Source organism: Mustela erminea, chromosome 5 (assembly GCF_009829155.1).
Source record: "Mustela erminea isolate mMusErm1 chromosome 5, mMusErm1.Pri, whole genome shotgun sequence".
NCBI lineage: Eukaryota > Metazoa > Chordata > Mammalia > Carnivora > Mustelidae > Mustela > Mustela erminea.
In genome coordinates, this window is record NC_045618.1 from 133,723,243 (window position 1) to 133,867,421 (window position 144,179).

General features: G+C 39.8%; 2 protein-coding genes and 1 long non-coding RNA gene across 9 annotated transcripts; 1 reads left to right on the top strand and 2 right to left on the bottom strand.

Annotated features, from left to right (window-relative positions):
* Positions 1-1,020: 1,020 nt before the first annotated feature.
* On the bottom strand, positions 1,021-71,226 carry PSEN1 (presenilin 1). 6 transcript variants are annotated; one of them, XM_032345029.1, is made up of 13 exons: positions 71,083-71,226; positions 64,769-65,082; positions 60,697-60,775; positions 60,465-60,604; positions 35,895-36,148; positions 33,665-33,806; positions 26,731-26,798; positions 25,708-25,928; positions 21,184-21,282; positions 13,831-13,917; positions 10,752-10,925; positions 3,878-3,996; positions 1,021-2,274 (listed from the first exon to the last, which is right to left on the bottom strand). In XM_032345029.1, exons 4-13 carry the CDS (start codon positions 60,549-60,551, stop codon positions 2,119-2,121), a joined length of 1,407 nt encoding a protein of 468 aa, XP_032200920.1. In that variant the 5' UTR covers positions 60,552-60,604; positions 60,697-60,775; positions 64,769-65,082; positions 71,083-71,226; the 3' UTR covers positions 1,021-2,118. The 6 variants fall into 6 exon arrangements, with proteins under 6 accessions (XP_032200920.1, XP_032200924.1, XP_032200918.1 ...); XM_032345033.1 differs by lacking the exon at positions 64,769-65,082 and having other exon boundaries at positions 60,477-60,604; XM_032345027.1 differs by lacking the exon at positions 64,769-65,082.
* On the top strand, positions 23,141-24,713 carry LOC116591791. The gene is made up of 2 exons (XR_004286164.1): positions 23,141-23,208; positions 24,475-24,713. It is a non-coding gene; the product is annotated as an uncharacterized LOC116591791 (long non-coding RNA).
* Positions 71,227-79,104: 7,878 nt separating the features above from the next.
* On the bottom strand, positions 79,105-134,870 carry RBM25 (RNA binding motif protein 25). 2 transcript variants are annotated; one of them, XM_032345035.1, is made up of 19 exons: positions 134,678-134,870; positions 126,624-126,744; positions 122,711-122,760; positions 119,754-119,921; positions 113,087-113,144; positions 108,266-108,426; positions 102,177-102,362; positions 100,147-100,200; positions 99,840-99,923; positions 96,056-96,342; positions 94,568-94,790; positions 93,945-94,034; positions 91,308-91,381; positions 89,672-89,822; positions 87,161-87,485; positions 86,511-86,785; positions 86,081-86,179; positions 84,972-85,019; positions 79,105-80,787 (listed from the first exon to the last, which is right to left on the bottom strand). In XM_032345035.1, the coding sequence occupies exons 2-19, from the start codon at positions 126,727-126,729 to the stop codon at positions 80,695-80,697; spliced, it is 2,532 nt and encodes an 843-aa protein (XP_032200926.1). In that variant the 5' UTR covers positions 126,730-126,744; positions 134,678-134,870; the 3' UTR covers positions 79,105-80,694. The 2 variants fall into 2 exon arrangements, with proteins under 2 accessions (XP_032200926.1, XP_032200925.1); XM_032345034.1 differs by lacking the exon at positions 134,678-134,870 and adding an exon at positions 126,857-126,951.
* Positions 134,871-144,179: the final 9,309 nt, after the last annotated feature.

Here is a 144,179-nt window from a genome sequence, read left to right on the forward strand (position 1 = left end):
TGATAGCAAGGATGGACTGAGTCACTCTCACAGCACATACCCTCTTCCAGGAGGAACCTTTCATGAAAGATACGGTATTTCTGGGACCTTTGCACAAATCAACCACTCCAGATGAGGGGTCCCTCAGGAATCCCACAAATCACAAACACATTCAGGTGTCCTTCCAGAAGAGAAAACCCACACTGCTTCGTATCTGAGGAAAAAGACTCCTGGAAAGGAGGGGCTAAGCAAAGAGACGAGAGAACCTACACCTTTACGCCCCGCCCTTCCCGTGCACTTGTTTTCTGTTTGCCTGCAGTTCTCAACTGCCTACCGTGAGCCAGTTTTACCTACCCGGCTGTGATCGGCACACTACTGCTCAAGTTAGTTTGTGATATTCCGGGACAGAAAACAGATATTCTAAACCGCAAGGAGAACCACCCACCAGATCACGTGGCAGGCTGGAGAGAAAGCAGGAACAGGAAGAAAAGCTGGTCTTTCAGTTCCGCCACAAGGACACACTAAGCTTCTCACAAATGCTTCCGGTCTGAGGCCACGGCTACGGGCTGTCGGTGGCAGAACGGTTGTGCCCGCAGAGCTTCACTTAGAGGAGCCGTGTGCCCGCAGGCCGGTGCTCTGCTTCTGTCCCCAGCTGCGCCGCCCCGGGCCTCTGCCCGACAGCCCCGATCAAAGGTTTACTGAAAGGAAACGTAAGGCAGAAGGGAAAGCGCCGGACACCCACTGTGAGGTTCTCGAGGAAGAACTTGGTTCTCCTTAACATCTGCCCACGGGCCGTTAGCTCACTTTGTCCCACCGGCTGTGAGAGGCCCCTTGTTTCTCTTCGCGGCAGCTGGTTCTCCTCCTGACCCTACGTCCTCCCACGCGCGGCTCACCGAGTAAAACCACGGCCTTCTCCAAACTCTTACTCTGTACTCATACGACTGACTTTCTAGACCGCCAGCTTTTGGCTGTTGGTCCAAATTCCAACGCACGGTCAGAGACAATGGATTGTAGTTAAAAAAGAAAAACCAGGACAGAAAGTGCTTCACCAGCCATTTTACTCTTCTTTAATTTCACTGTCTTTGGGCACACATTGTATTTGCTACTGAAGAAATTATGGCCGCGAGGCTGACAGCACTGATTCGTAACACATTCTTTGCATCACACAGAGTAAAATCCTAGAGTACCAGAGCTGTCTCATTTGCTGTGTGTCTAAGACAATGCTTATGGGGGAGTCAGGGAGAGACAGGAAGAATGGAAGCATCCAGGGGCACGAGAACCGGTTAAGTATGTCTAAAAACAAAGAATTTGGTGGAAAAATCCAGAACACAAATAAGGCTGATAGGTAACCGTTTGGATATAATTCCATTCTTTCCAGAAATGACTGAATTTGGAACCTGAGGTTAAGACTTTTAGGAAAAAGCAACCTCGTATTAGTTCAGACTGTCCATGTGAAGAAATGGTAACCGTTGATGGTACTGAGTTTCAGGGCTTGCAAATGAGACTTTTCAAAATCAACCTACACACCTGACTTGACTCAAGGTGAAAAAAAAAAGTCTTATTTAAAAATGGTAAGTCTGCAGCAAAAAGGTCTGAAAGTGAAAGTTGGAGTTCCGTTTCAAAAACCTTTTCGTTTTGCTGCTGGTGCCCGCTCTCCTTACAGGACCTCCCGCAAAGGTTCAGAATTCAAGACAGGTTCGTTAGGTTGATCTTCAACATGTAGTTTAAGATGAAGAGTACTGTTTGGTTTACACCATGCCGTTTGATTTCTTGGTAATGGTAGTCCTGAGAGTCTGCAGTGTTGGTAAAATCCACCTGTGACCAAGGGTTACCCTGCTGGGGGGAGCACAGCAACTTCGTGGTCCGTCCCTTTTCCTCAGCCTCGTCCCTCAAACCTGGTAGTTTCTGCACCGAGGGACTCAGTCCATCACAATGATGTATGTTCGAACTGTTTTCTGGAGACACCTCCTTCCAGCGCCCAATGGTACAGGTGGTTAGGAAGACTTGGAAGGAAGCTGCAAAGAGTCCAGCTGGGAATCTTGCCTTTGTTAGATGTGGACACAGGAAAATCATCTTTTCCTCCCCAGATTTTATTATAGTCAAAGGAGAAAAATCCATGGGATTCTAACTGCAAATATGCTAAATATAAAATTGATGGAATGCTAATTGGTCCATAAAGGGCTGTACCAGATAATCTGTGGCGAAGTAGAAAACAAGCCCGAAAGTGATAGAGATCGGAAGAGCTGGCAACGCTTTCTTGAAAATGGCGAGGAGTAATAATGTAAGGCACAAACCCTGTGGAGAGGAGGGGAAAAGACACCAACTCAGACAAAATTTGTAAGTGTATCATGCAAGAACAACCGAATCGCAAGTCCTAGTCTTAATTCAGTTCACTGAATACTATCCTTTGAGGTTAAATTTTATGACAATTTTTTAATCTAAATTTTGAAACATTTGTTTTCCTTTGCAGCACAGAGTTCACGAGGCACACACTGTTAAATTTTATCCCTTAATCCTAGGTAAGAAATAGAATCCAAAAATAAGTAAAACTATTTTAAATTAAATAATACTGAAATTTCTATCTAAAATATTGAGTCAGCTACTGCGAGTTCAGTGTGGCTGGCTAAAATCCCAGAGGTGAAAAGCATCCTCTGTGTTGTACGGGGGCCAAGAGGTGCTCATGGAACAAACCAGTCAAGGTTTATGAAGCATACACAGGCTTCTCTCGCTATCTGAAAGTAGCGCTTTCCTATGAACTTTTTGTAAGCCAAAATGGCATAAAGTGAAGTGTATCCCCATTTTCTCATAAGCCACTTCACTTTTAGGAAAGACCTTCACTAGTACGGGAACATTTTATTTTTGTATATGCAAAAATCCTCTCCGATTTCTTTTGGTTAGCAAAAATAGCTAAGCGAACTTTCAGAAAGTGGAGGAAGATCCGTAAACACAGAGCAGTCAAGTCATATATACGGTCCATGTTTTTACCCTAGCTATTGAGACAATGTCTGAAAACTGAGCATCATTTCGGCTTTATCCAGAATAAATCACTTCCTTCTTAAAAGATCACACATGCAGAAAACTAACCTCCAAAGAAAAATAAAACACGTAAAAATTTGAATTGGTTTTGTTATCGTGACAAACCACAGATGAAATCATAAATGTGGAAGTCAAGGCTCTCCTCTAACTTCACTCACGTATACCGAAGACATCCCATTAGCAAAAATACCAGTAAGAGACGTCTGATGACTTGATGGTTTTGAAAGCTGCAGGGTTCATGTTGTGACACTCAAAGCAAGACCTACATGGCATCATGCACTGTGTTAGCTCTTCTTGCCTCAAACCTGCTGCCCAAGGAGCACTGTCTGCTGCAGGTTGTAGCACTGAAGGCAAAATCACCACCAGACTCAGGGACTAAATAAGGACCCAAGTACCCCTTTCAGACTGACTAGCACGCCTAACTTCTACACATCTACGCTGCCAGGCTTAAAGTAGCAGTTCCTAACCAGAGGTGCCTATCCGAACTCTCCGGGGCACTTAAAAACAACAACAACGACACACAATTATAACTTTAAATATCTTAGGGCAGGGGTCCTCTTGATCTAAGGGTTGGGAGTTCAAACCCCACGCTGGGTGGAGAGATTACTTAAATAAATAAAACTTAAAAAAAAAACCTCTCAGGGGAGGGATGAAGCATTCTAAAAGCACACACGTGATTTTAATGGATGGCCAGGTGGCAACACATTCAAATAAGTTTCTTTTCTTTTTCTTTTTTTTTTAAAAGCTCTCCAGGTGACTGGCACACTCAGCCCAGCCGGGGTGAAAATGAACCACCTTAAAGGGACAACATAAGCAGAGTTTTGAGATGAGTTGGGACAGGTTTTTATTAATGTGTACTTACAATTAATATGGCTACAAAACAGGCTATGGTTGTGTTCCAGTCTCCACTGGCTGTTGCAGAAGCTTTACCAACCAGAACACTGTAGAAAATGAAATCTCCTAATCCAAGTTTTACTCCCCCTAAAAAAGAAGAATTACGAAGTTTGTTACTCTTTGCTATCAATTCAAAAATGTAGGGGCCCCTGGGTGGCTCAGGGTTAAGTGTCTGCCTTTGGCTCAGGTCATGATCTCAGGGTCCTGGGATCCAGCCTTGTGTTGGGCTCTCTGCTCAGCAGGGAGCCTGCTTTTCCCCCCTCTCTCTGCTTGCCTCTTTGCTTACTTGTGACCTGTCAAATAAATAAAATCTTAAAAAAAAAAAAAATCTAACTGTTCCCCCCTCTCCCCAAAGTCACTGCTGCATTCCATCCTGTACTGAATGAGAAAGCAGTAGATGATATATAAAATTCGGCTTTAGCTAGCTTTTCTTTTTTGGCCCCTCCATTATGAGTTTCAGATTCTAGATAACTAACTCTGGGGTGTTCAACAGTAGATGCTGTTGTTATATATAAAAAGAACAATAACTGTCCTCTACAGAATGGTTCGTTTACACACAGCATTTGCTCTCATAAATCCTCACGAGAACCCCTATGAGATAGGTATAATGTATTTCATAAAATAAACCCACTGTAACTGTACAGTTCAATTATTATAAAAAATTTACAGAGCTGTCCAACCATCACCACAACCCACATTTCCATCACCCCAAGCCTTACACAACCCCTGATCTGTTCTCGCTATATGACTCTTCTAGACGTCTCATAGAAATCGACTCATAACAGCATGTCGTCTTTGTAACTCACTTCTTGCAATGAACATATTTTTGAGGTTTATCCATGATATTACATGTGTCTGTACTGTTTCTTTTTACTGACGAATAGTTTTCCATTGTATGGAAATACTGTATTTTGCCAGTTGACAGACATCTGGCTTGTCTGCAGTTTGGGGTTATTACGAATAATGGTGCTATGAACATTATGCTGTGACCAAGGGTACACATCTCCATGTGGACAGTTTTCACTTCCATTGGGTAGATTCCTACAAGTGGAATTGCTAGGTTATACGGTAAGCTTACCTTGAGTTTTATAAAAACCTGCCAAATTGTTTTCCATACTGGCTCTACCAGTCTACACGGCCAGCAGCAATTCGAGAGCATTCTGGTTCCTTCACATTCCTCACCAGCGCTTGGTTCTGCTAGTCTGTTTGATTATAGGTTTTGTTTTTTTTTTTAAAGATTTTAGTTATTTATTTGAGAGAGAGGGGGGCGGAGAGCGCGCACGCAGGGGAAGAGGCAGAAGCAGGCTCCCCGCTGGGAAGCCTGACGTGGGGTACCCCAGGATCATGACTTCAGCTAAAGGCAGACACTTAACCAACTTGAGCCACCCGAGGGTCCCATGATTATAGGCATTCTGATTAATGATGTTGAGTAACTTCTCATTGGCTTATTAGCTCTTATATTTCTCCGCTGGTGAAATATTTAGCCAAACCATTTCCCTATTTTTTATTAGGGTTATCTTTTTTAAAAATTTTATTTAAATGTGAACCAGAAATGTTTATTGCAGAAATTTAATCAAAGTTCTCATCTCGTGGCCCCTGTTAAGGTTGGACTGGGCTCCTCTGTCCAGGGCTAGGCATATCTGAACTTTTTTTTTTTTTTTGAAGATTTTATTTATTTGAGAGTGAGAGAGAGAGAGAGAAAGCATGAGTGGGGATTGAGGGACAGGAAAGGAAGAGGGAGAAGCAGACTCGCTGCTGAGCAGGGAGCCCAACAAGGGGACAATCCCAAGACCTGGGGATCATGACCTGAGCTGAAGCCAGACGCTTAACCAATGGAGCCACCCAGGTGCCCCCAAGCATTTTTTGTAGATCCTCAACACAAGTTCTTCAACAGGACTTGAAATATGACTTGTAAATATTTTCTTAGTTTGTGTCTTCTCTTTCCTAATAGTATCTTTTCTAAAACAAGTTTTTTAATTGTGGTAAAATATACAATTCGACGGCATTAAATAAACTCACACTAGTGTGCTACCATCCTTATCCTCCATTCACAGAACTCCCTGTATCTTGCAAAACGAATGCTCTACACCCATTAAACACAAACGCCTCCTTCTCTCCCTCCAGCCTCTGGCAACCATCATTCTGTTTTCTGTTTCTGAGTTTGGCTACTCTTAGTACCTCATGGAATCATACAATATTTGTTTTTGTGACTGGCTTATTTCACTTAGCATAATGTCAAGTTGTTATAGCATCTGTAGAATTTCCTTCCTTGGGGCACCTGGGTGGCTCAGTCAGGTCAGTGTCTGCCTTAGGCTCAGGTCATGATCATCGGGGTTCTGGGACTGAGCCCCACGGTAGACTCCCTGCTCTGTAGGCAGTCTGCGTCTCCCTCCGCTGCCTGCCACTGCTCTCTCTCTCAAAAACAAAAAAAAGAATGTCCTTCCTTGTCAAGGCTGAACAACATTCCATGTATGTACACACATTTTATTTATACATTCATCCATCAGCGGACACTTGGGCTGCTTCTACCTCATTGCCACTGTGGATAATGTGAAGAAGTTGGGTGTACAAACATCTCTTCTTCCTATTTATTTAAAATTTTTTTTTAAAGATTTTATTTATTTATTTGACAGAGATCACAAGTAGGCAGAGAGGCAGGCAGAGGAGAGGGGAAGCAGACTCCTCGCTGAGCAGAGAGCCCGATGTAGGGCTCGATCCCAGGACGCTGGGATCATGACCTGAGTTGAAGGCAGAGGCTTTAACCCACTGAGCCACCTAGGCGCCCCCCCCCCCCACTTTTTAAACAACTCTTCTCTTAATAGCATCTTTTGAAGTGCAAAAGTTTTTAATTTTGGTGAAGTCCAGTCTATCAATTTTTTCTTCCATGTACTAGTGTTGTATTGAAGAACACTGCCCAGCCCAAAGTCATAATGTTTTTCTTCTGTTTTCCTCTAGAAGTTTTAGTTTTACCACTTACATTTCAGTTTATGATCCATTTTGAGTTCATTTTCGATTGTGTGCCTGATGGATGGAGAAGGTGAGGCAGGGGTTTCCATTCATTCTTTTGCATGAGGACAGCTAATTGTCCCCGCACAATTTGTGGAAAAGATTATATTCTTTTCCTGTTGAATTATTTCAGCACCTTTGTAAAAGCTACTGACCATAAATGTAAGGGTTTTGTAATTCTGTTCCACTGATTCATATGCCTGCCCTTGTGCCTGAATTGATTACTATCCCCTTAGAGTAAGTTTTGATGTCAAATAGTGTTAAGTCCACCAATTTTTCTTCTTTTTTAAGATTTTATTTATTTGAGAGAGCTAAGAAAGAGAGCACAACTAGGCAGAGCAGTAGGCAGAGGAAGTGGGAGAAGCTCTCTGCTGAGCGGGGAGCCCGGTGTAGGGCTCGATCCCCTGGGATCATGACCTGAGTCAAAGGCAGCCGCTTAACAGACTGGGCCACCCAGGCGTCCCTTCTCTTTCAAAATGGTCTTGGATCTTCAAAATTCCTTATATTTCCATCAACTTACAGACACTGACAAGCTGATCCTAAAACTTGCAAGAAATGCAAAGGCCTTAGGTATTCTGTTATCAAACATTTTTTCCCTTCAAATTCTTTTCAAAGTAATAAGGAAAGGCTAAACAATGGATTCAAAAGATATGTTTCGGGACGCCTGGGTGGCTCAGTTGGTTAAGCAGCTGCCTTCGGCTCAGGTCATGATCCCAGCGTCCTGGGATCGAGTCCCACATCGGGCTCCTTGCTCGGCAGGGAGTCTGCTTCTCCCTCTGCCTCTGCCTGCCATTCTGTCTGCCTGTGTTCACGCTCTCTCTCTCTCTGACAAATAAATAAAAAAAAAAAAAAAAAAAAAAAAAAAGATATGTTTCAACTTTGGGGCCCACTACTAATCCATAAAGCTTTACAACTGCCTTTTACCTTTCCGTTAAGTAACTATTCCCAACTGAAGTTTGAGCCTGGCCTTAGAAGGTTAGAGAAGCACTCCCAGGAGACAGGTGGAGGGCCCTGAGAGGTATGGTCCATTCCACATGTTGGGGAGAAAGAAGCAGAGTGCTGGTTAATAAGATATTACTGAGAAATCAGTGTTCTTCTTGAGTTGTGGGAGCCAGGGTGAGCTCCTCCTTAGTGGAAAAGATAAACATGTGACCCATGAAATCCGAAGCTGTGAACCACCCTTTAACTTGCTAACATTCCCAGACTGATGAATACACTCTCCAGTTTCATGTGTACAGAACAGGCCAGCTCTACTACTGAAGTACTTGAATGATCCGGAGCAAGTTGATTCAATTTCTCTAATCCTCAAATCCCTCAGCCCTAAGATGGGGATTACAAACAGGCCATTTCATAGAGTTGTTATCAAGAGTTAAAAAATAATACAGAAGGGGCGCCTGGGTGGCTCAGTGGGTTAAAGCCTCTGCCTTCTGCTTGGGTGATGAACCCAGGGTCCTGGGGTCGAGCCCCACATCAGGCCCTCTGCTCAGCAGGGAGCCTGCTTCCCTTCCTTTCTCTCTGCCTGCCTCTCTGTCTACTTGTGATCTCTGTCTGTCAAATAAATAAATAAAATCTTAAAAAAAAAAAAAGTTGTTTAAAAAAGACAGATAAGTGTTGGTGAGGATGTGGAAAAATTGGAGCATTCACACACTGCTGGTGGGAATGTAAAGCAGGATGGCTGCTTCGGAAAACAGTCTGGCAGTTCCTCAAAAGGTTAAACAGAATTACCATATGACCTAGCAATTCCACTCCTGGGTATACACCCAAGAGAAATAAAAACAGGTCCACACAAAAACCTGTACATGAATATGGACAGCAACATTAGGCATAACAGCCCAAAATGAAAACAGCCTCGATGTCTGTTAATTGATGAATGGGTAATAAATGTGAGATATACGTGAAATGTAATATTACTTGGCTATAAAAAGAAATGGAAGTACTGACACATACTACAACAGAGATGAACTTTGAAAACATTACCCTAAGGGAAAGAGACCAGTACAAAGGACCATATATTATAGGATTCTATCTATATGAAATGTCCAGGATAGGCAACTCTATTAAGAGAGTACATTTGTAGGGGCGCCTGGGTGGCTCAGTCGTTAAGCCTCTGCCTTCAGCTCAAGTCATGATCCCAGAGTCCTGGGACTGAGCCCCGCATCTGCGTTCCCTGATCGGCGGGAAGCCTGGTTCCTTTCCTCCTCTCCCCCTCCTCCTGCTTGGGTTCCTTCTCTGTCAAATAAATAAATAAATGTTTAAAAAAAAAAAGTATATTTGTTGGTGTTGGTGGGACATGGGGGCTAAGGAGTTCAGGGTTTCTTTCTGAGGTGATGAAAATGTTCTAAAATTCACTTGTGGGGCGGCTGCACAACTCTGAATATAATAAAAATCACTGCATTATGTGTTTTAAATGGGGGGGTGGGAGGGACTAGAGAGCTGGACAGCTAAGGAGTGTGGGTTCTTTTTGGGGTAATGAGATAGATCCGGTATTAATTGTGGAGACGGCTGAACAATTCGGTGAATATACTAAAGTTATCAAAAAGTAAACAAAAATGGAGCGCCTGGGTGGCTCAGTCAGTTGAGCCTCTGCCTTCAGCTCAGGTCATGATCTCGGGGTCCTGGGATAGAGCCCCACATGAGGCTCTCTGCACGGCAGGAAGCCTGCTTCTCTCTCTTCGTCTGCTGCTTCCCCTGCTTATGTACTCTCTCTCTCTCTGTCAAATAAATGGGTAAAATCTTAAAAAAAAAAAAAAAAAAAAAAAGGTACCTGAAAATAATGTATTAAATCAAAGCTTTTAAAATCACAGCCTCGGGACGCCTGGGTGGCTCAGTGGGTTAGGCTGCTGCCTTCGGCTCGGGTCAGGATCCCAGGGTCCTGGGATCGAGTCTCGCATCGGGCTCCTTGCTTGGCAAAGGAGACTGCTTCTCTCTCCGCCTCTGCCTGCCTCTCTGCCTGCTTGTGTGTTCTCTCTCTCTTTCTGACAAATAAATAAATAAATAAATAAAATCTTAAAAAAAAAAGGTAAAAATAAAATCGCAGCCCCACTTTTTCATTCAAAGGCTTATGTTTAGGGGTGCCTCACTGGCTCAGTTGGAAGAGTGCCCAACTCTTGATCTTGGGGTCAAGAGTTCAAGTTCTACACTGGACGTAGAGATTACTTAAGTAAATATTTAAAAATTTAAAAATAGGCTTACGTTTACAGAACATAATGAAAATAAATTAAAAAAAACAGGCTTCCATTTAACAGCAATATTATGGCAAATACTATAGTTATACTTCACAGAATTCATTTTAATGGAGAGAAAGATATACATTATTTATTAGCAAAATTAGAGTAAGGAAACAAGTAACCATCAGTTTTTTTCTTTAGGCATTTACTGAAATGTCAAGTTTTATTCACCTACAAGCCCAAGAAATTGAAGCAGAATAAAAATCTAAGAAATAGCATATTGCTCAGGAATTTTTCTTTAAATAGGTCCTTTTGATTTATTCAATCAAAATGTGCCATAGCCAAATAACTAAAACCACAGCAAAGGAAACTGCTTAAGTTAGTCAAAATGAATGAGCAGTATTCTACCAGCAAGTGTTTACCTTATAAAACAAATGCCTAATGTTCAGGCTATCAACGGCCATTTCCAAAAATCTAAGGAGCAGAATTTGGCCCATTGACAAACTGAACTATGAGAAAAGCAGTAATTATGAGCATGTCGCACTAAAAGCTTCAATCTGTTATTCAGAAGTAGACCATAACACTCTCTATTCATTTTATTTTTGAGGAGTTTGGTAACGTAGCACGTAAAAGAATCCACGACTATTCAACACAGAGAAATGCACGTACTTTCTTCTGGGTCCTCACTGGTGAGGATGTTGCTGGAAAGTTCCTGCACAGCAGCTCGTGTCTCAGTTGTAGAATGATGAGGCCCTAGGCGACTGTCCCTCTGGGCTTCCCACTCCTCACTGAAGCCACCATCGTCGCTCTCTGTCACAGGGTCTTGGGACTCACTTTCAGTGCCTTCAAGAGAAAGTGGAAATTACAGCTAACATTTTAGAAAAATTTCTTAATACCTTTAATAAAACTACATGGGAACAATAACTACCCACCTGTCATGTAACTAGGTTAGTTGGCTCTTAAACCACAAATCATAAGCTGTAAAAGTGCCTGGAAGTTGCTTGACCAATAACCATTTCCCTTGTTTCCTGAGGGCAGAGTCCTGATTGATTTGGGTTTCTGCCTCTCATGCACATGACTCTGGGGGTAAATCATGATGAAGCCAAGCCAAGCCAAGCATGGTAATCTCATTCCTCTTTCCAATAAAATCTCTAAAGGTAGGGGTGGTACTAGCCAATGCGTGGGGAGGCAAAGACTGCTCTGAATTTGGGGGAGATATTTTTCTCACTCTTTGAGAGAATCAAGGAAGAAACAAAACCGCCCCTTTCTAAGCCTGGATGATGTCTCATCTGGATAGGATGTCTGGAACAACAGTTGTCATCTTCTGATCATGAGAAGCAGTGGGCTGAGAACCAAACCTGCATCTAAGAATGGCAGAGCAGGAAGATGGAAGGACCCTGGGCCCTCGATGACATCGTTGGATCATAAAACCGACCAGCCCTACAAAGGCCTACACCTCAGGACTGCTGGTCACACGGGAGAACCTAACTCTTCTTTGTTTAAAGCAAATGACTTGGGTTTTCTGATCTTGGCAGCTGAAAGCCCAACCATGGCTTTAGTGACTAAGAAAAAAGCAGACCATTATGGGGGAGGTGGGGCAGGAGAGGGGGGAGAATTTTTTTATGGACCAGCCATTGTGTCATAATGACTATCAGACTCAAAATTCTAAGCAGAACATCAAAGTCCTGAGAAACACCCATACATCAAAGATAATTAAAATACAGAAGTGAAGTTGATAAACTTTTTTTTCCTCCTTTATTATTATTATTTAATAAAGTAAAACATGTTCAGAGAGGTGGATCTACCATGAAGACTGCAAGCCTCAGGCCTTTCACTTACATGGAATACTTCAGAGAGGCCATAGCAACTCTGTATTCATAACTTGCATTCTTTTTCTTAACCAAGTCCTCACAAATCCTGAATCATCCATGGTTTGGAGTTTACAAAATCATATAAGCATAAGATTTATAAATAAAAACAGCAGTCCCTGCTCTGCCCCATCCCTTCTCACTCCTACCTGCGAACCTTTCAAGCCACCCCTTTTGGAGCCCTGTGTTTTTCTGTTCCAATCTAACTTCTAATTCTCCTAACACAGTCATTTTTAGCCAGTAAGTAGCACCTCCCCTTTCAGGGGGTGTTTGGAAATATCTAGGATGGAGGGCTTTCTGCCTACCGTAATACTGCGAAACCAAAATTAACATTTAGAGTGAGAGGCCAGAAAAGCTAATAACCTGCAAAGAGCGAAGCCCCACACAATGAAGAACTGCCCACCCAAAATACCACAGCACTCCCACTGAGGAACTCTGTAAGTTCACCTAGCTCCTTCTAACTTCAAGGCTCTTCCCCATTGTTTCCTCTTCTGGAAAGTTCTTCTACTTGTCAGTTGGTTGTCACCTATTATCACTTCCTCAGGGAAGCCTTCCTGACTTTCCAGAGTAAATGAAATTCCTCTACCGTAAACTTTCATAGCAACCATACTTCTCCTTTGTAGTGCGTATCACAACTGTATGAATTATTTATAAAATTATTTGTTGAACATTTGTGTCTGTCCAAATAGGTCATGAGCTCCGAAGGGACAGGATATCTTGTTCAGTGCTGCATTCTCAGTGCCTAGTTAAAATACGAGGCACAGAGTCAGGCACCCAATCAATATTTGTCATGGGGCACCTGGGTGGCTCAGATGGTTAAGCATCTGCCTTTGGCTCAGGTCATGATCTCCAGGGTTGAGGGATCGAGCCCCATGTTGGGCTCCCTGCTCAGCGGGGAGTCAGGTTCTCCCTCTCCCTCTCCTCCTGCACATATTCTCTCTCTGTCTCAAATGAATAAATAAAAATCTTTAAAAAAATTTTTGTCTAAAGAATAAAATGTTTTTCACTTACACTCACATATATACTCATAGACAACTCATATTTTAATTGTCTTCCCGCTTAACACAGATCAACACAATAGCCAGACTTGTAGCAATCATTTCCAATATATTTCCTTCTCCATCAGGTCTCCTACTGGTTCTGCTGCAAAATTCCCAGTTGAAAATGTGCTCTTGCTGTTACTCAAATTCTAACTCAGCAGATCTCATGGGTCTTTAAACCTATACTTTCCTTTTCCCATTAAGGCCCTTTTTTCTTCTCTCGCCACTGCTCTGCCTATTTCCCAGCTTGTTTTTCTTATAAAGTTACTTTTCTTCTTGACTATTTTTAGTGTGCCACTATTCCAATTCTTCCTAACAACTCCTAACTTACATCTGCCCGGACATCTCTGTATCCACAGGGGCCTTTCCATCTCCCAGCCTGATCCTCCGGCCTCATCTACCCTCCTCCAGAACGTCATGTCCACCGGGAATATTTTATCTTCTTGGGATAAACATGATCACACCTTAAGTCAAATCATATTAAGTTACCCTGGCCATATCAGGTAAGAGGCTCTCATTTTTACATGTTTGGAGAGCAAGATTACTGTTTCTTTTTTAAATCACAGCCTCAACTTGAACCTTTCCATAATGGTATTAATGGCATTTAATGGCAGAAATTCTTTACCTAGGGTCCCTTGGCTGTATGGTTGGGTTTAGAGCACCTGAACTTCTTAAATATTTATCTGTATTTCCTGGGTATTACCACAGCTTCCAGGAGATTCTCAAGAGTCCATGACCAAAGACAGAGGTTAAAATCATTGCTTCACAGCTGTTTGCCAATATAACAGGACAATGACCCGGAAAAACCAGGCAGGAAATTACCAAATAAAAGACACCTACTTTGTGCATTATAATTGGAGTTTTTGGATACCTTCCTTTGGGCTTCTGGATCTCCCTCTGCCATATTCACCAACCACACCATTGTTGCTGTTGAGAAAGACAAAAGTCCAGTTAAGAACTTGAAACCCAGAAAGTACATGAATAGAGAACAGGCCATTATCTTTCTACAGAAATCACCAGTCTTCTTAATGTTATCTTAAGAATCCTTAACAAGCAGAAGCAAATGCATTATTAAAAACCACACAAGATTTTCCCTGATTTTGGCAGATTAAAAAAAAAAATTCTAAAACTGAGCGTTCACTCTAGCTTTCAAACTACAGTTGCTACTGTAAAAACCATAATTTCATTGTTTCTAGTCCCTGAAAAGTAATCAGAGAAAAACTGTTCAGGCCAGCAAGATCTATTAAAAAACAGCTGGAGGGCCGAACATTCTAAAATAATGTGATGAAAATTACTTATTGGAACTAAATCAGAGAACAAACTGGGACTCACAAAAGCATCACACAGCCATTATGATTCTAAGGATGCCTGACCTCTGGGATTTTCCATAATGCTAAACTGTGATATACAAGGAATAAAAAAAAGTTAAAAGCAGTAAACATAAAGGGGATTGGCTTATTCTATGTCCCTTTCACAAAAATACATACATATCCATATAGATCTAAGTATATACACACACCCCTCTCACATTTTAAAGGACAACATGAAAACATTAAAATAGTACTTCTAATATATTACAAGTGGAATGAAAAATGGAATAGCCCCTATACAGCCCCTATTGAAGGGAATTTGGTAACATCTAACAAAACTACATATGCCATTACTCAGTCGTAAGAATGAAATTGGGGCACCTGGGTGGTTCAGTCGGTTAAGCGTTCAACTCTTGATTTAGGCTCAGGGCCTGATTTTGGGATTGTGGGATCCAGCCCCACAGGGGCTCTGCACTCAGAGTCAGCTTGTCCCTCCCTGCGCCGCTGCCCCCACCCCCCCGCCCCGCTGCTCACTCATTTCTCTAGCTCTAAAATAAATAACATCTTTTAAAAAAACACAATGAAATCTTGCCATTTTTATATTATTATGCTAAAACAAATAAATAAGACAAACAACATAGAAGCAAACTCAGAAATATAGGGAACAAATGTCTGGTGGTTGCCAGAGGGGAGAGGGGAATGGGCAAACTAGGTGAAGGGGATTAAGAGCTACAAACTTCCAGTTTTTTGTTTTGATTTTTAAAAGATTTTATTTATTTATTTGACAGAGAGAGAGAGGGAACAAGCAGGGAGAACAGCAGAGGGAGAGGGAGAAGCAGGCTCCCCACCGAGCAGGCAGCCCAATATGGGGCTCGATCCCAGGACCCTGGCACCATGACCCGAGCCAAAGGCAGATGCTTAATCAACTGAGCCACGCAAGGGCCTCAAACTTCCATTTATAAAATAAATCATGGATATAAAATATAGCAAGGGAATATAGTCAATAATATTATAATAGTTTCGTAAGGTAACAGGTTACCATGGTGCACATTTCATAATGTATATAAATATCGAATCACTATGCTGTACATCTGAAACTACTATAATACTGTATGTCCACTACACTTCAATTAAAAATAAAAAACTACCTGTGCCTTAACTCTTTGACCCAGGAATTCCACTTTTGGGAATTTATCCTGAAAATACTCCAATGATAATATAAAAATACATATAAACATGTACATACAGGGCTGTGGCAGGAACCAAATGCCAGCAAAAACCTGAGTCCAATCTGTTGTCATTGGTACCCCCAAAGGACTGCATTTTTTAAAAAAACAAATAGTCAAGAATATTGATTTAAAACTTTTTAATATTTGTTTATTTCCATGTCAGGAGAAAAGTACTGATTACTAATACTGCTGCTTTAAAAAAATAAATAGGGAGGCCTGGGTGGCTCAGTAAGTTAAGCGCCTGCCTTTGGCTCGGGTCATGATCCTAGGGTCCTGGGATGGAGCCCCACATCTGGCTCTGTGCTCAGCAGGGAGCCTGCTTCTCCCTCTGCCTGCCATTCCCCCTGCTTGTGCAGGGTTTAAAACAGGGTTAATAACATATATGCAAAATTCACTTAAAATTGGGAGCTTAAGAGGCGCCTGGGTGGCTCAGTGGGTTAAAGCCTCTGCCTTCGGCTCTGGTCGTGGTCTCAGGATCCTGGGATCAAGCCCCACATCGGGCTCTTTGCTCAGCAGGGAGCCTGCTTTCCCCTCTCTCTCTACCTGCCTCTCTGCCTACTTGTGATCTCTGTCAGTCAAATGAATAAATGAAATCTTAAAAAATAAATAAAAATAAAATAAAAAATCAAAATCCCTCCATTTTGACACCCACCATTAAGTTTTTAAATAACACAAAGTACAGGGACGCCTGGGTGGCTCAGTCAGTTAAATGTCTGCCTTCTGCTCAGGGCATGATCTCAGGTCCTGGGATCAAGCCCTGCATTGGGCTCCTTTCAGCAGGGAGCCCGCTTCTCCCTCTGCTTCCCCACTTGTGCTCTAATTAAAAAAACTTTAAAAAATAAACATAAATAAATAAAAATTTAAAAAACACACAAAGTACAATTAAAAACTCTACAAGTAGAAAAAGGTATAAAGAAAAATGTAAAAGTTACTTCCATCTCTAAATCCCACTTCCCAGAGGTAAACACTATTAACCTTTTGTCAGTTATTTATTTATTTAAAGATTTTATTTATTTATTTGACAGACAGAGATCACAAGTAGACAGAGAGGCCCAGGTGCCCCTTGTCAGTTTTTTAAATGTATCACTGGGATTGTATATGCACAGACACCAAACATAACTCCCTTCCTCCCATACAATATTGCATTATTGCTTTAAATCTCGCTTTCTTCTTCTTTTTAAAAAGATTTTGTTTATATATTTGAGAGAGTGAGAGCACACACCCAGGGGGTGGGGGGCAGAGCAGGGGCAGAGGGAAAGGGAGAAGCATACTCCCTTCTCAGCGGGGAAACCGATGCAGGGCTTGATCCCAGGACCCTGAGATCACAACCTGAGCCAAAGGCAGATGCTTAACCAACTGAACCACCTAGGCGCCCCTAAATCAGCTGTTTTTAGTATATAATCTTTAACATTAAAAATACAATTGGACAGGGGCACCTGGGTGACTCAGTGGGTTAAAGCCTCTGCCTTCGGCTCAGGTCATGATCCCAGAGTCCTGGGATAGAGCCCCGCATCCGGCTCTCTGCTCAGCAGGGAGCCTGCTTCCCTTCCTCTCTCTCTGCCTGCCTCTCTGCCTACTTAATTATCTCTGTCAAGTAAATAAATAAAAATTAAAAACAAAAAACAAAAAACCCAAGAAACAACTGGACATATACAGGGCTACCTCATTCTTTCTAATGGCTGCACAACTGTCTACTGTATGAATGTACCGTAATTATTTGAAAGTATTCCCATAGATGGATACTTAAGTTACTTCCACTCAGTATTTACTATCAACATTTGGTGGAACATTCTGTATGCACAAATATAAAATATGTAGTCAATTTTAATTTCCAGGAATAACACATAAGAAGCTCACACCCAAATGCTGATTAAGAGGAAAATGTTAATGTTCAAAACTTCACCTTTTTTCTGCCAAAAAACACAGGAAGCACATGATAATAAATTTATATTGGAAAAAGAGCAAAACAAGATCCTTGCATTCCAGACAATGAGTTTTCCAACATTTGACCAGACTTCTCCACAGACAAGCACAGACCTTGCCTCTCCACTTCCCCCAAATGATCTCACACTGAGTCCACAAGAAAACAAGGTCAACTACCTCGTGCTCCGAACTTTCCCTCTCTCTTTCATTAAGTCCCACTCACTACCTTCTGCTGTGGTCTTCCTCTTCCCTCCTTCCAAGTCTTTCCTGTTCTCTTTTAATTCCTCTTCCTGAACTCTCAAGGCAATTTTTTTGGAAAGATTTTTATTTATTGAGCACCTGGGTGGCTTAGTCGTTAAGCGTCTGCCTTTGGCTCAGGTCATGATCCCAGAGGCCTGGGATCGGCCCCTCATCGGGCTCCCAGCTCTGCGGAAAGCCTGCTTCTCCCCCTCCCTCTCCCCCTGCCTGATCTCCCCTCTCGATGTCTCTTTCCCTCTGTCCAATAAATACAGAGAATCTTTTAAAAAAAAGATTTTTATTTATTTGACACAGAGCCCACGCGCGCGAGAGAGTGTGAGCGCACAAGCACAGGGAATGGAAGGCAGATACAGGAACCCCATGTAGGGCTTGATCCCAGGGCCCTGGGATCATGACCTGAGCTGAAAGCAGCCGCTTAACTGACTGAGCCACCCAGGCACCCCAGAGAGCAATGTCTACCTGCTTTGTTGATAACCTTGGTCCATGAACTATTCCTTCTTGCTGGTCTCATCAAAGGCTTTCTCCACTGGCTCCTTCCCCTCAGCCTTAGAGACACAGTTTCATCTTCTGTCTCCTGGAAACACCTTTCCTCAGGCCTGCTCTCCCCTCAGGTCACCACTGCCCTGTGTGTGTGTGACAATCATCTCGGTAGTAGGGGATGTTTACTGAACCTCCCCTCCTTCACCACCCGTTCTCTGGCTATACCATAACTTCCACTGCCAGCAACAGCAAAACACAGACACACTGCCTTCCCTTTGCAGGACTGCTTCTAGCCCTACCACTCTACTGAAATTGTTCTCTTAAATGTCACCGAAGACATCCAAGGCACTAAATTCTCTATGGTTTACTTAGTCCTCATCTTTGGCTTCTTCTAGAGCATTTGATGTTCTTCTTGAAACTCTATTTTTCCAATAACCCAACAGAAGATTAGGCAAAAAAAAAAAAAAAAGCCTACAAAGATACATCAAACTAGTAACAGGGTAACTGCTTGGTAAGGTATTAAGATTAGAGATGACAGTTACAGTGAAATTCAGCTTTCTCTACAATATTTAATTTTCTTCCAGCGTAACAAATTAATGCATTACTTATGCAATCATAAATTTTGAAAATATAAAAAAGATTATACCCAGTAACAAAACAAGAAATATATGTAGCTTTTAAAAAAAAAATGAAAAAAGTCCAAATACCCATTAATAATTATTAGTTAATAAGCCAAAATCAAAATAAAACAAGAGGGGGTTTTTTTGCCTCTTAGTTTCACACACACATAATACTGAAGGTATAAGGAAAGTGGTACCTTACACTATTAAAGGAAAAGCCTTTTTAGGAGGCAATTTGGATCCATCAAAATTTACATACATGCTTTGACTTAGCGATTTCATTTTTAAAAGCGTATCATACCAAAAACTTCACGAAGACGGATGATCTCTGTCACTGTTCGTGACAGAAGAAGACCAACAAGGACACCCTTTTCTGAGTACCTAGAGAATACTGTATAGCCTCTTCCCGTGCTGACATGGAAAACATGTCCTGATACTGTTAAGTGAAAAATCCTAGCTACTCCAATTTTCTTTTCTTCCCTTTACTGCTGTTGTCTGTTCATTTTCTCCCTCTTTAAGCACAGGAGCTGACTAAGTTCTCCCCTTGACATCTTCTCATCCACTTCTGTTGCACCGCTCATCCACTCCCGAAGCTTCAACGGCCTCTGCTACGCTGTCAATTCTGTACCTCTGGTCAACCTTTCCCCAGGCACTAGAACTTCACTTCTAAATGCACGCTGGGCATTTCTACCTGGTTCACACGTCCCACCAACTAAGGAAGATATGGGCCACAGACAAAACGAAACGTTCCTGAACCAAGAACAACACCCCTCTTCATCACTTTTCCTTCAGGCCTGAAACTTCTCTCGTCAGTTGCTAAGAACTACTGATTCTACCTGTACAACCTCTCATCAATCAGTCCTCTTCCAGGATCTGCCATTAACAATACCACAGTTCAGACCCTCATTATTTCCCTCCTAGATTACTACAGTATGTGCTTAGTTATTAGACATTACTTTGGTTCTCACCACCCATAAATCAGTCTGCATAATGCTGCAAGCCTGCGGAGCCACAGCTCTGATCACGTAACTCTTGTGCTCAAGAACCTCTGATTCCCCAGCGATCAGCGAATAGCATACAGATACCTACACCAGCCTCTCAAAGCTATCCCTGATCTTGCCCTAATCTGCCTTTCCAAATCCATCCTCCTAGAACTCTCCCCCATTTTTACTACATGTTCTAGTCAATCTAAACACTTGAAACTTGATAAAGACGCCCTACACTTCTGTCTCAAAGCCATTCTTTGCAACAAGCCCACTTATGGAATCAACTCCTCCATCTGTGTTTGCTGAAATCCCATTTTTTTTTTTTTAAGATTTTATTTATTTGACAGAGAGAGAGATCACAAGTAAGCAGACAGGCAGGCAGAGAGAGAGGGGCAAGCAGGCTCCCTGGTGAGTAGAGAGCCCGATATAGGGCTCGATCCCAGGACCCTGAGACAATGACCTGAGCCAAAGGCAGAGGCTTGAACCCACTGAGCCACTCAGGCGCCCCAAATTCCACCATCCTTAAAAGGTTTAATACAAATGCTATCTCATCCACTAAGCCTTCTTTGTTTCCCCAGCCAGGTTTTCCTTCTTCTCAACTCTCTTTACACTTCAATTGTGCCTCCTCTGAATCTGGAAACAATGCTGGATGTTGCTTATTTATACATTTGTCTTATCTCACCTCTAAACTATAAACAAAGGAGTTCTGGGTAAGGCAGAGCATCTTAAACATCTTTATGTCCCCCACAGTGCTCTGTGGCAGAAGGTCAATGCCCAAATGCATATGTACTGAATGATTAGGAAGAACAGCATCCCAAAATAACCAAAAGAGGCACATTGTGAAGGAACAGTACAATTTTTTTGGTAAGTTAGGGCAAGATTCCTCTGTAGTAAATGGCTCAATAACTCTTGACTAATTAGATTTTATTTTATTTATTCTTTAAGATTTTATTTATTTGTCAAAAAGAGACAGAGAGAGAGAGATGGCATAAGCAGGGGGAGCGGCAGGCAGAGGGAGAAGCAGGCTTCCTGCTGAGCAAGGAGCCTGATGTGGGACTCGATCCCCAGACTCTGGGATCATGACCTGAGCTGAAGGGTGATGCCCAACCGATTTAGCCACCCAGGCACCTAGTAACTAATAAGATTTTAGTTGAGAGAAATGGCTCCCCACTCTCTAAACATTTCTTCTATTTCTACATCTACTGAAAACTCTCTTGAACCAGCGTCAGGTGGAAGACAATAGCTTGCAAGGAAACAGGGATATGTAGACGTTCTTTTAATGTTATGCATTTAAGATGAAAGTATAATAATGACTATAATTACATCTGTTTGAGTTCCTATAAATTATAAGCTGAGTAGTAAGTTAACATCATTCCAAAATACTTACAGGAGTAAATAAGAGCCGGAAAGAGAGTTTCATTCCTCTCCTGAGCTGTTTCAACCAGCATACGAAGTGGGCCTTTTGGACACAAAACAGCCACTAAATCTAGAAAGAGAAAATTAAAAAAAAAAAAAAAAAAGAAGAAGTCTGCAAAAATGCATTGGCCAAGTTTACAAATGGGTGTGTCAGGGAGGAATTAACCAAGGGAAAAGGGTTAATGTCTTCTTTACACAGGAAGATGCTGAACCATGTGAAATAAACAGGAGGTACACTGGTGGGGGAAAAAACAACCTACACAAAACCACACAGAGGATCCGTGTAAATTTTGTTTTGGTTTTTGCCCATTTGGTTAGTTTACAGTGTATCATCACAGAGTTCCAGGAACAAGTCTTCTCTGAGTTTGAAAAAAAAAGGGCAGAGATAATGACAAGACAGAACTACTCTAGAGCAGCTGTCAACTTCCAATAAGCAAAAACAAAGAGAAGCTATTTCTGAACAAATCATATCTATAGGCCACAGATGGAAGCTTTACAACAAGAGGAATTTAATAGAGGGGATGACTGAATTTCTCAAAATATGAAGAGCAGAGTAACAGAGACTCATTCCCTCTCCTTTTTAAAAATAGTGTATGTACTACTTAGGGAAACCTGAATTAAAGGACAGTAAGTTTAAATAAAACAAAATAAATCTTTGCATGAAATCCTTTTAGTATTTCTTTGTACCTCTGTCAAAAGCACTTCACAGTATCAGATCCTAAATGCATGTGGTACTGAAAAGTGGCTTCTTTTACAAACACAGAAACTCAGAATAGGAGCAATCTGCCTAAACTATTCTTGATTCTACCACATTCTCTTTCCATCAACGGTGATTTTTCTTACATTTTCTGTGCCATAAAAATTCACAATAGAGAAGTACAGAAAATCTCAAACATTTAAAAATATTAAAACAGGTGTAGATAAATTTGTGAAGGAAGACTTCACAGCTAACGCTGCCAACCCCATCATTCAGATGCATTTAAGTTAAAAAAAAACCCTCATAACTGCAAGTGGTCACGTCTCCTTGAATATTACATCAACTACCACTAATATAATAAAACACACACACACACACAGAAATCTCTGATCTCACTGCTTCCACTTTGATTTGTTTGGGATGAGAAAGGAGAGATTTGCCATGCTCTGAAATAAGGAGCTTTTCAACCTGTTTGAAGCTGCATGTCCTGTAACTATCTTGGCTTTATGACATGCTGCCCCTAACAGAAGTGCTAAATGATAAACGACCTTATTTTTAGAGCAATTAAAGTGAATTTTGTTTCAAAAATTTTAGAACCTGTGGGACAAATTTAAAAATCTTCAGATGTTGTAAAAAGGGACTTGAGAATCACTCCTCTAAATCATGGACACAAAAGTCTCTTACTTTAAAGGAACTCAAAGGTCTGGAGAAATGATCATTTGTATCACGTATGGAAGAAGAAGTGCTGATGGGAGAAATACTGTAATGCAGTACAAAGAATGCTGGACCTGGGATTCAGATTCTAGATCCAATGCTGGAAGCTTGGGCAAACACCTGCTCTCTCTAAATCTCAAGTCTGTTAGCAGTAACACAGGAAGTACTGCCTTGACAACTTTACAGGATTATATATGTTATTTTTTAAAATAACAGCTAACATTTACTGATACTGTTCTAAGTGTATTATAGGTATTTTTTCGCATTTAATCTTCACTTAAATGTTGATCACTGTGCTAGTCACACAGCCAAAACATGGAAGGAGAGGAGCCTGGGTTGAGCCAGACGTGGCCGCCTCCAGAACAGGCACCGTTTTCGTTTTTGAACATACAAAAATAGAACCAGACTCTTTATGTCTGATGTCTGACTGATGATAGATAGATGTCATGTTTCATTTAATTAAATTTTAACTTGCTTGAGTATGTCACAATGGTGCTCTGTGAGGTCTGTAGCCCAAGGCTGGTGGGAACGGTGAAAGTCCCACCGAAATCTTGGTCAGGAGCCCAGCATTGTATACTTCTACAGGTGAGAAGGGCACTATTAACAATGTCTGGAAGTCCACAATGGAGAAAGTGAGGCTTGTACTGTGGCTTTAATATACACAGAGACATTTGTAACCTTGATATATATTTTGAGCATCTGTGAAGCCAGAGGTTCTCATAGCCATTTTCCTCAAAGAGGAAAACCTTGGGTAAATAATTGCTGTTGCTGTCATTGGTGGAACCAGATGACTAAACCATGGCAATGGCTCCAGAGTCTTTAAAAATGCACAGATGGAGCCAACTGTAGGCTAGGATAAGATGACCCGCTGAAGTTCATCTAATTTTGCTGAGCCCTGGACCCCACTCTCTGATCAAGGATGTCTGGATTAGGCAGTGAAAAGGAGGAGCCCTTCAGGAAGCAAGCTTCATCACATGTAATTCTGATGTTGTGCATGAGGGGTACAAACTCCCACTGCTGTTCACTTGATCCCGAAGGGCTCCCCAAGTAGCCACAGGTCCAAGAAAGGGGTGAGCTCCTCTAGCACTTTGTCAACTAGTAAGGGACTGAGGACAGAAGAGGCCACCTTTCTTTTAGGTGTGATACTCCGGAAGGGCCAGACTTAGCTCTGTCTTGTAGCAGGGAGGCCCTGGTAGCTGGCCTGGGCTTATAGAATGCTGCCTTCATGACCCAAAGAACGACGTGGAACTTCACAGGTTCAGGACCTGTGAGAACCTATTTCCAGGAGAGCTCAGTATGCACTCTGCAACCGCTTCTCTAACGTGTACAGCATGGGACTGAGGAGGGCAGTTTCTCCCACCAGAATCCACGGGCAACTTCTGACCATCACAAGCGGTCTAGGGATTGAAGGTGTGAGAGGAGGCTGCTAGAGCTTCTACAGTGAGTGATTCTCTGGAGGGGACACTGACGGAAGTGACTGTTCGCTTATATCTGGACAGATTCTAGAGCCATTTATTGAAGGGGGCCCCAATTCAAGACGGGCCAATTTGTAACAGTATACATAGGCTTAAGTGAAATTTGTAAATGAGGAATATGCTGCCTCCAGATCCCAAAAAGGCCTAAAAGATACTGGGCTTGTTTTAACATTGTGGGTATAGGGAGGCTCTGTTGCTATTTCCTCACAGCGTCAGAGATACAGAAGCCCTCAGCTTACCAAATAATTCTCAGGAATTCAACTGGGGTGGCAAAGCCTTGAACAATGTACAGGTATATGCCCACCCCCTTTTTTTTGAGCTCCTGTGTGAATATTTGTATGTCTTCAATGAATATGTGAAATGAATCTCTTCAGAGGTAAATATCATCGATGTGATGTTCCATCTGTGCTCCTGGAAAAAGTTGGATGTGGTTAAGATCTAGCCAACAAAAACTATATGCAGTGGTAGGGCTGCGGAAGAATTCCACCAGCAGCCACAGGTAGAGAGACAGCGTGTCCCAGGTAGAGAGACAGCGTGTCCCTCTGAAGGGGAAGGCGAACTGTAGCTGTTGAAAAAGGCACTGAACGGAAGAACCTATTAGTAATATTCTGACTGCAAAGTATTTATCAGTTGCTGGCCGGACGGGGGCCAGAGTTGGCCAAGCAAAGCAGCGCAGTGACAGACGAGGACTCTGTAAACCATCAAGTGCCAATCACCTAAGGTCTCTAGGAAAGACACAGAGTACATGGCTATAATTCTAGGACTGACTGCTCAAATACAAGAACAGAACCAATTTAATTCTATTTCCATGGACTTTTTCTTCATCAAATAAGTGGGCATGGTGAGGATTCTACTCCAGGGCATCTGACATTTTAGTAAGCATTTGAATAGGGATAAAATTGTAATCTGGAGAACACATACTGACCTCTGACCGCGGAAAGTGGATCCCTTTCTGGCTTTCATGCTGGGTGACAGCCACAGAGCTCACACCTATACAGTGGCTTTTGTCCTTCATGTCAAGGATACTCTGGGACTGTTTGGAACCCATGTGACACTGGTTGTTAATGAATTTGAATCTCACACGGCCCAAATAAGTTTTATTTTTCAAAGATAATTCTACCCAAGTTGCCTTATAAAAAGTGGAAGTCCTAATTTTGATTTAAAAACTAACAGCATTTTAAGTGTGTGAAGCACTCTGCTAGTGCTTTTCAACATAGGTTCTAAACTCTTACACCTCTGGGAAGCACTGTGCCCATTTTCTACATGAGGAAACTGAAGCTCAAGGAGTCTGACACTCTTTCTTAGCATCACAAAGACTGCTGGTGGTGGAGACAGGATTTAAACCTCAGTCTTCTAAGAAGTCTGGATCCTTCCACTAATCCCTCACTGGCTTAAAATGTGGGCAGTAAGAAAACATTCTTAAAGAACTCAACTCAAAAAGAAAGGCAATCTTTATAAGAAAAAGATACTCTAGCTAATTAATTATTTTCTGAAAAGCTACGGGATGTTAACTGTTACCACTTTCCTAAGTCAAGATAACTGGAAAAGGAAGGGAAACACACCAGTGAGGTACTTCTGTGATGAACAAAATGTCAGTCTTGAGTTTTACCATATACTGAAATCACAGCCAAGATGAGCCATGCTGTCCATTCTGGAAGGTACTTGATAAATACCAGGGCCATGAGGGCACTGATCATGATAAGATATGCCTGCTGGAGACGCAGAGGCCCTTTCCAGTGAATGGCAATCATTCCCACCACACCAAAATTCCAGATCAGGAGTGCAACAGTAACGTAGTCCATGGCAACATTGTAGGTTTTAAACACTTCCCTGAAAAAAATTAAACAGAAATCTAAAAATATTTATGTACACTAATTTTCATCAAAACATTGTTCAGAATTATGATTCCCTCAGATTAGATATTCATAGCCTATCTTCACATTTTTACCATATCTTTTATCAACCTGTGCTATTTAACAGTTTTCTTTAAATTCACTTTTTCTCTCAAGTTGAGCTTTCTTTAGCAGAAAACTCTGTATCATTCATATAAATAGGAAACCAGTATCACGGTCATAGCTGTAAAAGTAAGTACAAAAACTAAAAAAAAGGCAACATGTCACTTAAAATGCCATAATGAGTGGGGCGCCTGGGTGGCTCAGTTGGTTAAGCCTCTGCCTTAGCCTTGGGTCCTGATTCCAGTCCCAGGATCAAGCCCCATGTCCAGCTCCCTGCTCAGCAGGAAGTCTGCTTCTCCCTCTGTCTCTCCCCACCTGTTGCATTCACACGGTCTCTCTCAGATGAATAAAACCTTTAAAAATAAAATAAAATGCCACAACGGAAAGAAACCCTAGTTTTAAAATACCTGAAATTAGAAAAATTAAACATCCACAATACATTTCATATGGCTAGGACACAGGATGTTATTTTTGTAAAATGAAATTTAGTGCAGCCATGAAAAAAAAAATATATATATTTTATAATACTAACCAGTCTTAAGCATACCAAGTACAAACTATGTATGGAAATGATCATAATTTAAGAGTATTTCATCAACAAAGTCCATGGGTTTAAGTGACAGTTATATAGCTCAGAGTTAATTCCTGAAAACCAGATTAAGTATTTCACCACTTACCCCAAGTAAATGAATGAGAAAAAGAACAGCAACAACAGAGATGAAATAATAAGCCAGGCATGAATGACCTAGAAAAGAAAACATTTCAATATAACTAACAGATCCCATATCCTAAAGGAAGGCAAGTTTCTTACTTCAAAAATAATATATTATTTCTGTGAATGTTACTCTTTTCAAATGGCAGAACTCAAACTGACTTTGGGATCAGCACATACTTATACTGGAACTCTTTGCTACCGAACTACTCAGAATAGAAAATAGAAAATTCAGCAAGACATATACAACACTTGTTCCTTTAGAAACATGTGAAAGTTTTTAAATAATGCATTCTAAAATAAAGTATCAACAGAGCCAATAGTCAACATTTAAAGCTTAAAGCAGCAATATTTTCTTTTTTTTTTTTTAATATTTTATTTACTTATTCGACAGAGAGATCACAAGTAGGCAGAGAGGCAGGCAGAGAGAGAGGAAGAGAAGCAGGCCCCCTGCCGAGCAGAGAGCCCGATGCGGGGCTTGATCCCAGGACCCCGGGATCACGACCCAAGCCAAAGGCAGAGGCCCCAACCCATTGAGCCACCCAGGCGCCCCAAGCAGCAATATTTTCAATGGAAAAATTCTGTTGTACTTTGGAAATAAACAGAAATAAATTGAATAAAATAAAATTCAATGAAACTGAAAATCACAGTCCATTAAATGACTTATATATACATTAACTGTATTTTAAAAAATAGGCCTTTTAGGTTATATAGCCATTTTAATTTTTTTCAAGTTTTTTTTTTTTTTTTTTTTTTTAGATTTTATTTATGTATTCGTCAGAGTGAGAGATGGGAAGTGTACAAGTAGGGGGCGTGACAAGCAGAGGAAGAAGTAAGCTCTCAGCTGAGCAAGGAGCCTGATGTGGGACTCAATCCCAGGGTCCTGAGCCCAAGGTAGATGCTTAACTGACTGAGCCACCCAGGCACCCCCCAAAAATCATCTCTAAACTGGAATATTATTTTCTCTTCATTAAAAAAAAAAAAAAATCGCCCACACCCACCTCCCAGATCCAGTTGTTCCAATAATCAGGCTCTAACCTATCAAAATCTAGTTATGATCAAAATACATGTTAATTTTCTCTTGTGGTTTTCTTCTGGTCACCCAAGGTGATCTGTAATTATTAATTCCTTTAAAAGAAAAGATTTCTTAAAAATTCTTGCTGTCTCTTTTTCTTTAAAACAACTTCAGGGGCACCTGGGTAGCCCAGTCGTTAAGCGTCTGCCTTCAGCTCAGGTCATGATCCCAGGGTCCTGGACTGACTCCTGCATCGGGCTCCCTGCTCCATAGGAAGCCTGCTTCTCCCTCTCCCACTCCCCCTGCTTGTGTTCTCTAGCTGTATCTCTTTCAAAACAAAGCAAAACAAAAACAAAGCAAAAACTTAAGAAAGAAAGAAAGGGAGAGAAAGACAGACAGACAGACAGAAAGACAACTTCTTAAGTGGTACAATTAGGGAAAAAGTTAAAAGAATGCCTTTACATGGAAGTTGGTATTCTTTGGACATATGAATATTCTAAACTGACTATCTGAATAAACAAAGTTAATTTCTGGTGTTCTTTCACAAGAATCTCCCCTAATTTATTATAAAAAATTTCAAGTGGTGCCTCAGTCAGTTAAGTGTCTGCCTTCAGCTTAGGTCATGATCTCAGGGTCCTGGGATCAAGGTCGGCATCTCCTTTTCCCTCTGCCCCTCCTCCCCACTTGTGCACGCATGCGCGCTCTCTATTTCTTTCTCAAATAAATGAAATCTTCAAACAAAAAAATTTTTTGAAAACACACAGCAAAGTTTAAAGAATTTTACAGCCACCATTCACATTTTGATATACTCACTTTGTAGCATTTCTATCCATTTCTCCTTTTTATTTTTAATACATATCAGAGTAAACTGAAGGCACCTGCACATTTCCCTCTCAAAATATTCAACTTTAGCAAAATATTCTATAGGGAGCCCTTACTCTATTTTATCAGCAGAAAACCCAATAAAGCTTAAGCAGAAAGGAATCTCCCTGCATGCTCCCCACCCCACTGTGCTTACAAGACTCAGCTTCAGAGATAATCCAGGTTATAAAACTAAAAAGTAGATGAAATATTACAAAACAGAAAAGCTTTACAAAGTGGAAGATGTACATTGGTACTCCGTATTAAGCTGGACTTAAAGGTCAGAGTAAATACTGAGTATGAGAAATTCTTATTTTTCTTTTTAATTTTTAAATTTTTTTTTAAAAAAAGATTTTATTTATTTATTTGACACACAGAGAGAGAAATTGCAAGTAGGCAGAGAGGCAGGCAGAGAGAGGGGGGAAGCAGGCTCTCCGCTGAGCAGAGAGCCAGATTCGGGACTCGATCCCAGGACCCTGAGATCATGACCTGAGCTGAAGGCAGAGGCTTAACCCACTGAGCCACCCAGGCGCCCTAGAAATTCTCATTTTTCTTGAGAAATGCTTGTTACCTTACTTTTTTCAGCAAGAGAGCATGGGGATTGTGTTTATTTTAAGAAAGCACTTTTCTGAATACAAAAGTAACATACATGTATAACACCGAGAAGCTAAAAAAACACTAAAGGAAGAAAACCATTCCCACTGACCAGTGACAACCAATTAACGTATTTTTTTCAGGCATTCTTTTATTACAGACACATTCTCATGCCACCAAATACTTTTTGAAAATATTGATTTTTATAAAATGAGAGTCCTTAGTCTTTTGTGTGGAGCCTCCCAGCTGTCCAATCCTATTGATGGGTGAAAATATGATTTCTAAATGACTAAATTATAATATTCTACGTATATGGATGAACCCACAATTTTACCTTTTCTTATTCCGTATTTCTTATGGAACTTATGGTTTTCTACTTTATTCTAATTATAATTTATGCTAGGATAAAAATCCTAGCATACAAATATTTTTCTGCATTTCAGATTCTTTCTCTCAGATACATCATGAAAGCAAAATTATGGAATCAAAAAGTGTACATTTTTTCTAATTACTATTGATACATATTGGCTTAGTGACTTCACAAAAAAACCCTATATTAATCTTCACCAAGTCAATAGATGAAATATGTTAATTTATTATTTTAATATCTTTCTGTTTTTGCCACTGAGGAAACATATATACACACATCTATCTCTGTCTCTCTCCTGGCCATCTATATTTCTTCTTTTTTTTTTTTAAAGATTTATTTATTTATTTATTTATTTGACAGGCAGAGATCACAAGTAGGCAGAGAGGCAGGCAGAGAGAGAGAGGAGGAAGCAGGCTCCCCGCATGAGCAGAGAGCCCGACGCGGGGCTCGATCCCAGGACCCTGAGATCATGACCTGAGCTGAAGGCAGAGTCCTTAACCCACTGAGCCACCCAGGTGCCACCTGGCCATCTATATTTCCTTTGTAATTCTTCTGGCTTGGGTTTTAAAAAATTTCTTAGAATGTTCATAATATTTTTTATGATGTTTTAAAGTAATCTCTACACCTAAGGTGGGGCTCAAACTTACAACCCCATGATCAAGAGCTACATGCTCTAATGTCCTATAATGTCTGTGTTCATAATTTTCTGAATGATTTATAAATGCTCTTCATATTACAAAGATATTAAATGCCCTCTGTCTGTAATAATGGCTTTTGGTCACCGATGTTGTGATTTTCTGAATTATTACCTGAATTCAAAGTCTCTTCTGATGATGACTAAATAGCACTTCCCCTTTATCTAGAACATCAGGTGGTAAAACAGGCTTTTCCCTCATCTTGCAAAAATCCCTAGTTCAGCTTTCTTGTGCTAAAAGCTCTGAAAGCAAAGAGCCCTGCTTCAGTACAGAACAGCAAGCATCTCCTCTAAACCCTGAACTGTCCAGGCCAGAAATCGCATGGCTTTAATAAGTTACATAGTTCTGTCTCTAACCGTGATATGTAAATAAGCCTTTTCAGTTCTACCTTTTTCAAGTTTGTTCGGTCTTTCAACTTCTTGTGCTTCTCACAGACATTGCACAACCAACCACTGACAATAAATCCTCCAGGTTTATTTCCAAACAGGTCCTGGCAAGTTTCTGAATTTCTGATTCAAAAGCTCCTTTTATTTTGGAGTAGAAATAAAAGTAAACAACTTGTTCCTATAGAATTGGCTGTGCCTGCTAAGACTTGAACTTAATGTTAACAAAACAATATGAACAAACAAATGTGGAAATGTGGCTGAAAATAAACCCTTTTTAGACGATCTAAAATGAGACGTAACTAAAAGATGCACAAAACTGACCAAAATATATCAAGACAGGTTTGAGGCACCGTGGAGCGAGCACACATCTCCCCTCTCTCTTGCCGAATGCAACCATGAGAGCTGGCCAGAATGCGTGCAGCCGCTAGGTGAGTACTCTGACAAGTGAAGAGTCAGCTGGGCTGGGGAACTGGAAGTGAGTTTAGCACGTTTTCCCTCCAGTTCTAGCCTCCTCCATCAAACTCACTGCAACCCCAAATGGGCATTGGCAAGATGGTGGGAGCTCCAGGAGAAGTCTACTTCTGGATAAGCAACAGGAAAGAGGTCTCCTAACACCAAAAAAGAATGCAAAAACCTCACTTCACCATCTTCTCACATCCAGCCATCAAACAGTCCTGCGGGGGTGGTACTGAGGGTTGCAGGAGCCTAAAATTCTGAGGGAGGGGAAGCTTCCTCTCTAACTGGAGGAACGGTAGTTCCCCCAAAGTGGGGCAGATGGCACTTGCTTTACTTTTCTCTCTGCCCTACCACTTCTTGGCACTGTCGTTGGTAAAATAAAACCAGCTCTCTGGCTGGAGGAACGGAACAGGGACATCCAAAAGAACCAAAAAGTACCAGGGAGATCACAGAAAGGAAGGCTCAAGAAAGCAAACTTATAACTGGTATGAATTTATGGGCTCATCCTTAAGGTGTGCAGGTGTGGGTATGACTCTAAACAGAATACAGACTCCCCATAAAATGCGAAGAACGAAAGTAGCATATAATCCACATAAGAGTCACAAAGTGAAGGGCACCCAGGTGGCTCAGTCGGTTAAGTGTCTGCCTTGAGCTCAGGCCATGATCCCAGGGTCCTGGAATCGAGCCCCACATTGAGCTCCCTCCCCAGTGGGAAGTCTGCTTCTCTAACCCTCTCCCCACTTGTACTCTCTAATAAACAAATAAAATATTAAAAAGAAAAGTCACAAAATGAGTCTAATAAAGCAGAGAAGCAGAACTAGCAGGTAAACACATATATGCAGAAAAAGTAACTGCCATGAGGATATTTCAACAGAGAGAGGTAGGATGCTCTGCAGCAGGGTTTACAGCATCTGCTCTTCGGTTTTCTAAGTATTAATGACTACCTCCCATGATCATAGACACCTTTGTCTTCAATCTTTTCCACTTGCTAATGTCAGACTGCAGATGGTCATCACTTGGGTTAACACTTCCACCCACTCAAACGTTCAACAAGCAGGTTAAATTGTTTGTAATTTTAAAGTTTGTCCACACTGGAACGGTATTTGATCTTACTGGTAATTAACCAAATGCAAATGAAGGCATTTTGTTTAGCTTATAAAAATTAGCACAGAACTTAAAAAATTCAGTGCTGTGAAAGGTTAAGGTAAGACAGTCTCATTCACTACTAATGTTAAGTACAAATTGATACTATCATTTTGAAAAAAGGAATTTTGCACACCATGATAATTAAAAAAAATGTAGATGGGGCACTTGGGTGGCTCAGTCAGTTAAGCATCTTTGGTTTGGGGCTTGATCCCAGGGTCCTGGGATCAAGCCCCATGGCGGGCTCCCTGCTTAGCAGGGAGTCTGCTTTTCCCTCTCCTTCTGCCCCTCCCCACCACGGCTGCTCTCTCTTGTTTTCTTACACTCTCTCTCAAATAAATAAAATAAAAATTAAAAAATGTAGATAATTTGCCCCATAAATTCTGTGTTGAGGATTTTACCCTAAGGAAATAATATGAAAAATTAAAAAGGCTCCCTAAAGGCATTAATTGTTTTTTAGAGTAGTAAAAAAATGGATATGACTTAAACGTCTAACATCAGGGAAAATAGGGTAAGTAAATTAAAATACACTCATTGAGTCAAATGTTACATAGCCTTTAGACACATTTTCTGAGGATTTAAATATGGAAAAATGCTTATGCCAAAGTAAAAGTTAAGAAAGGACACATATTTATTAAACATTTTATTTTAACTATGTTAAACATATACAGACATAAATACTAGAGGGGAAAAGAGTAGACTTCAATATCTGGAAAGTTATCATTTATTTCTTTTATTTGAGAAAGACTTGTAATAATTTGTGATTTCTGAGGCATGCACCTGAAATATGGCAGGTGGCGAAAATTTAAGAGTGAATCCCTTAGTGAGAGGGTGAGCTAAGGGAGCAGAGGCTGGGAGGGTTGGCCCTGTGTCTTTGCTATACAATCTCCCCCGCCCTCATTTCCCAAGGAAAGAGCTAGTGCTACTGAAGGAGAGACAGTGAGGGAATGCATGGCTCCCAGTGTAGAAATGGGAATATAACCAGTCACCAATGAGTTTAACATCAGTGTCTGAAGGAAGCTCTAGTGGTCTGCACTCAGGAAAATCTGAAATTTTTAAGTTATATTACTTTATGGGGTCAATTATATGCTACAGTACTATTTGCGAATGAGGGAATTCACAAAGGTCTTAGGACTTAATCTGGAATGTCCTAAGCGTACTGCAAATCAAAATGTTAAAAACATTTAGAATATGATAAGAAAAAAATTTTTTCCCCATAATGTCTTTTTGTGTTTTTAAATGTTCTACAATAAGGGGGAAAAGCAAAAATCAGTTCTAGAATATGAAGTTCCTTTCTCTACTGGACCAAGTACGGTGACAGGAAAACCCAGTCACAAAAAGAACATGCTGGAAAGCAAAGTTCCATGTCTCATGCTCACCTTATAGCACCTGTATTTATAGAGAACCACCAGGAGAATAGTCATGACAACAATGACGCTGATCATGATAGCAGCATTCAGAATTGAGTGCAGGGCTCTCTGCCCCACGGTTTCTGTATCTTCTGTGAATGGGGTATAGATTCTGTAATAAAATACAAAAGTGCGAAGTAAGTGTTAATGGGTATCTCAAACCACAACCCTCTCCAACACCAGTTTTAGTTCCTTGATTCAACTGATATCTTGTGACTTTTCTCCATCTCAGCAATCTCGCCAAGAATTTCAGCTAAGAAAGGTAGCTATACTCAAGTTCTTATATACAAGTTCTTCAAAACAAAAGGAGAGATCTCAAATGTGGAGAGGTGGACTTTTGTGAGCCAGACACTGGCTCCATCTAGTGGATGCTTTACACTGAAATCATTACTTACCAAATGTTCTCTCTCCACAGCTTATTAGTGATTTGTTTAGAGAACTGGATTCTACCACATGAACTACCTAAGTACTTGTCAAAGGAAGGTGGCTTATATAATAATGGCTTACAATTATTTTTTTCACCCACAGGGTAACTACAATTGGAGTTGTTTTAACATAACGTCACATACCCATCTTCCCCTTGGTTTCTCATTCACATAAACACACTTTTATTTCAGGTTCCAGCGTTCCCAGCTAAGAGACTTTATTTCTGACTCCCTTACAGTTAGGTGTGACCATGACACAAAGTATGGCCTATGAGTTAAAAGCGGATGTGTTGTGTAGAACTTCTAAGAAAGGCATTAATTCTGCTGGGAGATATGTCTTAGGTCCTTTTCTCCCTCACCACTTCCTGCTTCCTGTTGTCTGAATTGAACAGGAAGTTCAGTACCAATAAGGAACTGGGGCTCCAGTACCAATAAGGAACCTTGAATAGCCTAAAGGATAGAAGCCAAAGGAAAAGGAAAGAAGAAGCCCGAGTCCTTGAGGAATGTGAAGACATACTATTAATCTGGACTGACCACCCTGTACCACTCTCTGGGAGAAAGATAAGATACGTATACCATTTAAACCAGTTGTTTTGATTTCCTATAACAGAGTCAGGAAACTTTCTGTTAAGGACTAAAGAGGACATATTTTAAATTTTGTGGTCTATATGGCCTCTGTTGCAACCACTGAACCCTTGCCACTGTAGTATGAAGGCGGCTATAGACAATATATAAATGAACAATATATATGAATGAACATGATTATGTTCCAGTAAAACTTTATTTACAAAAATAGGTGGTGGCAGGCAGATCTGTCCTGTGGGCACTCTGGCTTACTAACCCTGTTCTATAATATACAGCCAAAACTAACTCTAAGCTATACAGACAGTACTTCCCAGTCTCTTTTGACCGTGGTCTCTAATTCCTGCCCTTTACTCCTGTCTTAGCCTTTCTCCCAAAGGGCTAATACCTTGGCTTTTAGAACGCCACACAGTTTGCTAATTCAAATTTCAAAATTCATTTAAATCTTTGTTTGAGCCCTTAGGGGCTCTACAGAGTTCTAGAGACAAAATTAGGTGAATCTGAATCAAAGTATTTTCCTTGAAGGCAAAGGGCTCCTACCAACAGCACGACAGAACCTATACAACAACCCCCCAGGAGTCTAGAGAACTGGAGCATGCACGAACTCTTCATCCTTTCATTCAGCAACTTTGTTGTTGTTGTTGAGCACTTGTTACATAACTAGTTGTAGAAACAATTTGCCCTCACAGGCCTTACCTTACAGAAAGAAACCAGGCTTAAATAATGTAAATAAATATTTGCATATTGTGACAAGTGAAAAAGAACAGGCTGCTATAAGAAAGAGTATCCGAAAGGACCTAATTCTGTTACAAGGATCAGGGAAATCACCTTTGAGGACGTAACACTTAAGCAAAGATGAAAACAATAAGAATTCATCCATCAAATCTAGAAAAGGGAAGAATGTTCTAGCAGAAGAACAATGGGACCACTGGCCCTGAGGTGGAAAAGATTAATATTCAACTCTTTACCTGTTCAATTTCAAATAAATTCAGCATCGCCCAGTGACACCACACATGAAACAGAACTCTGTAGCTCTCATTTTCTCTGCTTAAAGCAACAAATAATAACTCCTGACAGCCAGAGCAGTCAGAGAGGACTTCGTGCTCCCTCAGAGCAGAGCCTCCAAGGTGATGACGCCGCACTAAAAAGGAAAGCCAGACCCGTCTTGGGAATAATTAAACACTCATACATACAGCTGTCCATCCTTCCGGGTATAGAAGCTGACTGATTTGATGGTAGCCACGACCACCACCATACAGAGAGTCACGGGGACAAAAAGCATGATCACATGTTTGGCGCCGTATTTCAACGTCAGCTCTTCATCTTCCTCCTCTTCGTGTTCCACCACCTGCCGTGAGTTACCCTGGGGTCGTCCATTAGATAATGGCCCAGGGTTGCCACGTCTCCGCCTTTCACTGCTGTGCTCGTGCCGTTCTCTGCTGTCATTCTAAAAGCACAAGAGAAACTTTTTTCAAGAAGTCGGACTCTCAGTAGAATCAAGGTATTTTATAAAAACAGAAAACGGAGTAATTAGACCTGAGATTAAGGAGAGGCCCATCATTACTTGAGTTCTAAAAACTCAAAGCAAGAAAGAATCAATTCACAAAAGGCGTGCAATTTAAAAGTCTAGATGAGGCGCCTCTGGGTGGTTCAGTAGGTTAAGCGTCTGCCTTCAGCTCAGGTCATGATCCCAGGATCCTCAGTTGAGTCCCACATGGGGCTCCCTGTTCAGCAGGAAGTCTGCTTCTCCCTCTGCCTGCAGCTCCCCTTCTTGTGCGCTCTCTGACAAATAAATAAATGTTTGTATGTAGGTATGTCTGTCTGTCTAGATGATTTACCGCTCTTTGGTGCAGGAACCCGGTCCTCCCTCTCACCCGGCCCTTTCTGGGTTTTACCTGTTTCTCCTCTTCCATTCTCAACCTAACACAACTACAATCCTCTGAGGTTTGGCTTAAAAACTGATACCTGGGGCGCCTGGGTGGCTCAGTGGGTTAAGCCGCTGCCTTCGGCTCAGGTCATGATCTCAGGGTCCTGGGATCGAGGCCCGCATCGGGCTCTCTGCTCAGCAGGGAGCCTGCTTCCCTCTCTCTCTCTCTGCCTGCCTCTCCATCTACTTGTGATTTCTCTCTGTCAAATAAATAAATAAAATCTTAAAAAAAAAAAAAAAAAAACAAAACCTGATACCTGCACGAAACCTTATTTATTACAGCTGCAAGTGTAGTAATCTCACCTTTTTCAAAATTAAGAACTGCTTTCCACCTGCAGTTTCATACCAGTTATACAAGGAACTACCTCCCTTTCATAATTTTTTTTAACTAGGCTCTACAACCAGCGTGGGGCTTGAACTCATGACCCTGAGATTAAGAGTTGCCTGCTCCACCAAATGAGTCAGCCAGGCGCCCCAACCTTCATTATTATTATTATTATTTTTTAATTTTATTTATTAGACAGAGATCACAAGTAGGCAGAGAGAGAGAGGAGGAAGCAGGCTCCCTGCGGGGCTCGATCCCAGGACCCTGGGATCATGACCTGAGCCGAATGCAGAGGCTTTAACCCACTGAGCCACCCAGGTGCCCCACAACCTTCATTATTAATAACACTTAAAATCCTTACAGTGATATACAAGGGATCTATTATTTCTTACAACTGCATGTAAATCTACAATTATTTCAAAAAATTATTTAAAAGATTTTAAAAAATCTTTACAGAGAGAAATTAGGCCTTAAACAATTCTGATGCTCCTCCAGCCAGAGGCGTCCTCACCTTGCCCTGTATAGAATGAAGGAGCAACAAATATTTGACAAATGACTGAATGAAACTAGAACCTTTCTTAGATTCTACTTTCCTCGGTTTCTTAATCCAAACACCACTTTTATCCTTATGCTGGGTTTACCCTTTCTTATCTTTCAAGTTCAACTTCCTTTTTGGTATCACTGTTCATATCTAAAACTCAACTTTTTGTAAAGGAGAGAGTGAATCTGAAGAGCATTAATAAGAATAATAAAAGTAACAGATAAAAGGAGGAAAAGAACAGCACTCCTCCTAGGTAAGTACAGAATAGGAGAGGAGAGCAGACTGACAGCCATTGTTGCTGGTAAAATGTAATCCGCTTAGTTAAGATAAGAACAGGTTCTCTTATGAAGATCGTGTGAGAACATGCCACTCTTTTACCTCATTTTTGACTACAGAGTGTAACTATTACTGTTAGTCATTAAAAATACATTACACTCTTAATAATAACTTAAAATTATTAGGACATACTGGACTGTGATACGTGCTTTACATTAAATTCTCACAGCCACCCCGTCATCACCACTTTGTAGGTGGGGAAATGGCCACAGCTAGGAAGCATTACAGAGAGAGTTTGAACCCAGGCATGACCGACCAGAAATCAAGCTCTTAACCACCTTTCAATGAGCTGTTCACAAGACAACACAGGAACTCGGCAGACTCAGTGTCTGCACTGAGAACTGGCTGAGTTCTTTTTCACTTTACTTTGAAAATATTCATCCTGTAAGTAATTATTAAAATTCTATATTCCAGGTACTGTGCTATGGCAATACTGAAATTAAAAAGATCCTTCAGATCATAAGTTTGCTTTAATACAGGATAAACAGTGTATCAGAGACATGAATAAAGTGCTGCAGGACTGATAATTCTATGTGGTCCAAAAAGGCAGCATAAAGATATGATCCTTTAAAAAAAAAAAAGATTTTATTTAATTATTTGATACAGAGAGAGAGAGAGAGAGATATATACCAAGAGAGAGAACATAAGCAGGGGGAGTGGGAGAGGGAGAAGTAAGCTTCCCGCTAAGCAGGGAGCCCAATGCAGGGCTCAATCCCAGGACCCTGGGATCATGACCTGAGCCAAAGCCAGACTCTTAATGACTGAGCCGTCCAGGCACCCCAAAGATACGATTCCTGAGAAAAGTGAGTGGAAGGTGAATGGTCTCCAAGCAGAGACGTGACAGAGGTGTAAAGGTGTGAAACTGAAAAATAAAGCCTATACAGAAAACCAGTGTGAGGGGCACCTGGGTGGCTCAGTCATTAAGCGTCTGCCTTTGGCTCAGGTCACGATCCCAGGGTCCTGGGACTGAGTCCCGCATCGGGGTCCCTGCTCAGCAGGAAGCCTGCTTCTCCCTCTCCCACTCCCCCTGCTTGTGTTCCCTCTCTCACTGTCAAATAAATAATAGCTTGGAAAAAACAAAACAAAACAGTGAGGACTCCTAGGCTGGCTGGGGAACACAGTTTGTCAGGACTGGTGGCAGGAAAAGGTTAGGAACAGGTTGTAAAAAATCTCATTTGCCATGCCCAAGGGCTTTAGACTTTGTCCTATAGGCAATAAAAAGTCATAAAAATTAGTAAGGTTGAGGTGGTAACACATTAAATTATGTTTCATTTTAAAGAAACCTGACTGCGTGGCGATGAAAACAGGGAGATGTATGCAAAAGGTATGTCAGAAGCAGAACTGACAGGGCATTGTGGCAAATTACATATGAATGGTCAGGAAGGAGTCAGGGATGATTCTGGAGGTTTCTGGCATAAGGGACAGGAAGGTGATGATGGCATTGATACAGCAGGGGACACAAGAAGATGAGCAGGTAGGAGGAGAGGAGAAGTATTTAATTAGGGAGATAGGTGAATGTGAGGTACCGGCAACAAGGCAGCGAAGTCCAAGGGTACAGTCCGGCATTCATTAGTTTCTACAGTTATGGAAATGGATGAAATCCCAGGGAGTACAGATTGAAAGCGGAACAGTATGGACTTGGTTATTACGTAATCCAATAACTGTGGAAAGAAAAGCAGAGTGGATGGCGACCAAGGAGAGAAGTGGATAACCCCTAAGCTTTAGCAGCAGGTTGTAAGAGAAAAACCAGCCAAAGAGATTAAGAGAAAAATAGGGGAGAGGGAAGAAATCCCAGGAAGAATACATGACAGCAGCCAAAGGAGTACATGTCAGACGTGTCATCAACAGTCAGGCCATAGGAGAGCTGAAAAGCCACTGAATTTAGCAGGGGAAAGTTGGGCCAGTGTTTTTACAAAAGTAAAAGAGTTAAGAGGGTAACAAGATCATAAATCATAGTGAACTGGGGAATGAATGGGAGTTGAAGAGTTAAAGGCAATCATTCTTTGAAGCAAAAAAATACAAGATGTGACAACAGAAGGGATTCACATTTGAAAACATTTCAGGAGTGTTAGACCTGAGCATACTTATCGGGTCAAAGCACAGTTAGGACTAGCAGAAGAGATTAAGGAAACCAGACTGGGAGATGAAAACTCATGGAACAGGGTAGGGGACACGTGGAGGGGAACAGAAGAGAGAAAAGTTGGCTTCACAAAGGAACTGGAGCCCCTCTACCTCAGTCTGGAGGTCAGGAAGTAGCAACTCTCTGACCTCACACAGAAAATATTTATGAAGATTTAAACCCTATGAGGAACGGAAAGGAAACTATTCCAAAGCACAAAAGGCAGACATATATACACCACTCAGTAAGAAAGGTAATTTTTGCTGATCACAAGTCTTTGGATTGACCAAAGTCCAGTAGGAAGGCAATGCAGGCTCTGGAGGCCAGGGACACAGTGTGAGAGACGGCTGAAGAAAGTTGAGGAAATCCATACTTCTTTCTATCTTTTTTGAAGGAGGTAACTAAGTCATATGCTAAGAATGTTTTGTTTGCGACTAATGTTCGGCAATACAATTATGACCAACTGAATGGGCTGATTACTATGCAATATAAACCAAAATGCACATAACAACAGCTCTTTTTATATGGTATTTGATAATTTACAAAGCATGCTCACATTATTTCATTTATTCTTTGTATATATAGAGAGGTTTTGGTAGATTGATGTTAAAATAATTTGTTTAAAATCTCAAGGCCAGAAAACAGTAGACACAGGAATCAAATTCAAGTTTCTTGCTTCAAAATCTTTGTTCTTTCTATGGCACTACAGCTGTCTTATTAGGCTCCATGAACAGCTCAGTTGGGTAAGTCCAGCATGAAAGAAGCAATCATAATATGTTCATTCACAGTACTCAACTGGATATTCTGGTTTCTAATGAACAAGAGCCAAACCCACCCTGCCCCACCCTTGAAGCTGATATGGGATGCAGAGCACTGTTTAATGCACCCTTTCTCTTTATAGTACCTTTGATACTGTTTTTAAAATTGACTATATGTTTCCAAAAAAACCAAAAATAAAATTGTATGTTTCAATTTCTTTAAAATAAAGTTTATTTAAACAGGTAAAATTTTCACACGATTCTAAAGTCAAAGAATGTAACAAGGAATAACATAAAAAATAATCTCCCACATATCTCTCTATTTAATTATATAATGCTCCAGGTTACCACTGTCATTATTCTCTGCAGTTTCTTGATGTATATGCAAATACAAATATATATTCTCATTCCCACTTTTTACACAAATTATTTTAGTAAAATAAATGTACTATCCTGCACTTTGCTTTCTTTGCTTAACTATGTATCTTAGAGATTTTTTACATATCAGTACATAAGTACATCCTTATTCTTTGAAAAACTTTTTATTTTTAAACATCATTTTTTAAAGAAGATCTTATTTATTTATTTGATAGAGCGAGCAGGAGCAGGGGAGCAACAGGCAGAGGGAGAGGGAGAATTAGGCTCCCCGCTGAGCAAGGAGCCCTCAGGGCTCCATCCCGGGACCCTGGGATCATGACCTGAGCCAAAGGCACGTGCTCCACGACTGAGCTACCCAGGCGCCCCCCCCCCCCCAGAAAACCTTTTTAAATCAGCTACATAACCAGTGTCTGAACGTATCATAATGTATTAGGCCAATCTCCTAAAGACAAACATTTATCTTGCTTCCATCTCTTTTTCTTTTTTTAAATTCAATTCAATTTAGTTAACATATACTGCATTATTTTAGTTTCAGGGACAGAATTTAGTGATTTATCAGTTGCATATCACTCCCAGTGCTCTTTACATCAAGTACCCTCCTTAATGCCCATCACCCAATAATCCTATCTCCCTACCCACCTCCCCTCCAGCAAGGATGTTTGCTACCCTGAGTTAAGCATCTCTTATGGTTTGCCTCCCTCTCCATTTTCATCTTATTTTTCCTTCACTTTCCGTATGGTCAACAGGTTTGTCTCTTAAATTCCACGAGTGAAATCATAGGGTATTTGTCTTTCTGTGACTTATTTCATTTAGCCTAATATCCCCTAGTTCCAACCACATGGTTGCAAATGGCAAAATTTCATTCTTTTTGATGGCTGAGTAATAATTCCATTACACACACACACACACACACACACACACACACACACACACACCATCTTCTTTATTCATTCATCTGATCTCTCAATGGACATCTGGGTCTTTCCATATTTTGGCTATTGTGGACACTGCTGCTGTTAACTATGCTTCCAACTTTTTGCCATTTACAAACACTGCTCCAGTGAATGCCCCCTACAAGTTATTTCACATGTGCAAAGCATATCTATAGGGTAAGCTTCCTGAAGTGAAACTACTGGGTCAAAGTACATATGCATTTAAAATTCTGGTATGTATTGCCAAATCACCCTTCCTATGGGTTCTATCAATTTAAAGACCCAAGCAGTACAGAACAGTTCCTATTTCAACAAGCCCTTATTAACAAAGCAAGCTATGAAATGCTTGGATTTTTACCAACCTAATAGGTTAAATATGCGAACATGGTGTAACTTCTTTTATTATTAGAAAAGATGAGCTTTTTTTTCTACGAACTAAATATTCATATCCTTTGCCCCTAGCTCATGGTACTCAGGACCATATTTGGCTTATTGTACTGTTTTAGTTTCTAGGTTTAATCATTACGCTTACTAATTTTTTAAAAAGCGAATGCCAGGGATATAGCAGTCAAAAAGATAGATGAGGTCTCTGCTCTCATGAACTGATTTCAAGCAGGGGATAATAAACAAGATCACAGGAGCTGGACAGTACTGCTAACAGGGTGATGTGATTTTTAAAAAAATGGGGGCTGGGACTACTTTTAGATAACGTGGCCAGAGCATATCTCTTTGAGGAAGTGACTTGTGAGCTAAGACCTAAAGAATGAAAAAATGTGAAAGGCCTGTAGTGTAGTAAGGGATTAACTCAGTAGGTCAGGGGTGCCCAAATCCTGCACAGGACAGAGAAAGATTTGGCCTGGTGTCTGGGAGATAACCTCTAAGCCCTTGGAATATCCCGCCTGTTAAGAGTGTTTTTATTTACATGAGGCTTTGGGCCACACTGCTAACAATGTCATCTATGGTGAAGGTCTTGGGCCACAAATATCTGCTTGACCTTGGGAGGGGCTAGAGAATTATGGTCAGTCATGACCAGCCCCCAGTAAAATTCCTGGACCCAAAGCTCAAGTAAGCTTCCCAGTCAGCATGTTCCTGGGAGAATTAAGCACTCACTGCTCCTATGACTGCCAGGAGGAAAAAACTGGAAGCTCATGCCTGGTATCTCTTGGACTCTGCCCTTCAATGTGTTTATTTGTATTCTTCCGCTGTAATAAGCTATAGCCAGTGAGTGTAACAGCCTTTCTGCGTTCTGTCAGTTCTTCTAGCTATTCACTGAACATAAGCATGATCCTGGGGAGACCCTAGTATACTTATACACTGAAAACTACAAAATATTTCCTAAAAGAAATTAAAGAACAAAAGCAGACATAGACAAATAAGACACTATCAGATTTTAAAACTTCTTTGTTACAGGGTGCCTGGGTGGCTCAGTGGGTTGGGCCTCTGCCTTCAGGTTGGGTCATGATCCCAGGGTCCTGGGATTGAGCCCTGCATCAGGCTCTCTGCTCAGCAGGGAGCCCGCTTCCCCCCTCCCCGCCTGCATGTGATCTCTCTCTCTCTCTGTCAAATAAATTAACAAAATCTTTAAAACACAAAACAACAAAAAAAACTTCTTTATATCAAAGAAACAATCAGGGACGCCTGGGTGGCTCAGTTGGTTGGACGACTGCCTTCAGCTCAGGTCATGATCCCAGAGTCCCGGGATTGAGTCCCACATCAGGCTCCCAGCTCCATGGGGAGTCTGCTTCGCTCTCTGACCTCCTCCTCGCTCATGCTCTCTCTCACTGTCTCTCTCTCAAATAAATAAATAAAATCTTAAAAAAAAAAAAAAAAAGAAACAATCAACAGAATAAAAGGGAAACCCACAGAATGGGAGAAATACCTGCAAATCATGTATCTCTGATAGGTGGTAAATATCCAGAATATATAAAGAACTCCTACAACTCAAAAACAAAAAATAATCTAATTTTATTTTATTTCACTTTTTAATTTTATTTATTTGACATAGAGAACAAGACAGCACAAGCTGGGGGAGCAGCAGAGGGAGAGGGAGAAGCAGGTTTCCTGCTGAGCAGAGAGCCCGATGAAGGGCTCCATCCCAGGACCCTGAGACCACGACTTGGGCCAAAGACAGAGGCCCAACCCACTGAGCCACCCAGGCGCCCCAGGCAAAGATTTCTTAGATGACACACAAAAAAAGAGCCACAGAAGAAAAAACTGATGAAAGAGACTTCCATCAATATCTAAACTAACCCATTTCCCTTCTCAAAAAACAGTTATGAAAATAAAAAGACAAGCCATAGACTAGGAAAACATGTTGCCAAGCATACATATTATAGAGAATTTGTATCCATAATATATAAAGAACTCTCAAAACTCACAAAGAAAGCAAACTACCGAATTTAAAAATTGGGAAAGAGACTGGAACAGACACTTCCCCCAAGATATGAGGATGACCAATAAGCACATGAAAAGATACTTGCCATCATTATTCAGAAAAATATAAATTAAAACCACAATGAGATATTACTACATACCCTCTTGAATGGCTAAAATATTAAAAAGACTGACTGCACCAAGTATACCAAGGGGAAGAACTAGAACTCTTATACAATGCTGTTGTAAAAATCTACAACCAATTTGGAAAACTGGCAGTATCTTAAAAAGTTAAATATATACCTATTACATTGGATCATATTCTACTCTTACTTACTCAAAATAAATGAAAGTGTATGTTCATTCAATTATTTGTACATGAATACCCATAACAACCTTACTGATAACCCCAAACTGGAAACAACACAAATATCCATCAACAAGTATGGATAAAAAACTGTGATCTATCCATATAATGGAATACAACTCAGGAGTAAAAAAGAATAAATAATTGATACATGCCATGCCATAGATGAATTTCAAAATTCTCAAAACTGAATCAAAGAAGCCAGGCAAAAGAGTATATAACACATGAACTCATCTGTGCAAATGTCTAGAAAATGAAAACTAGAGTATAAGGACAAAAACTTGATCGGTAGTTGCCTGGGGATGAGGAGTAAGCTAGGGAGAGCCAAAAGGGACAGACTGCAAAGGAACATGGGGAAAATTTGGGGGGTGATTAAGTTCATTATCTTGACAGTGGTGGTGGTTTCAAGCATACACTTGAATTGAATTTGGTATACAAATACCCAAACTTATCAAATCGTATACTTTATTTATTTTCTATTTTTTTAAGATTTTATTTATTTATTTGACAGAGATCCCAAGTAGGCAGAGAGGCAGGTGGGGTTGGGGGGAAGCAGGCTCCCCATGGAACAGAGAGCCCAATGTGGGGCTCGAACCCAGGACCTTGGGATCATGACCTGAGCCGAAGGCAGAGGCTCTAACCCACTGAGCACCCAAGTGCCCTATTTTTATTTTTTTAAATCAGATTTGAAGATGTTTATTGCATTCCGTTTGGTGAAAAATAAACATAATGTATTTAGCGTAAGAAATCATATACTTTAAATATGGGTACTTTACTGTATGCTAATTACAACAACAACCAAAAAAACCTGAAGTGTCTTTCTCAAAAGGGGTGTGTAGGTGCTTTGAAACTGTTAAAAAAAAGAACGATGACACTAGGCCACCAGGGTGGCTCAGTCGGTTAAACATCTGCCTTTGGCTCAGGTCATGATCCCAGGCTCCTGAAATCAAGTCCCTCATGGGGCTCCGAGCTTAGCGGGAAACCTGCTTCTCCCACTCTCTCTGCAGCTCCCCCCCACCCCCGCTGTGCTCTCTCTCTCTCAAATAAATAAAATGTTAAAAAAAAAAAAGGCTAAATATTAAGATGATAAATTAGCATTATTTTTAAGACTAATTTAAAAAACATTTTTTATTATGGGAAAAGTTCAGACAAATACCGTCAGAAGTGTAAAATGAAGTCCCATGTACAGTTTACTCAGCTTCAATTACTACCAACTCACGGCTAATCTTACTCCATCTATTTTCCCATATACCTTACCCGTCTAGCACTGAGATAAATTCAGACAGATCATTTCCTTTGTAAATATTTTAGCATATACCTCTAAAAGATTAAAAATATAAAGACATTCTGTGTGTGTAGCTTGGTAGGTCATTGCTAAAAAGATAGACTTTACTTTTTATAAGCAGTTTTGGGTTCACAGCAAAACTGAGCAGAAAGTACAGATTCCACATGCCCTTGCCTCCCAGCCTTCACGAACTACCCCCCACCCCCGCCATCAACATCCTATACCAGAGCGGTACATTTCTAATCAATGAATCTATATTAACATGCCATTATCACCCGAAGTCCATAGTTTACATTAAGGTTCATTCTTGATGTTACACATTCCATGAGTTTTAAAAAATGTATAATATGTATCCATCACAGTACCATATACAATAGTTCTACTGTCCTAAAAATCCTCTGTATTCTGCCTATTTATATCTCTCTCCCTCCACTACAACTCTGGGCAACCACTGGTCTTATTATTGCCTCCACAGTTTTGCCTTTAAAAGCTATTTTTAAGGTTTAGAAAAACAAGTGCTGTAGCCATTATAAATGATTTCATTTCAGTGGCAGAAGGAAGGATTACTCACTATATAAATGTTGTAAGCGTCAGGGAGGGTGGAGTCCTAGGGGAAGTGGTAAGTATGTGGGAAGTGAATTCCTATGAAGCCAGATTCTCTGGGACTCCTACACCATTAAGTCAGAGTCTTCGTTTTAATTCTTTCTCCCTTTTTCTTACTTCAAAACGTGATACAACTCTGGCCACCAAAAGCATGCGACCCTCAAGCAAGGGAGAGTATTTCTCAAGCAGCAAAAATTGTGGAGGTATTTTTAATACAGTGTAGTGCCTGTTTTTTTTTTTTTTTTTAAGCCTTGTTTTCTGCCTGCCCCCGCTTTTTTTTTTTTTAAGTTTTATTTTTGTAATTAAAATACTATAAACAGGGGTACCTGGGCGGCTCAGTCGGTTAAGCGTCTGCTTTCAACTCAGGTCACGATCCCACGGTCCTCAGATCAAGCCCCAAGTAGGGATTCCTGCTCAGCGAGTCTGCTTCTCCCTCTGCCTCTGATCCTCCCCCTGCTTATGCTCTCCCTCAAATAAATAAAATCTTGGGGAAAAAAACCAAAAGACTATACATAAACAAAAATGTTGATAAAGAGAAGTTTACAAACATTTTTTACAAGTTTTAAAAAGTGTTACAAACTTTTGTTTCTAACATAGAAAACTGTCCTCCAAGTTTTAAAGTGTTACAAACTTTTGTTTCTAACATAGAAAACTGTCCTCCCTAATCTTTGCCCCACAATATGAACATGGTGAACAATCTTAAGTACCTTTAGATGTTTTAATTTTAATTTTTTTAAGTAAGCCCTACACTCATCATGGGGCTTGAACTCACAATAGGAGGTCAACATGAGTCAGATGCTCTACTGACTGAGCCAGCCAGGCACCCCATACTTCTAGATTTCTCTTTTTAAAGCCATATTCTCTATTTGCTTTTGTCACCTAATAGTGTATCAGATACCTTTCTATGCCAGCAGATTACACCTGTCCTCACAAAAACAGCAGAGTAACGACACTTATGATAATAATTGCTAAGATTTAATGACCACATATGTGTGGGACACTATGCTAAGCACTACAGGTGAGTAATAAACTCTGAGTTTATTAATACTATAAACTTCATTATTTAACAGAAAAAGAAACTGAAGCTTCAAGGCCAGAAAATTTACCAAAAAATCAGTGCTAAGGAGGTCTAGAGCAGGGATTCTAATTCAGACAGTTTAGTCATCCTATTATTAACCATTATTTTATAGTACTGATTGGATAAACCATAAGGAACACAGAATTAAAATTATCTTAAAATTCCCACTGTTACACATAATGTCTCATCAAATATGTTTGTCTACATTTCTTGGCACACTTGTGCTAATATTTTTATAGGATAAATTTCTAGAAGTGGAAATTGTTAAGTCAAAAAGTATGTGCATTTTTAGGGGCACCTGGGTGGCTCAGTTGGTTAAGCGTCTGCCTTTGGTGATCCTAGAGTTCTGGGATCGAAACCTGCATCGGGCTCCGTGCTCAGTGCAGAGCCTGTTTCTCCCTCTTCCTCTACCTGCTGCTCCCCTTGCTTGTGCTTGCTCTCTGTGTGTCAAATAAATAAATATATACATATATGAAAAAAAAAAAGGTGTGTATTTTTAGATTTGTCAAATTATTTCCAAAAGACCTCCACATTTGCAGACTTGACAACTTATCTCCAAATAAACACAAATTAAACTCCCATGAGCAGCACATGGGAATGCCTATTTCCCCATACCTTAAGTAGCATTGGGTGGGTTTTTTTGCATTTTTCTTTTTAATAAATCTTTTTTGGAATGATTTTATTTATTTGACAGAGAGATCACAAGTAGGCAGAGCAGGAGACAGAGTGGGGGGGGGGGCAGACTCCCCCCTGAGTGGAGAGCCCGACGCGGGGCTCGATCCCAGGACCTGAGATCACGACCTGAGCAGAAGGCAGGGGCTTAAGCCACTGAACCACCCAGGTGCCGTGCGTTTTTCTTTTTAAGATTTTATTTAATTGATTTAAGTAATCTCTACATCCAACATGAGGCTTGAACTGAAACCCAGATATCCAGAGGCAAATGATCTACTGACTGAGCCAGCCACAATGGGTTTCAATCCTTGCTCACTGATAAGTTAAAAAAAAGTTTTCATTTCTGTTTCTTATTATTAGGGAGGTTGATCAACTAGCCTTTTCATGTATTTATTGACATTTATATTTCTTCTTCCTCCCTATATACTGCTCATATCCTTTGGCAATGCTCTTACTGAGTTATGTTCCTTTTGACTTCATAGGAATTCCTTATGTGTTAAGATCCACCTGTCATTATCATTACAAGCCTCTGACAATTTATTTTTTTACTTTATTCATGGCAGTTACTGCCACATTTAAGTTTATAATTTTATATTGCTGCATATGAATGTAAATGATTTTATGAGGAAACAACTTATTCTTACTACACTCCAAAATCTGTTTTTCAACATACATACATGTTTACAGTTATAATGAATGTTCATAAATATTGTATCCTGCTTTTTTAATCTAATATTATTTCACATATGCATTTTCATGTAATAACAATCAGCATGTCTAAAAAATTACAATGAATTTCATTATGTTGATGTGCTTACAGTCTGCAGATTATTTACTTAAAGTCAGTATTCATTTATAGCAAAAAGTAACATTCCTGTAAGACTTTATGGAAACTGTCTGGATTTCTAGAGTGAGAAATGTGCAGCTCCTGAGACTGCAATATAGTAAAAACTAGAAGAGTGGCTTAATTGAAGAACAGTCAAGTTATGTGGAACACTTGAAAATATTTATTAATCATAGGCAACATGTTTCCAACAGCACACAGAATTCCATCCAGCATCTGGCCAAGATTCATGATTCCCTGAAGTCTGAGCCTTAACCATTACTCTAACGTGAAGGAAGGCTGTCATTTCCCTGAACAGTTGACGTAACTGGTTAAAGATAACATTTAATATTTATGGGGTTGTTGTGTTAGGCTTGAATCTAGAGGGGTTTTTTTGGTTTTGTTTTGTTTTTAACAAACTCTTAAGATCTGTAGCAAAGATCTCTGACTACTCTCATGCAGAAGGAAGCACGTTCCTCTGGAGGTCATTAAGACTAAGTTTTCTTTCTCCTTACTTCATTTTGACATAACTGGGAAAATTCATTACTATTCATTACTATACACTATAACAACACTGTCAAAGGCTTATTGGGTCCGGTTCAGTTTAAATTTAGATCACTCCTTTCCTTTATTTTCTCAAGGTCCCAAGTACTTAAACACTAAATAGCTTATAGGTCTGTCTGCTGCTTAATTTTATAGAATTTCTCACACTCAAAAAAAAGTGACCCATCATCATTTAGAAAACAAAGTTAGTTCTGCCAGTCTATGATTTCCTAACAACTTAATAAAGTTCTTTCCATTTAATGTTTTGAATTCAAAAAAAGACAATGCAGATAACCTTAATTTGTAAAGACTAAACATGCCTTTTTTACATACTTTTCTTTTTTTTTTTTTTAAAGTGGGCTCCATGCACAAGCATGAAGCCCAGTGCAGGGCTCGAACTCATGACCCTGAGATCAAGACCTGAGCTGGGACCAAGAGTCGGAGGCATATTAGCCCACCGAGCCATCCAGACAACCCAAGACTAAACATACTTTAATGTAAATTTAGCCATTGAAGGTAGCAGACTTGTATAAGTGTTCTTCAGCAACCGCTTTATATAGAGAATCCTTATTGATCTCTCAATGGATTACTACTTCAAGGCTTCTTTTTTAGTAAAAATGACTGATTTTTTTTTCTACTGTAAATCAAAAAGGCTGTTGACAATTTCTTTCTTTAAAGTCTAGAAAATTTGGGTCAGAATAAACTAATATGAATAAAAATACTGAATATACTATTTTTTAATCTAATTATTTTTCTCTGATATCACTCTCCTTTTATTTCTTTTTTTTTTTTTTTAAGATTTTATTTATTTATTTGACAGACAGAGACCACAAGTAGGCAGAGAGGCAGAGAGAGAGGGGGAAGCAGATTCCCTGCTGAGCAGAGAGCCCGACGGGGGTCTCGATCCCAGGACTCTGAGATCATGACCTGAGCGGAAGGCAGAGGTTTAACCCACTGAGCCACCCAGGTGCCCCTCCCTTTATTTCTTCACCTAATAAATTAGTTCCTAAACCGTAAACCAAAAGTACCAACAAGATCTGGGAATGGGTCAGAAATGCGAATTCTGTGGTCTCATCTCAGACTTACAGAATCAGTAACTTTGGGTTTGGGGGGCCAGAGAATTTTTATTAACAGTTCTTCCAGGGGATTCCAATGTACACAAAGGTTTAAAAAAAAATCATTGCTCTAGTACACATTTAAAAAGGGTTAATAAACAATATAAGCAAATCTTAGACTTACTTAATAAAGAAATCCACAGGTTTCTTAGGAAACTAAGGTGTGTGCTAATCCTCATTAAAGATGCAAGTCCACATCAAATCAAAACATGAATTTTTGGGGCGCCTGGGTGGCTCAGTGGGTTAAAGCCTCTGCCTTCGGCTCAGGTCATGATTTCAGGGTCCTGGGATCAAGCCCCGCATCGGGCTCTCTGCTCAGTGGGGAGCCTGCTTCCCCCTCTCTCTCTGCCTGCCTCTCTGCCTACTTGTGATCTCTCTCTCTGTCAAATAAATAAATAAAATGTTTTAAAAAAATAATAAAAAAAAACACATGAATTTTTACTCTTCTGAAGTTTGTATTTTCAATTTCCTCTAGTTTTAGCATATCCCTGTCATGTCAGCTGACATGGAGGCTGACTTCTGGCAAAGAATAGTGACTGGTCAAGGAAAGAGAGCTCTACCAATTAAAATTTTGCACCAAAATCAAAATAAAACCATACAAACTATTTTAATAGGTACAGTGAAAGTAAACCTAAGGATTATGATGGATCACAAACCACAGAAAAAGGCCCAGACAATGTTCTTGTTAGAGCTACTTTAATAACCAACCTACACAATACATTTTAAGCTTTTTTTTTTTTTAAAGATTTTATTTATTTATTTCACAGAGATCACAAGTAGGCAGAAAGGAAGGCAGAGAGAGAGAGGAGGAAGCAGGCTCCCTGCTGAGCAGAGAGCCCGATGTGGGGCTCAATGTTAAAGAATAGTGACTGGTCAAAGATCATGACCTGAGCCGAAGGCAGAGGCTTAACCCACTGAGCCACCCAGATGCCCCCCAACCTACACAATACATTTAGGAAACCAAGAACTTCGACTATTTCACAACTTGTAAGCTTTGTGGCCTTTCAGAAATAGTTGTCATTAGTTTACCTTCTAGACTCCAGTCCCTACAGACATAGCCAACTAACAACAAAACCAAACATGAAGTCCATGCTAGCTTCCAGGTGAGGTGATGAGTAAACTAATGGAAAGAAGTAAAATTTTTGACTGAATGCCATCTCTAAGGAAGCAGAGACAATTTGTTGAGGGAAAAAGAATAGAATGAAGACTCGGCTTAGTTCTTGTGACATACTGAAATACTGTTTGAGCCGTTCTACATAAAACTGGAGCTCTGCCCCACAGGGTGACAGCAGCGCAGACGTAACATGGCATCAACAGCCGAGATGTAAGATGGCTAAGGGAAGTGTGTCCAGAGACCACGAAGCCCAGAGAAGCCTCTCACACAAAAGGTGAGCTAGTAAGATTCACCTCAGATTTTTATTCACAGATACAAAACTTAAAAGTGTTCTTGCTAATGTGAGAAAAACCTGGGAGACTTGTAGGGAACTGGTTTAGAGATACTGGGTGATCAATAAACTCCAAAGGCAGAAACATGAACAAAGTTCTGCTTTTAGGGACTTTACAGACTAGATGGGGTCAATAAGCATCTGTTATCAGTAGCAATTAAGATGTTTTATATGGGTTGGTTTTGCAGATAATCAAAGTTTAAAGGTTAAATCCAAAAACTTTTATTATTGTTGAGGAAAATACTCTAAAATGCATTATAAACATTTCAGTCTTAAGCTGGAGAATGGCTTAGCGGGAAGCCTGCTTCTCCCTCTCCCACTCCCCCTGCTTGTGTTGCCTCTCTCGCTGTGTCTCTCTCTCTTAAATAAATAAAATCTTAAAAGTAAAATAAAATAAAAGTTATCTTTTAAGGGGTGCTTGGATGACATAGTTGGTTATGCATCCGATTCTGGGTTTTAGCTCACTTCATGATCCCAGAATTGTGGGATCAAGGTTCTGTACTCAGCAGGGAGACTGCTTGAGATTCTCACTCTGCCTTTGCCCCCTCCTCCCATCAAGCTGTTCCTCTAATATAAATAAATCTTTAAAAGAAAAAAAAAAATTTCCTCTGCCCTTCCCCCCAGCTTGCTCTCTCTAAAATAAGTAAATTTTTAAAAAATAATAAAAATTTAAAAACACAATGATTTCTTTTAAAATTATGAGATAAATATATTAGAGAACATCCAGAAAAATAAAAGGGAAAAATCACCAACATCACCAATATTCTATTTTTATTTTTCTGATGCAGATGTAAGAAAATGAATGGAACAGCTAAACTAGTTGGAAAACACTGCAGTGTTCTCTATGCTAGTTTAGTTCAGTCTTCCTTTATAAGAGATGGAAAAGCTTTTATCATAATCAGGACTTATAATCTACACTGCAAATTTTTCTCATAAAATTTCTTTTTTTAAAGTTTATTTATTTGAGAGAGAGAGAAAGAACACAAGTTGGGGGAGTGGCAGGCAGTGAAAGAGCCCCTGGCCGGGATCATGACCTAAGCCTAAGGCAGACACTTAACCAACTGAGCCACGAGGTGCCCCTCTTAAACTATTTCTAATTGAAAAAATACAAATAAATTTCACTTTTAAAAGGAAAGACTAATTCACCAACTTAAAACATTTCAACTATGCACCATAAACAAACTGAAGCTGCAAACCTGGAGAAAATATTTCAGAAGTATAAAGCCAACATGAGATTAGCATCCCTCCTCCCCACCAAAACAGATGTTTCCAAAAAATCAGTAAGAAAAAGACAACCAAAAAAGAAAAGAAAAAAAAAAAGGACAAAAGAGAAATGGGCAAAGAACATGAACAGGCAATTCACAGAAAAGGAAATGCAAATGGGCAATAAGCATAAGGAAAAAAGCTCCACCAACCTTATTAGAAATTAGGGAAATACAATTAAAATAACATGGTGGGGCAGGAAGAGGGGGCTCCTGGGTGGCTCAGTCGTTAAGTGTCTGCCTTTGGCTCAGGTCATGATCCCCGGGCCCTGGAATTGAGTCCCGCTCGCAGAAATCCTGCTTCTCCCTCTCCCCCACTCCCCCTGCTTGTATTCCCTCTCTCACTGTGTCTCTATCAAATTAAACAAATAAAATCTTTAAAAGATAATAAAGTAAAATAACATGAGGAATCATTTCAAACCCATCCAACTAATACACACTAAGTCAGACAATACCAAGAACTAGCCAAGATGTAGAGAAATGAAAACTGCTGTATGCTCTTGATATACAACCACTTTGGAAAGCATACTGGCAATCTCTAATGTAGTTTAAGATCTATATACCCAATGGCAGCAATTATCACTGAGAAACTCACACACATGCAGATTTAATAAATTAGAATGTCATTGAAACAACATTGGTTACTGTGAAAAACTGGAAACTACTAAATACCTACAAACAAAAAAATACATTTTTATATATTCACAAAATAAAGAAAAAACAAAAAAACTAAAGCTATATGCATCTATTAATATATCGATTCCAAAGACATTTTTTCTGTAACATGTACCTACACATTTCAAAAATGTGGTAAATTTTCTTTTACAACTTTCACACACAAATACATATATTTTCAAAACATGCAAAGTGATATATTAAATATCATTTATGTTCATAAATATAGTATGGTAAATACTAAATTCAGGATAGTAACTAATGTTCAGGGAAAAGAAGGTGAATGTGGGAGAGGTGCTTCAATTTTATCTGTAGAACTAGACCATCTGTTCAAAATAATTTGCAAAATTTTGTTTTGTTTGGTTTGGATTTTGTTTCTGTAGATCAATATATAACAGAAACAGAAAAAGGTTAGTGAAAATAATCTTTAAAAATAAAACATACACAGCAAAAAAGACAAGATGTTAAAGTTTAATAAAGTTGGGTGGTAGGTACATGGGTGCTTATTATATTATTTGTCATACTTTCTCTATATCCTTAAAATATTTCACAATAAAAAGTTCAAAATTTTTTAAATTTAGACTTTTTTTTTTAAGATTTTATTTATTTACTTGACAGATTTTATTTACTTGACAGAGAGAGATCACAAGAAAGCAGAGAGGCAGGCAGAGAGAGAGAGAGGAGGAAGCAGGCTCTCCACTGAGCAGAGAACCCTATGTGGGGCTCGATCCCAGAACCCTGAAATCACGACCTGAGCTGAAGGCAGAGGCTTAACCCACTGAGCCACCCAGGCGCCCCAAAATTTAGACTTCTAAATTTAAAAAAAAAACACTATTTTTCAGCTCTCTAATCTCATGAAACTTCAACTCCCTTAACTGTGAATAGGATTACCCATAAGAGCTTACAAAAGGAAAACATCTTTTCTGGGCTAAGGCAGCCTATCACATATCTGCTAAGGATAGAAGAATGAAGCCATGGGCAACATTTCACTTCTGGAAAGAGAAAAATGTTTTATCTGTGTGAACACTAACACTATATCACTGCAATAATGCTTGAAGTTATACAACAGAGTCATCTAATTAATTGAGTTAGACTGGATTAATCAGATCCAAAATGATTTCATTATGCTTCTGATAGGGTAATCAACTTGATCCTATTTTCTCAGGACTGTCCCTGTTTTAACATTTTATTTATTTATTTGACAGAGAGAGAGATCACAAGTAGGCAGAGAGGCAGGCAGAGAGAGGGGAAAGCAGGCTCCCCGCTGAGCAGAGAGCCCAATGTGGGGCTCAACCCCAAAACCCTGGACTCGTGACCTGAGCCAAAGGCAGAGGCTTTAACTCACTGAGCCACCCAGGCGCCCAGGACTGTCCCAGTTTTAAGCTGAAAGTCTTGTGTTCCAGGGACCTGTCAGTCTCGGGCATACCAGGACAGTTGGCAACTCTAACTCCTGGTCACAACAAAACTCCTGAAAGAGAATCTATGTAGTAAACTATCTTAATTTTACAGATGGGAAAAATGAAGTACTGAAACTACACACAGCTGTTTCAAAGTACAAGTGGATCAAAGTTAGTTCTTTCCTGTGAGGGATCTATTTGCACATCACTCAGCCATAACGCCTAAATGCCAATTCACTGGTGTTGAACAGTTTTCAGTATCTGGTTATCCTCAGATATCTTTCCCAAACTCAAGGGACTGCCTCATAAAAGGAATTCAAGACTAGGGATGCTCCTGACCTTGGAGGAAGATACTGAGTAGAGGAAAGGAAGAGTAAATCCATTTCTTGACACTGATACTTGAATAAATTCTGAAGGAAAGTTACTTTCTTTTCAGTTTCAGCAATATTTTTAAGTGAATGCTCATTTCTTTTTGTAATATTTAATGTGAAATAGCCTATTTGTATACTCTAGAGGATATATTCATATAGAGATGCACCTTATTAGACCTTAATAGCACTTTAATTCAACAAAGGGGACGACTGAAGGAAAATCTGCTCGCTTATGGTGAATGTCCCCAAAATGTAAGGCCCTAGAACTAAGGTTTGTAACAGTACCTTGCAGAGAGTCCAACATACTGAAGACAATCAAGATGCTAGTTTCCTTTCCTGAGCAGTATGGAAAGATTGCAACTTTCTCTATCTCTCAATTTCCTGGATTCCTCTTAACTAGCCACTGTGCAAATGAAGAAGAAATAAGCCTCATAAGGCTTTTTTATGCCTGCAGAGGCTTGTCTTCATGTGCTTGCCTTTAACAAATCCAGGATCCAAGAGGAGAAATAAAAGAGCTGCTTTCAATTAATCCACAAAAACAGGCATCTACATTCAATTTAAATTTGGACTTGCCCCCAGTTTTTCCTAACACTGAAGCATATATACACAATGGCTTCTTTATAGCCATAAAAGCTAACAATGAGATTCTTTTCCTTTTTCTCTGGGTTTCTTTCTTTTTTTAAGTACACTGGTACAAAATGAATATACACTTAGTGCTTTCTTTCCCCAGAATTTTTTTCATCCAGTATCTCCTTTCAGTTTTCTAACATTTTTCTGGGGTAAGAGATAGTTGGGAGAACAGAAAGAACACTGGAGGAAGTTTGACATGAGAAAGTACAGTTTTATGTTCCAGGTCTGTCATTTAACTTTCTATGTGATCCTGGACAAGCATTTAAACTATCAAAGGGGAATAGGGCACCTGGATGGCTCAGTTGGTTAAGTGCCTGACTCTCAATTTCAGCTCAGGTCATGATCTCAGGGTCCTGGGACTGAGCCCTGCCTCAGCCTCTGTGCTCAGGCTCGGCAGCTAGCCTGCTTGAGGATTCTCTCTTTCTCCGCCCTGTCCTCTGCTCTCTCTCCACCAGCCCCCTCAAGTAAACAGATCTCTCTTTCTTAGTATTTTATTTATTTATTTGAGAGAGAGAAGTGAGAGCGAGCACGAGCGTGTGAGCATGCACAAGCTGGAGAAGAGGCAGAGAGAGGGAGAAGCGGACTCTCCACTGAGCAGGGAGCCTGACGTGGGGCTCAGGGGCTCAATCCCAGGACCCTGGGGTCATGACCTGAGCCGAAGGCAGATGCTTAAGCAACTGAGCCCCTCAGGTGCTCCATAAATAAATAAATCAAAATAAAATAAAATGACTAATACCTATCCAACGGTAACTGGAAAGTATGAGAACATATACAGAAGATCTTTTAAGTTGTAGAAGACTTTTTTTTTTTTTTTTAAGTTTGAGAGAGCGAGCAGAGCGTTCAAGAAAGAACATGAGTTGGGGTGGGAAGGGCCAGAGGGAGAGGGAGAAGCAGACTCCTCAGTAAGCAGGAGGCCTGATACAGGGCTTGATCCCAGGACCCTGGATCACGACCCAAGTCAAAGGCAGACTGTTGGAGCCACTCAGGCGCCCCTGTAGAAGATATTTTTGAGAAGATAAATAAAAGATAAATCTATTTAATGTCACATTATCAAATGGCAGGGTTAAAATTAAATAAATCAGGCATGATATTCTGAGCAGTGATGCCCTAAGAGATCTGGAAGGTACCACTGAGAACATTAGCACTAAGACTTACTAATATTACCTAAGTACATGTAATTATCAATAAAAATCCTGTGTCAACTGTACCTCCCCCAGAGCACCCTTTATTTTAATATGTTAGTCACTAAGGTGTTAAAAAAAAAAAAAAAAGAGCAATCCAAAAAATTACCATGAAAGCCCCACAAAACCTGAGGGTGAGGATATAAGTAACACTGCATTAATAATGGAGAGCTCACTACATACCAAGCAGTGCTCTCGGAGCTGGGGATTCAGGTTTACACGGCAGAGGGAGGCAGGCAAACACAAGAAGGCAGTAGACAGCAAGCTAGAAATACTAGATAAGTGCTACACACAAGGAAAGCAGAGACAGGGTGTAAGGGGCGGCAGGGAAGGGCGCTGAGGAAGGCAAGGCCTCACTGATAAGGTGACTCAGGAGGTGACCTAAATAAATCAAGTAAGGGAGACATCTGAGAAGACTGGGAGAATAATCCAGGACCCAGAGACAGAACTGAGGAAGCAGTCAGGGAGAGAGAGGGTGCTGAGAGATAAGATAAGAGATAAGATAAGATGTGAGAGTACAGGATGGGGAGGTTAAAATAAGACCTCAGGCACCCTCTGGGTGGCTCACTGGGTTAAAGCCTCTGCCTTTGGCTTGCGTCATGATCCCAGGGTTATGATCTGCATCCCACTGTCTGCTCAGCAGGAAGCCTGCTTCCTCCTCTCTCTGCCTACTTATGATCTCTCTCTGTCAAATAAATAAATAAAATCCTTAAAAAAAAAAAAATTAGACCTCAGACCAGATTTTATGCTGAGATGGGACACGTAAGTGACATATACCTGTTTGGGGGGGGGGGGTTGTTTTTGGTTTTTTTTCCCCAAAATATGTTAGTTGTGGAATCTTTTGTTCAAATGGATCCACAAGATAGAACAGGAGCTGCTCTAGCTAAGGAAGGGGTACCCAGAGACTAAGTTGGGGCTGTCCCCACTTTCCCTCTCTCAAGTAACAGTTTAAAGATGATTACAAAGTCTGTAGTATCCAAACTACCAAAAACTTCATGATCTGGCCTCATCCTAACTTCTCAAAAAGCTATTCCTAGGAAATAGCAAAAAGGAGCAAATCCAGCAACTGTTGCAAACGTGTTGCCACAAAAACCAGTCTTTGTAACACCCACTGTCCCCCAGGAACCAAGAAAGCAGCAGCTCCTCTGCTCTCCCTCCCCCCACACACCCCTCAGGCTACACACTACCCTTCACAGCTTGTGTTCCCTTTCAGGGCTTCCCCCAGAATCATTTTATCTTGATTTCACTTGATTAAAAATGTTTTGGCAGTACAGTGTGATCTGCCTCTGATGACATAGCTCTGGATACTGCCTCCCTGTCTATTTATATTTTAGGAAAATTCTCCCTGCACTAGTGGGATTTCTTCCACTAGTGATGAAACCCCGGTTTGCTCTATTCTAATCTTACCCATCCATCAAAGTCTACTTTGTGAAGTCTCTTCCTCACATGTTGACCCTTGACTGGAATCCTAAATATGAGTCTGAAGGGAACTTCCAGGCTATCCAGTTGCTGCTCTCGCTCACTGCTCATTCCACAGACTAACCAGACTAATCCTTTGCAGATCTGGTTGGCAGTCTTCCAGCTTCTGTGACTGCTTTTAGTGACAAGATAACACTACACCACACCCTTGCAGCTGTATGGTGAATTGTGAGACAACTCTTTTTTTATTGACCCAGAACTGGTTTCCTTCCACCACTGGTTCTGCTCACTGGTTCTCATAAAGGGAAGGGTGACCCCACCCCACCCAACCTGACCCCTCGCAGCCTGCATAGTTTATAGTTGGCCTTGTTGTTTTCCCCAATTCCAGATCGACCTCTAAAAATCCTACCCATTTGCCAGCCATCTCACAGGCCATTTGTGGGGTCTAAATTCAATCTGTAAATGACTAGCTAGCTATCAGAGTTGCAGGTTGATTTGATGTCTGTGTCCCATGCCACTGGTTACACCACCCCTTTTTTTTAAGATTTTACTTATTTATTTGACAGAGAGATCACAAGTAGGCAGAGAGGGAGGCAGAGAGAGAGGGGGAAGCAGACTCCCTACTGAGCAGAGAGCCGGATGCAGGGCTCGATCCCAGGCCCCTGGACTCACGACCTGAGCCAAAGGCAGAGGCTTTAACCCACTGAGTCACCCAGGCGCCCCTACACCCCTTTCTTGATTCTCTCCCTTGAACTCTCTTAGGATTTCTACACTTAGCCTTGCACTCATCACGTGCATTCCGTCAGTGAGCATTTACTGGGCATTGTGTCAGGAACCACGACAGGCACTGAAAAGGTAAGAACCATGAAAGGCACTGAAAAAATAAAAGCAAATAAAATGTCCTCAACCCATGGTAGAGTAAGAGCAATACGGGTGAAAGAATAAACAGCTGGGGAAGCTGAAGGCTTTAATGGAGGAGGCAATATCCGAGGCAGGGAGGAACTATATCAACACCCATGTGTCACACAGCCTTGTGTCCCCAGCACTAAATGGTACAATGCTTTACCATCACTTTAAGTTCAGCAAATAGGGAAACTCGGAAAAGGAGAGAAAGTCTGCTCAGCCCCCTCAGCCTCTCTTGGACATGAGGGAAGGTGGTCACTAAGTCCATAGTCTGGCAAGGGCAATTTCAGAGGCTGACACTGTACCTGGCTACGTACAGTATTGCTCGGGTGGTTGTCCTCGGACATCTGTGCATTCTGGAAGTAGGACAAGGGTGCAGGTAACTCTGTCATTGGAGCAACCGTATAGAAATACTTTTTCACAGAAAACAAAGCCTCTTGGGGTTCTGAAAAGGGAAAAAGAAAATAATCCTTTGTGCATTACAATTATACTTTCATTTTTAAACACTTTTGTAAATTGCATTCAACAAAAACAAACCTTTCTTTCATGTGTTCTTCTCCAGGCCAAGCTTTCTAAGGACCTCGAAGGCTGTCACTTGTGGGCTTCCGGATTACGTCTGAAATAGGATTTTACCAGGTCACCCAGAGTAAATCTATTCACACCAATCAAGTACTTAGAATATTTCTGTATCTGTAATTTGTAAGCCAGAAATGTATTCATCTGCCATCAATTTCAAGTGACAAACTTTTGTTAGCTCAAGATATCTCTTCAGTAATCAACAGATCTACTTGAGAAACCAAATACTTTTAATCAAAAAATATCTGATTTCAGATTTAGAGCAAATGGAGCTAAATGATATTAAAGAATGTTCTCATCAACATTCCTTTTTCTATGCTGACTAATTCAACCTAAGCTTTCTATCTCCATAAAATTGTCTAGTGCTTTTACTTTGGCAAAATTTTGTCATCTCATTTTATCCTTACCAAAATGCCCAAGCCCGGGTAAACAGGTAACATACCTGTTTTATAAAAGCAGAAGAGAACCTAAGTTCACTGACTTGCTTAAAAATCACACAACTGGGCAGACCAGGACAAAAATCACAGACTCCTAACTCTGAGCCTTAGGTCTCTCCCTGGCATCTTGGCACAGCCTTATTTCCACACATCATTTGGTCTCCCAGAGTTCGCTCTCCTGGTGGGTGGGAGACGGGGGCGGGGGGAACGACACACATTCCCATTTGCTGTCTGCCTTAATTTCCATCAGCCAATTCTTTATGATTTCAACTTTGCTTTTCTTATTTTTAAATTCGTTTTAGAGGTAGAATTTAGTGATTCATCAGTTGCATACAACACCTAGTACTCATTACATCAAGTGTCCTCCTTAATGCCCATCACCCAATTACCCCGTCCCTCCAACCCCCACTCTCTTCCAATAATCGTGTTTGTTTCCCAGAGTTCAGAGTCTTTTATGGTTTGCCTCTCCCTCAATTTTCATCTTATTTTATCTTTCCTTCCCTTCCCCTATGTTCATCTGTTTTGTTTCTTAAATTCTACACATTAGTGAAATCATATGGTATCTGACTGACTTATGTCATTTAGCATAATACCCTCTAGTTCCATTCAATTTTCCTTTCCACAGAAAGTTTTCAGAAATACAGAAAGAAATCTGTTAGTGTATCTAAGCAGTATTCTCATTCATAGTGACTAAAACATCACCATGTACACACGTGAAAATATCTTGTCAAACTCCTATTTCATTTTCACTTTCAACTTCAGGATCCTTGATCCTCTAAATACTGTTTTTATATTCTAGTGATTTTTTTCATCAAAAACACAGAAAGCAGGTTAAAAAACAAACAAGGAAAGTAACTTTTTCTCTAGTACTGAGTTCAAATTAACTCTTAATTACACATGTATCTAGATCACTTAAACCATGACGAATTTTTAATCAAGGTATGCTTCCCTTCTACCCCACATAGTTTTATATACCATGCCAACCTTTCTCTTCACTTCCAGCTTCAGCCCACGATTAACTGACATGGATCAAGGGATTGCAAATTAATACTAACTAAGACACAATTAATGTAAGTTTGTTTTAAAATAAAGTGAATTAAAAATACAAATAGAGAACACTTACTTTTATGGTGGTTGTTTGCTCAAAGGGGGATGTGGGAAGCTTTGGGGGGGTACTGGTAATGTTTTGTTTCTCAATCTGAGTGCTAGCTACACAGGGATTTCAGTCTGTGAAGATGCACTGAGCTGTACCCCCACGATGCGTACCTTGCTATATACTTCAATTTTATACTCAGAGATTTCTGTAGACATAAACCTCTATTTACAGTTATTCATACCATTGGTCCTAACTTTTTTTTCTCTTAAGATTTTATTTCTTTATATGTCAGAGCGAGAGAGAGAGAGAGACTGAGCACAAGCAGGGGGAGCAGCACGCAGAGAGAGAAGCAGTCTTCCAACTGACCAAGGAGCCGGACACAGGACTCGATCCCAGTACCCTGGGATCATGACCTGAACCGAAGGCGACACTTAACCAACTGAACCACGCAGGCTTCCCTACTCCTAACTTTTAAAATGAATAATATTGAGTCTTGGCAGCATGTATATTACCTTACCCAAAAGACAGGTGGAATGCCAATAGAACAAATATATTTTCTAAGTACAATAGTACTGAGTGAGAGTAAATGTTCTGACTTATGCTTCTAATTTTTTTTTTTTTTAAAGATTTCTTTATTTGACAGAGAGAGACACAGCAAGTGAGGGAACACAAGCAGGGGGAGTGGGAGGGAGAAGCAGGCTTCCTGTAGAGCAGGGAGCCTGATGCAGGGCTCCCTGAGCTGGAAGGCAGATGCTTAACAACTGAGCCACCTAGGTGCCCTCCCCGCCCCCGCTTTTAAAAACATTTTATTTATGCTTCTAAGATTTTTAATTTAATTTTTTAAGATTTTATTTATTTACTTGACAGACAGAGATCACAAGCAGACAGAGAGAAAAGAGGAAGCAGGCTCCCCACTGAGCAGAGAGCTCGATGTAGGGCTCCATCCCAGGACCCAGGGACCATGACCTGAGCCAAAAGCAGAGGCTTCAACCCACCGAGCCACTCAGGCGCCCTTATGCTTCTAAGACTTATAAAAGTTGATGATCTAATTGAAGTTTTGATATTGATGTAGCATTAATGGATAGCAAACACAGCACATATTATTCCTTCTTTACCATAAAAATATTTAGTACAGTACCTACTACTGCAGCTAACCCAGAAATGCCATAGGATGGCAAACAGAAAAAGCTGCACTTGGTTCCTCCTACTGGCTGCCCTGAAGACTATACCATATCATTTGAACTACACCTCTATTACAGAAAAACCCTTAGAAATCTGTCATTAATATTCGCATTTGATCCCTTAGAAACAAAATAACAAATAAGATAGTGTTAGCCAACTGAAACAAGCAAAGGAAGCAAGAAAGGGCCATGCAAGCAAAAATAAAAAGTAAATAAAGAAAAAAAAAGTAAATACAGTATATTACATTTACAGATAAAATAGAAGAAAAGTGACTGTCCATTGACTAAGGAGGAGTTTACTGGATGTCTATTTATATCAAAACTCAGAGACAGACACTGAGAGGATTTACCTAATTATATTCTATATATTACCTAATTATATTCTATATAACTAATTATATTCACTTCACCCACTTTACATATGAAAACAATGTGGCCCATAGAAGCTACTCGCTTGCCCAAGGTCACATCCAGTGAGCAAAGGAGCGAAGAGTTAAAGCCTCACATAATATGCTGTGTTGCCTCTGTGTAAAACCATCCCTGCTCTTTAGTTTACAGTGAGCATTAAGTTATATTGAGCTGGGAGGGGAAAAAAAGTACATACAGACAGAGAGCAAGAAGATTTTTACTACTACTAAAATTGCTGCTTAGAAGTAAACATCTTTGAAAAAGTAGTAAATGAGATCTTAAACTTCAATGACTGGTCTAACTATAAATTAAAAACTGAAGTGTCAAAAGCATCCCCAATATATAGTCCTAGTATTTATTTATTTATTTTTAGGATATTATTTATCTATTTGATGGAGAGAGAGAGAACAAGTAGGGGGAGCAGCAGGCAGGGGCAGAGGGAAAAGCAGGCTCCCCGCTGAACAGGGCTTGATCCCAGGACCCTGGAATCCTGACCTGAGTTGAGGGCAGATGCTTAACTGACTGAGCCACCCAGGCTCCCCAACTAGTATTTATTTAAAAAAATAAGTTGTAATGAGAATCTGGTCATTTTAATTTGGTTTCCATTATTGGGCCTTATGTTTACAGGATCTGTTCAGCTATCACAAGAAACCACACAAACTGGTTATCAAACTGAAGTTTTCTCAAATTTTGGAAGAAATCAATAATACCGTGGTCACTTTAGCATATCCTGATAGCATTTTCAAAGGCACATCTGTATTTACACGTGAAAACTGCGGGTCAGGAAAGGTGACCGAGTCTGGCAGTGCTTGACTATGAGGCAAATGACATCTGTTCCAGAACCCAGGTGTTCTGATGCCCAGCCCACGTCTTTTCCAGTTCAATTAGGGAAAGCTGGTGCTTCCACTAACCCTTTGAAGATCATAACACTACAGGGTGATCCTTTCCTTCCCCTCCAGGGAGGGAAGAGCTGCTCTTTACATGGAGCTTAGTAGAAAGCAGAGGCAAGTAACAGGGGCTAGGTCTTCAGTCAGGCCTGGAACAAACAAACACTGTCGGTACAAAGAAAGGCACAGGCAAAGCCCGATTTGATTCTGGTTCAGTAACAGCTGAAAACAATTGATGACTGCATGAAGGAGGCCAGAAGGCTGTGTGTCCAGGCAGCACGGCAAGGCAAAAGGCAAAAGACACTCGTTGATTTTATAACATTCTTAGCATTCTTGCCCTGAAAACAAAAAAAAGATAGCTGCTGGGAAGTGAGGATCTTGTGACCTGGCCTGCAAAGGGGGGAGGGAAAGAACCAGAGTTGGCTGTTTTCTCTCTCTGGCCACCTGCTAAAGATTTTCTGAGACTGAGAGAGCATAACCCTTGAATTCACTGCCATCCATTTCCTTTTTGTCAAGACACTTGCTAAATCTTTATAAAAGATAAAGATCTTTATAAAAGATAAAAGATCTTTATAAAATCTTTATAAAAGATAAAAGGAAAAAGAAATCTTTCTCTGATGGGCAACTACAATTTCTATTATACACAAAGAAACTAAAAACAAACAAACAAAAAACCCAGGAGAATATGAATAATCTCAAGGCTTCGATGTGCTGAATTTGCAAAACCTATCCATCAGCACTTCAAAAAGTATCAAAGGAGCAAAGCTCTCCCTCTGCCTACCCGCCCCCCTCCCTTGTGCTCAAGCATGCCTACTCTCTCTCTGACACATAGATAAAAATTAAAAAGAAAACAAGAAAACCATGAAAAGTATGTTTAAGTATCTTTGTATTGTGATGCTAAGAGTTTCTTAGGTTTCAAATGAACTTGTGATTTATTCTTTTTCCATGAAAGTTGATTTAATCAGCCTTAGTGTTACCTTGACAGCTTCTTCCTGCACAGACAGCCTAAGTTCTGACTGCACGAATGGGCTGGGAGAGCCTCTATTTGAGTTTTCAAAAGCTCACATCCAATAATAAATGTAACCAATCCCCAAACTGCATTCATAGTTAGTTAAATAAAAATAATTTGAAATTAACTTACAACTTCCAGAATATATGCTGGAAAGACTGAATTTCAAGAGACTGGAGAGCAAGTAAGTTCCCCAGTCCTACAAGAGGCTCTGTGAAGGTGGCAGACTCTAAAAAGAGCAAGGATAGTGATCCATCTATTTGGTGATTTTTTTCTTTCTTCCATCCCACTCTACTTCTGTGAGCCATCTGTGGTAGATTAGACTATTATTCAGCAAATATTCACTCCCTCCCCAGGCATCCCTGAGGGAGAAATATATTTCTCCACTCCAGTGATGTTGGGCTTGGCTCTGAGACTTGCTTTGGCTTCAAGGTGGGTGCAGTCTACTAGCCACCCATGCCTTTCGGCACAATCATCTGACTTGCTTTGGTCCAAGGGATCTTAGCAGATGTAGCACACCCAGACACCTGAACTGTGCTTCTTAAAAGGTTTTTTTTTTTTTTTTTTGAAGATTTTAATTATTTATTTGACAGACAGAGATCACAAGTAGGCAGAGAGGCAGGCAGAGAGAGAGAGAGGAAGAGAAGCAGGCTTCCCGCAGAGTAGAGAGCCCGATTCAGGGCTCAATCACAAGACCCTGGGATCACGACCTGAGCTGAAGACAGAGGCCTCAACCCACTGAGCCACCCAGGTGCCCCCTGAACTGTGCTTTTACAGTTGGACTTAACTTCTTTTAGTTCAGCTGTCGCCTTGAGAAGAGCTTACCATGGGTAGTCACTGCCCCTTCAGCCTGGGCCCCAGAATAAAAGATGCAAAACAGAACTGTCCTAGCTGATCCATAGTCCTATACCTTGAAGCAAAGCCCCGAGTCAAAACAAACACTCTTTAAGGCACTGGGTTTGGGGGAGGTTGGCTACCTGGAATTACTGTAACTGTTTTAAAATAATAATGGTTACATGAGCTCAGAGGATGCAATGAAAATGAAGAAAGACGTACAAATCCAAAATTCTTTATCTGAAATCTTCAGGACTAAGTGTTTTTAGAATTCCTATTTTTCTCAGATTTTATAAAGGTATAAATACTATGTTTTAAAATGCCCTCTCAAGGTCATAGATAGAACTACAAAATCAAACACCTTAATAAGTATACAGTGAAACATATAAATAATCTTAAATTGCAATAATAGGTTCAGGTTAGAGTTTTCTGTCAAATGAATTACAAAAAGCCTTTCAGTTTTTTCAGCTGCTTTTGGACTTCATGATTATAAATATGAGACTATGGTCTTGTCCTATCAATATTTATAGTAATTATAAAGAATCTTTCCCCAAGATACCTTTACTTTTTTTTGTTTTTTAGGATTTTACTTATTTATTTGACAGACAGAGATCGCAAGTAGGCAGAGAGGCAGGCAGAGAGAGAGGAGGAAGCAGGCTCCCCGCCGAGCAGAGAGCCTGATGTGGGACTCCATCCCAGGACCCTGGGATCATGACCTGAGCCGAAGGCAGAGGCTTTAACCCACTGAGCCACCCAAGCACCCCAAGAAACCTTTACTTTCAATAAGCCTACATGAAAAGTATGATCACTCCCAGTTTGTCTCAAATTTGCTGTGGAAATGGATCTAATACAACTAATCTTTAAAGAAAACATGACTACTCACACCTAATTAATTTATAAATCATTGGTTATACTCAGCAATGCTTGCATTTGTGTGCTTTAGATCAGTTTAAGGAACTGTACAAGGCACTATAAAAAACAAATAAACACACTTTAAAAAACCAACACTTACTGGGTTTTTTCTACAAAACCAGACATTGTGATAGGTGCTGGGGATGCTAATAGCAGGTAATATTTTTGTTTACTTAAGAAGCTTACTATCTAGAGGAGGAGTCAGACAAGTATATATTTATATTAATTACATGTTGAAATGAAAATATTTTAGATGGGAGTGCCTGGGTGTTAAGTACCTAGCTTTGGCTCAGGTCATGATCCCAGGGTCCTGGGATGGAGTCCCACATTGGGCTCCCTGCTCAGTGGAAAGTCTGCTTCTCTATCTCACTCTCTCTCTCTGTGCTCTTTCTCTCTCAAATAAATAAAATCTTAAAAAAAAAAAAAAGTAAAAGAAATATTTTAGATGTAGGGTGCCTGGGTGGCTCGGTCAATCGAGCTCTGAACTCCTGATTTCAGGTGTCATGATCTCAGGATTGTGAGATTGTGCCCCACAGCTGGGCTCCCCACTTAGGGAGGAGTCTGCATATCCTTCTTCCTCTGCTCCTCCCCTTGCCCGTGCGCTTTCACTCTTGCTCTCTCAAAATTAATTAATTAATTAATTAATTTAAAAATATTTTATATGTACTGGGCTACATAAATTATATTATTCAAATTAATTTTATCTATTTCCTACCTGCATAAAACTTTTTTATGAAAAAGTTTTAAATTAACATTTGTAGCTCACACAGTTTTATTTATTTATTTTTTTAAGACTTTATTTATTTTTGAGAGAGAGAAAGCAAGCATGAACCGAGGGAGGGGGGAATAGATAGAGAAGCAGACTCCTCATTGAGCAGGGGGAGCCTAATGCAGAGCTTGATCCCAGAACCCTGAGATCATGACCTGGGCCCAACGCAGATGCTTAACCGATTGAGCTATCCAGGTGGCCCACTCACACAGTTTCTACCAGACAGTGCTGCTCTCAATCGTCAACTCTTTCAGCTATACCCACCCAGATACTAAAAATCCCTGACAGTCTTTTCCCAAAGCTTCCCTTCCTTCCTGAGCCTTTACACTGCACTATGGAGGTTTTCTTCCCATCACTAATTCTCCTTAGCCACTCCGTCACTGTAAGTGGTCTGCCTGGGCCTCTTTATTTCCTTCCTTTCAGTAGGCATCTCCTCCACTGCGCCAACATCAACTAGTAAGTCTATTTAAATTACTTATTTACAGTTCCAGGCCTGTCCATAAGACAGCTTCACATGCTGGCAATTCAAAAGTGATACTTCCAAACCACTTCCTCATCTTCCTCTCTAGACTTAGTTCTTTGCTTCTAACTTCCTTATTTCTACAATCATCTCTACCATTCCTCAAACTTAAAGCCTTCTAGCCAGCTCTACAGTTTAGCCCTTGCTTTTCAATTAGCTGCCATGTCCTGTTCCTGGTTTTCCTGTTTTTATTAAGATTTTATTTATTTATTTATTTATGGGGGGGAGGGGGGAGAGAGAGAGAGAGAGAGAGCATGAGCAGGGGTGGGGGAGCTTGGAAGAGGGAAAAGCAGACTCCCCACTAAGTAGGGAGCCTGGCTACAGGGCTCAATCCCAGGACCCGGGATCATGACCTGAGCCGAAGGCAGACACTTAACCAACTGAGCCACCCAGGTACCTCGTTTTTTTCTCCTAAGCCTCTGTCATCACCAAAGATCAAACTCTCATCTTATTTCACCTGCATTATGTAAAAGTCACCTCAATTCTCTCATCCATTCTAGCCCCCACTATCAGATTAATGTGCCTAAAGTTCTGAGCACAACAGCCCCACTCTTAACACACCTTCCGTATCTGCCTAACATCTATCACATGAAGGAGAAGTAAGATTAGAGGGTTTTTTTTTTTTTAAGGATTTTATTTATTTGACAGAGAGAGATCACTAGTAGGCAGAGAGGCAGGCAGAGAGAGAGGAAGGGAAGCAGGCTCCCTGCCGAGCAGAGAGCCCCGATGTGGGACTCGATCCCATGACCCTGAGATCATGACCTGAGCCGAAGGCAGCGGCTTAACCCACTGAGCCACCCAGGCGCCCTGGGTTAGAGTTTTTTTAAAGATTTTTCAGAATATGTTGTAAAAAGGCTCCCCTATGATATGCAGTATTTGTGGGAAAGCAGGAGCAGAGAGAGCCTGCATCTGAGAGAAGAGGACCACATATACTATGGCAACAGAAAAATGCTATATTTTCCTGCTAAGGGTGGTCTTCCGAGATCAACTTCACTCCTCCGGTTCCCCCGACATGGGAACTCATGCAGCAGTCTACAACTAGTTGCAGCCATTTACTTAAAATTCGGCAATAAATCACATCCATTCAGGAGAAAGTATACCCAGAATTGTGGGAACTGTCTACCTAAGGACCAGGAACAGAATGGAAAACCAGAGGATAGAAGCCACTTCTGTTACCTACTGGGAGGAGGGGAGATGGGGCGGGAAGGAATCCATACTCTCAGTAAGTAGGATCCTTTTCTTGTAGTTGAGCATTTATTAGATGGCGCAGGGAGGAACCTTAAGTTGGCTGAACTCTGCAAATGAATTAAGAAGTAAAATAGGCTTTTGCAGGTGACTGAAATTAGTCAAATGCAACTAGCTCCAATCTACTACTGGACGCTTGTGATTCAGAGGGTCCCTGTTTGTAATACACCCTCTGATTATGATGCTCTATCCACTTCCACGCCAGGGGTGAAAACCTTTCCACTGTAAAAGATAATTCCAATAAGATTCCCTGACCAGGTGTGATCTCTACCTGCCTCAAACGTCAAAAAATGTTGCGAGCTTTACAGTCTGCTCTGTCATATTGTCATTATACATACATAGTTTTTTGCACCCTATTCTTATCTCCCAGAGTAAACCCCGAATACTATATCCAGCTTGTCCAAAGCAGGCAGCAAATGCTTTTAAATTTATTAAATTAGTCTCCTACAATAGAAGATTATTTATTTGAAAAGAACCTGAGCGGGAAGAAAACGCAAATATCTAAGACCCATGCAAAGCACTGAACATCATGCCTCGCGACAGTCCCAACCAAGGCAAAAGCATCAGACCCTGTTCTCCGCCGCGAACATAAGGCATAAGGGACTTAGCCCTGAGCGCCACTCACTTCCTCGGACAAGGACACACTCAGGGCATGAGGCGCGGAGTTTCACCAGTTGCTCAACCAGACCCAGGGCAAGGCGCTTCCTCTTTCTCCTGCTCCGCTCCAGTCAAGACAGTCAGTCCCGGCCCCCGGCACCTGCGTCCTGAAACGTCTTCGGGAAACCAGCACTTCCGGACCCAGCCTCCGGAGAGGAATCGCTCTTTAACCTGATCGCGCGCGGCGCCCGGAGCCGGAGAAACGGGCCGCCCCTGCTCGTTCCCCACACGGGGTTCCTCCGTGTCCGCCCGGCCGCGCCCCGCTCCTCATCCTCGAGGACACCAGCTGCGCGGCCCGGGCGGCGACAAAGGGCCGGGCCCTACCCGCGACCGCGCGTGTACACACCGAGTGAGGGACGCCTTCCCCTCTCCCCCAACTCCCCATTACGCACCTACTCTTCCCTTGCCGCCGCCTCCACCCGCCGCTCGCAGGGAAACCTCCTTCCCGAGCAGCCGCTGTTTTGTTTCCGATGTGAAATCGCGGCCTCTAAAGCTGCCCGGCCCAGGCCCCGCCCAAAAAGCTTCGCTGATGTCGTCATTTCCGGCTCTGGCGTCGTTGGCGGTCGGCCGGGGGAGGGGCGGGACACACTGGCGTGGGGGGCTGGACCTTGGCAAAGAGGGTGGAGCTTCCGGTGGCGCGCGCAGATTGAGGGGCAAACGCTGTCGAGCGGCCCTGGGACCTAGGCGAACTTGCCCAGAGTGCTAGTGTGAGTTTGAAATCGCCTGGGATTCGAGACTGCTCACGAACTGAGGACCAAAGTTTCTACGTCACCTAGGCCCTGCGTTGCTTCTTCCGGCCTACAAGTGATGACATCTCAAATCTAACATCTATTACTACCTATTTGTAATGTTTATCACTGCAAATCAGCTGCACGACAGTCATGAGGACTGATTTAAAATTACCAATACCTGTGCTCTTCACATCCTACCCAATGAATCAAAACTTATGGCGGGGGGCAGGAACCTGAGAAACTGTATTTGAAACAAGCACAGCCCAGGATTCTTAGGCTCCAGGTTTAAGATCTTAGATGATACGCTTCCAGAGAGCATATGTGTCTTATTTTTGAAATCCCCAAACCAGAGTAACTGGTACACAGTGAATTACACTCAAGGATCACTTAATTTCCGCACCTGCCAGCTTTCCGTCCAAATTGCGGTAAAGACAGTACCAGTAACTAACTTCTTAAGATAGCACACTCATCAGAAAGCTGAAAGTAAACAATTAATACAATCATGTAAAACCAAAGCTGAAGAATGGAGAAATCTTCAAATTCACAGGTAACAGAAAACTGACTATGAAATCAATGATGGATGGCATCTGGCCAAATGATCTTTTTCTTTTAAATCCCTCCCCCAAGATAGCCAGCCTCTCATATTCCTGCAGCACCAGTCCCCAGTCCTTCCCTCCTCTCCTAACCCAGTACATGAACAGATTTAAACAGGTTTTACATGCTTCATATTTAAGAACATCAGTAGTTTTTTCCATTAACAGGGAAAAGATAAGTTGGGGGAATAGAAATGTTGACAGCCCACTGTGAAGATATTTTTTAAAGTGCTCATTTCCCCTTCCCTCCTTAAATTTCACAGGGGTAAGATTTTATTTTCCCTATTTGTTCACTTCTATATTACAAGTGCTGCGAAGTGTCTAGCACATGAAACAGTTAAATACATTTGTCAAACATGCATAGCTAAATCCCATCTATTTGTGAACTGACTCAATCTCTTTGAATACAACCTGGTAACGGCAGCAGAGTCTTAAAAATTCTGGTGAACTATTTCTAGATACAATCTCAATACAAAATATTTGTGCAAAGATATTCATAAAGTATTTATAACAAAAATTGGAAAGCTAAACATCCTACAATAAATTATTCATCCACTTCACAGAATGTTATTAAAATTATGAAGGTTGTAACATTCTTATTCTGTTAAGTTAAAAAGACACAAGATATATGTATATGTATAAATACAACTATGTAAGAACACACTCCTGCAAAAAGTAAACAAAGGTGATAAAAAAAAGCAACCAGTGACTTTAAGTCACTGCACTACAGATAACTTTTCCACCAGTTTTTGCTATGTCTTCTCTTCTTAGAAATTCAAACACCTTTGGGGCATCTGTGGAGCAGGTGACTCTCTTGATCTCCAGGTCATGGGTTTGAGCCCCATGTTGGGTGTAGAGATTACCTGAATAGATTTTTTTTTTTTTTTGAAGATTTTATTTATTTATTTGAGAAAGGGTGGGGAGGAGCAGAGGGAGTCTCAAAGCAAAATCTCAAGCAGAAATTGGAATCTGGACTCCAGAGCAGGATTGATCTCAGGACCCTGAGATCATGAACTGAGCCAAAATCATTAGTCAGTTACGTAACCGACTGAGCCACCCAGGTACCCAGGCATAAATAAATCTTAAAAGAAAAAAATTAAAAATTTTCTAATTAAAATAAATGCAAATACCCAGGATTTGCTGAGGAAGAGCCAGCAAAGACACTGGGAGAGACACAGAGTTAAGACCAGGACAAAAGTAATATCCTAGACACCAAACAGCAAATGTCCATGGTGGACCCTTAAGGCTAGGGTTGAACCTCTCACAAGGTCACAGCGTCTACTTTAGGCCCTCACCAGTCACCAGTGGAATGGTCATACAAACATTTGAGACTAGAGGCATTTGGAAGGCACATGTAACTATAAGCTACTCGTTGTGGAATCTCAATAAAGTAGTGGAAAGCAGATAGGATCCAAGGCTAAGTTTTTGTGTTCTTTAGTCCCGACTAAAGAATGAAGATAAGAAAATACTTGAGCAAGGATCAAGAAACTGAAAGTTAGAAACCAGAGCCAGTGGAATGGGGAGGCCTTCTGGATAGGATGGATGGAGTTATCTATCATTAACTATAGAAAGCAAAGTTTTAAGAGGCATGTCACCATAAAGTGGAAAGCTAGAACTGGAGAGTATGCCTAATGACATTTTTTCTTTTTTAAAAGAATTTATCCATTTGTCAGAAAGAAAGCACGAATAGGCGGAGGAGCAGAGGGAAAAAGCAGGCCCCCCAAGCAAGGAGCCTGATGTGGGACCCGATTCCAGGACCCAAGTGGAAGGCAGACACCCAACCTACTGAGCCACCCAGGCATTCCACCTAATGACATTTTTAAAGTTAAGGTTGTTAAACCTGAGACTTACTTGCTGGGGGGTAGGGAGAATCAAAGGACTTTTACTCATTCAGTGAATATTTTTTCTACAACCACTATATAGCTCTGGAGGTTCAAAAATAAAAGCTAGAATGTGTGGAAAGGAGCTGGGGTTCAGTAAAAGAATGCAAAGTACACCACTCAAGAACAGCACTCAAGGTCCAAAATACGTGTAGTGGTGCATTTTTATCTTCCCAAAAGTGTTTGGGACTTGGGAGCAGGAATGGAGAAACAAAACAAAATAAATGGTGGCAGAAGCCAATACTAAGTGGTGATAGATGAAGCAGATGGGAAATCCAGAGTGCCAGACCTGTTAGAACCACTTGGTGGGGGGAGAGAGGCTATCAGAGACTAAGGCTAGCTCAGTCACTAGTCACTAGTATGTGAAGTTGAGACCTGGTCAATCAGAGAACCAAGGCCAGTTATTTACACTTGATTCCAAATCAGTGCAACTCAACAATTCCCACGTAAAAGCAGTCTACCTTCTTTTAAACTCTGCTACCTTCCGGCTTGAACTCACGACCCTGAGACCAAGAGTCACAGGCTCTATCAACCGATACCCCTGCCCTTATTTATACATGATGTCACTGCCCTGTTTCTTACAGGAATAAAGAATTGAACTATGACAATAAATACTGTCATCAGAGTTTGGTGCTTGGCCACTATCTTATCGTTTTTCACTTCGTTCTTATTCTTTGCAAGGATTCTCTTAGACTTAAACTTAAGGGTTAGCTATCTTGTATTTTTAGCTTTCAGTTCTGCTTGTCAGTATTTTATTAAATTCTAATTTCCTCCTTAACCAAGAACTTGTGCCCTCCTTTCTAAAAAAAAGTGCCTCAATAAAATACTTGAAAATGAAACTTTTATAGCTTTCTATAGTAACAATTAGTAACAATGCAATCTCTACAGTAACAATCCAATCTATTTGGTACAGTGTACTTCCTAGTATGACAGTAAAGAAATGAACCTTCGGTTTTTGGATTCTACAATGTAAAGTGTTCACTGGTTTTTTTTGTTATTAAAAAAAAAAACAGGAAAAATAGTTGTTTAGCACTATTTTTAAATTCACACCTAATAATTTTTGCTTCAATTAAGATTTACTAAAAGTGCTTCCCATGAGATTTTATAAACAAGCATTTCCTCTCCCCTTGGGTTGATATCAACATCTAGACCAGACCTGTCCAATAACAGCTTTCTGAAACTATAATAACTTTTTCTTAAGATTTTTAAGTAATCTCTATACCCAATGTGGGATTTAAACTCACGACCCTGAAGTAGATGAAGAGTCACATGCTCTACCAACTGTGCCAGCCAGGCGCCCCAAACACAATTATGTTCTATAATTTGCAATGTCCATATAGTATTGCTAGGCACTGGCTATATTTGGCTGTAGAGCACCTCAACTTTATTGCAATAAAAAAAAACCAAAAACTGGATTTTCTTAGTCACATGACATCTAAACATTTGAAATATGCTTATGTGTGTTTGAAGAACTGAATTTCAAAATTATTTAACAAACTTAAAACCTTGAGGAGCACAGAGCTAGACCATGAATTAGAATCCAATGTATGTATAGGCCTCCAGACACCCACCTGTCAAGAACACTATAGTAGTGTTGCTTTGGGTAGATAAATGTGACCTCTAAGTTCCCTTCTAGGTATTACTACCTCTGCTGAGAATCTTCCTACTGTCCCTTCCTGCTTGACTATCAAATTAGCACAATCAAGTTTGACAGTTGGTACAGTACTTTATGTCTATTAGTATTCCTATCATGATTCCTCCACCATTATTAGACTATCAGAGCTATTAGAGGAATCTCATCTTATGTCTATCCCTCTACCTAGCATTTAAGATGAATGCCGCATATGAAGTGCTTCAATGGCTAAAAAAAATTACACAAAAAAACAGAGGGGCTACCTGTTAACAATTCAGCCCACCCTGGGCATGAGAAGCTAGATCATAAATCCAACTCCTATGGGAAGGGGCACAGCAGGCATACTTCGGAGTGTCATTTAATGAAAACAACATGGCTTGCAAAGAACTTTTACTTACTTTTGCTTATAAAAATTATTTTTCATTCCTGGGGATTTTAGATTGCTATTCCTAATTTGGCCTTCATACAAGACAAGTGGTAAAATCAAAGGCAAAAATCCTATCAAATAAAGATGAAAATGTAAGCACTCATGCAAACAAATCATTTCAATAATTCAACATAATCAGGGGTGCCTGGGTATAGCTCAGTCATTAAGTGTCTGCCTTTGGCTCAGGTCATGATCCCAGGGTCCTGGGATCAAACCCCGCATCGGGCTCCCTGCTCAGCGGGAAGCCGTCTTCTTGCTCTCCCATTGACCTTGCCTGCATTCCCTCTCTTGCTGTCTCTGTGTCAAATAAATAAATAAAACCTAAAAAAATAAAATAATTCAACATAATCACAGTTCAAAAGAATCTACCATTTATCAAAAAATTATAAGCTTACTTTGGTCTATAGTATAAATGCTATAGTAATAGTTCCTGGGTTTGAAATATATGAATTTCCCAGTTTTCTTCCTGACACCCAGTCTAAGTGTTCCTTTGCCTATTCAGGATTCTTTCTCATACCCTTATATCCGGGACATTCAGACATCAATTTCATCATCTTTTGCTGAGCAATATAGGACTTCTTAATATTGGACTTCCTGAAAATATCTGTAACCATTTTGACATAAAACCTTTCAGCGCTTTTTGCGTTAAAAGTGGAAACATTTATAGAGCTCATGAGAAAAAGGGTAAATAAGCCTCATATACATACTACTTATTAACAATATCACTTCTTTACTTCATATATAAGAAAATGTGCTTAGTTCAATTTGACTTCCAAGCAGTTTCTCCACTTGTCCACTGTATCTAGGATTTGTGCCTGATTAGTACCTGAAACAGCACTCCGCAAAATCATCACTAGCCTCCACCTCATAGAGAAGTGCTATGGTAAGATCCAGAATAAGTAAAAACAGAGTTCTCTAAGGAGAAAATGGCTCTGGTACTGGCTGGGAATAAAGCCTAGAACATTAAGAGTTGTTCTTAAGCACCTTTTTTCGAAGACTGCCGTATATTCCTGAACATACATATTATGCATCTATTTGTCTCAAAAAGTACTCTCTTTATAATCTACTTAAAAAGAAAACTGAGGGGCGCCTGGGTGGCTCAGTGGGTTAAGCTGCTGCCTTCGGCTCAGGTCATGATCTCAGGGTCCTGGGATCGAGTCCCGCATCGGGCTCTCTGCTCAGCGGGGAGCCTGCTTCCCTCTCTCTGCCTGCCTCTCCATCTACTTGTGATTTCTCTCTGTCAAATAAATAAATAAAATCTTTAAAAAAAAAAAAAAGAGTAAAAAGAATCATTTAAAAAAGAAAAGAAAACTGAGCTGCATTTGTGTAGTATGTTAGGATAAAATACTAATATGGGATCCCCTGGCTTTTCAGAAGTCAAATTACTTCACTTTTATGAAAAACCTACAGAAGCACCTGGTTTTGCTAACCAAAAGAAAATCTGAAGAGGAATTTCACTTTTACGAAAAGGAAAGGAAAATATAGCGAAAACGGCTTGTCTTGCAGCAAGCCCTTATAAAAGCAGCACACAGCCCATGCATGCATCTAGGGGTGCCAGCAAGTCCCTTCCCGGGGACTGTATTCAGCATCAAGCAACCACAGCTTTGAACTAGGTCTGTGAGCATCTGTGCTTTATCTCGATTTATTTCGTGTTAGCAAGATGTATTCTAAGGTACCAGGTAAACCTGGGAGAGATTATTTTTTGGTGAGGGAGAACTCAAACAAAATTCCCATATAAATTAATGGTTATTGTTGCTTTGCTTTATGCCATTTCAGCTTTCAAAACGTTTCACAGGGACACTCAACTTTTGGGATAGCAGAGGAAACCTGTACTGGGTACATACGTTCAACTGCTAATCAAAGTGTAGTCAGTGCTTGGATCAGCTAGCAACTGGCTTCGCCTGGAAGCTGGTGAGCAATGCAAAACGTCCAGCCCCACCGTATTTACCCCTCCCGCATCAGTCTACATTTAAGGAGATCCCCAGGTGATTCCGGTGTATGAGGTTTGAGAGGAACTTCAACTTATCCTTCCTCCTGTCAACAAATGTACATATTTAAAATTATAAGGTGAAATGAGGAAAAGGTGTATTCATTTTCTAACTGCCAGATCAAGGATGATTCTCAAGGGCCACCTGACTGGCTCAGTCGGTTAACTGGGCTCATGTCCTGATCTCAGTGTCCTGAGATCAAGTCCCATGCTCAGCAGGGTATCTGCTTCTCCCTCTTCTTCAACCCCTCCCTCTGCTCCTGCGCTCAAATAAATAAAACCTTAGAGGGGAAAAAAAAAAAGGCAATGATTCTCAAGACTTTCATACAGTTTTTTAACAATTGGAATGGGCAATATAGATGAAGATTTCCAAACTGAAATTAATCTATGGGCAAACAGTAAGGACAACCCAGAAAGCTCAAGCCATTTATTGTAAATTTCTTATGTGTATTATCCCAGACGTTAGAATATGCCAGTTTATGTATGTCCAGTTCATTATATGCAAATCTGAAAACAAGAAAGTTGAAAACCTTAGAACTTTAGCTTGGTAGCAAAACGGGTCTTGAGCAGATGTGAAACTATTATAAATGGTCTTTAACCCAAGGGCTCTGAGAATTCCTGTTCTGATGCAGAAATGTTAAGGCAGGAGTTTGGGATCTAGACACAAATCTCACTGGAGGTGTGATGCCCTATATGTTATGTGCCCTCAAGACTTCCAGATAAGGGTCCCTTAAGATACATACAGGAAAGAGCTGGAGAAGATGAAACCAAGTACCTGAATAAATCTTCATGCTAATGTTGGTTAAAAAAACAAAAACAAAAAACCCAGTATGATGCCTTCGAAGCAGTAATACAGTTAGATGGGAGTAATAAATTGCCTGAACTTGAATTGTGAAGCTCAGTGCGGGGAGGGGGTGTCAATTTGTGAAAAGGCTAGTAAATGAATTTACAGATGGCAAGGAGCATGAACTTTCTGAAATTTTCCCAGACCAGAACTTAAAAATGATAGAATACTAAAAGGGGGTATTCTCCACAAATGTATGATCAACCCGAAGTAAGGTAAATGGCCCGTTTTGACCTTCGTTACTAATAATCATAAATATCAACTCCATCAAAAATTAAGCCCACATCTTCAAGTTATGTTTCTAGTATGCACTGCACAATTACAACATGTTGCCATTTATTTAACAAGACTCTGAAAGAATGGGTCCCCAAGATCAAATATATACAGTTTTAATATTGGATATATTTACATAATGGAACCACCTCATGGTCCAATGTTAAGAACAGTGTTTCAAATTCCTTTTAAAGATGTAAAAAAAAATCTGGTAACTCAAGCTCAATTATGCTTTTTAACAATTCCACTCCCCGTCCCCAATTTTGTCTTTCTTTTAAATAAATACTCAGACCTGGGCACAACTGCACCTAATTTATGTTAAGAACTGCTTAAAACCTGTTACATTTTTGGGTAATTTTGCTCCCTGGTGAAGTCCTGTTCTACAATAAAGAAAGCCCTACGTATGTCTCTAAGACATTTTTAAACATTGATGAGCAGAGGTAAAAGGTTGTGTGCGTGCATTTATATCACTTACACTCATGAGATATAAACCCTTTATAAACAAAAAATTACTGGTAACTGCCTTAAATGATTTACTTTATCCTTAAAAATAAGATGTAAACTTTGCAAATTGCCATTCTGAACTCCTACTGTATTTTTTCATACTTTCCTGGTCTGTATTGCCTAACTTTACCTTTTGTTTTTTAAAAATGAGTTTTTTCATTTATGCTTTTCAGATTAGGGTGGGGTTTTTTTGGTTTTTGTTTTTTTTTTTTTAAACAAAGGAGTACACCAAAATAAAGCTAAGGACCAATTAGTGCAAAAATGCATCTAATAAGGCTCTCCAGAATCTAAGGATCTGCCTCATTTCTGAACAATGAAATTAAGGGGAAAATCATTATGATTCACATTCCCTTAAAAAAGAGAGGCTGAAGCAGCCAGCTATCAATAGGAAAGCTTCGTTCCATTCACCACACTATTGCTTGCCACAAGAGAATACCATGCTCTGGGAGACTAATAACCTAATTATCCCAGACATTTGGGTTGGCACAACACCACGTTTCCTTTACGATTCTACTCTTCAATAAGGAAATGTTAAAAGGAGCCCTCCAAAGAAAACTAGGGAAAAGACATTTATACATACATTCACACGAACACATTCATACAGAGATACAGTGGGAATGGATTGTCTGCTAAGCTTAGCATTCTAATTTAAAATTCCATGCCTTCAAGGAGGGCTTGCCATTTTTGATCAAGGGATGGGAAGGGTAATAGGTTATGATCGATATTCAATTAAAATTATTCATATAGGTTCCTATACAGTACAGTTCAACATTAAGTGCAATTCTGCAAAAGAATTGGGGAGTCATTTTAATATTTACAAGAAATAAATCAGCAGAACAAGATTATATCAGATAGGCTGTGTACAGTAGCTGCGGCTTATAAAACATACCAGTAATTTGTACCTGGTGAGTATAAAGAAAACCAAGGCAGGATTCAGATGTCTTTACAACCAAGGGAGTACACAGGGCATCAACAAATTAGAGGACAAAAAAATTCACATTTTCTACATTAAAAAAAAAAAAAAAATTACAGATCTCACAAATGTCTTTGAAGACAAAGAAAAAGCCAAAGTCCTCTGAAGGGTGGGAAAGAAGAAGAAATCTGAAACGGAACTCTAAATGTAAAAAGAGTTTTACTTCACAAGACCAATTTTCTTGGCTTCTGTTTCATATATCAATAATCTCCACATTTTGACTATAAAAACTTCTGCTTCTTCATCAAGTACCTAGAAAAGAAAAAGAAAAAACTCAAAAAAAACAGTTAACACATGTAAGATAAGCAATCATCAGCATCTCCCAATAGTGACTGGTATTTTATCACTTTCTGTCGTTGTTCAAGATTTTATTTATTTGTCAGAGACAGAGACCGAACCCAAGCAATGGGAGAGGCAGGCAGAGGGAGAAGCAGGCTCCCCACTGAATGAGCACTGATGCAGGAGGATCAGGACCTGAGCCAAAGGTCACGCTTAACCCACTGCGCCACCCCGACATCTTGTAGCTGGTATTTTAAAAGGCTTTATACATTGACAATCATTTACTTTCAATAAAATGACATGAAAGGAATCGGTCTAGTGTGAAAAATGTTATTTAGTAAATAAAAATTACAAAAAAGGATTGTGGGATGGGGGAGAATGCATTCAGCCAAATTCCATGGCTTACTAAATACTGACACCAAAGTATTTTATACAACTTTCATTCTTTCAATTTTACAAATACATATATACATATATAGAAAAACTATTTCCTAAAGAAAGCATTTTTTTAAAGATTTTATTTATTTATTTGACAGATGGAGATCACAAGCAGGCAGAGAGGCAGGCAGAGAGACAGAGAGAGAAGCAGGCTCCCTGCTGAGCAGAGAGCCTGATGCGGGACTCGATCCCAAGACCCTGGGATCATGACCTGAGCCGAAAGCAGAGGCCTTAACCCACTGAGCCACCCAGGCGCCCAAGAAAGCACATGTTATAAAAAAACATACTAATTTAGGCAGAAGTAGTTATACAACTGCATAATTATTTAAGAGTACCTTATCTACCCCCAAAACAGCCTTAAAATTGTGACTTATTAAGTCCTTATTACGTACATGACACTGAATTAAATATTAAGTGAGAATATATGTAAAGCATTTAACATTGCTTCTGGGATACAGTAAAAAACAGTATGTGAATACTATCATCACCAAAAAAGACATAAGGCTACTGAATAAATAAATGGTCTTCTCCCCTTGGGAAATTGGTAAATCATCTTCCTATCTATTTATGAGGTAGGGGAATTGTATTGTCCCCTACTCCTGCCCTCACACAACATGCAGATTTGGGCCTCTCTATACCAGAGTTACACTGAGGTAAAATGAAGAGCATGTTTCTTTCTACAGGTGGCAGCTACGACTGAGCTCCAGGGTATCGCTGCTGTGATGGAATGTGGCCTAGTGTTGCCAGGTCTCTGGAGCAGCAGATTAAGTTAGCAGGTAAGCAAATGGGGGGGCGCCTGGGTGGCTCAATCAGTTGGTTAAGCATCTGCCTTGGGCTCAGGTCATGATCCCAGGGTCCTGGGATTGAGCTCTGCATCAGGCTTGCTGTTCAGCAGGGAGCCTGATTCTTCCTCTTCCTCTGCTGCACCCCCCCAACTTGTGCTCCCTCTCTCTCAAATGAATAAATAAAATCTTAAAAAAAGAAAAAAAGTTAAGCAAACCAGATCTTGGGCAGACTACGTGGGTTCAAATGGCACTTCTACCTCTTATTAGATATGTGTCCTTGGCTAAGTCACTTAGCCACAATGAACCTCAGTTCTCTCACCTGTAGAATTGAGCAAACATTATCTACATGATACTGTCCTACTGTGGGAGTTAAGAGTTAATAGGTACAAAGTGTTTTGGAGAGTTGTACCTAAGTGATCAGAAAGTACCTAAAAGAAGCCAGAAATATTTTTTTGTTTTGTTTTGTTTTTTGAAAAATTTCCCCAAATTTCTAAACAATGACAAGTAATTAAAGAACTTTAACTCAGAATTCTATGAGCCAGACTTGAGCAGCAATTTGAGAGAACTACGCTGCAACCTTGGAAATAATACAGACCTAGGCACAAAAAATCACCAGTTAATAAAATGAGGAAACGTACAGTTTGAAAAAATCAGACTTTTTTTAGAAGAAAAAGTCAGATTTTTAACAAGAGCAAAGTACTATTTGAACTAAATTTATCCAAATAAAGAAATATCTACAAGGTGAGCTTTTGTCAGAACTGGTTGACAAAACTAGCCAACTGTCTGGTTTCTTCCCACTCTGATCAACAACGAGCCAGAAAATTAAAACAATGTAAGTAATTAACCAGTAAAGAATCTAATTATACTCCAAATATCATAATATTTCCACAGATCAAAATGGATTAACAATAACAAGTGACATCTTCACTGACAGAAATTGCAACTCAGCCAAAGCCAAATACTAGAACACTGAGGGCTTCTTTCTTTTTTGTTTTAAATTCCTTAACTCAAGCCCAACTATAAAACACTCTCTTGACCCAGGGATACTTTCCTAAAAAGAGATGGGAAGGCCAGGGAAGTGCAAATTCTACCCCCAAGGACCAGGATCTATTCATGTTTCTCCTTTCATCTGAGGCTCAGCAGTATGAAGTCAACAAACTTTTCACAAATTATCAGAAATTCTAAAAAAAAAAGAGCTGCATCAGCCCGGCTGAGCAGCAGAAAACTAATGTCACCTGGCTTTAGACATCATATAGTGCCTGGACACATCATATAGTGCCTTGACCTTGGAGCTCCCCTTGGTTAGGCCCCCGCACTACACCCCTCCCTGACAGGTCTGCAGTGGAGAATGCAAGCTCTCGCAGGCACTTGTCATCTTATGACATGCTTGCTGTTTCTTCTGACTCATCTGCCCTCTGCTGCCTTCCCACTCTGCCCTCCATTACTTTTTTTTTTTTTAAAAGATTTTACTTATTTGACAGACAGAGATCACAAGTAGGCAGAGAGGCAGGCAGAGAGAGGCCAGCGTGGTGGGGGGTGGGGGGAGAGCAGGTTCCCCGCTGAGCGGAGAACCTGACGCAGGGCTCCATCCCAGCACCCTGGGATCGTGACCTGAGCCGAAAGTAGCAGCTTTATCCCACTGAGCCACCCAGGCGCCCCTCTCCATTACTCTTTCCACTAACCACCCTCAACTTCTTTAATCATTTTTTTCATCTATTTACCTGGAAACTTGCTGTGTCCCTGAAAGACCCTGAGACACTGCAGCCTACTCAGGAAGTTCCATACTTTCAAAGCCTTCATCTCACAGGAGAGGGGAAACTGCTGGATCCTTCCTATTTCTGTGAACCGTATCTTCATCAAGATTCATGAGATCTCACGACACCCCCTTTCCACTCCAACAGCAGCTATCTAGCAAATACCTAGTCTTTCACCCACAACAGATGAGCACTTTGGCTGTTGGTTCCCGTATTTCTCTTCAATCCCTGTCCCAACACACAGAAGTTTCCATTTCTATGTGCATGACCCAGGCAGAAAGTTTATTATAGTCTTATTGACATCAGCTCTATCCCAGAAACTTTCTCCCATGGCCAAAGATGCATCCCACCTTCGTCGGGACGAATCCACCACTTGTTCTTAAACATTCTACTCTCTCACTATATCCATTCTTTCCAACACACCTCCCACAGCATCACTGGAACCACCACCCCGATTCGTGTAACCGCTGGCTCTATGCCGACCTTACTGCCTTCTTTTCCTAACTTGGAGCTCACGGTACATTCAACCACTCTCACCTCTACAGTCAATTCTCTTCCTTCTTCCTTTCCTCACAAAGTCACATTAGATAAATGCAACCACTGACACAACTCTAATATCCAAATTAAATGCAAGTGGGGATTTGATGTTTACTCAATGGATACCTGTCCAAGTGACAAAAGTTACACAAGTCTCTTCAAGTCTCAGTTTAGAAGGTAATTCCTGTGATGCTTTTCCTAACTGCCCTCCCTACCATCAGATACTCCATCTCCTCTGCCTTCTACATTTTTTTACATTTACATATGACTGCAAGTATATTACAATACCAGTATTAGTGTATCTGCCTCCCTCCTACTTCTTTAAGAGCAGATGTTCCACCTTTTCATGCTTCTAACACATTGTTCAACCCAGTAAGCACTTAATTAATGTTTTCTAAATGTATGAATAGATCCAGGATTTGTATTTATACATACAAACACGAAAGGCAGAATGAGAGTGTTAATGTAGTCTAAGGACATCCTAATGTAAGTGGTTTTAAACTCTTTTAGTGCAGATTCATATCTTAATTGGGGCTTCTAAAAAGAAAAGATTCTGGAACCAACATGGGTAAAAAATTAACCAAATACAGATTAGTTTGTTTACAGATATTAGAATATTAGTAACAGTAAATTTCTGACTTACCATGGCAACATCATCTAAAATGCTCTGAGGTGAACTATGAGCCATAACCTAAAAGAAACAAGTTAACTGTCATTTTCAAAATTAAAAAAAAAATTAGCAATACAGCCAAGAAAGTTTAATGTACCCTCATACTAATATGGGAACTTCTTGTGGCTGAAAAAACCTTCTGTAAATTTCTTAATCTTCAGAATCCTACTCTCTTCAATGGAAGTTTAGACAACCTGGGATCTTAATCACTATACTATGTGCTCTAATTCAAATACAGAGTTACAAATTTCAATGCTACAATGATTACAAGTAGAAAGGGCAGACCAGATTTGCTATTCCTAATATTAAAAGAGCAGTAGTGGTGGAAAAATAAGCATTTCCTTAAAATGCAATTCGTTATTCCTTTACAGATATACAGTGCTTCTACTATTCTGTCTCTAAGTCTTATCTGAAAGATAAGACTTTGCCTTCAGAAGACAATGGAAGGATGTGGTATACCTCAGTGATTAAGAGCACAGACTCAGCTCTTATTATAGGACTATGGTCAAGACCTAACCTCCCCCTAGGCCACAATTACTACATGTGTAAATGGGGATAATAATAGTAATTTACACTTGCTATGGTTGTTGGGAGGTTTAAAGGACATAAGATTCTATAAAATGCTTAACACAGTACCTCCCAAGAAGAGAGTCTGGGTCACAGCAAATTAACCAATAAAAATGACTGTTATTATGCTGTGAAGCAAACTATTCTGCTCCTCTTCCAAAGGATAGATGACTGAGAAATTCATGGGACAGGCTATCAGCTGTCTCCACAAAAGACCCTTCAACTGTATTTCAGCAGCATTCTAACCATTAAGACATGGGGTGGCAATGCATTCTCTGAGGCAGGGAGAGAGCAAAATTGGCAACAGGGAGCAAATCTGTCCTCCTTGACCCTCTGAAATGAAAGCATGTGGCGTAGGGGTCTTAAAGTGGAGGAGTTAAGTAGCCATGAAATCTCTTAAAAAGTGAGAGTAAACTATCATAGACTTGGCTTTGCAAGATCTTTTATTTTAGAGAGTGTCTAATATTTTAAAAATATAAAACAAATGTTGGAAATGAAGGGAGATCAAGACTAACCTTAGAACAAACAAAATCAACTAATGTAGCTTCTTCTTCACCTATGTATTCTATAATTTTCTTATTAATCCATGGTCTAATCCGTCGTTCCATCAATATCTGCAAAATAATGCATGGTTATTAAATTAAGGAATTTTTATTATATTTACTACTACGTCTATAGCCTCATGATTTTTCTTAAAACTAAAATACACCATGTTCTCATTCACGAGTTGAACTAACACAGGTATGTATCAAGATACAATCACTTGCTTCTAACTGATGAAGACTTCAAAGTACCACCAAGAATTTCCTCAATCATCTATTTAAATTCCCTGGCAGGCTAAGACCCCAGCCACATTAGCATCTCTACTAACAGAATCAGCAGACTTTATATGCTATGTTCAAAACCACTTCCAATAAAAATGATGAAATACAATTTGCTACTCACAGAATCCACAATAGACCAATCCAGGGGATAAGCAAAGAGCTCAGGTTTGGCTGTAGGAATTTTCTCAATGAGACTCTTAATGTGTTTACGCTTTTCTTCAGTGTTTACAGTGCCTTTGGCAGCATTTTTATCATCTTCACCATAATCCAAGGGAACCAGTTTCCTTTTTCGGGGTACATCATCACTGTCTTCGTCCTCAAATTTGTTAAAGACACTATCTACGGGGAGTTTCTTTCTCTTCACAGAATTAGGCTGACCAGGACTATTGGAAGCACCTATAGTAAAAATACCATATTAGCATGATGACTTAATTTTCAAATGTTAATTACGTTTTACAACCCACCATCCCTCAAGAACAGTGCATAATATACTTTCACAAATCTCAGAGAAAGATCCCAACTGTAAAAAATGACTCACTACTCACAAGTGCTAGAAAATTTAACTTTTCACTTCTTCTCAGAACTTGAGGCAGCTGCAGATATAGGAGCACTAGTAGAACTACGAAAACAATCATGAGCTAGAAAGGCATTTTTGAGTATTTTTCTATCTACCTACCAAGCAGCACATATTTATTTTTTTCCTTAAGGCAAAATTTAAGTATATGTAGGGGATTAAAATAAAAGAAAGAAGGAAGAAAAATGCTAACGTACCCAGTTTAAGACTTAGTCCTATTTTTGGCCTATGTTCCTCAGGCTGTTGTTGATCTGGTGAATTTTCGTGAGGAATAATAATACCACATGGAGACTCATCCCCAGGAGTGTTGGGGGTTGCATTGCCACTGGCAGAGGAAACGGATGGGGCAGAACTGATGGGCCTCAGAGTTGGCTTGAGACAGGGCTTTTGCTCCGGCTCTTCTTCCTCTTCTATGGGCTCCTCTCGTTTTTCTTCTTTTTCTTGCTTTTCTTCTTCTTCTTCCTCTGATTCAGGTTCTTGCTTTATTTGTGGCTGTCTGCGCCTTTCAGCCTCTTGTTCCATCTAAAATAGAAAAATAACATGACTAACAGACCACAACCATACTCCACTCAACCAGCTTTCTGTTTTCCATTATCTTTCATAAAACCTTTACTTTTCATTAGGAATAATGAAATACTCCTTGCTTCTATCATCAGAAAGCTGAGCAGGCCTATACAGTATCTTAGGTACTCTGCAAAATGTTTTCTTATACTTTTAACATTTAAATATAAAATGCATTAAGCTCTTCAGCTATAACAAAGGCAAATACATAATAACAGTAGCTAATTTAAAAGGAAAAGGTATGTTTTTATATTTTTATTGAAATTTTATCCCAAAGTTTCAATTTATCTTTAAAGATTGTATTTATTTGAGAGAGAAGGAAGGAGAAAGGGAGTGTGAGCGGTAGGGGAGTGGGGGTAAGGGCAGAGAGAAAGGGAGAAGCAGGCTCCCCATGCAGCTGCAGGGCTCAATCCCAGAACTCCGTAATCATGGCCTCAGCTGAAGGCAGATGATTAACTGACTGAGCCACCCAGGAGCCCCCCGAAATTTTATTTTAGAACAGATAGACAACCACGAAAGAGGCAACTCAAATCCTCAGCTTGGTCATCAACAATAATTTGTTCTGTAGTAGCTGGCTCGCTCAGCCAGGCGAGCATGCAACCCTCAATCTCAGGGCTGTGAATTTCAGCCCAATGTGAGTGCAGCAATTACTTAAAAATAAAATCTTTAAAATGAAATTATCTGGTCTTTCTAGGTCTCGCCTAAGGATGGTAGTCACTTTTGTATTCATGAACAGGAAGAAAGAACTAGAAGGGAAACAATTTTCGGAGTCAAAAGCCTATACCAAAATGAACACTCTCCCTGAAATCATGAAAAGATTAAAAAACAACAACAAAATGACCAAAAAGAGCATTATAAAAACTTGAGTAAATTCATCAATAATTTTTGTGAGCATGAAACAAAGAATGGAACAAAAAGACCCCAGGGATGCCTGGCTGGCTCAGTCGGTTACACGTCTGACTTAGGCTCAGGTCCTGACCTCAGGATCCTTGGGACTGAGTCCATTCTCAGTAGGGAGTCTGCTTCTCCCTCTCCCTCTGCCTCTGCCCCTCCATCCTGCTCATGCTCGCTCTCTCAAAGAAATAAAATGTTAAAAAAAAAAATCCAGAACTATGTACCAATTAAAAATTGGTGCATGACATGACTTAACCCCATCTACCAACTCACAAAGCAGTACAATCTGCGAGGCCTTCAAACCAACTAGTAGAGAATTAAAACAAAAACACACCCAACCTAAATGTTACAATGGTAAGGATTTAAAAGACCAACCATATACCATGATAGTCAAGGAATGAAAAAAGACATAAAGCTATAAACTGGCCATATTCTGAGTGAAAGATTACACCCAAGTAAAAGCACATCAGAAAAGAGCGTGTAAATTATAATCCCACTTACAAAATTCATGTGAGGGTCTACATATGCCTGTGTGATGAGATTTTAAAAATCACAAATCTCTAATGATTGTACCAGCTGATAAGAAAACAGATCGTTTTTAATTTCTTCACTATTGTGCTACATATTGTCTGACTCTTCTATTTTCTCATGTAAGTACTTTATCAGAAGGAAAAAGAACACAACTTCATTTTGAAAAATAAAAGGGGCATATAAGAAAACATGGCTTCTGTTGACAAATAGGATATAAAAGATTTTTTCAAGTTGATATATAAGAACTTACAATATTATTAGATTCACGATATTTTAAGAACTAAAAACTTTTCTCAAATGACACACTACTCTTTTTTGACAGACTCTTAAAAAAAGAATGGAGTATGCTATGTCCTATGCCAAAGTCCTTTCCTTTTTTAAAATGGCATGTTGCTCATGAAAACACCTTTATTTAGGAAATAAAAAAAATTTAAGGTGGCCCCTAAAGTCCTGAAATGTCAGAACACCTTATAGGAAGAACAGGTTTCTAGGTAAGTTTTATTAGATGACATTCATTTAACATAGGTAGTATTCCCAGAAATAAAGGATTAAGACACAGAAGGATGTTTAGAATAATTAAAGCTGTAAATCAAATAACACTGACGATCTGTATAATAAAATAAAGAAAAACCACTAATATCCTCCCCCAAAACCGCAAGATCCATGGAGCATAAACTGCATTTCCCTTATGAGAGCACTGTTGTGGACTTGGGGTAACTCACCCTCTGGAGCTCTGCATCTGGATCCGGATGCCCTTCAGCCAGAAGGCGCTGCCTGATTTCCTCTAGCTCTTCCTTCTCTCTCTTCCTATCCCGTTCATCTGCTTCCATTTCCTTTTCCCTATCACGCAACCTTTTCTGAAGAGCGCTTCCTCTGAAAAAGTAAATCGCAACAGGCTTTGATACTCAAGGCAACTATTACAACAGCTAGTATCTCCAAAAGTAGCTTCTTTCAAAACTGAAAGCTGCACATTGAGGGAATGAAAAATGTCTTACTGTTCTGTATCTGAGAACACCCAAGACAGTGTGCTCTCTACACACACGTTTAATAAGGAAGCAAGGTCTTGTCATTTACCACCATGCCTCAAGTCATTCTGTAAGTATCTAACACAAGGAGAAAACCATTTTCTGAAGAAAGCAAGCTCTCATTCCACAGGGAAAGCCCAACACACACACTGTGTTTTCTTGGATGTCAAGTCGTGAAAAACTACTACAAGAAGTAATAATACCACTAAGAACAGTTCTCTATCTTCAATTCAAAGCAATTCTTTCCCTTATGGAAAAAATCCTTGGAAGAAGTACTGTATAATCAACAGAAAGCAGAGCTGCTCTCTAGTCAGCAGTACATCTCAGAATGCTGAAATTATATACTACTACTGATTTTATGATTCAGTAATTTTACTTTTTTTTTCATTTTCTACAAACCCAAAGCGTTGGTATGCTTTCGAAGTGGCTAATTCCGATGTTTTGATTATGTGGGAGTACAGTGTATTAAAATTATATACTAAATTCCTTCACTACATGCCCTGGCTCATGTCAGATACATAAGGTTAAAAAGAGAAATCAAAATATTGTCCATATCCTTCCAAAAATTATAGTTTGGAATGGAGGAAGCAGAACAGAGCCAACAATTTTACCAGACTGCCAAGGTGCTAGAATAAGAGTAGCTTAGAAATGCCATGGGAACAAAGACATGAGGGAAGGCAGGCTTCACAACTCTCACTTTACAATAATATATCAGTAGGGCAGGAGATGAGATGGCAATGGGTTTGCTTTGCAACATTCTTTTTTTTTTTTTTTAAAGATTTATTTGACAGACAGAGATCACAACTAGGCAGAGAGGCAGACAGAAAGAGAGGAGGAAGCAGGCTCCCTGCTGAGCAGAGAGCCCGATGTGGGGCTCGATCCCAGGACCCTGGGATCATGACCTGAGCCGAAAGCAGAGGCTTTAACCCACTGAGCCACCCAGGCGCCCCCATCTTTGCAACATTCTTGAATGCAAAAAATTTTAGGCCACCTTGAATAGTTACCAACATTAGTTATAACTTGCTACAAAAATTGGACCTCTATAAAATACATGAAAAAAATTAATTTGTTTTAATATTATTATATGGACCACCACCCCACCAAAGATAGAATTGTTGATCCCTTTCCAACAGTTCTCCCCCACACTCCCCAAACAACATATCAAATATGGAGGTAATTACAAGGTAGAATATTAAGATTTTCTTCCTTACTCCAAACTTGCACCCTCTGGTAGAGAAAATACACCTAATAAAACACTCAAAGTATGAGCTCAGATTTGTTAAGTAGGAATGACAAGACTTACAAATATTTAAATAAAGCAAGGGTTCTTTACCTGTAATATTTGGGATCATCTCGATCGTCATCATAATCTTCTAAGAATTCTTTCAGTCTTTTAGCTTCTTTTGCCTTTCAGGAAATAAAAGACAAAGTGTGCAAAATTAACATGAAAATCATATAGACTATCCTCTCCTTCTTGGAGATAGATGTTTCTTACCCATACTACTGGAATTTTATAATTCTCATGTGCATTGCATATTAAATAGCATTAGAGATATTTTATCTTTTAGTCATAAATAACAAGCCAGATTTAGAACTTATCTCTGCAAAAAACAAAACAAAACAAAACAAAAAAATGCATATAATATTTCCTCTCTGGATATAATCTTCAAAGTACAGTAATGAAAACAGAGCATACCAAGAAACAAAACTGAAAGTTATTTTATTGAATCTATTATTAACTCAACAAAAATATTTTACATTGGTTGATAGATAATGCTAGAGAAAGTTTTTACAAAACGCAGGACTGAAAAGTCAAGTCACAATCATGCATCATTCTAACTCTGAGTACACAAAACATGAAAGTATAGGACTCTCTCTTATTTTTGGAATTTCAAATAACTCTTATATTTAATACCACTTATAGCTAACAATTACATACAAATACGCAATACATAAAAATATTATACTCTATATCCTTATCTATTCTACCAACTATTCTAGCTATTATACCTATATATAAAAGGAGGTAAGTTTCTGAATATAGTAAAAATTTAGACTACAGTAAGATTTTAATATATTGCAAAGTTCAAATATTACCTCTTTGTAGAGACTCCCCTAATCTAACCATCTATCCATCACCAATTCCCATCCCCCGAGCTTTCTCTGCACTCCCAAAATACTGTGAACAGACCTTTTCATATCTTAAAACACTCATACATAGTAACTACCTACCTCTCTGACAATACCACCCATTTATTTCAAAGTTAGCAGCATTTAGTTACTCCTGTATACCCGGTACCTAGCACAAGCACCAAGGCTAGGATATAACTTACACTCAAAATGCGTCAAATTAACGAGCGCAGATTTGTTAAGTAGGAATGACAAGACTTACAAATATTTAAATAAAACAATGGAAGGTCCATGAGATACATACTAAAATATAAACATAAATTACCAGTCTTGAGGAGTAGAAACCTTTACTTTTTACATCATTTACTTCTGTTACTTGAGTAGTTTTATAAAATATGCAAGTTTAACTTCTTCGGTAATGTATTTTAAAGTTCTCAAACACAAAGTAATAGGAAAATTCAGATTTGCATGTAAAAAGCAGCATCACTTCAAATCTATCCCACTATGCTGTTCACGGCAAACAACTCTTATTCTCTTCCTATTTTCTAACCTAGGGATAAAAAAGAAATTCTACAATGGGGGCGCCTGGGTGGCTCAGTGGTCTTCGGCTGGGGTCAGGATCCTGGAGTTCCAGGACTGAGTCCCACATCGGGCTCCCTGCTCAGCTGGAAGTCTCCTTCTCCCATTGACCTCTCTCCTCTCATTCTCTCTCTCAAATAAAGGAATAAAATCTTTAAAAAGAAGAAGAAAATGGGAGCTACAATTCAGGGGAGTTGAAATTACTGTCAATAATTCTGTGGCATTATAGATCTACTATACAGAAAACCCATACTATCTATCCAGCTGCTGCATGCACCCTCTTTTGGCTACTTAAAAAACTCCCACTACGTCTTATGTTCAAAAGCTATATGAAGATTTCCAACGTCAGTGAATTTTTAGGAAGAATAACCTCCAAACTGGAGATAAAGAAACTTTCATGAAATTCTGGCAAAGAGAGAACACGTGGAACATACTACTCAAGCAAACACTATGCTAAAATCTTTCTGTCATTCTTGTTAGTAACAACCTGTGCCAACGTTTCACTATTATTACAGTTTATCAAACAATGTAAACGCACAATACAAGTTTCACTTTTATGACCGTCATGTAGCTAACAGGTAGCATAAGGAAAAACTATAATTCATAAATGTTATATACAAGACAAGAACTGTGATTTACGAGAACAGTTCTTTACATGGTATGTTATGTGGATTTAAATAAAAACATGAAAAACAAGAGGTCTTCTCATGACACTATTCCCATCATCCCCATGTGCCACACTAGTACAGAACAGAATCTATTCATGCTTCCTCAAATTCAAAATGCTACAGACTCTTAATCAAAGAACGTTTTATAAATTCTCATTTTATATATGACTCTAGGGCAGACCTAATTTAACTTCAATGGTACGCCAAGAGATAATTTTGTTTATAGCCAGCAAAAATGTGAAAATTAAGCGTAAAAAAAGAGAGTCTGGTGTACTGGAATTGTCTGAAGATTACTTGAAATATATAAAAATTAAATTATGTAAGGCTGCCTGGGTGGCTTAGCCAGCCAGGCGTCCAAACGCTTGATTTCAACTCGAGTGGCAATCTCCGGATCATGAAATGCAGCCTCACTGGGTGTGGAGCCTGCCTGGGATTTCTCTCTCTACCCCTGCCTTTGTCCCTCTGCCAACAAATTAAATTGTCTTGAGAACTTACACATTTTAATGACACCTCTAACCTAGTTAATGGTCAAGAATTTGACCTGATTTTTATCTTAAAAAAAAAATTCACTGATTCATAATCTAGACTATTACCATTTCTCTTCTTCTTTCTTCTTCTCTTTCAGCCTCTTTCTCATATTCCCGAGTTTTCTTCCGTTCTCTGATTTCCCAATTCTTAAGGCGCTAAAAAAGAAATTGTCAAATTTAATAAAACAAATGTATGCAAAGGGCTCCGAAATTTTTGACTAACCTACTGAGTAGCAAGTTTTAATAAAAGCATTTCCTAGGGCATCTGGGTAGCTCACTTGCCCAGCTTAGTTAAGTGCACAGCTCCTGGTTTTGGCTCAAGTCATGATCTCAGAGTTGTGAGATCCAGCCTGTGTATTGTGCTCCATGACCAGTGGGAGTCTGCTGGAAATTCTCTCCCTCACCCTCTCCCTCTGCGCATATGGCTGCATGCTTTCTCAAATAAATAAAATCTTAAAAAAAAAAAAAAAAAAAATAGGGGTGCCTGGATAGCTCAGTTGGTTAGGTGATTGCCTCCAGCTCAGGTGATGATCCCGGAGTCCCAGGATCAAATCCCACATCGGGTCCCGTACCCAGCAAGAATTCTGCTTCTCTGACCCTCCCCTCTCTGATGCTCTCTCTCTTACTCTCTCAAAGAAATAAAATCTTTAAAAATAATAATAAAGAATAAAAGCATTTCCTCAATTTACCTCTTGGTAAGCAGCTTCTTTCTCTCGGAGTTTTCTTTCAAGTTTTCTTCGTTCATAAGCATCTTCCTCATCCTCTTCTCGGTCACGCTTCTTGTCTTTCTCTCTCTCTCGCTCCCGTTCTCTTTCTCGTTCTCTCTCTCGCTCTCGTTCTCTCTCTCGCTCCCGTTCTCTCTCTCTCTCTCTTTCTCGCTCCCGTTCCCTTTCACGATCTCTGCTCTTTTCTCTATATAAACCAAAGATTTTAAAAATCTGTCAGTCTTTCAGTTTTCCTTTATAAACCAAGGGAAAGGAAGGCAACATATATTACAAAATAATACAGAAACTCATAGGCCAGAATTTAGCACCTGATTTCTGCAGAACTGTAAACTTCTCTGTATTTATCAGGATGATACAGTGTAACTCTAATCTCAAATTCTGAATTGCATTTTAAATTCAATGTTAATGCTTATCAGTATCTCAGAAAACAAACACAGCTGGACATAAGAAATACAAAGGGCTGACAAACATGTTAAAAGACAGCCTTCTTCATTAGTGATCAAGGGATAAAGGTGTTGGCAAAGGTGTGGAGAAAGAGCACTTTGGCATATTGCATGGATAAATTAGACATCTACTACTGGCAACGAAAAGTTTTCAAATATTTGAGAGTGGTAAAACCAAACTGCAGAATATATATAGTATGATGCCATGGATCTAATTAAATACAATACAGTATTTATGGATTCACATCCATGGTAAAAGTACATATACACTGATTGTATATATGTCAAATTCTTGATAATGGTTACTCAAGAGGGCAATAGCTATTCCAGAAGAGGAAGAAAGGGAAGGATTTTAAAGCCCAATAAAGATTAAGGACACCGGATTGCTAGTTCCAGCAACTGATGGGACTGCCTAAAAGTGGACCTCCTTTCAGCTACAAACAGGTGAAAATCTGCAACACAGAAACGTATTATCTGAAAATCAGCCTGGGAGAAAAAGGTGAGCTTTTCTTCTTTCCCCACTTTCTTCCTTTGTTCATTTTTGCTTTACTCCTTCCTGAGGAATTTGAGGTGATTCATCCAACAAAGTCAATATAAGAAAGAAAAAAACTTAAAAGCAATGTAAAATTACAAGGAGTCCTAAACTGAGAGCGAGGTGAGTTGTGGCCATATGGGCTATAGGACCAAGGAAAGACAACTGGCTCAACGCAGGGGTGCTAGTGATGATCTTCCAGGACGCAGGACCTCAATGAAATGGTAAACAGAAAAGATGCCCCAACAACCCAGGGAGAAAAGAGGGACTCATGTCTGTCCAGAACACTGGGTGGACAGTGGCTGTGCTCTGGGTCTGTGTATAAACTAGCTTCAGCTAGAAATTAACCCTGAAGTTGAACACTATTACTCGACTGGGCTGAGGAAGTCCTCCCCTGGCGAATAGAAACAGTGTAGAGACTGCCCACCCACAGTTCTACTAAAGCATCAGTGAACGGTAACTTCCACCAAGCCTTACCTTGATCGACTCCGATCCTTGTTCCGATCCGAGCTCCTTTCCCGATCGCGGTCTCGGTCTCTCTCACGGTCCCGGTCCCGGTCTCTCTCTTTTGTCCGGTCACGATCCCTATCTCGTTCTCGTTCCCGCTCCCGTTCCTTCTCTTTTTCTCGTTCACGTTCTCTTTCCCTTTCTCGTTCCCGTTCTCGCCTTTCTCGTTCCCTTTCACGCTCCCTCTCTCTTTCTCTCCGTTCTTTCTCAATTTCCTGTCTTTCTTTCTCCTTTTTGCCTTTCTCTTCTTCCAGTTTCTAGAAACCAATAAAAGTACTTTTAGAGTTAACTCTGTAGCTCCAGTATTCAGATATTTCCCGGCGCAATGCCCAACATAAGGAACAAAAACAACCAAACCACTGGCACTTTAATATTAAGTACTTGTGGTTTTACTGGACAAATTAAGCCGAAGCAATCACAACACTAAATAGATTGCGTGCAAACCCATATACTCTACACAGACCAGGAATCTCCGATCTTGGATGCTGGGAGATTGTGTCAAGTGTGGTTGGCCACTCAATGATTATCTACTAACTAAATGACCATGAGGAATGTGATGATTTGTAATAATTTCTAGAAATATAATCCCTTAGCTAAAATGTAATTCCCCTCATTATGAAATTTTCTGTAAATCAGTGTGACTACTGATTTACTATTGATACTAAATATAACCCCAGACTTCCCATTACCTACAGGTTACTACTTGAAGATTTCCAAGGGGAGGTGGGGGAGGAAGAGTCAGGTTGCTGTAATACAACTAAATAATCTTCTACCCACTGGTTTGCCCACCCTCCAAAAAATAAGCTGAATTCAGCCAATATTTGCCCTATTATCTAAATGGAAACATTTACTCCCACCATTACAAGATGGATAGCCCACCAAATACAAAAAGTCTGAAAATCACTCACTTCAAGCAAAAATGTACATAACTGTAATATTCTCATTTCATTTAATTTTAAAAGCAACACATTTATGCCCATTATGCCTATAAGACAATAAAATATATCAACAGTGATAAATCCATCCTTGGAAGGAACGATTGCATATGAACTTACAGATGCTGTGCTAGGACATGGATCGCCAACACTGGATTAACCTTGCCTACAAGCTATGTTTCTGGGAGGAAGAGCAAGTACATGGTTCACAAATAAACCAAATAACAAAGTCAGACCAAGTTTGTACCCTGACAAGATTACCAGTGTACCACACGGTTTCTACACAAACTCAGGAAAAAAAAAACAAAAACAAAAACAAACAAAACAAAACAAAACAAAAAACCCAAACAGGAAAAACAAAACAAAAACAAAATACATTTATCCCTTTGGTTCCATGTTTAGTGTCACCGAAATGAAATTTAAACTGCAACAATAAAATGTGCATTCTTTTGTCTTTTCTCAGTCATGTAAAGCATTTAAAACAACTTTAAAAAGTAATCTTACCTGTTATACTTTTTCTCTTGTTCATGGCTCAGAGAACTGATAGAGGATTATGAGAGAAAAACTAATGCATGAGAAATCAATATATTCAGCTGCTGTGCCAGTCTATATCAAAGGAGAATGTAGGCAAAGCCAATACTGAATACACTGAAGTTACAAAGAGAAGAGAAAAGAAATGACAGAAAGAGGACAGAAACTGAAAGCTATTTCAAGGGGTGAATTCTAATTTCTGAAACAGTTCTAAAGAACTATAAAAATTTGTATTATAAAATGAGGCTAACTACGTAAAACTTACCTCAGTGTCATACACTTATAAAGAAATATTTATTTCTGAGATAATACTTACAGATTTATTTTAGCTGTTCCAATAATAATTGGCTTTATAGAATTTAATTTTTACTTTTGCTTATTCACTGTATTACTTATTTCTTAGTAGTGTATACTTCCACTTATGTAAATAATAATTTGTTTCAGAACTCATTTCTAAAGTTTTGTTCTAAGTAAATGAACAAGTGAGTGAATCTGGACCACACTGAATGCATTTCTAAAAAAGACTATGTATGCGGTTAAGTAGATGCACACATACGTACGTATATATATTTTAAAACAAAGACTAAAGAAAGAGAAAATAAAGTGAGTCTAAAAAGATGTAAGGAAGTAATGAAATCATGAAGAGGAAAGGAGAGAAATAAAAATCATAAATCTTACCTTATTCTCTCTTCAGACTCGTCCGTGCTGTAAATGGACGCCCCCTGCCACGCTGATACCCTGACAGTCCGTGGTTATTTAATAAACTCATACCAAAACATGCAAAGGTTCACTGAGCTCATTTTTTGTTACTGGAGTTTCAAATGTTCCCTTTAACCATACCACCCAACAAGAAGAACTGTTTTTCATTTTCATCTTTTTTTTAAAGTACATTTTGGAAAAAACGTCCCCCCCGCCCCCATAGTGAAGTAAGTCTAAGGCAGTCAAATGCCTGGCAGCTTCTCAAACTCTGAAGCAATCATCTTTTGAATTATATTCTTAAAAACACAATTTTCTCATATACTGTACCAATGACATGACAGGGTTTAACAAATAACAACAAGGGGGTAAACCACACACACAACTGTATACCATTTTCAAGCTTACTCAGACCCTGAATTTGAGTACTGGAACCTAACCAAAAGTATTCCTCGAAAATGACTTCCCACGGACTACCTTTTAAACTCAAAATTAATTTGGGAAAATTTTATTTGTGCTTTTAGACATACTTAATTCCTGAAAAAGCACTGTGTATGTGAGCTAGGGCTGGGCATCGGGATAATAAGTGTTCAGCAGCACTGATTCAATGACACTGTCAACATGGGATTTTGAAAGCAGTAAGAAAAAGTTTAAGGTTAAATAAAGAAAAGATGAACACTTAACATTTCACTGAGTTAAAGATCACTCAGTCTTTAGAGTAAAAACCAGTAACATCTTATTATCTCTAACAACAAAATACATTACATGCCGTGTTTGCATTTTACCGTTCATAAGCATCACCTTCAACACCAGCGAACATTCACAGATGCACTGTCATTGAGAGAAGCTTTCAATAGGCAAAACTCGTGAGTGGGATTTACTATGCACAAATACCCATTTCCAAGCCAGTTACCCCTTTGCATATTTTTCTGAGGGGGCATCCATAAATATAATAAAAAACAGAAGCTCATACTTACATCCTATTCCTTGTTACTTTCCAAGCTGAGAGTTTCATCTTGCATTAGTCACCATATGATCTCTATCATAATGGTGGGGGTCAATGAATAGATTAGCTTTATGGGAATTTACAGTTCTTCCATGCATCTAAAATTTGGTAAGTCTGGTAACCACTGACCTACTTTTTAAAATCTCCCCCTCTCAACTTAAATCTACACAAATATATATCTTAAATTTTAATCTCAGCTCTAAAGAAAAGATTTTCCTAAGATTAAGTTAAATAACTGCCCCAGAAATAAACTACAGTGTAGGTTATCCTGCTGCCCCACTGAATCTAATGTAAATCTGACCTTGATGTTTATGTTAAAATCTAAAAATAAAATTAACTTTTATTCATATTAAAGTGAGATGACTGCAGAGTAGTCAGTAACTGAAAAAACTAAGTACAATATGTCCAGGACCACTTTAATATGGTATTGTTCTTCTGTTTCTTTGTCTCTAAATATTAATTAACCTATAAAAAGCACTTAAATTATATTCTAATGTAAGGTTGATTTTTTTTTCTTTTTGTCTGTTTGCTTTGGGTTCTGTAAAAAGTCTAGATTGGTATCAAGTAAAAAAACCAAGAATACTACCTTGTGTGTGTCTCTGAATTTGCTGATCTCTCTGGATATCAGGTCTCTTTTGTCTTCTTCCATTTCTATAGCATTTATATCCTCCTAAAAAAGACAGAAGGGATAGGAGAGAATACATTAAAGATTAATCCACATCAAAACAGATACTAAAAGATATTCTGTACCATCTTACAAAAAAGACAATAATTTATATAGTATAAAAAACTAGTGATCTAAGTCAAATAGTGAGAAATCAGATGAAAAAGAATCACAAGTCTGGCCAATAGCAATAAACATTTATTGTCAGTGTCTTGTAATGTAAACGAACCTTAGTGATGAGTGGGTAGGGGATCAGTGGGGCCACTGGAAATCTGCGGAAAATCTGCGGAAAAATCCACAAAGATTTAAAAAAAGAGCAAGAGTTTTCATTATTCTGCACAACAATTCACTGTATGTTTATAATGTAAGCAAAGTAAGATTTCTGTGACATTTCTTGATTTCAAATTACTTAATAAAGAAGATTTCACTTACTCTCTTTAACACCTCTTGTCACCTACCTCCTCACCCTCCAACCACCTCAGGCAAGGGAATAAGGAAAGTCTCACACTAGCTAGACTTTTTCCTTCATCCTCTGGAAATAATCATACCAACAAAATTTACCCATAATTCCTGCCATTGAGCAGGAGCTCTTTGAGCCTCTCCTCCAAACACCTATCAAACAAATACTCTAGCTACTTTCTCCTTTCTTGGTAATGCTGGGGAGGAAGAACGAGCTCTACAAACCTCCATTACTCTATACCTAATGGACTACCAATTCCCATTCCCAATGACTGGCATTTTACTAGACAGGTTTTTATTACCACATGAGGAAAAACAAGCCAAGTAATAAAAATATATTTGGCCACAAAGCAAACTGAAGATAACCTAATAAGGGACTCAAATTCAAAATAAAATGAACCATAACCACCCAATACTAAAAACCATACTATATGATTCATGGTACTTTTCATGGCACACAAAATCCATGCACACAACATACTCCCAATATTTTTAAAGAATACTCCCCACAATTTCTCTAAATTTACCCAAAAGAAATGAATGTTAAAAACAAAACAAAACAAACAAAAAAAAACATTTTTGGGGTACCTGGGTAGCACAGTCAGTTAAGGTTCAACTCATGGTTTCAGCTTAGGCAAGCCCTGCCTGGGGCTCCAAGCTAGGGACGGAATCTGCTTGAAATTCTCCCTCTGCCTGTGCCCCTCCCCCTCAAGCTCGCTCACGCTCTCTCTCAAACAAATAAATCTTTTTTTTTTTTTTTTTAAGATTTTACTTATTTATTTGACAGAGATCACAAGTAGGCAGAGAGGCAGGCAGAGAGAGAGAGGAAGGAAAGCAGGCTCCCCACCGAGCAGAGATCCCCATGTGGGGCTCCATCCCAGACCCCTGGGATCATGACCTGAGGCAGAGGCTTTAACCCACTGAGCCACCCAGGTGCCCCTCAAACAAATAAATCTTTAAAAAAATTTTTTTTGCCTTTAACCTTGACTCCCTACTATTCAATTAGCTTAGGCTGGCAAAAAGTAATAAAATATAATACACTGGGGAGGAGTTTTTCATCTTGCCCTACTCTTCAACTGCCCTCCAATTAGAAGTTCAACTGCAGGGGTGCCTAGGTGGCTCAGTGGGTTAAAGCCTCTGCCTTTGGCTCAGGCCATGATCCTGGGGTCCTGGGATCGAGCCCCGCATCGGCCTCTCTGCTCTGCAAGGAGCGTGTTTCCTCTTCTCTCTCTGCTTGCCTCTCTGCCTACTTGTGATCTGTCAAATAAATAAAATCTTAAAAAAGAAGAAGAAGAAGAAGAAAAAGTTGTTGTTCAACCGCAGTACTGTCCATAGAGGGAATGCGATGTGGTTTAGAACAAAAGATGGCAAGATTTAAAGAATGGGTAAAAATCTTCAGTGAAGGGTATCTGGTGTGTTGCTTGAAGCAGAGATAGAACAATATCCAGGAGTAAGACAAAACAAAGCCAGCCCCTTACAGCCAAACAAAACAAAACAAAACTTCCTTTGTCCCTTAATATCAGCATCTACTTCGTGAGTCAAGGGCTTTTTCCTTATGTAATTTGAATCCACAGATAAACATAAGCATCCATGCCAGTATATTTCAAACATATAAAACAAACATTTTGGTGAAAAGAGTGAGTTACTTGATAAAACATGGTCAAATTAGGTTTAACAGTATATTGTGTTAAATCTTAAGTCATTTTCTCCTTGAAAGTTGCAATGCAATGAAAGCACAAGCGTGACACCACAGAAAGTAAACCACAGCAAGGACTACTGCCAGAAATCAGTAACACATACGTCCTCCTTCTTCTCCTTCTTCTTCTTCCTGGGGTGAGAGTCAGATTCCTGGGAGGGGGCATTGAGCTCACTGGAGTATTCTCGAATTAAAACTTCAATGGCCCCTTTGATCATCTGATCTCTTCTCTTTGTTTCTTCATCTAAGGCTTCTTCATCATCATTCGTGACAGTTTCTGGCCTCGCAGTCTTTAAACAAAAACAAAAAAACAAAGCAAGTTCAGGGGAGTGAAGAGGAAAAAGAAATCCAAAAAAAAAAAAAAAAAAAGAAAGAAAAAATAAAATCATTCTAAAATAAGTCAGTACACAAAGCAAACATTTTTTCTCTAAAACATCTGTGTCGTCCTATTAAATGCAGACTTGGCTCTGTTCTTAACTTCACAAAACTACATTTCATTTACTGATTTTTCTTAGATACTAATACTTCATCATTTTCTTTTCCTTTTTTCCTTTAATAGCTAATATTCTAACCTCTGACCAGTTACAGGGAGATCAAACCACAATACAAACACACTACACAACATACCTGCCAAGCTTTCAGTTTTTCAGATTCTTTCTCAAATACTTCCACAAACTAATCATGGTTACTAAATTAACCAAAGCACAGTTGAAAATTTCATTATGTGAAAAAAGCAGAAATACAGTTCTATGTACACTGTGACAGCCACCATTTAAAATTTTTAAAATGTATGTGTAGGTTAACAAATGTAAAATACAAGGCAGCTATATACAACAAAACGCAAGCATCAAAAAAACACAAACAAAAAGGCGAGCATCTGACCTGCCAAGGGCTGAACAATGTCATCTTTTCCTGCTCTGTGGGAATGTGGGTATACCACTTACAAAAACCATATACTTATATACTTAGAAGAAACCAACTCTAAATACTGTCCAAGTATTTCTCCCATGACCTGCACATGTAACGTTATAAAAAATAACACGAGATTCATGTGGTAATGCTTCTCACAAGTAAGTGACTATTTGTAGGACTTTGTTTTTTTTAAAGACTAACGTAACTGTATTGCTGTGAAAAAAAAAATTACTGACTTCTGACATACTATACTATTCTTCCTTTTATCTTATATTTATTTTAAGGCCCCTGATAAGGAATTAATTCAGTTCAAACTACACAACTTAGAGAATAACCTCAAAACTCTGGATAATTTCATTACTCTCAACCAGTCTTTTTTTAAAATTGGGAAAGTATTACAAGCAACAAGATAAAGACATGTACAAAACTTTTTGTAATTTAAAACTATACACATATACATCTTAAGGTACTTATCAGTTTAGTTGGTAAACTTATGCCATGTGCATTTTCAGATACAAATAAGACAATGCTCTTCTGCATAAATACTGGCTCTTGCATGGCACAATGTATGCAGCTATATGAGCTAATTGCATGCATTGTAGCTCCTGAATACAACTTAGCAGTGATTTCAAAATTTCATAAGTCTGAAAGCTATCTCTAACAGATACTAATTCAATAGGTATTTATTTCTTGATTTGCTGAACAAAATTTTTTTATTTAAAAATATTTTCTTGGGGCGCCTGGATGGCTCAGTGAGTTAAAGCCTCTGCCTTCAGCTCAGGGTCATGATCCCAGGGTCCTAGGACTGAGCCCCACATCAGGCTCTCTGCTCAGCAGGGACCCTGCTTATTACCCCTCTCTCTGTCTGCCTCTCTGCCTACTTGTGATCTCTCTGTCAAATAAATGAATAAAATCTTTAAAAATATCTTCTTGAGTTGCCCTGGTGGCTCAATCAGTTAAGTGTCTGCCTTCAGCTCAGGTCATAATCTCAGGGTCCTGGGACTGAGCCTAGCATCTGGCTTCCTGCTCAGCGGGGAGTCTGTTCTCCCTCTCCCTCTGCTCCACTCCTGCACTCTCTCTGTCAAATAAGTAAGTAAAAGTAATTGCTACACCCAGCATGGGGCTCAAACTTACAACCCTGAGATCAAGAGCTTCATGTTCTACTGAGCCAGCCATGCACCCCTGGTTCAACAAATTCTTAAGAGCCTACTGTGTGTGCAAGATACTATGCTAGAAGCCAAAAATAATTCGATATTGGAAAAAGAAATCACCTTGCCCCGAAGCATTTAGCAAATACGATAAGCAGTTAACTTCAAGTCAAGTCATAATGTGCAGTATTTTAAAACTACTCTGAGTTCCTTACTCTTCATCTAATCTTTCTTTTTTTAAAGTTAGCTCCACGCTGGGCATGGGGCCCAGAGAGGTGAACTTATGTCCCTGAAAACAAGAGTCGGACACTTAACCAACTGACCCATCCAGGCACCCCTTTATCCAATCTTCTTCTGCCAACTTACTACTTGGTATCTTGGATAAAAATGAGCAGCTTCACCCAAGGATTGTAAATATCTGTTAAAATTATTTACCAAAAACATTGTAAACTATAATCGTGGTGATAAGTTTTTATTTTAAACCAATAATATATCCCAAGAAGGTCTTTGTGCAGCTTTTACAAAAATCCCCTCAGTAATACTATGCTTCTCCACAGGTTTTAAATGAAAAAATTAACCCAACACTAACTTGCACTGAAACTTAGGTCCTAAGACACACATGGGCCAATTCAACCCAAACCCTCAGCTACTGATTCTTTATTATGGAAATATACTGTATGAGAGAGCATCAAGTCTGTCATCAGCATTTTCCCCACATGCTAAATTCCTATCCATGAACCCTCAACATCTCCATGCTTCTCTAAGCATAAAGGCAGAAACCGGGTGGGGTGCCTGGGTGGTTCAGTCAGTTAAGTGCCTGCCTTCAGCTCAAGTCATGATTCCAGGGTCCTGGGATGGAGTCCCAGCCTTGCATTCCTGCTCAGCGGGGAGTCGGCCTCTCCTTCTGCCCCTCCCCCAGCACTTGTGCATACACATGCTCTCTCAAATAAATAGAACTGTTAAAAACAAAGAAAAAGATAAAAGTGGGATTATATGAATCTGAAGGCCTAGTCATTTAAAAATACTCATAAGCCCCCAAATTCCCGACCACCACCATCTTAAATCAAATATAAGTATCAGTACAGCTAGTCTTACCTAAATTAGAAATAAAGCAGTTGGAATGAAGGAATTCACATCACCTTCTGAATAACTACTGCCCCTTGATCCATAGGGGAAATGTACATTTTTAGAAGGAGAGCTTATTAGCTGAAGTCTCTTACCCAATTGTTAATGTAAGAAAACCAAAAATAATCAGATATATCACAGAAGGAAAAGTTTGTGTTTCTTTTTTAGTCCAAGAGAACTACACAACTACTTGTGTTCTGTGTTCTGACTGACAGGAAAATGCCTGACTCAAGCACCACCACACAAGCCCCTCGAGGTCTCTGCTCACATCATCCATCTTAGGTCACTGTTTTCCAGACTTCTCCCAACAATCAACAATCAAGAAGAAAGAACAATACCCTCTCATACTTTATCTTGAAAAATCATGACAAATTTGTCATCTAGTTCCACAACAGTTATACATGCTTAAGTTATTTGAAAACAAATTTTTATCTGACAGAACAGCTAAACTTTTTCTTTTTACCAATATCGTTAAGTTAAATGGACATACCAGCAGATTACATCATGTCTGCTTGTGGCTTCAAGTATCTCTGGGCACCATGCCATGCACACCCAGAAGTCATGTCTGTTAATGTTTTAAATTTCATCTGTTTTGAAATAATTGTTCTATTTTTACTGGAGGTAGCTCCAATTCCATTTTTTTCCCCCATGCCATTTTTGAAGATATAAACAGATTTAAATCATGGTTCCTCTCACTAATAGTGATTACAAATTAAAGTTACACAATTGTGCATTTCCTTATTTACATATACAGTGAAAGTCATTTACTTCATGTTCAGAGTACATTATTTGCAATGTTACAAATCAAACCACCTCACCAGTTGATGATTAAACAACAGAGGGGAAAAAAAGACCCTCAGGGAATTACATAAAAACTGTGAAGACATTAATTTTATTTAATTCCATCCTTTATTTTAAATAATTCGGCTACCACTACAAGGAAAATCTGGAAAGTCTTATTTCAGACAGTTGTTTTTTTGATGTGACAGGCTACACTGCTCATCTGTGATCTAATTGATATTATACAGAAACCGCATATTATTATTTCTTTGTAAAGCTAGATAAAGACAGAATGATCATCAGGTGAACAATGTAACTGCAACTGATACTCAATGAAGGATCATTCCATTCTTACTACGGGCAAGACACTGTCTTAGGTTCTGTGCAAGTTCAAGAGGAAGACACACAGTCTGTGAACTTACTTGCCGTTTCTATCTTATAATCAGATATGGAAATAAAGCAGGATATAAGGGGTGTGAGAGACAGAGATACCAACAATGTATGTTACAAAGCACTGACTTAACAGCAGTAAAAACCTGGGAACAAAGTGGGAAGAGGAATTAATTCTGCCTGAGAGAAATCGAAGGTAGGACTGACGACGGCTACCCGAATTAAATAGCATTGTAATTAGAACTATATAGACAGAATTGCAACAGGGAGCTTGAATGGGCACCAAGGACATGAGATGTCAGCAAAGAACGAAAGAAGTTTGTAGGGATACGTGACTGACACATGCAGAATGACTAATAAGAAAAAGCAGAACGGAAGACTGAATAAGCCTTGAATGCCATACTAAGAATATGGACTTTATACTCTAAAAAATCATTAAGGATGCATGAAAAGCGGGTTGATATAATTAGTTTTAGAAATAAAGGCAGTGGGGCGCCTGGGTGGCTTAGTTGTTAAGCATCTGCCTTCAGCTCAGGTCATGATCCCAGAGTCCTGGGATCGAGCCTCGTATCAGGATTCCTGCTTGGGCTTCCAACTAGGCAGGAAGCCTGCTTCCCTCTCTCCACCTCCCCTCTCTGTGTTCCCTCTCTCTGTGTCTCTGTCAAATTAATAAGTAAAACCTAAAAAAGAAATGTAAGCAATGCTTTAATAGATGAGAGAAAACAAAATGCAGAGAATCAGTTAAAATATTATTAGAAGTACAAAAAAAGATACAATTAAAAAAAGCTAATTATAGAATACTTAGAACTCAATCCTGTATTTATGAAAGAAAAACAAATTCATATATTCCAATTAAAAACTACATTCATACACAGAAAAAACTCTGGAAGAATATGCAACAAAAATGTCTGCAGTGGTTCCTAATGGTGATGGGATTACAGTGGTACCTAATTCCTTCTTTATAGTTTGCTTTATGAATTTTTTACAAAGAATATACAATGTTATTTGGAAAGGAGGGAGGGTTAATACCAAGAAAGCTGTTTCTATTTCCAATGAGAATGAAAACCTTAAAACAGCAAAAAGGATTTTTTGGTTTTTTGTAGAAACAATAAAGTAACAATAAACCTACTTTAAATCCATCACGATTGAAATTCCAAAAGGTAACAGGAAATACACCAGGTTTTTGTTATTTTTTGTTTTGTTGAAAAACAGTAATGATATATACAACACAACATGTGAAAATTTCTTTTACTTTATCTTCGTTTAATATGGCCACCAATCTGAGGTAAGTAAAAAGACTTATTTTCATTTATTTTAGAACTTTTTTTTTTCAAGGATATCCTTTTTTTTCAAGGCTCCACGCCCAGCACTGAGCCCAACACAGAGCTTGAACTCATGACCCTGAGCTCAAGACCTAACCTGAGATCAAGAGTCAGATGTGTTAACTTGTGTACTTCTAAAAGAGAAGGCAACTAATTAAAATTAATGTGTAGGCTGAAATATATTTTGTTGTACTTACTTACAAAGCTGCCTTAATGAATTAGCTCTGTTTGGAATAGTCTGTACCAGTGTGTTCTCTGGCAAGTTAACCTTGTCCAGCCTCCCTCACTACCTTCATACCAACCTGGAACAAGCAAACCAACAGTCATCCACCCATTATGGGTAGATAAAAAGTTGAAAGTAACTATAAACTATAAAAATACCCTCCTGCATTTTAGCCACAAGGACATATTATGATGAGGATGATCCTGGGAAGCCCCACAGCAGATTCACTTATAAGAAGTATTTACACTGGAAGAACACAGTTGGCCTAGAAAGATAACACTGTAGAAACATACCCCATTAGAAGCTTTCTTCTTTGCTTTCCATTCATCTAGTTGTGCCTTTGTCTTTGCATCAACTTTAACAAGGAGCTTCTTTTCTCCAATCTGCAGGTCATGCAATAACCTGAGCGCGCGGAGGGTAGACTCGGGTTCCTTATACTCACAGAAGCCAAAGGCTAAAAACGGATGTAAAGAATTACTGAAATATCAATACAGTTGTGAAAACAAAATATTTATGGACAATTAAAATCATCAGAGACCAAATGTTCTACTAGCAGAATTACTCATGTTGTCACTCCTCCCTTTCCTTCAATTACCTTTGATCATTTTATCTTTAGCACCCTCAAATCATGACAAGAAAAAAAGAAAACAAAAACAGGGGAAAGAAAGAAAAATTCTAATCAAGCAAACTGCTACCTATTAGAAGTGCTAATATTTACCAGAACAACAGATTTCATAACTGAGTCTTTTATTTCCTGAATCCATTCCATCAGATCTCCTGAGCTAGTGACAACAGCCTCCTTAAACCTATCATAAGAACTTCCTTTTTATTAAATAGGATACTTCTGTTTTTTAAGATTTATCTACTTATTTTAGAGACAGTGTGGGAGAATGGTGCACGCCTGTGAGCACAGGAGGAAGGGCAGAGGAAAAGAGGAAAAAATCTCAGGCAAACCACCCCCCACCCCCCGCCGTGAGGAGGCAGACACAGATGGACGCCTTACCAACTGAGCCACCAAGGCACCCCACAAGCACTTTTCAATTCTGAGAAGTTAAACTACAAATGTACTGACCTTTCACCCTCACAGTAAGTTTAATCTTTCTCTTTTTTAATTTTAGTAACTAGTCTCATCATTATTACCATGCCTTTAAACCAGAGATATTAGAACAAACACTTTAAAGGAGTAATCTAGGGGCACCTGGATGGCTCAGTGGGTTGAGCCTCTGCCTTTGACTCAGGTCATGATCTCAGGATCCTGGGCAGTGAAGAGCCCCGCATCGGGCTTTCTGCTCAGCGGGGAGCTTGCTTTCCCCTTTCTCTCTGCCTGCCTCTCTGCCTACTTGTGATCTCTCACTCTCTGTTAAATAAATTTTTAAAAAATTTTTTAAATCTTAAAAAAAAAAAAAAAAAGAGTAACCTAAAAACTGAAAATAAAACAAACGAATCAAAATATGTAGAGTTAAGGACGCAAACACACAGAGATGAACTATTCAGAGTGATTTTAAAACAACAAATTTGACCACAGGTTTTTTTGAGTGATGTATCTTAAGACAAAAGACTTGCCAATTAAAAAGAAAATTTCTATAATCATATTGTTGATGATTAGCAGTCTTAAACCTTTGTACATGAAATATGAGATGAAGCAAGCCCATAATTAATTTAATAGTCTATCATCCCAATGTCCTTGAAACTAAGGATTTTCAGTATGGGGGGGGAGAGGATACATTACCAAAAAGGTTAAATAAAAACCTTTAAGTCCTGAATGTAAGCTAATGTGCACTGGAAAAACATAAAGGCAAAGACTAAACAAGTGTTTGTTTGTTTGTTTGTTTAAAGATTTTTATTTATTTATTTGACAGAGAGAGAGATCACACGTAGGCAGAGAGGCAGGCAGAGAGAGGAAGAAGCAGGCTCCCTGCTGAGCAGAGAGCCCGATGCGGGACTCGATCCCAGGACCCTGAGATCATGACCTGAGCTGAAGGCAGTGGCTTAACTCACTGAGCCGCCCAGGCGCCCTGTTTGTTTGTTTTTTAATACTTAAGTACTTGCTAAACCACCCTGGGGCTCGAACTCATAGCCCCAAGATCAAGAGTTTCACTGCCCAAGATCAAGAGCTACACGCTCCTTGACTGAGCCAGCGTGGCTCGCCAAGACTGAACAAGTCTTATAAGGATACCTAATTTTAGTTGGTCGTTTTTTAAAGCATTTCCCACTAAAAAGAACCAGAGTTCCTTAAAGAAATGGCTAATCCTAAGCATGGGACAGAAAAACTTCTATGGGTGCCTGAGTGGCTCAGTCCTCATGGTTCTGCCTTCAGCACAGGTCATGATTCCAGTCTTCTGGGATCAAGCCCTGAATCAGGCTCCCTGCCCTATGGGAGGCCTGCTTCTCCCTCTCCCACTCCCCCTACTTTTGTTCCCTCTCTAGCTGTCTCTCTTTCAAATAAATAAATAAATAAAATCTTCAATAAAAAGAAAACAGGGGAAAAAACCACTTCTAGATGACTTTATAGAGCTAACTTAAAACAATTTAAGCTTCACTAGCGAGAATGACAATTCTTATTAAATGTAAGAAACCGAATATGCTTCAATCCTTAAGTTCAAATGCTTCTTAAAAAATGTCATTGCTGGGCACCTGGGTGGCTCAGAGGGTTAAAGCCTCTGCCTTCGGCTCGGGTCATGATCTCAGGGCCCTGGGATTGAGGCCCGCATCGGGCTCCCTGCTCAGCAAGGAGCCTGCTTCCCCCACTCTCTCTATCTGCCTCTCTGCCTACTTGTGATTTCTGTCTATCAAATAAATAAATAAATAATCTTAAAAAAAAAAAATGTCATTGCTGGGGTGCCCGGGTGGCTCAGTGGGTTAAGCCTCTGCCTTTGGCTCAGGTCATGATTTCAGGGTCCTGGGATCGAGTTCTGCATCAGGCACTCTGCTCAGCAAGAAGCCTGCTTCCTCCTCTCTCTCCGCCTGCTGCTCTGCCTACTTGTGATCTCTCTATATCCGATAAATATAATCTTTTAAAAAAAAGTCATTGCTGAGGCACCTGGGTGGCACAGTCGGTGGAACATCCGACTCTTGATCTCAGCTCGGTCTTGATTTCAGGGTCATGAATTCACGCCCTGCACTGGGTTCCACACTGGGCGCGGAGCCTACTTTAAAAAAATAAGTCACTGCTTGGGGTGCCTGGGTGGCTCAGAGGGTTAAAGCCTCTGCCTTTGGCTCAGGTCATGATCCCAAGGTCCTGGGATCGAGCCTCGCATCGGGCTCTCTGCTCAGCAGGAAGCCTGCGTCCCCCTCTCTCTCTGCTTGCCTCTTTGCCTACTTGTGATCTCAGTCTGTCAAATAAATAAATAATATCTTAAAAATTAAAAAAAAAGTCACTGCTAAATGATGCTAAGGGCATCAATTCATTCTTTTGAAAAATGAAAGAACCACAGCATTTACCCTGTTTTCCTTATATAAATTAATTCTGATAAGGAAGATTTGTACTTCAATGAAGGAAGTATTCTTCAAAATAGACTAGCACATTCTGCAGCCCTCCAATGAATGAACCAATCCAGGAATAGACAACAGCTGCTACAACAAAAATTTTAAAAAATTAAAAAAACAGTGTCTCATGACGAAGAACACTGCCTTTAAAATATTCTTACAAATGAAAAACAAAAACACATGCAAACTCAAATCTGATGGAGTCTCAAGATACAAGCAGTTTACATAAAATAAAGAGGACAGAAAAGCACTGGCACATTATTCTATTAGACCCGCAATCAGCAAATCCACACTCCAGAAATGCTACTGAGCAAATGAACCACTTTCTTCCACAAAGATTTCCAAACGAAGAGAGAACTTAAAATATTAAAAGAGACTCAAAAATATGCCAACCAATTGCAATGTGCGGACTATATATGGATCCTCTATCAACTATTAAAAAAGACTTGATATTTGCAACAACTGGACATCAGAAAACGGACTCAGGATATTAAGAAAAAAAGTTAGTTTTTGAAAGTCTTATAATAGCATTTTTTAATGCTATTGTTTAATGCTATTGCTAATGTTTTTAAAAAACTCTTATGTCTTAGGCACACATGCCAAGATACTTATAGGCATAATGATGGACGCTTGGGATTTCTTAAAAAGAATATAAGGAGCAAAGGACAGAGTACAGATTAAGCACAACTGGGTATCAGTTGATAAATGTTAAAGCCAGGGATAAGTATATAGAAATTTATTGTGTTTTAATTTTATATATGAATTTTCCCATAATAAATACTGTTTAAAGAATGCACTGTTTAAAGAATACTGAGCACCTGGGGCTCCTGGGTGGCTCAGTGGGTTAAAGCCTCTGCCTTCCGCTCAGGTCATGATCCCGGGGTACTGGGATCGAGCCCCACATCGGTCTCTCTGCTCAGCGGGGAGCCTGCTTCCCAGTTGTCTCTCTCTGCCTGCCTCTCTGCCTACACATGGTCTCTGTCAAATAAATAAATAAAATCTTAAAAAAAAAAAAGAATACTGAGCACCTGGGTAGCTCAGTGGGTTAAGCCTCTGCCTTCAGCTCAGATCATGATCTAAGGGTCCTGGGATTGAGCCCCGAGTCGGACTCTCTGCTCAGCAGGGAGTCTGCCCCCCCCCCCACACCGCCTGCCTCTCTGCCTGCTTGTGATCTCGCTCTCTGTGTCAAATAAATAAATAAAATCTTTAAAAAAACAAAAAAAGAAAGCACATCAAACAGGTGCTTTTATGAACAAGTATGAAAAGAACAATTTGCATCTAAGACTAACAGGTCATCTCACCACCTGTTCTGCTTTCTTCCTAAGTCGTAATTGTTGAATGTTGATCATATACTCCTGCTCTGAGAAAAAAAGGACTTTTCAAAATAACATTGTAAAAAAACAGCCTGAGTAATTTTTCCTCTTCTACCTCTTTCCTGTTAATACGTTTCCACTTTCTAATCTCAATTCAGCTAAATCTTCCAAATGCCTTTAATCCTATTCCAGTAAGGAGGAAGACAAGAAGTGCTGACAGAATACTCCCATGGTTAAGGGCAATGAGAGCAAAACATGCAACAAGTGACTTAAGCACCCAAGTTAAAATGATCTCAGTAAGAAAAAATTACCTACCTTGAAGTTTTCCAGATGCACCTTGTACTCTCTTCCAGCTCAAAACCAAGCCACATTTCTTAAAGAGAAAAATAAAACAAAAAATGATCATCACCATTTGACAAATCAACTAATCAGTAATGAATGTAAGAACACAGCTGGTATTTCCACCAGGAGAAAAATACAAGCAAAAATTTGAAAAAATCGTAACACCTATTAATTTTTTTTAAATTCCCTCAATTCCCACATATCTATTATATGAAAGAAATATATAATACATCATTTAAAAGAAAAATATAAATTCTTACAAATTCTTATTTGCAGAAAATTGACTACCTTTTAGATTTTATTTATTTTGGGGGTGGGGAGAGAGTGAAAAAGAATGGGAAGAAGAGCAGAGAGGAAGGGGTAGGGAGAGAATCCCAAGCCGACTCCGAGATGGGCGAGGAGTCCGACTCCGAGATGGGTGAGGACTCCAACTTGGGGATCCATCTCACTGAGATTACAACTTAAGCAGAAAACAAGAGTCAGAAACTCAACCAACTTAACTATCCAGGCACCCCTTGACTACCTTTTAATAAATTAGAAATTTTACAGCATTATTTATCCTACCCAAAATGTATACATTAAAAAAACAAATTACCAGTATTATAATATTTACTAAAAAATTACAGTCAATTCAAGTAAATACTGAGTCCCTAAAGATTATGTTTCAAAACATACATCTGTATTATAAAGAACTTTTCAAAAATATTTTTTCTTTTTTGGGGGCACCTGGGTGGCTGGCTCAGTGGGTTCAGCCTCTGCCTTTGGCTCAGGTCATGATCTCAGGGTCCTGGGGGTCTGCTTCCCTTCCCTCCCCCATCTCTCTGACTACTTGTGATCTCTCTGTCAAATAAATAAATAAAATCTTTTTTAAAAACAGATTTTAAGATTTTATTTATTTGACAGAGTGAGAGAGAGAGACAGAGCAAGCATGAGCAGGGGGAATGGCAGGAAGGGGAGAAGCAGGCTCCACACTGAGCAAGGAGCCCGATGTGAGGCTCCATCCCAGGACCCTGGCATCAAAACCCAAGCCAAAGGCAGCCGCTTAACCGACTAAGCCACCCAGGTACCCCTAAAGATCTTTAAGTTTTCATTTATTTATTTGAGAGAGAAAGATCACAAGTAGGCCGGGGGGGGGGGGGGGGGTGGCTCCCTGTTGAGCACAGAGCTGGATACGGGTCCAATCCCAGGACCCTATCCCAGGACCCTGAGATCATGACCCGAGCCAGAGGCTTAACCCACTGAGCCAAGTAGGTGTCCCACCCCTAAAGATTTATTCTGCCCCTAAAGATTTTTTTTAAAGTAATCTCTATACCCAATGTGGGGCTCAGACTCACAACTCAGATCAGGAGTCGCATGTTCTACTGACTGAGCCAGCCAGGTGCCCCTTTAAACATGGAAAAATGCTTGACATGGGATGCAAAAATAACATGGGACACAGAATTCCAGATAATATAGTAAGACTTTATGTGAAGAAAAAAATTTCCATTAATCAGAAATATTAATAGGGCAGGTTGTCTGAAGAGTAAAACATTACATTTTGTTTACTTTCGAAGTTTTTAGACAGTATTTCTTTGTTTTACTGAAGATATATTTATTTGAGAGAGAATGCACAAGCAGGGAGGGGGGAAGAGGGAGAGGGAAAGAATCTCAAGCAGACTCCTCTGAACAGGGAGACCAACACAGGGCTTGATCCTAGAACCCGGAGATCATGACCTGGGCTGAAACTAAGAGTTGGACACTCAACCGACTACACCACCGAGGCGCCCCAAACATTATTTCTAATTATTAAAGTAAAAACTAGAAGGTTAGGGAAAAAAGTTATTTCTGGGAAATGGTAACTGAAGATTGCCTGTCAAAGCTTAAGAGAATGTATGAATTTTTCACATTTCCCTTCAGAGAAACCAATAAAATGATGATTATCTAGGAATATAAAAGATAAAAATCCGTGAGGTCAAACATAATATGGGTAAACCGCAGCAGCAGTCAACAAAATTTTGAAAAGAAAAAACACAAATGCAAGGATGGGAACTCATTCAGTAGAGCAAAGAAGGCTAGAACTCCCAAGCACCTACAGATGAAGGTACTCATAAGAATTAGGCTAACTGATTCCACAACCCCAAGACATCTGGACTGGAGGTAAAATGTACACACAGCAGAGAATGGGGCTGAAGCACGAGGCTGGAAAAAAAACAGGTGCTTGTGGGGTGCCTGGGAGGCTCAGTCAGTTCAGTGTCTGCCCTTGGCTCAGGTCATGGTCTCAGGGTCTGGGGATCAAGAGATCCCCAGGTTTCCTGCCCAGTGGGGAGTGTGCTTTTCCCTCTACCCCCATCCCTTGTGCTCTCTTTCCCAAATAAAATCTTAAAAACAAACAAACAAAACCAGGCGATTGCCTGACAATATGAATATAGAATAATCAAAGCCTCGAGTTGAGAAGACAGCCTGCAGGCTTTACAGGCAACTATACTTAATCTCCATCCTTAGGGAAAACAGAATGAAGTTGTGTGAAGAAAGTGAAAAGAACAGGCTTCGGATCCAGAGCAGCAGATAGCGATGAAAGATCAGGATGGGACACAGAACGGGTAACGAAGAAAGTAAAAGTAGACGATACACTTCAATGCAGTTCTCCCCGCCCAACCCCATATAGGCAGCCAATCATATACTCACTAGGCAAGAAACTGCAAGTTTTCTAGAGAAACCAATCAGCCCTCGGGAAAAGAACTCCGTATACTAACATTCAAAACCTCTAGCTGCTGGCTAGATTACCCTACAATGATGCTCAGTATTTTAAAAACCCACCTTATACATACAAAACCTTTTCTTTTAAATTTTAATAAATCTCTACACCCAAAATGGGTCTCAAACTCAACCCCAAATCAAGAGACGTGCGCTCCACTCACTGAGCCAGCCAGGTACCCCCAAAAAACTTCAATTCCTAACTCAAATCTGAAGACAATCCTTGATCAGACATTCAAGGAATGCCTTAAATGAGAAATGAAGGGAAGCGATAAATTCAGGAATGAAGCTGAAAAACAAAACACTGTGCTGCAGATATGTCAGGAACAGGTTTAAAAAGCGGCTCTGCAGCACCTGGCTGGCTCAGCTGGTTAAGGGTCTGGTTCTTGATTTCAGCTCAGGTCTTTATCACAGGGTTGTGTGTTCAGGCCCAGCTGGGCATGGACCCTACTTAAAACAAACAAACAAAAAAATGAAAACAAAAAAAAAGGGGGGGGAGGAGGGAAAGAGAGAGGTTTCAACTAGGAAATATAAATGTATATATATCTCCTCCACACACCTGCACACAAATATTCGTGATACCCAAGAAGTGGAAACAACTCAATTATCCATCAACTGATGAATGGATAAATAAAACGTGGTATATCCATTAGAGAGAATATTTGGTCATAAAAAAGGAATGAGATACTGATATATGCTACAATATAGATGAAGCCTGAAAACAATATATTAAATGAAAAAAGACAAAACACGAAAAACTATATATTCTGTGATTTTGTTTATACCAGATGCCCAGAATAGGCAAATCTACACCAACAGAAAGAGTGGTTGCCATATGCAACGGGAAATGACTTATAGAATACAGGATTTCTACTTGGGGCGATGAAAATGTTCTGGAATTTAATACAGGGTGAAGTTTGTACAAGTTTCTGAATATACTAAAACCCACTGAATTATACATTATAAAAGGATGAATCTGAAGGTCTATGAATTATATCACATAAAGATGGGTTTTTTAAAAATAATTTATTTCTTCATGAGAGACAGAGAAAGAGAGGCAAAGGGAGAAGCAGGCTCTCCGCTGAGAAGGGAGCCTGATGTAGCACTCCATCCCAGGACCCTGGGATCATGGCTGAGTTGAAAGCAGGTGCTAAACCATCTGAGCTACGCAGGTGCCCCACAATAAAGATGGTTTTTAAAAAATGTCCTCCCAATGTTTCACCTCAGGAAATAATTGGCATAATCTTGTGAAACTGAAGAAAACATGCCCTAAGACTCAGAAATTTCACTTCGAAAAGAATACATGATAGAATTTTTTTTATGTGACTGAGGAAGACAATCACCAATAATAACAAAACAAAACATAGTATCAAGATATAGAAACAGTCCATATAACCATCATTGGAAAACTGACAACCAAAGGTACATTTCTACAACGCAACGTTATACAGCAGGAATAAATAAGTGGAGTTATATATATGTTAGGTGAAAAAAGCAATTGTGGAGTACAGAATAAAAACCTGTGAATTGTGGATTTTTATGAATACATAAATATGTAATTAAAGTAAAAAACCGGGCCACCTGGGTGTAAGCATCCACCTTCAGCTCACGTATTGATCCCAGGGTCCTAGGATCAAGCCCTGTGTCAGGCTCCCTGCTCAGCCGAGAGCTTGTTTCTCCCTCTGCCTCTGCTGCTCCCCCTGCTGGTGCTCTCTCACTCTCTCTCACTCACTCTCTCTCAAGTAAATAAAATCTTTAAAAAAATAAAAATAAAGTAAAAAATACACAAAGGAATGATAAACACCAAATTTAGGATAGTGGATGACCCTGATGATTACCTCTGTGGAAGAAAGAAGTAGGCCTGAGGGCCAACTGTAATGATTTATTTCTTTGGGAAAAACATCTGAAGCTAGTATCACAATACTGAACGCGACAAAGCTAGGTTTTGTGGTGTTTATTTTCTAAACTTTTTTTTTTTTAAAGATTTTATTTACTTGAGAGAGAGAGAATGAGAGAGAGAGAATGAGAAGGGGGAAGGTTCGAGGAAGAAGGAGATTCCCTGCCGAGCAGGGGAGGGGGCCCAATGTGGAACTCAATTCTGGGACTCCAGGATCACGACCTGAGCCACCCAGGCGCGCCTAAACATGTTTTAACACAAGGTTCATACAACTTACAAAACAGAAACAGCAAGAAAATCAAGAAGGAAAAGATTTAAAAATAACTTCTCTAAAAAATAGTGGAGGGCGCCTGGGTGACTCAGCGGGTTAAGCCTCTGCCTTCGGCTCGGGTCATGATCCCGGTATACTGGGATCAAGCCCCACATCGGGTTCTCTATTCTGCAGGGAGCCTGCTTCCCCCTCTCTCTCTACCTGCCTCTCTGCCTACGTGTGATCTGTCAAGTAAATAAATAAATAAAATCTTTAAAAAAAAAAAAAATAGTGGAGATTATGGAACGGAGAGGGAGTACCAGTACTCGTTTTTCATTATAAAATCATTCAGTGTTATTTCAGTTAATGCTCATTTGTCACCAAGGTAACAATTTTTCAATGAAGACAAAAAGGAAAACCACTGACTTCATGAACACAAAAGAACTTAACTGTTTATCCTCAGAATAAAAACCTTAAAAGTAATTAATTCCCCACTAAATGCCAAAATCATTGTTTTAAAGGCTGCCAGGGAGAGACCTGCAACAGGACACAACTCAAATGATCTCAAAACATTAACCCAGAGGTTACTTATTAATGACAAAAGGAAACAAGGTAACCTCACAACAGAGAGATGGGACCACCATGTATCTAAACTGAGCATTACCAAACGCAGGACCAAGAGACACCATATACCTCTAATTATGCTGCACTGAGGACATCACCCATGAACCATTCGTACAAAAAATGCTTACTCTGAATCTATGAGCAAATAGTCAAATTCAAATCGGGACACACTGCAAAAGATCTGGACTCTTCAAGAAATGTTAATGTCATGAAAGTCATAAACAAAAAAAGCAAAAAAAAAAAAAAAAAAAAGACAGGGAGCACCTGGCTGGCTCAGTCATTAAGCCTCTGCCTTTGGCTCATATCATGATCCTGGGGTCCTGGGCTTGAGCCCCACATCAGGCTCCCTATTCTGCTAGAAGTCTGCTTCTCCCTCTCTCACTCACCCCGCTTGTGTTCCCTCTCTTGCTATTTCTCTGTCAAATAAATAAATAAAACATTAAAAAAAAAAAAAGACAAAGGTATTCTGTATTACAGAAGTTGTCTAAAGAGGTATGACAATTCAACGCAATGTATGATTCTTGAATGAATCATAGAAAATAGGTATATTTAGTTAACAATACTATATTGGGGGAAAAAGAGCAATACTGTATCAGCCTTAAATTTAAATGTGATGATGGTTTTATGATCATATAGGAGAATGTCCTTGGTCTTAGGAGACACGAGAAGTACTCAGAGATGGAAATGTCATGTCACAACTTACTCTCCAATTACTGAGGAAAAAAAGTTTGTGTGTGTGCGTGCGTGCGTGCGTGTGTGTGTGTGTGTAGAAAGCATGTGGCAAAAATGTGTTATAAGAATGTTCATTTTAGGGGCGCCTGGGTGGCTCAGTGGATTAAATCCTCTGCCTTCGGCTTGGGTCATGATCCTAGGGTTCAGGGATCGAGCCCCACATCGGGCTCTCTGCTCAGCAGCAAGCCCGCTTCCCCCCTCTCATCTGCCTGCCTATTTGTGATCTCTCTCTCTGTCAAATAAATAAATAAATCTTTAAAAAAAAAAAATTCATTTTATTATTCATTCAACTTTTTTGCAGAACTGAATTTTTTCAAAATAATTATCAGAATCCTCTTCCTGCTTTTTCATAAATTTGAAATCTGTAACAATAAAATTTAAAAGTGAGAAACCGTTTAACTTACAGCAAGGAGCTGTCTTATAAGCATGTCTGAGGCTTTCTCAGAAATGTTGCCAACAAAAACTGTAGTAGTGGGACCACAATTTTCATCATTTTCTTTAGCCTTTAAGCCTGGGTGATCCTTTCTTGCTCCCAAATGCTTTCCGACCATGGACACAGTGGGTACTAAAACCTAGAATGAAAAAAAGCAATAAAATTGGAACTGGCATTAAATTTCCTATCATGTTTAAAGTAACATGTTTTTAGTCTAAAAACAATTTTAAAGTACTAAATATATAGCACATTATTAAAAGTTCTACATATTTAATCTAAAGCTTCTATCATTTTTCATTAATGCAAATTTATTCATGACAAGTTTCACTATTAGATTACCTTTTTTTCTTTTTCTTTCTTTCTTTTTTTTTTGCAACAAGATTTGAGAGCACACACACACAAGAGGGGGAGTGACAGACAGAGAGGGAGAGAGAATCTCAAACAGACTCCCTCTGGAGCCCCAATGTGGAGCTAGCGACCCGTGAGATCCAACAACACTGAGATCATGATCTGAGTCAAAATCAAGTCAGATGTTTAACCAACTGAGCTCCAGGCACCCCAAATTACCTTTTGAAAACATCTTTGAAAAGAAAATAAAAATAACTTGGATAGAAATTTTTTAATATTTAAGACCTAATTCTAAAATGGCTAAGGCATCATAAATCATTTAAAATGATCAAATATATCCAGGAGCTTCTTCACAACTTTACTCTGTACTAATATAAGAGCAAATTTCCAGGGTACCTGGCTGGCTCAGTCAGTTAAGTGTCTTTTTTTTTTTTTTCCTTATTTATTTATTTGACAGACAGAGATCACAAGCAGGCAGAGAGGCAGGCAGAGAGAGAGGAGGAAGCAGGCTCCCTGCTGAGCAGAGAGCCCAATGAGGGGCTCGATCCCAGGAATCTGGGATCATGACCTGAGCCGAAGGCAGAGGCTTAACCCACTGAGCCACCCAGGCGACCCATAGGTGTCTGACTTTGATTTCAGCTCAGGTCGTGACTTCAGGGTCCTGGGATACAGCCCGCATCAGGCTCCGCGATGAGCAGTCAGTCTACTTCTCCCCGCCCCCATCTCCTTCTGCCCCTCCCCCACTTGTGCTTGCTCTAAAATAAATAAGCCTCCCCAAATTTTTTTAAGTAAGCACAAATTTTAATTATCCCCACTAATCCTCTGACAGAGCATCTGAATACTCATAGTACTCTCCAACACTTAAATTTATTTTTATCCATTAATTTCCCTTTATAACTTTCAACTTCCCAGAGGAAGGAATAATCCTACTCATTTTTTTTTTATATTTTATTTATGTATTTGACAGACAGAGATCACAAGTAGGCAGAAAGAGAGGGAGAAGCAGGCTCCCTGCCAAGCAGAGAGCCCGATGCGGGGCTCGATCTCAGGACTCTTGAGATCATGACCTGGGCAGAAGGCAGAGGCTTAACCCACTGAGCCACCCAGGCGCCCCAATCCTACTCATTTTTGTATCTGGAACTGAATTTAGCAAAACATGAACAGTAGGCACTGAATAAATAACGGTTAACTGAGGGAGCTCTTCCAAACCCCAAGTTCCACCTTTTCCTATACTGAAATGCAAGAGAGTAAGAGTACCTGCCATGTAGAGGTTTCCCAAAATGGCCAAACAGTGGGTATCCAATGCAAGAAAAATTGGACTCCCCCTTGGTCTGCAGAACCATATCTACTCAGTGGTCTGCCTCACAGCAGATTCCTGTTTGCCAGTGTTACCATCTCCTTTTTAAAATGAGTAACACTCCCTTTCCTCCCTTTTCAAAACCCACTGATAGAAAAACAATTAAAGTAATGAAATCCACGCCACCCCCCCATGGTGCAATTCCAGAAGTTTGATACTCTACCACTTAACTCAAAGAAAAATCCTGGTTAAACAATAGTCAAGAGGGTTATTATTCATTCATGTGTTACAGCTTAAAGTATACAAAAGCTTTGATGAATGTAAAGAATTAAGACTTAAGAAGACTGAATAATAGGGACACCTGGGTGGCTCAGTCAATTAGGAAGCTGCACATCGGGCTCCTTGCTCATCACAGAGCCTACTTCTCCCTCTGCCTGTCCCCCCCCCCCTATTAAAATCTTAAAAAAAAAAAAAAAGACTGAATAATAAAACACTTCAGCAGAGTAAAGACTTCAAGAAAACTTTACAAAGCTTAAAGGTATCATACCAGAGGACAGAAAAAAAATAGTTTGGAAGGGGCTAAAAATTTAGGTAGATGAGAGAAAAGAATGGAATACATTCAACACAAATTTCACTTCAAAATTTAAGTTTCTATAAGGATCATTTCTAGTTTTTTCTTTTTTTTATTTATGAGATTAAACGTGCCTTGATCATTCTATCTCCCAGGACCAAGACAAGAATAGGGAATGATAAAAGACCCAATGAACTAAATCTAATATAACAAGTATAAGAAGAGTCTAGAGAATCTAAGGTAAATCATAAACTGTTTAGGGACCTTATTTTATTTTTTTTAAGGACCCTATTTTAAAGGCAATTGCATAATATGCATAGCTGAGTGAAAATGATACTCAAGTAGTATGATATACATGCTCTCCCTATTATTCTTCTAAATACTAAAAATAATGTATTAAGTTTTTTTTTTGTTTTTGTTTTGTTTTGTTTTGTTTTTTTAAGCTTTAAATACACCAAACATGCGGCACATGGGTGGCTTAGGCCTTAAGCATCTGCCTTCAGCTCAGGTCATGATCCCAGGGTCCTGGGACTGGACCCCACATCAGGCTCCTTGCTTGGCGGGAAGCCCGCTCCTCCCTCTCCCACTCCCCCTGCTTCTGTTCCCTCTCTTGCTGCGTCTCTGTCAAATAAATAAATAAAATCTTTAAATAAATAAATAAATAAATGTAGTAACACTACAGTATCTCCTTCTTCCTGAAAATTATACTTACAGTTGGAGCAGGAGCCATAATGCTCATTGGTACAGGAATCATTGGGGTCCCTAAGAAAAAAGCACATTAAATCTTATGAACATAAGTAAATATGACTATATTCTATATTACATGGCACATAAATAGGTATCCTCACTCACAGTTAATTTAAGTAGAAACATATGACTAATGAAAATTAGATTATTGATGAATGCCTTATTTTCAAAAGCAATGTGGTACAGGCTGGTCTATGTAAACTTACACAACAAAAAACTATTCTAAAAGCAAGAAGACTACCACTACAGCATACTTCTGTCTCAGGAGTTTAAAAATCTGGACAGATACTGATTCCTGTTCATCTGATTCAGTACATCCTGAAAACCAGTAATTTACGCAAATACAGATTCACTAATGAGTAAACACTGTATTAATGAATCCTTTAAAAGTTAAAAAAAAAAGTATCCAATGAGAAATTAATCTAGAAACCTTAAAAGAAGCTTGTTATTGCTGTTTCTTTAATAAAAACAAAAATCAGGGTGCCTGGGTGACTCAGCTGGTTAAGCACTGCCTTCAGCTCAAGTTATGATCCTGGACTCCTGGGCTCTCTGCTTCCCTTCCTCTCTCTCTGCCTGCCTGCCTATTTGTGATCTCTGTCTGTCAAATAAATAAAGAAAATCTTATAAAAACACAAATTCAAAAGACTTCAAAATCTTTTCTATAAAACCAACCAATCAGGAAGGAACTTAAGGCACTGCTTTTTCACTGTCACCTTTCCTGATTCTGAATAAGTGATTAAGTTCATTCCCAATCCCTTAATTTTCTTCACAAAGAAATAAAAAGTAAACTATTCTTCCCTATGAAACCATAACATAAGGGTTCTGTTTAAAAAAAAAAAAAAAAAGTATCATGGTTACGAGCTAAGGGCCCATAGATCTTCTTACGAGACTACAAATCTATGAACAAAATCAGGGTATATGAACCGCCCCAAAATTGTTGCCTAAATGAAAATGGCTCTGGACACTATCGTTCCTATGTTACTAATCTGTTAGATGGTTGACAGCTTTATTCAGTTTCTTGTTAACATTATTCTCTCAATCACCCTATTCACCAGAAATTCCTTTATATAGTACATTACAGTAAAGCTAAATTACGACTAAAATTCAGCAACTGGTCCACGAAATACGAAACTGGTTTTAATTTAAAATTTTATTTTATTTTATTTAAATTTAAATACATATTTCAACCTATACTCCTGGTAGCAGGTGGAAACAAATACACATCCATAATTACCAAAGATATACAACGAGTTGCTACAAGCATAAATGTCTTAAAAATTTGTACAAATATTGCATTCTATTCCATATATATGCATAAGTATTTGTTCCAACTTTTAAAAGTATGATTTACCCCCGAATTCCTGAAGTGTTAAATAATACTCCAGAAACATTGCCATGTTTATCTTGTGGCTTTTCGCACCTACTCCAACACTGCCATACACTTGACCTAGGAGTAGGAGGGCCCCAAAGCTGAGCCTCTAGAATATATGTGTTATGAATTAATAATCCATCTTAAGAGTCAACTTCAATGTACTGTTGATTTCTCAAGAATCAAGCTCTTTAGAAAAACACTGTAATTTCAAATAGATCATCCAAAGGTTAAAAATAGGTCTCTGATGTACAGCTTTCCTCAAAGTATTTCTGGATGAAATTCAGGAGCATTAACTGATTTCAGCCTGAATTACACAGCTTCTACATGGGGGAGGGGCTTAACATACAAATTAAGAAGAGCTCTTAAATGTGGTCTTTTGGAAGGGAAATTGATTTTGTATCAAATGTTTTCAGTCCCACTAAATATAAAAATATCTAACTACCACCCATAAACCTAAGGAAAAACCCTTGTTCTCCTAAGCCAAGCAATGTTAATGATGTACCTTAAGATAATGGTTCTCAAATGTGGGTCCTCTGAGCTATGCTTAAATAGATCTTTAGGAATCCCCTGTTAAAACTGTTAACTTCTAAAAATAAAAATTCCTGGGATGCCTGGGTGGCTCAGTCGGTTAAGCTAATGCCTTTGGTTCAGGTCATGATCCCAGCGTCCTGGGATGGAGTCCCGCATCAGGCTCCTTGCTCAGCAGGGAGTCTGCTTCTCTCTCTACCCCTCTCCACCACTCATGATCTCTCTCCCACCTAAATTAAATAAAATCTTAAAAAAAAAAAAAAAATTCCTGGGCTCCAATATCTGAGGATCTGAATCTGTGAATGGGAGTGGAACCTAAATTTTTTTTTTCCTGAGAGTTCGGGAGAGAGGAATTTTTTATATGGTAATTTGGAAAACTCTCCAAGATGTATTATCAAGCATAAAAAAGCAAGAGGCAGGGCACCTGGGTGGCTCAGTCAGTTAAGTGTCTAGCTTCAGCTCTGGTCATGATCCCAGGGTCCTGGGATTGAGCCCCACATCGGGCTCCCTGCTCAGTGGGAAGTCTGCTTCTCTCTCTACCCCTCCCCACTGCTCATGATCTCTCTCCCACATAAATTAAATAAAATCTTAAAAAAAAAAAAGCAAGAAGCAAATAGTGTGTGTGTGTGTGTATGTGTGTGTATAGATAGATAAATAAATGGATAGATATATACACATAGATAGATGCTGCTATACATCTGCATTAAAAGAAAATTGGGGGTTCCTGGGTAGCACAGTCCTTAAGCATCTGCCTTCAGCTCAGGTCATGATCCCAGAGTCCCGGACTTGAGCCTCACATTGGGCTCCCTACTCTGCCGGAAGTCTGCTTCTCCCTCCCCACTCCCCCTTTCTCGCTGTATCGTCAAATAAATAAACTTTTTTTTTTAATATTTTCTTTATTTATTTGACAGAGATCACAAGTAGGCAGAGAGGCAGGCAGAGAGAGAGGAAGGAAGGCTCTCGCTGAGCAGAGAGCCCGATGTGGGGCTCAATCCCAGGACCCTGGGATCATGACCTGAGCCGAAGGTAGAGGTTTTAACCTACTGAGCCGCCCAGGCGCCCCTAAATAAATAAAATCTTAAAAAAAAAAGGAAAGAAAAAAAGTAAAACAGTGGATGAAAGTGTACTTAGGGGCAGCCTGGGTGGCTCAGTGGGTTAAAGCCTCTGCCTTCGGCTCAGGTCATGGTCCCAGGGTTCTGGAATCGAGCCCCGCGTCGGGCTCTCTGCTCAGCAGGGAGCCTGCTTCCCCTGCTCTCTCTGCCTGCCTCTCTGCCTCCCTGTGATCTCTGTCTGTCGAATAAATAAAATCTTTAAAAAAAAAAAAAAAAAAGAAAAAGAAAGTGTACTTAGGGGCAGCCTGGGTGGCTCAGTTAAGTTAAGCATCCAACTCTTAATTTCAGCTCAGGTTGTGATCTGAGGGTCATATAATCAAGCGCTGTGTGAGATTCTGCACTGGGTGTGGAACCTGCTTAGGATTCTCTCCCCCTCTGCCCCTCCCTCCCGGCTCACCTGCTCACATTCGTGCATGCTCTCCATCTTTCTTTATGAGGGAGACAAAAAACACACACACACATACTTACAGCAGCTTGTAATGTACATTAAAAACTATCTGAAAGGATAAAGAAACCAACCTGTTTTGTTTCCTTCCTTTGTAAGGGAATAGTAACAATGGTTATGTGGAAATATGAGCAAAATCTTTCACTGTATACCTTTTTAACTACTGAATCATACAAATTAGTATGTATTTATTGGAATACACATTTCCTTTTTAAATAAAGGTCTTTTTGAGAAATCTTCACAGATGAATTTGATACTCAGCCAGATATGAAAAGTACTGTCACAGGAAAATATGGTATCACATTTACAGAAGTGTGCCAACATCTTTACTCTAAAACACAGTCACGTACATACCATTTTCCTAAAGTTACCAGTATAATGACAAAAGTACAGTTAAAAATAACAGTATCCACAAACTTACCTGGAGGTACAGGTGGAGGAAAACCAGGAAACTGTGGGGGTGGGATCCCTGGTGGAAGCGCTGGGATTCCCATAGGAGGGCGATTCAAATGAGGGGGGAAAGACATTCTTACTGCAGCGGTCTAAAGAAAAAAATCATGACAAATCATTTTATTTGAAAACTTTGCAATTTGATATGCCTGGTTTGTTGGCCTTCATTTTTAGAGTATCTGCAAAATTCTAAAGTTTTCTTACCCAGAGGAGTTGGCAAAGACCCTCTTTTCTCTGTCTGTCCATTGAGAATTTTTTAAAACTTAGATCTTTTCTAAAATAAGTTCCCAAAATGTACACGATCTAAATTCAGGATAGACTCCTACAATCATATGGGAATACATATAAAGGAAGAAAAAAATTTTGAGGTTCAGTTAATATCCAAAAACTAAATACCAAACATCAATGATTTTTTTTTTTTTAAACCAAACTCAGAATCCAGGAAAATTATCTAACAGTTTTTTGCTTTAAATGTTCTGAGGCATTCATTTTTTTTACATACATCAGCACCTTGAAAATTAAATGTACAAAGTTACACAGTATCTGTTGATTCACTGTTGGCCAGTTCCTCAAGGACAAATGAATGTCTCAGTGAACTATAAGAGAAGAAACCTCCTGAAAGAAGGTCACATACTAATCTGTACTAACCACTCAGATATAGAGAGAACATACAAATTGTGACAGTAAGAAAAATGTCCTAGTTTGTGGTAAACTTAAAAGCAAACCTCTTAACCATTCTTGAATGATATTCAATGAATGAATGGAATTCAAGAATCAGAAGCTAACTTTCTTTTTTAGAAGCTAATTTTTTTTAATACACGAATACAGTGAACTGTTTCATTTGGTTTGTGATATTACTACTCAAAATAAATTTAATTTTGTCCTTTAAACAAATATTTTAAGACTCCCTTACCACCAAATTTTATAGTTTCATCAACATACTTGAGTGTCCAAAACTATTAGAAAAAGTAAAAAAAAAACTACATTAGGATGTCCTGGGAAGATTCCATGCACCAACTTTAAAAAGGAGCCAAAATAAGTGATCTCATACCAGTGATGGCACTAAATAGCAGTGATTTGATCAACAGGAGATATATCTGTAAGACACTAGGAAAAACTCCCCCCATACTCTTTGTAACTGAAGGAGTCTAGAGTTGTTTGAAGCTTTTAAAGAACATCTGTCTCTACTATTTTTTGTGTTTCATACATTGATTTACTCACCCTTCAGAAGAGAGAAGATAAAAAGTGCATGTCTTCCACTTCCTCGCCCCCTAATCCCAACAGTTTGGTATATATCGTTGTATTCTTCTAAATACCTTTCTATACACAAACTAATATATAATTATTTGTGTTTTTCTGCAAACAATATAATCATACTATATTGTTAGGTGCATTTCTCCCTCAATTATCATTAACATCTCTTCGTATCAGTTCATTAACTTCTATTCCAATCTTTATAATGCAGTAAATTACTATAATACAGGCATACAATAATTATTTATTCAATATGGATGGTTGATTCAACATTTTGCCTCTTATAATGCTAAACATTCTTGGACATATAAATCTATGCACTGTGCAAGAAATTCTATTGTACAGATTAGTACTACATGTATCTACACTTTACCTCCAAGTCGTCCTCCAAAGCTAGTGTACAAATCTGTATCCCCACCACCAATGTATGGGAAAGCCCTTTGCTCAGATCCTCACCATTGCCAGAATCAATCAGTGTTTAAATTATAACAACGTAACAGGTTAAAAAAAAAAAATGCTCACTTCCATGAACATTTCCTTAATCACTACGGAGATTGAGTATCTTTTTACCTGTTTATTAGACATTTCTTTAAAATGGTCTTAGAAAAGCATGTCCTTCAGACTCAGAGCTGTTCTTCCTCAGTGTTCTTTTGACTTAATTAGTTAGGATAATACAATATTCTGTAAAATCTAAACTTCAATTTCAGAAAACACAGTACACTTAAAATACAAAGAAAGCTTTACAAATAAAATAAATTCCTAGGATTTCATACACTTAGAAAATAAGCTATTGCAAATACTTTAAAATATTAAGTATCAGCATAAATTAAAAAGGAAAAATGCAAATAATTAATGACTGTAGAAGTGTTGAATTTTTAAATAATCTTTTTATAAAACTTTTTGCCCAAAAACAAAAACAAATGTTCTATATAAAAGGGGCAGGAGTGTATCTCCTTTTAACAGAGGGCTACTGTCCTACTTACAGAAACTCTTCTATTATCATTATAATACTCTATCTCAGCACTTTCTTAGGAGGGCAGTTGATATTAATACCTGTTGAATAAATAAATCAATGAATGAATCAGTAAACCGATTTATTAAGAAGCTCCCATGTGCCAATACTATGCTAGCAATGACCCAGTGCCTAGCCTCAAAATGTTTACAAAGATTGGAGCATGAATTCATCTCCAGAATCATTTATTGTCAAATATTAGCTGTAAGTATTATTTTTTAAGACCTATACTCTTGGTGTTTAAATTCTATTTCATGACTTTTAAATGTATAATTCATTCTGTACAAATTAACCAGATTATGTCTTAGTTTATGCCAATGTATCCATTCCACTCACTTCTAATTTTTGTGTTCTATGGCCCTTTCATTTAGCACCGTTCACAACTTGCTTATTCACAGGCGAGCTTCAAAAAGTGAAGGTATTCTTAGTAAGATAATGGTCCCTCCGGCAGCCAGAAAACTACAATTCTGGTGATCACTGATAAATATTAATGTTCATTTTAAGCATCCTAAAATGAGAGTATCAATACTTTTTACAAAATGAACTTCTGTTTTCACATGTGAAAATGATAATAAACTTTTATAACCAAAAGCAAAGTTTATCAGTTTTTATCTACGGTTGATAAACGGTAATACTCTCACTACAAATTATACAGAGATTCAAAGTTGGTAAGTACTTTGCAGAATAAAGTAGGGAAAAGACTAGGAACTACTAAAATATGGTGGTCAGGCCTCACCAAGAAGGTAGGCAAATTGAACAAAAAAGACTCCAAAGGGGCCTAGGCAGAAGCAAAGTGAACAGCAAATACAAAGAGCCTGAGGTGGGCATGGAGTGTTTATGGGAGGAAAGCAAGGCCAAGAGCTGGAACAGAGTACTTCTGAGGAACATCAAAGATAAATGCCAACCAAGGATTACTTGGGGGAGGGGATTCAGAGACTACAGTACTTTGTAGGCCACTGTAAAGGTTTTGATTTTTACTATGAATGAGATGGAAAACATAAAGACTTCTGACCTGACTCAGTTTAACAGTGTCACTGGCCGCTGTGTTCAGACTGGAAAACAAGGGTAGAAGCAGGAGACCACTGCCAATAACACAGTCCAGAGAGGGTGGCCTGAAATAGGTGGAAGTGGCTAAAGTGTTAGATCCTGGATGCAGTACTTTGAAGGTAGCCAACTGCTGCAGAGGGGTCATGTGTGAGGTTTAAGAAAAGAAATGCAGAGGTTATTCTATTAGCACTGAAATGACTTAAATAACTTTAAAAATACTTGTATTTTTTCACTTTGGAGTTGATTTCACTTTTAGAACGCTCAAAGCATTTTTACCCAGTAGGCATGAAACCTTATGGCCCAAAGTAACAAAAACAAGCACCTATGATGCAAGTGCTCCTTATCTCTAGCGTGGCAGTGGTCATACAGGTTTATTATGCATTTGTCAAAATTAACTGAAATTACAATGGTTAAAATGGGTTCATTATATTGCATGCAAATTTTATCTCAATAAATCTAGTCTCCTCCATCTAAAAAAACTAAAAAAAAAAAACCTTGCAAATAAGATTTATCTTTACCACTCAAAATATGCATGCATTCTGCATTTCTTCTTTTTTTTTCTTCTTTACACTTTTAAAATCACTCTTTTTTTCCTACACTGCTTACTGCTTACAACCATTCCTCCATTGCAAATTTATCCCAACAGAAAACAAATTATTTCACCAGGAATAGATACAGTGGCTAACCCCATCACAACACTGTGCCAAATTTCAAATGGTAAGAGGTAAATGAACCAACAGATTCTCCTTAGTAAATGAGTATGCAACTCATTCACTCACTCAACAAATATCTATCTCCAATTTTATGTCAGGTTCTATGTATTGGTTTTATTAGCTCTGAAAGAGCAAATTTAGGATATTATATAGTTACACAGCCAGCTCAGTGGCTCTACACTGAATATAAATGATCATGACTATAGAATGCATTGTACACTTGTTTACAGCCTGCAGGGTACAATGGCCTCACATACCTGCCCCAGCCTAAGCAAAACAAACCCTTCAAAACATCATTTCTCAAACTGAATTTCTACAGAAGTCAAGTCTTCAGGAAGTATTCCTAAGAAAAAGTGTTCAATGTCTCAAGAATGGAAAATGCTTGATCAACAAAAAATTTCTTCTGCAGGAAAACTTTTCAGAGATATGAAAATACTCAAGTCTCCAAAAAGGGAACTGATCTTTTTCTGAGATTTGCACTTAGCTGTTTTACCAATTTCAATGATTAAAAAGCAATACTACCTACAGAGAAAAATTAGTGATAGACTGGAGCTGAGGTGGGAACAAGGAGTGGCGTGCAACAAGGAAGAGAGGAATCCTTTTTGGGGTAACAGATGCACAACTTCGAAACATTTACCAAAAAAATCATCAAATTACATGTTACAAAGAGTGTATTTTGTGTGTTAACTACACCTTAATAAAGTTGTTTAAAAGGGGGGGGGGCGCACCTGGGTGGCTCAGTGGATTAAGCCTCTGCCTTCAGCTCAGGTCATGATCTCAGGGTCCTGGCATCAGCTCCCTGCTCAGCAGGGAGCCTGCTTCCCCACCCCACCTCTCTGCCTGCCTCTCCAGCCTACGTGTGATCTCTGTCAAACAAATAAATAAAATCATTTTAAAAAAAGAAAAGAAAAGCAATACCAACTCAGGGCAATTTCAGGCTAAATCCAATTAAGACTTGTAGATCAGACAATATTGAATCAGTATTAATTTCCTAATTTTGTTCACTCTACTGTTGTTAAAAATGAAAATGTCTTTATTCTAGGAAATATACCTGAAGTGTTTAAGGACTAAGGGACACCTCATCTGCAGCTTACTGGTAAAACACTTCAGAAAAAAACTATGAAGAAAAAGGAGAGGATAAAGCAAATCTGTGAAATGTTATCATTTGGGGAATCTGGGTAAAAGGTATTTGAGAATTCTTTCCACTGTTCTTGAAACTTTTTTGAAGTCTGAAATCATACTAGGTTTTAAAAAGTAGTATCAACAATTCTGGTGGTGAAAATACTGTTCTTTTCTGAAGTTTTAAAACTCAAAAAAAGGGTCAGAAAAAAGCTATTCAAAAACGTTAAGGGGGACTCAATCAAAACTTTTAGGAATGGCAGTGGTAGTTGTCAGAAAAGACTATCAAAATTAAAATACACAGAATGTTTTTGTAAGATACTGAATGACTCAATGACTACTTTTGCTTCCAAAGCTACAAAATAGTCAATATAATTTTTCTTTAAACCATACGTAAATGAGAGAACTATATAGCTAATCTGTGATCCAAAAAGTTACTTGAAAATTCTAAACTTGTAATAGGTCTGAAATAGTTACCAATGTTAGAATGAACTCATCCTATTTTAAAAACATATTTAAGGGGCACCTGGGTGGCTCAGTGGGTTAAAGCCTCTGCCTTCCGCTCAGGTCATGATCCCAGGATCCTGGGATCACACTCCACATCCGGCTCTTTGCTCAGCAGGGAACCTACTTCCCTTCCTCTCTTTCTGCCTGCCTCTCTGCCTACTTGTGATCTGTCTGTCAAACAAATAAATAAAATCTTTAAAAAAAAAAAAAATATATATATATATATTTTTAAAAGCCTTACCACAGTGGAATAAAAAGATACTAAACCATAAAATAAAAACACTTAACTCAAACTGTTATTAATATAAAGTGCCTCTTTTTTAACATTGGAAAAATAAAAACACTTTCTTCCTAGAAGTAGTTTGGAACCATACCTAAATAAATAAATAAGGGGAAAACTACTCTGGGAATCCCAAATGGAAATCTGGTAACCCCGAGGAGATGATTTTTTTTTTTTTTTAAAGTAGGCTCCACCAAGGGTGGAAAACAGGTTGAACTCACAACCCTGTGATCAAGACCTGAGCTGAGATCAAGAACTGGATGGCTCAGGGAACCTGAGTGGCTCAGTCGGATAAGCATCTGGCTTTTGATTTGGCTCAGGTCCTGATCTCAGGTCTTGAGACTCAGCCCCGAGGCGGGTTCCCTGCTCAGCAGAAGTCTCCCCAAGGAGTCTGCTTGAGAGTTTCTCTCTCTCATAAATAAATAAATCTTAAAAAAAATAAAAAAAAGAGTTGGGACACAACTGACTGAGCCACCCAGGTGCCCCAAAAAGAGCAATTATTTAATGAAAATATTACCTAACATTTCAATTTGTTTGTTTACAAAAGCCTTCGACATATGTTATCCCACTGAATCTCCCAAATTACTTGGCACAGATACATTATTCATTTACAGATGAAGATGCTACCCTGCCCAACGGAAAACAGTAAGTGGGCGGGGACTCCAAAGTCCCCACTATCCTGAAATTACCCATCCAAAGGCTGTTTTCACTGTATCACAATGCCTCTCTCCAGTAACAACATACCAAGAAGAAACTTCTCATTAAGGGTTAACTTTGATTTTATTTATAAAAACTTATTCAGAATACAGCAGAAGAAATGTTAAGAGTCCCCGCTTAGGCTCTTAAATAACAGTATCAGTTAACTTGGACTAAACACTATGTTACTTAGCCATTGCTCTAAGGATTTTGGGTATGTTTTTCTCAGTCCCCAAACACAATAACCGATGAAGCGGATACTACTCTAATCCTCAATCTACAGATGAAGAAAACCAAGACTTTAAGAAAAGTTAAATTAATTAGAACTGCATACTATCTGCTTGAATCATGAGGAAGCAATGACCAACTGGATGCCTTTCAGGGCCTCTGAAGGTTTTTGGATATCCTCTAAAAATTAGAGTCCCCGAAACAACAAAAAAATGGTCTACTGCCAACTACCTAATTCAGGATACTTCATACTACAGCAGCCCGGGACTAGATTAGTCCAATCTCTACCCTCCTGTTGGTCAGCTCCACTCTGCCCAGTACCAAAATGGCTTTTCCATGGCCATACAAATCCACATTACATAACTTCCAAAATAATCTTCATATTCCGAGATCTACTTCGAAAAACGTATTTAAAAAGTACTGAAGACCAAAGAAGAGTAAGAAACAAGGAACACCTTTTAATGTGGCACTTGGTCACAGCCTAGAATGAATGGGGAATATAGTTCACTGCAACCTCCAGAGGAGGAAGGGGGCAGGACCACCATCCTCATGACAATCTCGAGAGAGCCGGGGGGCTGCTAAAAAAGGTGGGCAGTAGCGGAATTCGGGTTGGGGGAGTGAGGGAGTCCACTCGGTGGCGGGCTCTGGATGACGGAAGAGGAGAGGAAAGGAATCCGTTGGTGACCCGGCACCTCGCTAAAAAGGGTGGGTGCTCGATGGCTCGTAAGCAGAGCCTGGGGCAAGAGTGTCCTAGGCCCGGAAAATCTACAGGAGGGCTCCGCAAGCTCGGGTTAGAAAGGGGCCTCAGAGAAGGGCTCCGAAGGGGCCGACGGATCATTTTGTGGCAAACGTGGAGCCCCGAATGGGCCAAGGCGATTCACTCTGGGGCGGACCGTGGAGGGGAAAAGGAAAAGTGGGCGACAATGCAAAGAGGAAAGCTCTGGCAGTAGGTCCGGCCTCCACGGGCTCCAGATGGGCCCACTGGTTTTTCAGGCCTTAGAGAAGTGAAGAAACCCAAGCCTCGTGCCCGTCCCCTCCCCCACCCCAACCCCCCCTTTACCCCCCAAATCCCACCCCGGCCCTTTCGCAGCCTCCCTGGCTTCCCCTCCTCCCGCAACCGAGGTACCCGGTTTCCCGGTTCCCACACGCGTCCAGAGGCGTGAACTCACCCGCCGCTGAGGAAACGGTGCGGTCTTCGCGGTGTTCCGGGCTCCAGGTTACCAGCGGGCTCCACCGGTTCGAGGTCTCTGCGCGCCGCTCGCCGGGAGTCTGGTTCCGAAGCGCCTACTCGCACAGGCCGCAAACACAGCCGCGCTGCGCGGGGAGCTTCTGGAGGTCTTCCTCTTGCCCGGCGTGCACTGCGGCCGGGGAGAGTGAAGAGGCGGATCATAGAGAAGAACGCGTATAGATAGTCCTCTCTTTTGGCTCTGAATCACCACGCAGCGGCGCATAACCATAGAGAAGGAGCGCCTCGTGGGGACTAGAAAGGCTCGAGCTGTAAATTACGACCCACCCTGCCATTTTTGATTGGAGCTGATTAAATCTTATGACTACGAGACGCCATCTTGAGGTCAAGGTTCTGCTGCGCACGGCGCGAAGGCTGTTAGAAATGTCTTACCTTTTGTAGTGTGGGTCTCGGGGTTTACAGCCTTCCTCTGTGGCTCGTTGAGGGTCGGCGTCCTGCAGACCGGGCCTTACCCAACACCACAGCGGAAACGGCGAGTGCTGACCTTTCCCTGGAAAACAGCTACCCTTGATACCAAAAACTAACCGGCAAGGGCGTGGTAGTTTCCAGTGCACGCGCCCACCCCCTGTGCGCGCTGGTAGGGCCGAAGAGGGGCTGAGGATGCTTGAAATACCTAAAACGGCCTTAAAAACGTCTCATATAACTCTCATTCTGTAATGTAAAGGTGCCGAAAAGGTCACTTACTAGATGAACGGAAATAAAACGAGATTAATGGAAATAAACTAATCACAAATGGTTCTGCAATTTATGAACATTTAGGGGCGTTATCTTTTCCGAGGCCTTTGTTTCCCAACTCTTGCTTCTCGAAAGGCATATCACTTTTTCAATATAAATGTATTGTTTCCGGGTGCCTGGGTGGCTCAGTGGGTTGAAGCTTCTGCCTTCGGCTCAGGTCACCATTTCCGAGTCCTTAGATCGAGCCCCGCATCGGGCTCTCTGCTCAGTCAGGATCCTGCTTCCCTTGCCCTCTGCCTGCCTCTCTGCCTACTTGTGATCTCTGTCTGTCAAATAAAATCTTTTTTTTTTTTAAATAATAAAAATAAAATACTGTTTCCCTGAGTGCCTGGTGCTGAGCTAAGTGCTGGGAGTATGAAGGTAAATGCAAGTGAGATTTTACTGTTGTTTGGGAAGAGCTGCAAACAACGCGGAACAGATGACAAACACACCATCGTGTATAAAATTGAAACATACATCCTTTCCTTATCTGCTTTTCCTACCGAATTTTACTCTATAGCACTTATCACTACTTACTGTACTATGTATTTTTTTTATTTTTTTAAAGATTTTATTTATTTATTTGACAGAGATCACAAGTAGGCAGAGAAGCAGGCAGAGAGAGGAAGAGAAGCAGGCTCCCTGCTGAGCAAAAAAGCCCTATGCGGCACTTCATCTCGGGACCCTGAGATCATGACCTAAGCAGAAAGCAGAGGCTTTAACCGCTGAGCCACCCAGGCACCCCTTATGTATTTTTCTTATTCTATGGTTTGTCTTTCCCTACTCCACAAGAATGTAAATTTTTAGGGATTGTCGTTCTTGTTCACTGCCGTATAGTAGTGCCTAGGACAAGGCCTGGTACATAGCAAATGCTCAATAAATAATTGTTGAGTTAAAGAAATCATTATATGTGAGTACCAACAGAACACAAAATGCTGTGGGAGAATAATGGGAAAGGCTCTAACATTACTATCATTTGTAAAATTTACATCTACCTGTATTTCTTATTAGGTTTCCTTACCATTAAGTAGGGCTAATAATAGCTATTCCCAAGAGCTATTGCAAGAATTAAATTAACTGGGTGCCTGGGTGGCTCAGTTGGTTAAGCGACTGCCTTCAGCTCAGAGTCCTGGGATCGAGTCCCACATCGGGCTCCCTGCTGCATGGGGAGTCTGCTCCCTCTGACCCTTTCCCCTCTCATGCTGTCTCTTACTGTCTCTCTCTCAAATAAATAAATAAATATCTTAAAAAAAAAAAGATGTGATATATTAAAAAAATGAATTAACTAATGCATGTGAAAGTACTTTGTTCAGTAAAGTGCTAGTCAAATGCTAGTTACATTTTTCAAATAACCGATTATGAGGGCATCTGGATGGCTCAGTTGGTTATGCAGCTGCCTTCTGTTCAGGTCATGATCCCAGGGTCCTAGGGTTGAGCCCCCACATTGGACTACCTGCTCCGTGGGGAGCCTGGTTCTCCCTCTGCCTCTGCCACTCCCCCTGCTTGTGTTCTCTCTCTTGCTCTCTGTCAAATAAATAAATAAAATCTTTAGGGAAAAAAAACAGATTGTGCCTATTTTTTACAACTACCAATATGAATACAGAAATCTTTTCAAATTACTCTGTATCCCTTTCCTTTTTAGAAACATTGTATAGAAATTCATGTATTACTTTTATAAAACAACAACAACAACAAAAAGAGTTGTCTTAAGTTTGCTAGCTTTTTTTTTTTTTAAAGATTTATTTATTTATTTATTTGACAGAGAGAGAGATCACAAGTAGACAGAGAGGCAGGCAGAGAGAGAGAGAGAGAAAAGCAGGCTCCCTGCTGAGCAGAGAGCCTGATGCGGGACTTGATCCCAGGACCCCGAGATCATGACCTGAGCCGAAGGCAGCAGCTTAACCGACTGAGCCACCCAGGCGCCCCTGCTAGCTTTTTTTAGTAGGCATTTGTTGCTTACATTGACCCTGCATCCATTCCCCTGCCTTTAGTAATGGTACTCCAAATTTCCTGAATGATCCTTCCACTACTCTAGATCTTTGTAGTTTTGGTGTAAACTCCTAACCCTAGCCAGACCCTTTAGAACACAGGGATAAAATTAGAATCTAATCAGAGCCTGGTAATTGAGTATTTGTTGTACCAGGTACTATTTTAAGTATCTTATAAATATCAGCAACTTTTTTTTTTAATTTTATTTATTTATCTGACAGACAGAGATCACAAGTAGGCAGAGAGGCAGAGAGAGAGGAGGAAGCAGGCTCCCTGCTGAGCAGAGAGCCCGATGTGGGGCTCGATCCCAGGAACCTGGGATCATGACCTGAGCCGAAGGCAGAGGCTTTAACCTACCGAGCCACCCAGGCGCCCCAAATATCAGCAACTTTAAACCTCACAGCAACCCACCAAAGTAGGAACAGTTGTGGTTTAGAAACTAAGGCTTAGAAAGGTTAAATAAGGGACACCTGGGTGGCTCAGTTGGTTAAGCATCTGGGCTTACAGCTAGCGGGGAGTTCCCTCTGCCATTCCCCCTGCTTGTGCTCTCTCCCTGTGTCCAACAAATAAATAAAAATCTTAAATTAAAAAAAGAAGAAGAAGAAGAAGAAGAAGAAGGTTGGATAAGTTGCCAAAAGTTATAAGAACAGTAAGTGTTGGAGCCAATCTAGTTCCTAATTCCATGGTCTCAACCATTACACTCTGCGGCTTCATCTAGCAAGAATAATGCTAAAAGAGGTTGAAGGAGGGGACTCTTACTCACTTAACTTAAAAATGGAAGGATTTAAACTTAGTAGTAGGGATAAGAATGAAACAATCACAGAAGAAAGCTGAGCTAAGAGAAGGCGAGAGATTTTTGACAATATCATTTGAGAACACAGATTCAGCCATTCCTACTTATTTATTTATTTATTTATTTATTTTTAAGATTTACAGGGGTGTCTGGGTGGCTCAGATGGTTAGACATCAGCTTTCGGCTCAGGTCCTGATTCCAGGACCCCGGGATGGAGCCCCTCACTGAGGGGCTCCCAGCTTGGCAGGAAGCCTACTTCTCCTTCTTGCTCTACACTGTTTCCCCTGCTTACACTCGCTCTCTGTCACATAAATAAATAACATCTTTTAAAAAGAAATAAATAAAAATAAAATGAAATAATAAAGAAAGATTTACAGAGAGAGCACAAGCGCCTGTCGGATGATCAGCGGGGGAGGGGCTGAGGGACAGAATCTCCCAGCAGATGACCCCCTGCTGAGTGCATAGCCCAAATCCACCCCACCCCCCACCCCACCCCACACCCCAGGAACTATCTCTTGATCCAGGAGATCATGACCTAAGCCAAAACCAAGAGTTGGAGGCTTAACCAACTGAGCCACCCAGGCACCCTAAGATTTGGCCATTCTTTTTCTTTTTTCTTAAGATTTTATTTATTTATTTGACAGACACAGCGAGAGAGGGAACACAAACAGAGGAAGTGAAGGAGCTTCCTGCCAAGCCGGGAGCCGGATGCGGGGCTCAATTCCAGGACCCTGGGACCACACCCTGAGCCAAAGGCAGACACCCAATGACTGAGCCACCCAGGCCCCCCAATTTGCCATTCTTGAAGCCATCATGTTTCTAGACTTCTCAGGATGTAAGCAAATATATTCTTTTTCCTAAATCAGTATGAATTGAGTTTTCTATCCCTTCAACAGAAAGAGTTCTGAACGATACACCTGTATGTTACTTGTAGAGATAGGTTAAGCCATTCCCCTGCAGTAACAGGCATCCCCCTTCTTAAGAGTTTTTCCTCACAGGCCCTTACTGAGGAAAGCAACTGTTGATAATGAATTTTGACACTGGTGACCACATTATGTGGATTCTGACCCTATTCCTATGGCCAAATCTGGTCAGCCACATAGCATGTGACCTGTGTGAAAAACATTGGTCAGTTGACCCATGCAGATCCTGTCAAGAACTTAAACCAGAGATGTAGAGGATTCCGTTAATAGACAGCAAAAGAGAAACACAGTGATGGGGGATAATGTGGGTGAGTCATCTGAAAAACAGAAGGTCGCTAGAATAGGCACCTTTGTTCCCTAGATCGGGAGGAGGAAATTGTTGGAATTCTTATCAAGCACCTGAGCTGTCATCAGAACTGCTGGATTTAAGGCAAAATCCTGATGAATATCTAGTCTACCTGAGACCCAGCCATGTAGCCTCGGTTCCTGCTTCATCATTCCAGGACATATGCCACTGTATGATAGTCTTTTTCTCACATAGTCTCCCTACTAGACATTGAGTTATTTCAAGGAAGGGAGCACGTGTTTACTCACCTTTATTTTTATTTATTTAATTCACATTTATTTATTTATTTATTTTGACAGAGAGAGAGAGTGAGCACACAGCAAGAGGAGTAGCAGAAGGAGAGGGAGAAGCAGGCTCCCCACTGGACAGAGACCCAGATGCGGGGCTCGATCCCAAGACCTTGGGATCATGACGTGAGCCGAAGGCAGACCCTTAACCAATTGAGTCACCCAGGTGACCCCTTAATTCACCTTTAAATGCGCAAATTTGTGAACACATAGTGTTCACAGTGTTTGGTTGTGGTTTTTTCTTTAAATCACAGCATATCTTTAAAATGTAGCAAAATAATTTTAAACAGCCAGATATGAATCAGCTTTTCTCTACGTCACTGCCTAAAGCTCCAAAGTAGGCTACTTTGTTATGAAGATTCATGCTTTATGTGAATTAAAAGGGCTGCCACTTGGCATTATTAAAATATTTGTGTAGGGACGCCTGGTGGTTCATTCAGTTGAGCATCCAATTCTTGGTTTCGACTCAGGTCAATATCTCAGGGTCGTGAGATGGAGCCTTGCATCAGGCTCCATGCTCAGTGGGGAGCCTGCTTGAGAGTCTCTCCCTCCGCCCCTCACTCTGCTCATGCTGTCACTCTCTCTCTCTAAAATAAATAAATAAAATATTTTTAAAAAGCATTTGTGTAGTTACAGAACACAGATACATTGTGTTAGACCTTCTAAAGTTACCAGAAAACAAGTAATAATATCAGGTCAAAAAAGAGATGGGTGTAAAGGGCAATTTTCCATGGACTATGCTTTGGCCTGTAAAGAAGAGATCCTCATATATCCTTGAAAAATGAGGGCTTGTTAAAATGTTATGGTAGGGGCGCTGGGGTGGCTCAATCGTTTGAAGCCTCTGCCTTCAGCTCAGGTTATGATCCCCGGGTCCTGGGATCGAGCCCTGCATCGGGCTCTCTGCTCAGCAGGGAGCCTCTTTCCCCCTTTCTCTCTGTCTGCCTCTCTGCCTCCTTGTGATCTCTGTCTGTCAAATAAATAAATAAAATATTTATAAAGAAATGTTTAAAAAAATTATAAAAAATGAAATGTTACGATAGGAATTTGCAAAGTATCAGTAGCAGCACTTTCTGTAGCCAGCAGATCAAAAATCAGGAGAAAGTATTATTCTTCGCCATGTTTTAACCAGTCCTGTAAAGGGAGGACAAATGATGAAGAAGATATGAAAAATTCTCCCCTTTATTAGTAATCACAGAAATGCTAATACCATAGTGAGATAATCACTTTAAAGTTCTTTCATTTGGGGGTACCTGGGTCGCTCAGCTGGTTAGGCAACTGCCTCTGGCTGGGGTATAATCCCGGGGTCCCAAGGAGTGAGTTCCATATCAGGCTCCCTGCTCAGTGGGGAGTCTGCTTCTCCCTCTGACCCTCTCCCATCTTATGCTCTCTCACTCTCTCTCTGTCAAATAAATAAATAAAATATTTAAAAAATAAAATAAAATTTAAGAAGTCTGGTAATACAAGGATGTAGAATAAGAGGAACACGTAGGAATTTCTGGTAGAAGTGTGTATTGGCACAACTACTTTGGCATAACCTAGAAAAATAAAGCATGTGTTTTCCCTATGACCCAGCAGCCCACTCCTACTATTGTTTGAGAACCCTTGCATGCCTGCACCATGACTATCCTCAAGAATGTTTATAAGGGGCGCTTGGGTGCCTCAGTGGATTAAGCCTCTGCCTTCGGCTCAGGTCACAATCTCAGGGTCCTGGGATCGAGCCCCGCATCGGGCTCTCTGATCAGCGGGGAGCCTGCCGCCCCCCCCACCCCGCCCGCTGGCTGCCTCTCTGCCTACTTGTGATCTCTTGTCTGTCAAATAAATAAATAAATTCTTAAAAAATAAAAAGAATGTTTATAACACTGTGGTTCATAAAAGAAAAAAAATATTGGAAATTACTCAAAAGTCTGGCAAGATGATAAACATATTTTCAATGAGTCACATAATGAGCATTATATAAAAATAGAATGAATAATTCAATTTTACAATTACACACATGAGATGCTGAACAACAGCAAAAAGAAAAAGGCCAGAAGTCTATATTGTATGACATCATTGTTGTAAAGATTAAAAATTGGCATAAACTAAAAAAATTAAAAAACTGGCATAAGTGATAATCTATTGTATAAAGAAATAAATGTGTGGTAAAACCATATTTTTTAAAAAACCAAAGGAATTGGGATGCCTGGGTGGCTCAGTGGCTTAAAGCCCCTGCCTTTGGCTCAGGTCATGATCCCAGGGTCAGGAGATTGAGACCCGCATCAGGCTCTCTGCTCAGCAGGGAGCCTGCTTCCTCCTCTCTCTCTCTGCCTCTCTGCCTACTTGTGAGCTCTGTCTGTCAAGTAAATAAATAAAATCTTAAAAAAACAAAAAACAAAGGAATTGAGGAGCCTGGTGGCTCAGTCAGTTAAGCATCTGCCTCTTGTTTTCCACGCAGTTCATGATCTCAGGATCCTGGGATCGACCCTCTCACATCAGATTCCCTGCTCAGCAGTGAGTCGGCTTGTGGATCTCTCCTTCTCCCTCTGCTCCTCCCCCACTCCCATGCCAGCACTCTCTCTGTCTCTTCCTAAAAAATAAATTAATTAATTTTTTAAAAAAAGGAATTATCAATTGAAAATTCGGGGTAGCAAGTTACACCCGAGAGTCATCACACCCCTTTGGAGGGAGGAATGGTGATGAGAAACAACATACATGGAGCCTCAGTCATTTTGGTAATGTTCTGGTAAACAAACACAGTGGTGGGTTTACTAGTTTTCATGTTATTGTGTTTCACAATTTTTTTTAAAGGATTTTATTTATTCATTTGAGAAAGAGAGCATAAGCGGGGGAAAGGCAGAGGGAGAGAGAGAAGCAGATTCTCTGCTGATTTGGGAGCCATGGGGCTAGATCCCAGGACCAGGAAGGAGGTCATGACCTGAGCGGAAAGCAGATGCCCAACCATCTGTGCCACCCAGGCGCCCCTATGCTTCATAATTTACATATGCATTACATATATTTTCAATGCAGTAAATATTACAAAATTTTAAATTAAAAATAAATTATGCAATGACATATGTATATACTTTTAGAACCATTTTAATTTGCTTTTTAGAACTTTACGTAAATGGAATCATAGTTATTCAATTTTCTTTTTCTTTTTTAAGATTTATTTTTTTTAGAACATGATTCCTTTTTTTTTTTTAAGATTTTTTGAAATTTATTTATTTGTCAGAGAGAGAGAAGAGCACAAGCGGGCCAAGCGACAGACAGACAGGGAGGGAGAAGCAGGCTCCCCACTGAGAGGGAGCCTGCTGTGGGACTTGATCTCAGGACCCCAGGATCATGACCTGAGCTAAAGGCAGAATCTCAGCAGACTGAGCCACCTAGGCGTCCCATCTTTTTTAAGATTTATTTTTTTATTTGGGGGAGAAAGGATGAAGGAGAAGGAGAGGGAGAGAGAGAATCTCCAGCAGACTCCCAGCTGAGCAAGGAAGCCTGACAGGGCTTGACCCCACGATTTGGAGACTATGACCTGAGCCACAATCAAGAGTTGACATTCAACTGACTGATTCACTCAGGTGCCCCTAGAGTTATTCAATTTTCTTTCCTTTTTTTTTTTTTTAAAGATTTTATTTCTTGGGCGCCTGGGTGGCTCAGTTGGTTAAGCGACTGCCTTCAGCTCAGGTCATGATCTCGGAGTCCTGGGATCAAGTCCCAAATTGGGCTCTGGGCTCCATGGGAAGTCTGCTTCTCCCTCTGACCTTCTCCCCTCTCTCTCTCTCAAATAAAGAAATAAAATATATTTTTAAAAATCCTTTAAAAAGAGAAGATTTTATTTCTTTATTTGAGAGAGAGCACAAGCCGGGGGAGGGTCAGAGGGAGAGGGAGGAGCAGACTGCCCACTGAGCGCGGACCCTGATGCAACACTTGACCCCAGGATCCCGAGATCATGATTTGAAGCCAAAGCAGATGCTTAACCGACTGAGCCACCCAGGCGCTCCAGAGTTATTCAATTTTCACTTATGAATAAGGTGAGGGTGTTTTTTTTTTTTTTTTGTACATTAAAGAAGTATGTAGAAATGTACTTAATTTTAAAGACTGAGCTACCTCATTTTTTTAAAGTTTATTATTTTTTTTTTTCAGTCATCTCTTTACCCAATAGGGGGCTCAAACTCACAACCGGGAGATGAAGAGCCCACTGAGCCAGCCAGGTGTCCCCGAGCTACCTCATTTTTTAAATTGCTACATTGTATTTCATAATATGGTTGTGTCATAGTGTATGAGACCAGAAAGTTTTCAGAAGCAGGTAACAGAGCACCCAACTCAAACTGGCTTAAACACTCAGGGAATGTTTTGGGAGACTACATAGGACGTTCTTCAGGGCTGGGTGATCT

What these genes read in the sequence shown, in the direction of transcription:
- PSEN1 (XM_032345032.1), bottom strand. Translation starts at nt 60,551, where the DNA reads ATGACAGAGTTACCTGCACCCTTGTCCTACTTCCAGAATGCACAGATG. An exon ending in TTCTCATTCATTTACTTGGG is followed by an intron (nt 25,929 to 26,730) that starts GTAAGTGGTGAA and finishes AATTTTTTTCAG; the next exon opens with GGAAGTGTTTAAAACCTACA. An exon ending in CAGTGAGGACCCAGAAGAAA is followed by an intron (nt 3,997 to 10,751) that starts GTACGTGCATTT and finishes CTTCTTTTTTAG; the next exon opens with GGGGAGTAAAACTTGGATTA.
- RBM25 (XM_032345034.1), bottom strand. Translation starts at nt 126,898, where the DNA reads ATGGACAGACAGAGAAAAGAGGGTCTTTGCCAACTCCTCTGG. An exon ending in TCCTCCACCTGTACCTCCAG is followed by an intron (nt 122,761 to 126,623) that starts GTAAGTTTGTGG and finishes CTTTTTTCTTAG; the next exon opens with GGACCCCAATGATTCCTGTA. An exon ending in AGAAGAAAGCTTCTAATGGG is followed by an intron (nt 102,363 to 108,265) that starts GTATGTTTCTAC and finishes TTTTGTTTAAAG; the next exon opens with ACTGCGAGGCCAGAAACTGT.